This window comes from Microcaecilia unicolor, chromosome 10, assembly GCF_901765095.1.
Source record: "Microcaecilia unicolor chromosome 10, aMicUni1.1, whole genome shotgun sequence".
Lineage (NCBI taxonomy): Eukaryota > Metazoa > Chordata > Amphibia > Gymnophiona > Siphonopidae > Microcaecilia > Microcaecilia unicolor.
Genome location: NC_044040.1, coordinates 181000498 through 181129091, shown reverse-complemented (window position 1 = coordinate 181129091; position 128594 = coordinate 181000498). Strand labels below are relative to the sequence as shown.

At 45.6% G+C, this 128594-nt stretch overlaps 3 protein-coding genes across 11 annotated transcripts; 2 read left to right on the top strand and 1 right to left on the bottom strand.

Annotated features, from left to right (window-relative positions):
- The first annotated feature begins 15890 nt into the window (after positions 1-15890).
- On the top strand, positions 15891-96450 carry MINDY4B (MINDY family member 4B). 8 transcript variants are annotated; one of them, XM_030215907.1, is made up of 13 exons: positions 15891-16049; positions 54683-54804; positions 61774-61801; positions 62944-63093; positions 68349-68468; positions 71194-71288; positions 73664-73829; positions 77976-78041; positions 80673-80743; positions 85976-86048; positions 89433-89606; positions 91616-91796; positions 96112-96450. In XM_030215907.1, the coding sequence occupies exons 2-13, from the start codon at positions 54734-54736 to the stop codon at positions 96252-96254; spliced, it is 1338 nt and encodes a 445-aa protein (XP_030071767.1). In that variant the 5' UTR covers positions 15891-16049; positions 54683-54733; the 3' UTR covers positions 96255-96450. The 8 variants fall into 8 exon arrangements, with proteins under 8 accessions (XP_030071767.1, XP_030071771.1, XP_030071774.1 ...); XM_030215911.1 differs by lacking the exon at positions 68349-68468; XM_030215914.1 differs by lacking the exon at positions 15891-16049 and having other exon boundaries at positions 54743-54804; positions 62944-63010.
- Positions 37612-61296, bottom strand: LOC115478516. Of its 2 annotated transcripts, XM_030215906.1 has the most exons (3): positions 61125-61296; positions 59543-59997; positions 37612-37628 (listed from the first exon to the last, which is right to left on the bottom strand). In XM_030215906.1, the coding sequence occupies exons 2-3, from the start codon at positions 59979-59981 to the stop codon at positions 37618-37620; spliced, it is 450 nt and encodes a 149-aa protein (XP_030071766.1). In that variant the 5' UTR covers positions 59982-59997; positions 61125-61296; the 3' UTR covers positions 37612-37617. The 2 variants fall into 2 exon arrangements, with proteins under 2 accessions (XP_030071766.1, XP_030071765.1); XM_030215905.1 differs by lacking the exon at positions 37612-37628 and having other exon boundaries at positions 54911-59997.
- A 14336-nt stretch (positions 96451-110786) lies between the features above and the next one.
- SIAH2 (siah E3 ubiquitin protein ligase 2) lies at positions 110787-125439 on the top strand. Its single transcript, XM_030216912.1, has 2 exons — positions 110787-111427; positions 124736-125439. Exons 1-2 carry the CDS (start codon positions 111035-111037, stop codon positions 125291-125293), a joined length of 951 nt encoding a protein of 316 aa, XP_030072772.1. The 5' UTR covers positions 110787-111034; the 3' UTR covers positions 125294-125439.
- Positions 125440-128594: the final 3155 nt, after the last annotated feature.

The following is a 128594-nucleotide window of genomic DNA, read 5'->3' as shown; positions in this document are numbered from 1 at the left end:
AAATGGGTGTTTTGTGGGCATTCCAAAATTTATACGCACTGTTATAGAATATACCCCTGTGCGCCTAAATCTAGGCGGCGGCATTTATGCCACGTTTCCCTTAGTGTATAGTGTAAACAGATGCATGTAGTTTTAAGCGTTGTGATATCAACTAAGCATCCTATATAATAAAACGCACCTCCAACATTCTGAAGCTGACTGCATGGCTGAGACATTCCTGCTCTCTGTATCCATCTCCTGAATTGACATCACGTACTTCCGGGTTCGTCACAAGCAGAAGTGACCAACCACGCGAGGTTTCTCAGCTTCAGAATGTTGGAGGTGCATTCTATTAAATAGGATTGGTCAGTTCCTTGAAGCACAGCCAGGGCTCAGTGTCCTGCACAGTAACACTCAGACACCAGAGAGAGGAGAGGGCTGACACCAGAGAGGGGGGAGGTATCTCTGTCACACACACACACTCTCTCTCTCTCACAGTCAATGTCTTTCTCTCACTCTCACACACTGTCTCTCACACACTCTATGTCTCACACTGTATCACATTCACTCTCTGTGTCACACAGTCACTCACACACTCTCTTGGTCTCATACACTGAGTCTCACAGAGAGTCTGTGTCTCACACACACTCTCTCGCACACACTGTATCTGTGTGAAACACACTCTCTCTCACACTGTCTCACATATGCACTTGCACACACTCTCATTCTCACACACACACTCTCTCTCTCACAGACACACTCGCACCCAGACTCACTCGCTCTCTCTCACACACACACACACTCGCACATTCACTCTCTCACACACAGTCACTCTCACATACACTCTAACAAACATACACACTCTGAGGAAAACCTTGCTAGCGCCCGTTTCATTTGTGTCAGAAACGGGCCTTTTTTACTAGTATTCTATGTACCGTGCCTAAATATAGGTGCAGCTTACAAAATATACCTAGGCAGAAATTTATACCGCATGGAGTTTTTAAGCACCGTAGATAGAATCTGGCCCATAGTGCCTAAAAATTCAGTGCTGAAAAACCCCCCACAGCATTATAGTGCTATAAACCATACTTATATCCAGGAATTGTGACATTCAGGTGTGGCCATTTACACCAATGAAAATGTGCAACTCCTCATGCTTAAATTAGGTGCTATCCCACCTTATTCTATAATTACGCACGTTAACTGAAAGGAATGTCCCAATCTGTCCATGACCCTCCTATTTCTGCACCCCCTTTTTTGACTTGCATGTAAAATTTAGGTGCATACATTTTAATTAAGTCTAATTAGTGCCAAGATTTGCTTGTTAAAAAGCCAATTAGTGCTAATTAGCATGTCATTCAATTACACTGAACAAAAGGTAAAAAAGAAAGGAAAAAAGGCCTAAGAAGTCTGTGGTAATACAGCACCCTACGGACCGGACCGTGGAATGCTCAAATAGTGCTCAAATTGAGCTTGACATGAGCTATATCCACTAGACCCCAATCGATCATCGGCCAAAAAACCCTTTCAAAACCTTTTATTGTCACTTTAACATATACCATAAATGTTTAGAATCTTTAAGACAAACTTTCTATCTAGCATGCAGTACACTTATCTGTTCCCAACAGGGCCCATTTCAGCCTCGGGCTTCTTCAGGGATACAGTGCTTTAACTGTCCATCTCCATTTTTAGTTCACTATTTGAGCATTCCATGGTCCGGTCCGTAGGGCGCTGTATTACCTCGGACTTCTGAGGCCTTTTCCCTTTCTTTTTTACCCTTTGTTTAAGGTTGTTCAAGAGGAGGTTTGATGTCAGTGTTGATATCCACTTGGGTTTGAGGTTTGTTCTTCTTGTATGTGGGTTGAGAATCATTTTGTTGAAAGTATTCAATTACATTGCACATGTGCCCAAATTTGTGTGCTCAAATATTTAGTGCTTTTTATAGAATTTGGGGGAATGTGAAGAGTCAACCACATTTTTGCAAAATATATTTGTGGGGAAAAAAATTCTACTTAGTAGAAGTAGCTATAATATGAGATGAGTGCTGCAACTCCAGCCTACCCCAGGGCAGGGAAGGATCAGAGACCCAGTTAAAAAGTAATCATTGGTAAATCTGTAGCCCTGGACCAGTGGCCAATCAGGAACAAGAGAGTGACACCATCAATATGAGATCTGAGAGTTTGTCCAGATAATCACATTTTTTAAATAACTGTGAAGTCTGTAAGACAAGCTAGCTTTGGTGAAATAGGAAGGAGCAGAGTGCTGTGTTCCCCAAGCTGATACTGGCTGAACTGCACAGTGTCTATAGACATGTGGTTTGTGTTGTAACTGCTGCTAAATTTGGTTATGAAAGAGATAGCAATGAATTAGAAATGAATGCTTTATTGTGTACCAAGACTACGTTTAGAAATTCTTTGATGAAGAGAAAAGAACATGCAAAAATCACAATCACCAGTCAAAAGAAAATACACTGCATTCCTTATTATAATATTGTATTTCCTTTCCAATCATTTTTAGCATTCTTCCATCGACATAAAAATGACAATTCTATAAATTAGACGCTAACATTAACATGCATATTACATACCTAAATGTTTAGAATATGTATGTACGTGCATCTGAATGTAACTCACCTTGAGGTACTACAGAAAAAGTGTGAGCAAAAATCTAAATATAAATAAATAAAAAAATAAGAACATATGTGCCATATTCCACTGAGGTACATTTTTACAGAATAGCCCTTTTCTTGCAAGGGAGTATACACACAGATGGAGCACGGGCAAGACATAGGTACAGCTCCAATTTATGATTGAAACTTGCAGAATACTCTAGGTTACGCATGCCACCTTCACATTTAGGCACACACATACCAGCTTTATGGCTGGCACAGGGGTGGGCCCTTAGATGTCAGGCAAACCAACACTGCATTACACTAGTATTCTATAATGGAACCCTTGGTTCTCTCATAGAATGGGCTCTTACCATGCAGCCTCAAGACACCTACATGAGGCCACCAGTTATACAGTTGCCCCCAAAGGATTTATTGCACTAAAGGGTTCTTCCCTGGTTATGCCCATGGGAAAAAAAACACTTAGTAGATCTGGTCAAAAACAGGAACAACTCTTGAGAGTTCCTTCTCTCTCACTTCACAAGCTGCTTTCCTCTAGCAATCCAGTCTCTCATCCCCCAGAATCCCAAACCAATCCCCTCTAGTGTGCTTCCACAAGCACATCTGATCCTCTTTTTCAGCCCCTCTGATTCCTCCTCTTGCTATCTGGCAACTTTAATCTGTGTAGTTCCCAGAATACCTACCACCACCCCTCCAACATGGACACAAACAGCCCCCAAAAGTATCATGTGCTAGTCATCAGCCTTCACCACCCACATCTCCTCCACTGCCACTGAGGCACCAAGTCCACCTCTACTTTCATCCACTGCCACTGCCAACATACCAGATGCAGCCTGCCTCTGTTAGCAGCAATGCTGTTGCACCAGGCCCAGGCTGCCTCTCTGGTGATGGGGCACACCTCAGCATCACTCACTCACCTTGCCATACATTACTAGCTCTCCTACCTTCAGTATGACCTATTCCAATGCCATGATGAGGCACAAAGTCTTGGTTTAACTCTACCTATGTGCCCAATGGCCTGATAGTAGTAGCACATGTATATTCAAGACAGATAACCACTTAAGCATTGTCTATTAGAAACTGCAGTACCTGAACAGGTCACAAGGTGTCAGTGTTTCCTGAACTGACAGAGTGAATATTACTATAAACGATAGTCATTGAGGGAAGGGCTGCAAGATGATGTTAATGCAAGACTTAGATGCCCTAATCATATTGTATGACTTAAAACATTGTATGAGAATGGAAAGATGATCCTGTCCAAGTTTAGATACATTTTTCCATTTACACTCCTGCTAAACAACCACTAGAAAGTGCTCAGAATATGGGTAGGTTTGTGCTGTTAATGACTAATCCCTTACCTATGTTTCACCATAGTAATATCATAGATGGTGGCAGTTAAGGACTGATTTGCTCACCCAGGAGCAAAAGTCCTTGGGGGGGGGAGGGGGAGAGAAGCCCTTGCAGTAAAACCCTCAATAAAAGTCACCAAGTTGGAATTAGCAAGCAGTGCTCAGTGCAAACTACTACTACTACTATTTAGCATTTATATAGCGCTACAAAGCGTACGCAGCACTGCACAAACATAGAAGAAAGACAGTCCCAAACCACATGCAAATGAGGTGCTTGCAATTACAGAAAGCAGCTTGGTAGGGAAAGCACCAGTGCATGTTCAGAGCTGGCACCCACTAAGCAGCGCATGCATGGGACAGCCACTCACTAAGCGTGCCTGCTATGTGCATGCCCTAACAGCCTCCTCAGTGTACTGTTACACACAGCTTTCACCTCCACAGCATTTCAACCTCAGCAGGGTGAGCACTGGGGGGAAAAGGATAACAACTCAGGTCCCGGCAACCAGACCAAAGAAAACCCGAACCCCTCACCTCACTCATGGTGCCAGGCTAATTGCTGTGCAGGTCACAGATGCTCCAAATCCCCTCTCAGGTGTCTGATTCTCTTTTCCTGGCTTTCCTGTGTGCAGACTCTCTCTCTTTCATACAATCCAGCTCTTGCTCTCACTTTCCTCCTTTCTTCTCCCTTTATAGCATCTCCCTGGAGCTCAGATAGGCTACTGTGCATGTATGAAAGCCATGTGTAGCGCACCTTCACCCGTTTTACTGCTACACATGACTTCCATACACGCGGATGGTGGAGATGTGGCCAAAAGCAAAGAAAGGACCGCAAAATCCACCAGTGCCGGGATCTTCAGCTAACACTTGTTCTATCTAAATTAAAATGTTCTGCACGTAAAGAATACAGTGCAAATATAACAGACTGCTCTGCCAAGAAGCCACTGTCTGCAACGACAACTCCTGACCTCCTGTAAACATTTCCTGGTAAAAGGTAGGGGCTGCATTCTGTGCATCACTCGGAAATGGGTGTGCATTGCTCAGGATGCACACTTAAATAGTAATCAGCTCATTTTAATTTATTTACATATGATTCTCGCTGTCTGCTACCATGAATGGTAAAAAGCATGCAGAGTCCTTTTCTGCATTTCTCATTGAATATCGTGATCACTAAACTGGCTGGAGTCAGTCAAAATTGCACATTGCTGGCATAGAAGTTTTTGTGCATTGGGGCCCCAGTCTGTTCAGTATTCTCATCTACACCCCACTCCACACTTTAAATGGGATGAGGGAACACATCAGGTGAATGGGGGGGGGGGCATCACTGCATTCCATAGGACTCCCTAGGGTTTCCTTCAGCCCTTAGGGCTTAGAGCACTCTTGAGGTATTCAACAAAAAAAGCATCTTTCACTGCAGTAGATGTTGCTCCAAAAATAAGACTGTTTACTGATGCATTTCTTCCAGTCAAGTCAATCAAGAGAAAGTACGTGTGATTTCAGCAGCTTTTGTAAGGCTATTTTATAAAGACACATGAACTGGTGCCTAAAGATAGGTGCTAACCCCTTGATTCCGTAAAAATTCCTAAAAAATTAACAAGGCAATTATTGCCCATAATTAGCTTTTTAACAAGCAATTAATGGCACTAGATTTAATTGGAACTTACACAGATATATTTAGATGTAGGATCTGCGCCTAAAATGTATGCATGGCCTGAAAAAGGGGTGCAGAAATGAGAGGGCCACAGGCTTTTCAGGGTGGATCAGGGGCATGGTTTTGAGTTACACATGTAATTATAAAATACTAGTAAAAAAAGGCCCGTTTCTGACACAAATGAAACGGGCGCTAGCAAGGTTTTCCTCGGCTTCCCTGCAGCCACCCATGTCCAGCGACCCTCTCTCCCCCTGCGCCCACTGCAGCCATCCATGTCCAGCGAACCTCCTCTCTCCCCTGCCCCCCTCCAGCCACCCATGTCCAGTGACCCCCTGCCCCCCTCCAGCCACCCATGTCCAGCGACCTTCCTCTCTCCCCTGCCCCCCCTCCAGCCACCCATGTCCAGCGACCCTCCTCTGGATATGGATCAGCTGTGAGGCATGTTCCCCCCCCCCCCCCGGGTTCTGAAGTTGACATCATAATGGCTATGGTGATGTCAGCCTGATCTACGGAGCCTAGCAGACCAACTCGGAATGAGCCACGGTCACAGGCAGTAAGTCAGAACGTTGGAGGTGAGAATTATTATATAGGATAGGTGCTCTGCGCATAAATGTATGCGCAGGCAATGGTGGCACCTAAATTTATGCTTGACCTCTCTGATCAAGCATTATTCTATAAAGTGCACTGAGCTTTAGGCGCAGCTTATAGAATACCGCTTAAGTGGGTATTTTTAGGTGCCATTTATAGAATTCACCCCTAATTTTGTACATACGTTGTAGAATAATAGCTCTTATGCACATGATTGGTGCCACTAATTGCCATTACATGGGTAAGTGCTAGATGCTATTCTGTAAAGAGGGCTGCATACACATGGGCAGAGTATGGGTGGGTCTCTGGAATAAGAGCATAGGGCACAATTCAGTGCCAACAGCCATTGACTCGACATAAACATGGGCACCTAATTTTAGGCATTCTAATGCCGACTTACACTAGTATTTTACAATGGAATCTTGGCACCAAGAAGCTGTTATAAAATTGGCACTAAGCACACTTAAATGTCTTTATAAAAGAGCCTCAAGGTGCCTACATAGCCTCCCACCCTAGGCGACCAGTTACTTGGGCTCTTCCCCCTAAGGTCCTACAGATCAAAATTACAAACTTTAATCTCACTCTAAAACTGACTGTGAGCCAGCGCAGAGATTTCAGTACCAGAGTGATACTATCCTTGTATTTTTCATTCATTTATTTATTATAAAATGCATATCCCACTGATCTACAATTCAAGATGGGTTACAAAGATACAATAATAATACGATAAAAGTATACAAAGCGGCTCATTTTCAAAGCACATAGACTTACAAAGTTCCAGAGGTTACTATGGGCTTATTTTAAAAAGCACATGCTGAAAATTGTTATGAATACAGTTTTATAAATAAATTATAAAATGAAAGAATGCATGGTTTCATTTTATTCTCTATAGAAGCTGAGGGAGGTAACAAGAGTTTGCTAAAGTTTCAGGATTGTGAAACAGCAATGGAAGCATTAACTTTTGCGAGGTAAGGTTATGGCATGCCCTGGCTAATCATGTCTTGCTACAGCAATTGTACATGCAAAGATCAAACAAGATATTGTCGACAATCTCTTGCTCTTTCTCAGTTTATATATATGGAAAATAATGCAATAGTTCCACAAGTGTTGCCAGTAGAAGTTTTTCATTTAGACTGTTGACATATATGTGATCACAAAACAAATCATTCACTGTGTCAGCCAACTGATAAGAAATACTTGGACTTCATGTGAGAGATTGGAGATGGGAGTGGATAAGAGAGCTCACAGGCTTTATTTTAGCAGTTCCTAAACAGGGCCAGCCCTGCCACTAGCTAGACTAGACATCTGCCTAGGATAGAAGAATGGGGGGGGGGGGGGGGGGTGGCAGCATGGCTCTGGTACATAAGGGAAACTTCTCCCGCTTCCCTTTCCCTGCTAGGCCTGTCTCCACCCCCCAACCTCCTCCCAGGCCAGCTTAAATCAGAGTTACAGATATAGGTCATGTTCCATCCCCTGTCCAAGGCAAATTTTCTGTCAGAGGGGGCAGGGCATGCCATTGCTTGAGCATAGGCCTTTACTTACAGGGCCGGCACAGCGCTTATTTAAGCTTCAAGCCAGACAGGGAGGATGTAAGGCAATGTCAGCAGTGACCCGGAAGCAATGAGAGAAGGAGGTGGATGGGAGATGCTAGACCCAGGATGGGGGTAGAGAAGAGGATATGAGATGCTAGACACCTGGGTAGGATGGAGGGGGAAAGAAAGACCTGGAAGAGCCATGGGGCATCAAGTCAAGAGGGGAAAGGGAGATGCTGGCCACCTGGGAGGATAGAGAGGGGAAAGGGAGATGTTTGCCACCTGTGGGAGGGGGAGGGGAAATGTTCAAGTACAGGGGAGGAAGGGAAGAAGAGATGCTGAACTATTGGGGGAGGGGAGTAGTGCCTGGGGCATGGCTGAAAGTTTATCTAGCTCATCAGCTACTCTTGGGTCAGCCCTGTTCCTAAGACAAAGGAAAATGGAGCTCAACAGAAAGTAATATAGCATCAGCTGTACTTCAGCTTCAGCCTAGGTAATGTAGTTCAAGAAGCACTCAGGAAAAAGGCTAGGGCTGAGTTTGGATAAGTGGGTCCAGCAGAAATTAGTGGCAACCATGGACAGTTTATGAGGCTGTTTAAGGGAAAATATAACCCTTAAGCCCAATTCTCTATCTACAGATCAGGAGAAAGCAAACGTTTTTATTCAAAGGCCACATTAGTAGTTTTTGCCTGAGCTGGGGGAGAGGGGGGAAGTCAAATAATTCAGGGACGCAAATCCCCCAGCTCCTCCCCCTGGTATTTGAAGAACTGGAGGTGAGGAGATAAGTCATCGATGCATCATCACTATTAGAAACCATAGGGGAGGATAGCAGCCAGAGAAGACTGGACAGAAGGTATCTGGCTAGAATATGGAGTGGCTGGGGACTGACTGAGTGGTGGTTAAAAGATAGAAAACAGAGAGTAGGGTTCAATGGTCAGTATTCTCAATGGAGAAGGGTAGTTAGTGGGGTTCCTCAGGGGTCTGTGCTGGGACCGCTGCTTTTTAACATATTTATAAATGACCTAGAGATGGGAGGTACTAGTGAGGTAATTAAATTTGCTGATGATACAAAGTTATTCAAAGTTGTTAAATCGCGACAGGATTGTGAAAAATTACAAGAGGACCTTACGAGACTGGGAGACTGGGCGTCTAAATGGCAGATGACGTTTAACGTGAGCAAGTGCAAAGTGATGCATGTGGGAAAGAGGAACCCGAATTATAGCTACGTCATGCAAGGTTCCACATTAGGAGTCATGGACCAAGAAAGGGATCTAGGTGTCGTCATTGATGATACGTTGAAATCTTCTGCTCAGTGTGCTGCTGCAGCTAAGAAAGCAAATAGAATGTTAGGTATTATTAGGAAAGGAAAACAAAAATGAGGATGTTATAATGCCTTTGTATCGCTCTATGGTGCGACCGCACCTCGAATATTGTGTTCAATTCTGGTCGCCGCATCTCAAAAAAGATATAGTGGAATTAGAAAAGGTGCAGAGAAGGGCGACGAAAATGATAAAGGGGATGGGACGACTTCCCTATGAGGAAAGGCTAAAGCAGCTAGGGCTCTTCAGCTTGGAGAAAAGGCGGCTGAGGGGAGATATGATAGAGGTCTATAAAATAATGAGTGGAGTTGAACAGGTAGATGTGAAGCGTCTGTTTACGCTTTCCAAAAATACTAGGACTAGGAGGCATGCGATGAAGCTACAATGTAGTAAATTTAAAACGAATCAGAGAAAATGTTTCTTCACTCAACATGTAATTAAACTCTGGAATTTGTTGCCAGAGAATGTGGTAAAGGCAGTTAGCTTAGCGGAGTTTTTAAAAGGTTTGGACGGCTTCCTAAAGGAAAAGTCCACAGACCATTATTAAATGGACTTGGGGAAAATCCACTATTTCTGGGATAAGCAGTATAAAATGTTTTGTACTTTTTTGGGATCTTGCCAGGTATTTGTGACCTGGATTGGCCACTGTTGGAAACAGGATGCTGGGCTTGATGGACCTTTGGTTTGTCCCAGTATGGCAACACTTATGTACTTCTGCTACTATTTGAGATTCTGAATGGAATCTTGCTACTCTTTGGGGTTCTACATGGAATGTTGCTATTGTTTAGGTTTCTGCCAGGTATTTGTGACCTGGATTGGCCACTGTTGGAAACAGGATGCTGGGCTTGATGGACCTTTGGTCTTTCCCAGTATGGCAATACTTATGTACTTATGGATAGGAAAGGGGCTATTTGTCTTCTTGCTACCACCTTCATAAAGAAATCAAGCCATATTCACCCCACCCTGACAGCCTCTAGCCATTCCCACCCCTAGTGATCAGGAAATGTTAAAATATTTCGATTGCATTAGTCCTAAGAAAGAGGCTGGCAATGGTGAAGGTCCTAGATGGCTAGTGAACCAAGAAATAGTGTGGGAGTGTGGCTGATAGTTCCCATTGTGATATTCTGTAAAGAGGGGGGGGGAGGGAGTAGAGAGAGGCATAAGAGCCAACTTTTCAAAATGATTGGGGGTGCTAACACAATGGAAATTCCCCCTCCCTGAACACACAATCGAAGAGTCTGTTCAATATTGAGAGTGTTTAAGCAACAACAGCACCCGCAGAGCTGGCTCCTATGGAGGAAGGCAACAGTGCCTGACATGAGTGGCTCAGCAGACTCAGAAACAGTGGCCCCCTCTGCAGAATGGACAAATGAGGTCAGAGAGCAGAGGCCAGAGGCACTGGATTCACAGGACCACTATAGAATTTTAAAAAGTAATGATGTCAGGAGCACTGGGGAGCAGGACTGATGTTAGACATGCAGGGGTCCAGAAACTAGCAGGGACCCTAAGGCCTCCATGCGGGCTATGACTTTTTTAGTTTAAGGCCCTCTGTGGCATGGAGACCCAGGACAATTGTTCTGTTTGCCACCCTCTAACATCAGTCTTGCCGGGAAGGTAAGTCAGGTGAAAGGTATGTGAGTCACAAGTAACCCATAAACAGTCCCAAGGTCCTAGCTAGGGAGATTAGCAGGGCTGCATTCTGAGATGTGCAGCTCCATCTTCCTTTTATATAAGCCCCCCCCCCCCCCCCCCAGGAACAGACTCTGTCCTATATGTAGCTGAATAGGATTTGAACATGTCACCGGTGGCCTAATAACATTACCTCAGACAGAGTGTTCATTGAAAGACAGGGGAAAAGCTTCATTAACACACTAACCTTGTCTCAAGTTCCTAAAAAAAAGCTTGAGAGGAAAAATAAGTAAATTACTCTCTCGAAGAGAAAAGATGTTACAATCAATATAAATATTTGAACAGATTTCGGGTATAGCATAATGAAATGATGACCAGATGGCAAACAGGCTAGGAACGCCACTGTTTCTGTCTTCTTCTTGCGTGGAAATAGTGTTGCTCTGCTTCTTTCTTTTTCCTCCTTCTGCATAGGATGAGGAAGGACAGCTGCAGTGGAACCTACTGCCTACTATTAAAACCAAAATGGAGAGAAAACTACCTCCTCATCAAGAGTGAGAGTGAGAGTGAGTGAGAGTGAGTGAGTGAGTGAGAGAGAGTGTGTGTGTGTGTGCACGTGCAACCTGTCACACTACCTGTTGTCTTCTTGGTTGACGCTCTTCACTAATACTGTTCACTTCACACACACACACAATTTCAATCATTTAGAAAAGATTAATGTCTTTCAAAAAAAAATAGCTATTGTATCCACTACAATTTATGTTCCCAGTAGCAATGAAGTCACTGAAGAAAAAAAACCCCTCTCCTCCAATTCAGAATCCTTCTCAAAAAATTCAAACACTTTCTGAATTTAAAAATGTAACTGAGCCATATCTGAAAACTTCCACAGTTCAGAGTTATTTGTGTACAAAATTGAGATCTAAATATAGGCGGTCGGTGGCCCAACTGTTTGGGGAGGCTAAAGGGGGCGGGGTTAGGGGAGGGGCCAGGGGTGGAGCTTAAATCCATAATTGTCTGATAACACGCAAAAAAAATAAATAAATAAAAATAAAAGTCACAATTAATACCTTTTATTAAATTTAGATATTAGATATGTATCATATGTCAAAGAATAAAGTGGTTGCTCAAAGCATATTCTAACCACAATCGCTCAACTGCAAAACACTATGCACAACTTTGTCCAAAAACACACTCAGAACCTTACTATACCATAAATATTACACTGGGCAGACCTAATACACCAATATACCACCCATACGGAAAATGCAGACTGTCAACAATATGAAACAAGGGATCATATCATCACAATTCTCATGTAGAGCCACAAAACACCTTAATTCATGTTTAATGTGGGATAAAATGCCATAAATAAGTAAATAAATATAAACTTTTAATGTTTAGCACCTGATTCTCAAAGTGGACATATTCCAAACACTATAATGAAAATAAAATGATCTTCTCTACCTTTGTTGTCTGGTGACTTTTTCTGATCATGCTGGCCCAGTATCCGTTCTGCTGCTATCTGTCCTCAGTGCAGGTCAGGAAGTCATCCTCGTTAAATATCTCCCTGGCAACCCAGGACACCTCCAACCACCCCCCCCCCCCCCCTCTCCCAGCAGTAAGGTAAACAAACCATAAACCAATTTCTACAACTGCTAGAGGGCTTTCACTGCAGCTCCTGCTGTGAGGATGGAGGCAAATCAACAATTTAATCCCCTCAGAGCAGCTGGACTCCACAGCTGATCCATTCTGCTGCAGCAGGGGGTAGGCTTAGCCTCTCCAAGCCTCTTATACCGGGCGCCTCTGGATCTAACTCCAATTAATCTTCCCTATTGAATACAATAAAGTGCTCCTCAAACTATACACACTTTTCAGTTTTCTCACAGAGCTGTTAAATTATTTTAGTTCTTCCACCTTCCCTTTAAGATCTCAAAACTTTTCAGCTGTATGTAAATCACTGCTCGTTAACTCTAATAAGCATCCAAACAACTTTTCACTTTACTGTAGTACCTTACTTCCTCTCACTAAAGAGTCACAAAATTGTTAAAGCCGATCCAAAATACATTCGCACTTGAGCTCTGGCTTCTTTACTTGTTAGTCAAATAAATCATTTATCTCTTAAGCTCACACTTTAACCTCCCTGACTGTCAGACATACACCCTCTGCCTGTTCAGAGTCAGACCTTCTTATCCCCAGAAACAGGTTTCTTCTGTCAGCTGTGCAGCCAGTCAAGTTCATGCTATGTAAATCTCTTTTGGAAACAGCTTGCCAAACTGAGCCCTGCACTGCCCAAACGTTTTTTAAACATTAAAATTATACCATAAAACCCTTTGGTTTTGGTTTTTATTCATCTGCATGCTTAAAGTAGATTTATGTGAAAACCCTGCACTTTTAAACCTCTTTTAAATCCCTGGGAAACTCACATTCCTGAGTGTTTCACAATGAAAACTTCAGCAAAGAAGGTCATAGCACCTCTATGGGACCTCTGGGCACCTGAATTCTTCAACTTATAGCAGTGCATGAGCATTTTAAACACTTTAAACATTCTATTTTAAATAAATGAACTAATGAACTTTCGCAAAATACTAAAGACCCATCTCTTTAACAAGGCATACCGCAAAGATCAACCAATATAAATATACACAACTCCTCTACACAGTGGCGTTCCTGGCCTGGATGGCACCCGGGGCGGAGTGCCGATACGCCCCCCCCCCCCCCCCCGCTAGATGACACCTCCCCCCCTCCGGCGAAATGACACCCCCCCCCCCGGCTGCATGCCGCTGGGAGGGGGTGCCGCGGCGCGCGCCTGCTCCTCCGAGTTCACTAAACTTCGTTCGTTCACTGCAGCTCCCTCTGCCCCGGAACAGGAAGTAACCTGTTCCGGGGCAGGGGGAGCTGCAGTGAATGAACGAAGTTTAGCGAACTCGGAGGAGCAGAAGCACACCGCCACACCCCCCAGCGGCGTGCACCCTGGGCGGACCGCCCCCACCACCCCCCCCCCCTTGGTACGCCACTGCCTCTACATATACTCAAAACTGTCTTATAATATTTGCTTGACATACTACTATCATGTTTTATCACTATCATGTTACCCAAGATCCTTTTGTAACACTAAATGTCTATTTTCTAATATATGTCCACCATCCATGATGTATTGTAAGCCACATTGAGCCTGCAAAGAGGTGGGAAAATGTGGGATACAAATGCAACAAATAAATAAATAAATAAAGGTGTCAGTGCCAGTCTCCTTTAAGAGACTGGGTGTGCGTTAAAATTTTGCATCATAAACGGGCTATGGCTGGGCTTTCCTGAGCCTCCTCCCCCTTCCCTGGGGCTTTTCCATTAAAAAAAAAACGTGTCACTGCACATGCACAATTGCACAATTACCACACATCGCGCCAGAATTGGGGCACATTAAACCCTCTTATGTTTGGGCCATTCCATCTCCTGTGGCCACTCTATTAAATTTAATTTGGGCCCCGGGACACTAAAAACTGTTATATGTATTCCTGCCAGCTCCCGAGCCAAAAGCAGGTTGCCCCCTCCCCCCCCCCCCCAGGTAAAACTAATATTTTAACCAAGGGTTACATTTAGCAGGACTCTTGAAAAGGAGCGCCATCTTCAGGCTGGGTCAGCCCTAGTGCCCTTCTTCACTTACTAGTATCTAAACTTTGTGTGGGATGCTTCTTTCCCCTTTCATTCCCCTGACTTCCAGTGTACACCTTTCTTCTGATGATTTCTAGACTCTGTATACGTACTGCAGTTCTGCTGTGCCCCTTTCCCCAGAGATTCCCCCTTGCCATTTAGAGTCCCTATATCTTTAATGGGGTAGTCGGTCTACGCTGAGAGCACTATCATTCAAAATGTGTTGACTGACCTGAGACTGTATCTATACTACAGTTCTGCTGTGCTAGTCTTGTGATTACAGCACCAGGAAGCCAGCTTCAAATCCCACTGCTGCTCCTTGTGAGCTTGGGCAAGTCATTAAACCCTCCATTGCCTCAGATACAGACTTACCCCTCTGTTTACTAAGCCACGCGGCAATGCCGACATAGCCCATACAACGTGAATGGGCTGTGTTGGTATTAGCGCACGGCAGCTGCCAACGTGGCTTAGTAAACAGAAGGGTTAGATTGTAAGCCTTCCAGGGACAGGAAAATACCTATTGTACCTGAATGTAACTCACCTTGAGCTAATAAGGAAAAAAGGTCAGACAAAATAAAAATCCAAATTCCTATGTCAGCTAGTGTCTGCTCTAAATTTTATCAGGGCCGCCGAGAGACTGGGCCAGGCCCGGGGCAAGGCCGCCCCCCCCCCCCCCAAGGTCATTGTCGTCACCACCCCCCTCTGTCCACCACCGGGCCGGGCCCCCCTGAATTTAAATCATAGCGCCTCACCTTGACCTCGCTCCTTGTGAAAGAAGCGCAGCAGCGGCAGTCTGCAGATCGCCTCCCTTCGGGCCTTCCCTCCCTGTGTCCCGCCCTCGTCTGATGTAACTAGAGCGAGGGCAGGACACAGGGAGGGAAGGCCCGAAGGGAGGCGATCTGCAGACTGCCGCTGCTGTGCTTCTTTCACACGTAGTGAGGTTGAGGTGAGGCGCTATGAATTCAGGGGAGCCCAGCCAGGTGGTGGATGGAGGGGGGCGGGTGGAGGGGACTGCGGTGCCGGGCCCCCCTTGGTGGTCTGGGCCCGGGGAATTTTGTCCCCCCTGCCCCCCCTTGGCGGCCCTGAATTTTATGTGTTCCAGTCATGGGAAGAACATTTTAGTACAGTGTTCCTTAATTTTAATACTATGTAATAAACAGGCCTCATGGGATCGTCTCCAAAAAGGCCTTTTTCTCATTTTCTGCCTATGAAAAACATATTGATTCCTAGTTTGTAAAATACAGGGTCTTCTGGTTTTATAGTTTTGTCGGGTGTTCATTGACTTGAAAAGCATCATAATAGACTTCAGATTAAGTGATGCAAACACTGGATGGACCAGCAGAAGCTATCAAAACAAAAAGGTGAAACATGTCTCTTCTAATTACAGTTGGACAGGGATATTTCAAAGCTAGATCTGAGAGCTACCTCCTACTGCCATAATAACCCACACCCTGGAGGCTTTCCCTTCTCGCCTCAGTGTTTACATTGCCACAGAAACAGTGGGAGGTCCTTCCCAGGGCCAGGTTCTTCCTGAAACCCAGTGGACCTGGCAAACCACAGAAAGGCAGTTGCCCTTTCAGGAGAATATCACTGGCATGGTGTGAGGTCTATCACAGGAGAGGTTTGAAGCTGTAGGTACAGGAGAAGGAAAAAAAAAGACAGAAGACAGCAGGAAGGGGAACCGAAAGCAGAGATGCCAAGCTAAAGCCCAGAGCCAGTCCCAGCAAGTACAAGGTGATGATGGGGGTCATACCCTTGAGAAAGAACAGGGGCCACACTTACCTCCTAGCTTCCTTTTCTTTTCTAACTTTAACTGTCATTTTCAACTGTCTCCTGTACAGTATTAATCCATTTCCTTTAAGTGAGATTCACTAAATTATATAAATGCACACACCTTTTTGCTTTAGGTGTAGACCAGAATAATGGGCTGTTGTAACAATTTTAATTCCTCAGTATGTGGGCTGTTCCATGCAAAATCACATATTTTTCAGTCCCCTAGGTAAAAAAAAACAAACAAACCAAAGAAAGAGCAGTCCTCTGTCTAATATTTCATCTAGGAGGTGTTTATTGTACTGAGCTTTTACCTTTAAAAGTGGACTGTCTAACAGTAACACCAATGGTGTGCTGGAAATTTTTTTAACAACAGGCTCTCTCTCCGGGCATAGCTAGCCGTACAATGTGTGTGGGGGGGGGGGGGGGAGGCCGAGGTGGATTGGAGGGCAACGCACTCCTCACTCTCCCCTCCGCCCCCCATGCGAGCACGCAAGGCATACCTTTGCTGGCAGGGATGCCGACTATCTTTCTCTTTTGATCTAGGCACAGAAAAAAAAAAAGATTTTAAATGCTCCCAGGTTTCAACCTAATTCGTTTAATGTGGGAATATAAATGTCATAAATAACTTAAAATAAGTAAATAAATAGATAGAAACTCTGGATGTTGAGCACCTGATTCTCATAATATGATATCTGTTTTAGTGGCTCTTTCCAGGAGGAAAAAAAAATCTCTGCATGAATACAGTACTTGCTAGAGTGTCCCTATAACCAGCCTCTCCTCCAAATGACACACTAATTACGATTTATAACAATTTACTACTCTACCTATGAAAAGCTGGCATGTTTGAACATATAAATGAGATTAAATAAACATATTACCAACATTAAAGAACGACAGCATGGATGCAGCAGCTCAAAGGACTGTTTGCTTTGTTTGGGATGATGGCTGCGCGGGGTAGGGGAAAGAGACAAACCTCTGAGGAATCTTGACTTAATATGTCTTTGAGCTGCAGCCCTGCATTCACTGTTGCCGGCTTCCTTTCTTCTCTCGGGCCGGTGCTTCGGTGGCCTGAAGCAAGAACCTTGAGCTGCAATCCTCATGCTTGTAGCAAGCAAAACAAAAAAAACAGTATGAAAGCGTGCGCGGGGCCGTAGCCCTGCACGCGCTGCTGCCAGCTTCCTTCCACCTCCCTCCCCTCAGGATGTAACTTCCTGTTTTGGAGAGGGAGGAGGAAGGGAGCCAGCAGCGGCACACACAGGGCTACGACCCCGGGAACGGTTTCATACTGTTTTTTTGTTTTTCTGCGAGGGTTGGACTCGGAGTGAGACGTCCAGCCACAGGGCAGCACAAATTTTGGGAGCCGGTTGTTAAAGTTTAACAACCAGCTCCCAAAATTCTTTAAAAAATAACAAACGGCTCTGGCAAGCCGGTGCAAGCCGGCTCCAGCACACCACTACCACGCCTCTCTAATCCACAGCAGAAATCTAGATGGCTGGCAGGTCTCTGTAAATTCACTGGGGTAAATATTCAGCTTGCAATGTTTGGCAATTTTTTTCACTGCCTCCAGCTTTATGCCCAGATAGTGAATGCTGTTGCTGTACCACATCCGGGCACTGGCATTGAATATCTGGGTATGCACGGAAAGCTAGCACCTCACAGAATAGCCAGTTTTGGCTTAGGTCAGGGGTATCCAACCTCACCCCTTGCCAGGTCAGGTTTTCAGGATTTGCACAATGAATATGCATGAGATCTATTTGCATACCATGGAGGCAGTGCATGTAAATAGATACATGCATTTTCATTGGGGAAATCCTGAAAATCTGACTGGACCGTCACGTGGCCCTTGAAGACTGAGGTTGGACACCTCTGGCTTAGGTGGTTAATGCTGCTATTCAACGGCACTATCCGGTTAAGAACCATCAGCTGCTTTGACTATTGACTTTTCTTGCAGCCAAGAAGAAAGTGGCTTAAGCCAGTGTTTCCCAAGTCCAGTACAGGAGTACCCCTTGTCAACGTCTAAAACTTGCACATGACTATATTATAAGCTTCGATCCGTTGTACAATCAAACCAACATCTATCAAACCTCCTGAAACTTCGCTGATACAGTTCAAATGTTGGCTTTCTTTACCATTGTGGTGCGTACTCAATTATTGAAACGTCAGGAGGTTTGATAGAAGTTGGTTTGATTGTACAACGGACTGAAGCTTATAATATAGTCGTGTACAAGTTTTGAACATTGACAATCAGCATTTTGACAGATAAGTATGAAAGGCGTGCCATTGTTGAGCTACAGCTACAGAAGGACTATTTATTTCCGTGGACTTTTGATTAATGAATATGGTATTGGTTTTAAATGTAAAGCACAATGTAATGTAAAAGTTGCACTTTATATGATTGATAGATACATAATTTTATATTAAAGTTATAATAACATGTATTTTTATAATTAGTAATAAATGTTTTCATAGTTAATGGATTATAATGATTACTTACTAAGGAAGAAAAAGGAACATTTGTAGTACTGTACTTCATTTTCTCACTATGGAAACACAGGAAAAGTAGCTGCAACATACCCTCTTTTCAACTGTGTAACATTTCACAAAAGTTAAAAACCTTCCCCTGGGCTACTGTTGCACTTCAGGTCAGGGATTACGACATCTTTTAAAATCCAATTTGCAGGCTGGCCCCCTGCTTCAATAGCAATGCTGACAGGCAGGATAATTCAGTTCCCAAGCCCAGGTTGTGTGCCGGGTTTGCGCACACGTAACAGTGCACTGAATGCTCAGAGGGCTCGACCGCAGGTGTTACCGTAAGCACAAAATATGGCTGCAAATTGTATTAAAATGAGGTCAGTAAGAATTCCTTCAGAATTCTAAAGAGAGAAACACTGGGCCAAGAAATTAACGCCCAAGTTAGGGGTCGCATAGGGGGTTTTGAGGAGAGGATTTCTTGTCAAGGTTCCAGATTGAACTGTCAGTTTGAGCGGTAAAGGCTCCTGCAGCTTTTAAATACAAACAGGAAGTAATAAACATACATTAACAGGAAGTAATAAACATACGCTTTTTCAGAGCAAAAGTGAAAGCACATCTGTGCCTGTTCTTCTGCGCCTAAATACAAGCCTAGCCACAGTTCATGTCAGTATATTTGTAAGGCTCATATTTGTGCAATGAAAAATAAACACTGATGGTATATGCTGATGTGGCCTGCGCACAAGCATGTTCCTCCTCTCACCTCCACAAAGCGCCAGTGGTCATACGTAAATTCCCTGTAACACTGGAAAAAGATACACTGAGAAGAGAATAATGTGGTGCTCCAGGATTGGTTTGTTGTGTGCGTGGGGTTTTTTGGGGGGGAGTGTTATATATCGAAATGTCTCTAGACGGTGGTTTCCCAGTGGTGTTCCTGCTCACAGGTTTATTAGGCATCCATGCAGTAGCACAGAATAGAAATGGTTACAGCGAGGGAGAACAGGATAACCAGGTATTGAGGACTCATAATAGACCTCCTAGACAGCAAATATATCACAGGAGGATACCACTGGAGCAGAGGCATGATACATAGGTACTTGAGCAGAACGGCGAATTTATCTATGAAGATATTTGCTGTGATCTAGACAAAGCCGGCCCAAGGCAAGATGCTGCCCTCCCAGGCGTTTTACCTCATCACGGTGACATTCCAAACCTAGCAGTGGCAGCGATTCCCATATGCTGCCCTGCTGCTGCTGGCACCTGCCTCTTCCTTTTAATGCGGCTGCCTGAGCGAAACAGGAAGTTACTTCAGGCGACCGCAGTAAAGGGAAGAGGCGGGTGCCGGTGGCAGCAGCACAGCGTATGTGAATCGCAGGGCCAGTCTTAGGCAGGGGCGACAGGAGCAGTCGCACAGGGCCTCGTGCCTCCAGGGGCCCCGCAGCACTTCCTATCACTCCCTGCCATAGTGCCATTGATCCTCAGCTGCTTTCCTTCCAGCCGCCCTGCGTTTAAAAAGTTGCAGCTGCAGGGAAAAAGCAGGCTCACCACTCCTTTAAGCCTTCCCCTTCTCTCTCAGCGTGCACTGATGCAATTTCGTGTTTCCAGTTTCCGCGAAGGTGGCACAGTGCCTGCTGAGAGAGAAGGGGAAGGCTTAAAGGAAAGGCGAGCCTGCTTTTTCGCTGCTGCTGCTGCTGCAGCTGCGACTTTTTAAACGCAGGGTGGCTGGAAGGAAAGGAGGGCTGTGGTCGAAAACTGAGGGCACAGGTGGGGCTGGGAACTGAAACTGGAGGGGTGAAAAGGGGGGTAAGTTGGGGGCTGGGGCGAGTCACTGGACATGGAGGGGAGGGCAGAGGAGAATCGATGGGATGGGATGGGACAGAGGAGAATCACAGGATGTGGATGAGAGGGGAGAACAGGGGGCAAAGGAGAATCGCTAGACATGGATGGGTGGGGAGGGCAGGGAAGAGAGGAGAGTTGCTGGACATGGATGGATGGAGGGGAGGGCAGGAGAAATGCTGGATATGGATGGAGGTGAGGGAAGACAGGAAGGAGATGCACATGGATGGAGGAGAGGGAAGGGAGGAGAAATGCTGGACATGGATGGGAGGGCAGGGCAAGGGACAGAGGAAAATCACTGAATGTGGATGAGAGGGGAGGACAGGGGGCAAAGGAGAATCGCTGGACATAGATGGGAGGGGAGGGCAGAGGAGAATTGCTGGACATGGATGGGTGGGGAGGGCAGGGGAGAGAGGAGAGTTGCTATGGATGTAGGGGAGGGCAGGAGAAATGCGGGGACATGGATGGAAGTGAGGCAAGACAGGAAGGAGATACACATGGATGGAGGGATGGAGGGGATAGGAGAATTTCTGGACACAGATGGAGGAGAAGGGAGAGTTGAAATGCTGGATATGGATGGCGGGTAGGGAAGAGAGGACGTGAGATGAAATGAGATGAACATGGATGGAGGGGAGGAGAGAGAGAGGAGAAATGCTGGATATGGATGGAGAAGAGGGAAGAGTGAGGAAGGAGATGCATATGGATGGAGGGGAGGGAAGAAAGAGGAAGGAGATGCATACTGATGGAGATGAGGGAATGGGAAAAGAGGAGAAAAACTGCACATGGCTGGAGAAAATAGGCAAAAGCTGGATCCACTCTATACCTCCTCCAGTCAAGTCCACGGAGGACCCAGCTTTTACCTATGGATGTAGGGCAAGAAATGAAGAAGAAAGGAGGAAAGTAAAGAAGTAAATGGAAAGGAAGCCCCGGAAGTGGAGTTAAGGGAGCAGATAGAGAGCAGCAGAATCAGAGCCTGGGACCAACATGATCAGAAAAACAAAGTCACAAGACAACAAAGGTAGAAAAAATCATTTTATTTTCATTTTAGTGTTTGGAATATGTCCAATTTGAGAATTTACATCTGCTGTCTTATTTTGCAATATATAGCTATGTTCTGTTTTTCTGGTATTGTGCTGCATGCAGAATCTGTATACTAATTTGGTTTGAGTCATTTTGGATATACTGGAGCTGTAACTGTTTACAGAAATTATTTATAATGAAAAAAAATCATTTTATTTTTTTTCTGTACTGGTGTAATATTTCAACGATTACTGTTTATATGCACCATGGCTGGTAAAAGGGTGTGGCTAAATGTGCCAACATTGTACAGTTCAGCACACTATTAGTAGCCAAGTTCTTACAAAGTTAATTATGTTCAGTGGAAAATAAATCTGTTGGCTCAGGCTGTTTGCTATCTGAATATTCAATTACTGTTTCATTATTGCTACCAAGTATTACATATTAAGGGGATTCATTTTAATTCATTTATCTAGTCCTTACATGCACATAATTTTGCTTTTTAAACCCAAAAGTTTCCTAGTATAACATTTTTCATGTTTGATTTAGTTTTTGTATACAAGTTTTGCTTGATTTGTCTTTATTTGAAATAAAAGAAAATGTTTAAAACATATCTTGTCAACAAGGAGCTGGGTGGGGGTGGGGCGGGGCTGGGTGGGGGCCCCAGCGAACTGGTCTTCACAGGGCCCCGCAATTGCTAAGACCGGCCCTGGTGAATCGCTGCAGCTGCCAGATTTGGAACATCACCATGATGAGGTAAAATCCGCCCCCCCCCCGAGATGCCGCTACTAAACAATGCCACCTGAGGCCCCCGCCTCAGGTGGCCTAATGGTCGGGCCGCCCCTGGATATAGATCCACCAACAGTGCGATCACATGCTGTACCAGGGTTGGTAAAGTTACTGAGCACCTTGCAGTTGCTAGCTACAGGGTCATTCTAGCATGTTCTAGGAGGTTACTGAGGAGTGGATCAATCCACATTTTCTAGACACTTAAAGCAAGTATTGTGAGCCCTGACAAAGCATTCCCGGGAATATATCCATTTCCCAGAGTGCAAGCTAAATGGCAGGAGTTAAAACGGCAATTTTTCAGTGTAGCAGGGATTGTAAATGTGTTGGGTGCTAGGGACTGTCTTCTATGTTTGTGCAGCGCTGCGTACGCTTTGTAGTGCTATATAAATGCTAACTAGTAGTAGTAGTAGTAAAGATTGCATCCATGTACCATTCACCCCCCCCCCCCCCTAGCATATAGAGAAATGTGTGTTGCTGCTGCTGCCTATGAAGAAGGGGCAAATGCTGAGTCTAGAGGTGGGAGAGAGGAAGGCAATGTGGTTGCAGTTGAACTTTTTTAATAGGCCAGACAGGGTGGGCTTGAGCCAAGAATGGCTGGACTCAGGCCCACCTATAGCTGCTACGCCATTGTAGGTATACATGCTGTGCTAGAGGCATATTTGGGCGTGGCTTTGAGCATCAGCCCCTAAGCCAACAGGAGCTAAGGATGCAGTGAATCCAAAGTTCACTATTCTCGGTTGTGAGGGAGTATTATCTATCAGACAGTAATGACACATAGTGGCCATATCAGGACATGCATACATGAGGGCCTATAGGAAATCATCTTCTATAGCCCCTGCTCATGCTGCAATGGCTGAGCTAGGAAGGAGGACGGAAATGGTTAAAGAGGTAATAGCAAATGAAGGGTCATGGCACTACAGGGCATCAGAGGTTACCTCCCATTGGGCTGAACTGTAAAAAAAAAAAAAAAAAGATAAATCGCTACTAAATGGACTTGGGAAAAATCCACAATTCCGGGAATAACATGTATAGAATGTTTGTACGTTTGGGAAGCTTGCCAGGTGCCCTTGGCCTGGATTGGCCGCTGTCGTGGACAGGATGCTGGGCTCGTTGGACCCTTGGTCTTTTTCCAGTGTAGCATTACTTATGTACTTATGATAGTGGAAGCATTATAGTCAAATACTGCCCCACCCCCAGCCATTGCAATTCACCTGTAAAACTTTCTGTTATGAGAAGATTGGCCATATTTTTACAGCAAAATCTGGGGGAAATCTGTCTCATCCCTTCGGGCTGCCATTCTTGTTGTGAGCCAGGACTGTATTTACACACGGCTGCTCCATAATCTTCATTCTGCCACAGAGCTACGTTTCAAGGTTGACAGATCTGTTGCAGCACTTGTGCATTATAGGGGTGGGCACAAAAAAAATTGGTTTATTTTTGGATAATGTTTGGGTGTTGGCCAACCTTGGAACTTTTTTGTTCGATTTAGAAATGTATGTGAAATTTGATTAACACAAGCAAAACATTTTTCACATGCACAAACTGACTTTACATGCATTAATTCCGAGGTTTTATGTGCATAAATTCAATTTAATATATAATTTTTCGTATAGAAACTGCAAACCAAATGCACATCTCTAGCAAGTTACCTTGTTGAAAACTGAGTACGGGATGCTCTAGCTCATGTGTGGAGGTGCTCTGTTGTGTAGATTTTGTATAGACTAATATCTTTTCATGCAGCCTTGGCATACAGTGGTGGAAATAAGTATTTGATCCCTTGCTGATTTTGTAAGTTTGCCCACTGACAAAGACATGAGCAGCCCATAATTGAAGGGTAGGTTATTGGTAACAGTGAGAGATAGCACATCACAAATTAAATCCGGAAAATCACATTGTGGAAAGTATATGAATTTATTTGCATTCTGCAGAGGGAAATAAGTATTTGATCCCTCTGGCAAACAAGACCTAATACTTGGTGGCAAAACCCTTGTTGGCAAGCACAGCGGTCAGACGTCTTCTGTAGTTGATGATGAGGTTTGCACACATGTCAGGAGGAATTTTGGTCCACTCCTCTTTGCAGATCATCTCTAAATCATTAAGAGTTCTGGGCTGTCGCTTGGCAACTCGCAGCTTCAGCTCCCTCCATAAGTTTTCAATGGGATTAAGGTCTGGTGACTGGCTAGGCCACTCCATGACCCTAATGTGCTTCTTCCTGAGCCACTCCTTTGTTGCCTTGGCTGTATGTTTTGGGTCATTGTCGTGCTGGAAGACCCAGCCACGACCCATTTTTAAGGCCCTGGCGGAGGGAAGGAGGTTGTCACTCAGAATTGTACGGTACATGGCCCCATCCATTCTCCCATTGATGCGGTGAAGTAGTCCTGTGCCCTTAGCAGAGAAACACCCCCAAAACATAACATTTCCACCTCCATGCTTGACAGTGGGGACGGTGTTCTTTGGGTCATAGGCAGCATTTCTCTTCCTCCAAACACAGCGAGTTGAGTTCATGCCAAAGAGCTCAATTTTTGTCTCATCTGACCACAGCACCTTCTCCCAATCACTCTCGGCATCATCCAGGTGTTCACTGGCAAACTTCAGACGGGCCGTCACATGTGCCTTCCGGAGCAGGGGGACCTTGCGGGCACTGCAGGATTGCAATCCGTTATGTCGTAATGTGTTACCAATGGTTTTCGTGGTGACAGTGGTCCCAGCTGCCTTGAGATCATTGACAAGTTCCCCCCTTGTAGTTGTAGGCTGATTTCTAACCTTCCTCATGATCAAGGATACCCCACGAGGTGAGATTTTGCGTGGAGCCCCAGATCTTTGTCGATTGACAGTCATTTTGTACTTCTTCCATTTCTTACTATGGCACCAACAGTTGTCTCCTTCTCGCCCAGCGTCTTACTGATGGTTTTGTAGCCCATTCCAGCCTTGTGCAGGTGTATGATCTTGTCCCTGACATCCTTAGACAGCTCCTTGCTCTTGGCCATTTTGTAGAGGTTAGAGTCTGACTGATTCACTGAGTCTGTGGACAGGTGTCTTTCATACAGGTGACCATTGCCGACAGCTGTCTGTCATGCAGGTAACGAGTTGATTTGGAGCATCTACCTGGTCTGTAGGGGCCAGATCTCTTACTGGTTGGTGGGGGATCAAATACTTATTTCCCTCTGCAGAATGCAAATAAATTCATATACTTTCCACAATGTGATTTTCCGGATTTAATTTGTGATGTGCTATCTCTCACTGTTACCAATAACCTACCCTTCAATTATGGGCTGCTCATGTCTTTGTCAGTGGGCAAACTTACAAAATCAGCAAGGGATCAAATACTTATTTCCACCACTGTATAAGGAGAAACAGAGGATCCCAATAAGGACAAGAATGTGTACATGGCCATGTTTTGATAATTCTTCATTAGGGGTTAAACTGCAATGAAACAAAAATCAAAACATATAGGAGTCCTTTTGCTAAGCCAAAAATAAAAATTCTGCCATATAGGAGCTGCGCTAAAAAGTAGCCGGTTGTGGGTTTAGCATGTGGGTTTCCTGCGTGCTCTGACCACTTTTTAACGCAGCTCCTAAATGGCAGAATTTTTATTTTTGCCATTAATGGCCACATGCTAATTTCCAAATTATTATGCGGCCATTACCTCCTGAGTCCTTAGCTCCTCCTATTTAGTAGGCAGTAAGGGCTCGCGTGCTACTCGTGTGGGAATCATGCAGTGTGGCTAGTTCAAATCCCACTGCTGCTCCTCGTGATCTTGGGCAAGTCAGTTAACACTCCATTGCCTCAGGTACAAACTTATGAGCTCTCAAGGGACAGAGAAATACCCAGTGTACCTGAATGTAACTCACCTTGAGCTACTACTGAAAAGGTGTGAGCAAAAATCTTAAAATATATATATATATATATACATATATATAAACTAGTGATGGCGAACCTATGGCACGTGTGCCAGAGACGGCATGCAGAGCCCTCTCTGTTGACACGCCCGCCGTCGCCTCAGCCAGTTCCAGCCCCCCCCAGCCCGCCCTCCGAGCACCAGGGCCCACCTCCGAAATTTAAAAGTCATACCTGGTCGGGGTTAAGGCGGCGTCGGCAGCAGCAGCAGTAGTGAAAAGCGTGCTGACTCGGCACGCCTTCAGCCTTCCCTTCTGTCTCTCAAGCTCTGGTCCCGCCCTCATTTCCTGTTTCCACAAGGGCAGGACCACAGAGCTTGAGAGACAGAAGGGAAGGCTGAAGGCGCGCCGAGTCAGCACGCTTTTCACTGCTGCCGCCGACGCCGCTTTAACCCCAACCAGGTATGACTTTTACATTTCAGAGGGGGGCCCTGGTACTCGGATGGAGGGAGGGTGGGCTGCTCAGGAAAAGCTTTTGTCTGGAACTGGGTGGGAGGGAGGGAGAGGGGAGGGGGGATCCTGGCCCTGGAACTGGGAGAGGGGACCCTGTGGAACTCAGAGGGAGGGGGGATCCTGTTGAACTGGGAGGGAGGGAGGGGGACCCTGGAACTCGGGGGGAGGTGGAGGGAGGAAAAGGGGGAAGGGGGAGAGGGAGGGGGAATGACACTTTGCGATAAATAATTAGATTTTGGGTTGCTGTTTGGGCACTCAGTCTCTGAAAGGTTCGCCATCACTGATATAGACTATTAGTTAATAGCAGGCCAAACACCTCTGAATGCCCTTCAAGCACTGCAAATTACTGTTTGCCTCCTCAACAATTTAGGATTCCTCATCAATGCAGAAAAAAATCACATTTGCATCCAGTACATCACTCCTTTCGCTCCAGCGGAGTTGCTGATTACGAGAGCACAGAACATCATTTCATTGGTGTATCATGTTCAAGCAGTACATCTCCAGCTATTGGGCCATATGGCAGTGACAGTTCATGTTCTACCGTTAGCAAGGTTACACATGCATCCATTGCATTGGCACCTCAGGGATCATTGGTTACAGTTCAGCCAACTGTTGTTGACAAAAATACCAATTTCTCTTTATCTCAAGCAATCATTGCAGTGGTTGACCCTTCTAGACAATCTCTTCGTGGGAGCACCTTTCCAGCCTCCAGCTCCCTCGATACTCCTGATGACCAATCCCTCTAAACAGGGTTGAGGGGCACATCTATCACCATATCTGACTCAGGGTGTTTGGTCTCTCCAGGAACAAACCTACAGCATCAACCTCCTAGAATTGCAAGCAATTCTTCTAGCTATTTCTGCTTTCCACAACAAACAAGGAGGAATGGGATCCAAACTTCTCTGCAAGGAAGCAGTTCAGATATGGTCTCTGGTTCTAGATCTCGGTTACACTATCAAAGCATCGTACCTACCAGGAAAAATGAACACCCTCACAGACAACTACAGCCTCACGAGTGGTCTATTAAGACCACAGTTTTGCAATCCCTTTTCAAAAAGAGGGACTTCCCAGCTCTGGTTCTGTTTGCAACCCCTCACATCACCACATGTCACAGATATTGTTCAAGATGGCTGAGCCAGGACAGCGATCACAATCTTCTTTATGTGTACCTTCCAATACTTCTCATTGCGAGAACATTGCAGAAGGCTGAGTTGATTCAGCTCACATGATTTTAATCACTCCTTACTGGACAAGACAGGATTGGTTCTTGATAGTTCTGAACATGGCTCCAATATTCCTTCCACAAGTACTATATTTAATCAAACAAGAGCAAGGTTGACTTCTACATCTGAATCTTCAATCCTTGAATCTCGTAGTTTGGCTTATTCAGCCTTCCCATTGAACGATACTGGGTTTTTTTTCTCTGGGTGTTTTACAAGTCCTTCTTGCATCTATAAAAGATTCCACAAAAAAAGATCTTATTCTTCTAAATGGCATAGATTTACTTTCTGATGTGCATCTCAACATTGTGATCCCTTCACTTGCGGGATATCCCAAGTTCTTAACTACCTATTGAGTCTTTGCAACAGTGGATTATCCTTCTCTACAGTATGAGTACACCTTGCTGCATTATCTGTTTTTCACGATGCTGTAGACAATGCTACTGTAATTCAGCATCCTATTGCAAAACGTTTAAGAGGTCTCATTCATCTACATCCCCCTACATGACCTCCTCCTGTAGCATGGGATTTAAATTTAGTTTTGAATGCTCTTACTCTCCATCCCTTTGAACCTTTGGTATCAGCGGAGTATAAGTTCTTAACATGGAAAACCTTTTTTCTTGTTGCCATCACAACAGCCAGATGCATTGGAGAGCTCCAAGCGTTAGTCCACTATGAACCGTACACTCAAATTTTGCACAAGTTTCTGCTCCGTACACATCCAAAATTTCTCCCTAAGGAGGTGTCTCCTTTCCATCTTGATCAGTCAATTATACTACCAGTTTTTATTCCACCTCCACATACTTCTAATTCTCAGATTAAATTACATACTCTGGATTGTGCTCGAGCGTTACAAATCTACCTTGCATGTACACATGCTACAAATAGGCCACTTCAGCTGTTTCTTTCTTTGGGACTATCTCATCATCCTCAGCCTGTTACTAAAGGAACTATGTCTCGTTGGATAGCTGTGTGTATTCATTTTTGTTACAAGCAAGTGAGAGTATGCAGTCCTTCATCCATTCCTCACATAACAGCTCATCGTTTACAAGCTATGGCCAGTACAACAGCTAATCTTCAAAATTTATAGACACTGCTTCCTCAGCTGATTCCAAATTTGGTCAAGCTGTTTTATCTTCTTCTCTGTGAAGTGTCAACTCTCCTCCTCTTCCAGTACCAGTTACCAGTCACTTTAAAGTATAAGTATTATTGTCTACTTTTTTACATGACTGTTCCCTGTGTTAGCTTGTGAGTCTTCAACTGTGTGGCTATGAGATCTGAAGTCCAGGTTGAAATGAGAGTTACCTGTAATGGTAGTTCTCCACAAATGGAAGATCTCATAGCCACACAGACCCATCCTCCCACCCAGAGTTGCCGCCTGCTTAAGGAATAACTGAGGTGGGAAGGGCTGAATTGTAGTATATATAGTAAGTATAGTAGGATACGAGTCCAGGGGACATGTGCAGAATAGAGCTTTCTGATCTTTGAAAATGCCAGGTCAGCAACATCACCGTGGCACCACTTCAACTGTGTGGTTATGAGATCTTCCATCCACAGAGAACTACTGTTACAGGTAAGTAACTTTCATTTCCTCCCCCACCACCCCAATCCTTTCCTTCCCTCTTCTGGCATCCCCTCTTACCTTGCCCTCAGTCCTGGAGCAGTCAGCAACAAATGCATTTCAAAAGTCAGCGCATGATCTTCAAGCCCTAGAATTCAGGACTGCGTTCCTTGTGCTCTGCCTCTCCTCTAGACTGGGCCAGGGCATGAGGGCTTGCAGACCATGCGCTGAATTAGTTCAATGCAGGACAAGTGCTGTCGGACTGAGGCATAACAACAGCAGTGATGCTCTGGCACCTATCAGAACTGCCCACCCTGTGCCTTAATCCTGACCTGTGTGCACTGCATCCCTGGACCAGCAGAGTTCAGGGGTGAAACAAGTACAGCTAGCTAATAGCCAACGAGCAAACCTGAGAGGGCTCATCTTCGTGGAGATTTCATTGTAGCCCTCTGGTCTTGCTGTTCCTTGGGTGTGCATGAAAGCAGAATATGGGAATCAAATAAATGAAAGAAAAATGGAAGTGTGAGAAAGGAAGAAAAAGCTGCTAAGCATTTCACTCACATAATTAGCACCTTTAACCAACAACATTAAAACTGTAACCGATAGTCTGTTGAGTGTAACAGATGGAGGGGAGCAGTGAACAGATGTCTCATCATGTTTCCTGTTCCAGTCATTGCATAAACCTTCCCACCCTCTTTTCATCTCCCTACGCTACTGGAGAAGGGTGTGTGGCTGCTGGGTTCTGTTTAAGTGCTCTCCTGTCCTGCTGTAAAAGTCTGAAGGATCTTTGCTAAGCAGAGCTCAGTGTGTACCTCCCAGGAGGGCTCCAAGAGCTGCATATCTTTGCACGGTAATTAGTTTTACAAAAATCATCCAACTGGCATAACAAAAAAAAAAATCCCTTCTTGATTTTAATTTTTCTTACTTTAGCACAAGGGTGGGCAACCACAATGTAGGGCCATAATCCAGTCAAGTCTTCAATATTTCCTTAATGAATATGCATGAGATTGGTTTGCATGTACTGCTTCTGTTGTATACAAATAGATCTCATGCATGCTCAGTGTGAAAATCTTGATGTGTCTCCTTTTCACCAGGTTCCTTATGAGGAACACTACTCAGGCATATTTTTCATAGCTGGATCAATTTTGTGGAACAGTCTTCCTTTGGAAATACGCCAGATGATGTCTTTATCAATGTTTAAGAAGCAGTTAAAAATGTATGTTTCATAAGGCATTTTAAAAAAAGTTGTAATTAATTCTATCTGTAGGGCATATTCTTATATTTTGGAGTTATTATATATATATATAGTGCAATCCGCTTAAGTGCAAGGGTCTGGGACCAAAGAAATGCATGCAGTTAACCAGAGCGTGCACTTAACCGTTGTGACCCAAAGAAGCTTGACATCTGATAAACATATGTACAGTACTGTTTATTATTATACGTACAGCATACAGTCTCCGTTAACTGACATTAGGCCTACTTGAAGTTATCAGTTATAGTCCTCTGTACAATCTTGGGTCTGTGAGTTCCATAGACTATGTCTGCCAGACGGTAAAAACTGTCATAGCACTGATATCCAGTGGCCTCCAGATAGGCCTGCACGGTGTTGAGACTCTCCAGCGCTCTTGCAAAAGTGACAGGAGGAGGTTGTTGAATTTCGTCAGCATGTGCCTCACTGCTCCTTTCTTCATCTGTTTCATCATCAGCCGTTGTTGCCTGCGTGTAGGCACATATCTCGACATCAGTGCTGTCTTCAGCTGTTTGTAGATCGTGATCAACAGCTACGTAGTGATGGAACTTCTCTTCAGTAACACCGGCTGGGATGTAAATAACCTCTTCATCTGACGCGTTTGCAACAGCTGCATCTGTTCCGTCCCCCTCCACATCCTTAACAAAGCTTGCCCGCTTGTAGCAGTTCATAATGGTGGCCTGTGTAACATGATTCCAGGCTTCTTTCTGCATATGTAGGGAATCCAACAGTGATAGATTATGAGCCAGTTCAACAGCACGTTTATCCTTTGCAGTCTGGTCATCCATAATGCTCATCAGACAAAGTAGCACAAGAACCCGATAACGTTGTTTGAATTGGCTATTATGCCTTGATCCATAGGTTGGATCAGAGAGGTAGAGTTTGGTGGCAGGAAGACCACCTTGATGTTAGACAGCCTGACATCATCCCTGTGTACAGTACAATTATCACAAAGCAGCAAAATCTGACGCTTTTGTGCCCGCATTCTAGTGTCTAACTTCTTTAGCCACTGCTTCCAAATTTCCCGTCATCCATGAATTTGCATTAGCCTCATATGACACAGGAAGTCGCTTAACTTTCTTGAAGCATCGGGGCTGTTTGCTCTTTCCAATGACGAGGGGTTCCAACTTCTCACTCCCATCCATATTGCAGCAAAGGAGGATTGTCAGTCGGTCCTTCGGTGTTTTACCTCCAGTAGTTTCGGCATGTTTGAATGCAAGTGTTCCATCAGGAATCACTCTCCAGTAGAGACCATTTTCATCAGCATTGAAAATATCATGAGGTGCAAGCTCGTTCAAGATGGTAGGAAGAACTGAAACAACCCAATTTTCAGCACCAAAGTCATCAGCGTCTTGTTTTTCACCATGCTGTTTCTTGAACTTTATGCTGTTCCTCTCCTTCCATCTTTCCAACCATCCAACAGTGGCTTTGAATTCAGTTAGTCCATTACTTTCTGCTAGCTGGTTGGCTTTCTCCATAAGCAGTGGACCACTGACAGGAAACTGTCTGCTTCTGACTCGAGAAAACCACCGAAGAAGAGCACCTTCTAACTCCTCAGCTTTTCCTGCCTGTTTTCGTTTCCGTTGTGGATTTGTATTGTTTTGCCATTCTTCCAGAAGCTGGTCTTTCTGCTTCAAGACACGTGAAATTTGACTGGGATTGACACCATATTCTTTAGCAATACACGCTTGACTTTGTTTGTATTCTAATTTTTTAAAAACTTCTATTTGTTCAGCCAATGAACTTCTATTCGTTCAGCTACCGCAACGACGACCCCGGTGTATGCCCTAACAACATTCTTTCGCTTATTCTGCCTCTGGCAGTTAGAGGCAGTAAATTTGAAATCTCATTGGTTGTCACGCACCAATCGGCCTCCATATTCCATGTGCACGCTTATGCGGAGTCTTTTCTGCAGAGGAGTGGTCTTGAACCATGCATATAAGCGAATCTTGCACTTATCAGTGGTGTGCTAAAACGAAGTTTGTCCCCATAGAAATTGATGGTGCCAAAAACGGGACCGAAGTACAGCATACAGTTAAACAGAGCATGCGCTTATCCGACGTGCACTTAAATGGAGTGCACTGTATATATATTTTTTTTCCAGAGATTTATGACTGTTCTGTTTGTAAACTGCTTAGATGAACTAGATAAGCAGGATATAAATTTGATAAATAAATAAATAATACAGCTCTACTTATTTATTAGAAGTAAGCCATTACACACACAGTTGATATGAGCAAACTATTTCATTTCTCAGGAAGGCTTTTCAATTTAGCTGACTCACTGGAGAAATTTTGACCTCAGGTAAATGTTCAATTGCAGGTTCTTTATAATCAACTTCTGTACATTCAGTACATGTTTTTATTCCCTGGGTGTAAAGAATGTCAGAAGTAAAGTTAAGTTCATCCTCATTCCAGACCCATCCTGTGGCTGAAACACATGGAGAATTTCAGTATGTTTTTGATATTCACCGTTTACTTCTTTTTTTTTATGGATCTTCTGACACAAATCGGGAGATGGCCGGCGATCTCCTAAAGCCTGCCAAATTGGTATAATCAAAAGCCGATTTTGGCCGGCACCAACTGCTTTCCGTTGCGGAGCTGGCCGAACTTCAAGGGGGCCTTTCGGTAGGGTAGCGAAGACAGGACGGGGGCGGGACAGGGGCGTGCTTTGAGATGGCCGGCTTTGCACGTTAATGGAAAAAAGGGCGTCCCTGGCGAGAATTTGGTCCACTTTATTTGGTCCCTTTTTTTTCAGGTCCAAGTCCCAAAAAAGTGCCCGAACTGACTAGACGACCACCGGAAGGAATCGGGGATCACCTCCCCTGACTCCCCCAGTGGTTACTAACCCCCTCCCACCCTCAAAAAAACAACTTTAAAAACTTTTTTTGCCAGCCTCAAATATCATACTTAGGTCCATCGCAGCAGTATACAGGTCCCTGGAGCAGTTTTAGTGGGTGCAGTGGACTTCAGGCAGGCGGACCCAGGCCCATCCCCCCCTACCTGTTACACTTGTGGTGGAAAATGGGATCCCTCCAAAACCCACTGGAAACCCACTGTACCCACATGTAGGTGCCCCCTTTCAACCCTTAAGGCTATGGTAGTGGTGTATAGTTGTGGGGAGTAGGTTTTGGGGGGGATTTGGGGGGCTCAGCACCCAAAGTAAGGGAGCTATGCACCTTGGAGCTATTTTAATTTTTAGAAGTGCCCCCTAGGGTGCCCGGTTGGTGTTCTGGAATGTCAGGGGGACCAGTGTACTACAAATGCTGGCTCCTCCCATGACCAAATGCCTTGGATTTGGTCAGGTTTGAGATGGCCGGCCTTGGTTTCCATTATCGGCAAAAACCGAGGCCAGCCATCTCAAACCCGGCCATTTCTGACATTTGGCCGGCCCCAACCGTATTATCGAAACGAAAGATGGCTGGCCATCTCGTTCAAAAATATGGTCAGCCCTGCCCCTTTGCGGCGCCGTCCTCGGAGATGGGCGCCCTTAGAGATGGGCGTCCCCGGTCGAAAATGCCCCTCCATGTCTCATTAATCCATGCTTTTGAATATGCTCTGTAATTTTGTTCTTAATAATAGTCTCTACCATTTTGCCCAGCACTGACGTAAGACTCACCGGTCTATAATTTCCCGGATCTCCTCTGGAACCTTTTTTTAAAATCGGCGTTACATTGGCCACCCTCCAATCTTCTGGTACCACGCTCGATTTTAAGGATAAATTACATATTTCTAACAATAGCTCTGCAAGCTCATTCTTCAGTTCTATCAGTACTCTGGGATGAATACCATCTGGTCCAGGAGATTTGCTACTCTTCAGTTTGTAGAACTGCCCCATTACATCCTCCAGGTTTACAGAGTATTCATTATGTTCTCCAACTTGTCAGGTTCGAATACCATTTTGGCACCGGTATCCCACCCAAATCTTCCTCGGTGAAGACTGAAGCAAAGAATTCATTTAATCTCTCCGCTACGGCTTTGTCATCCCTGATCGCCCCTTTTACTCCTCTGTCATCTAGCGATCCAACTGATTCTTTTGCCGGCTTCCTGCTCTTAATATACCTAAAAAAAATTTTACTATGTGTTTTTGCCTCCAACGCAATCCTTTTTTCGAAGTCCTGCCTAGCCCTCCTTATCAGCACTTTGCTTTTGACTTGACATTCCTTATGCTGTTTATTATTTTCTGTCAGTTCCTTCTTCCATTTTCTGAAGGATTTTCTTTTAGCTCTAATAGCTTCCTTCACCTCACTTTTTAACCACACTGGCTGTCGTTTGGTCTTCCGTCCTCCTTTTCTAATACATGAAATATATTTGGCCTGGGCTTCCAGGATGGTGTTTTTGAACAGCATCCATGCCTGATGTAAATTTTTGACCCTCGCAGTCACTCCTCTAAGTTTTTTTTTCACCATTCTTCTCATTTTATCATAGTCTCCTTTTTTAAAGTTAAACGCTAACATATTTGATTTCCCACGTATACTTACTTGAAAGCTAATATCAAATCCGATCATATTATGATCACTGTTATCAAGAAGCCCCAGCACCATTACTTCCCGCACCAGATCATGCGCTCCACTAAGGACTAGGTCTAGAATTTTTCTTTCTCTTGTTGGCTCCTGTACCAGCTGCTCCATAAAGCTGTCCTTGATTTCATCAAGGAATTTTACCTCCCTAGCATGCCCCCATGTTACATTTACCCAGTCAATATCGGGGTAATTGAAATCACCCATTGTTATCATATTGCCCAATTTGTTTGTGTCACTAATTTCCTTTAACATTTCTGCATCTGTCTGTTCATCCTGGCCAGGCAGACGGTAGTACACTCCTATCACTATACTCTTCCCCTTTACACATGGAATTTCAATCCACAGTGATTCCAAGAAGTGTTTTGTTTCCTGCAGAATTTTCAATCTATTTGATTCAAGGCTCTCGTTAATATTCAATGCTACCCCTCCACTAATTTGATCCACCCTATCACTATGATATAATTTGTACCCTGGTATGACAGTGTCCCACTGGTTATCCTCCTTCCACCAGGTCTCAGAAATGCCTATTATATCTAATTTTTCATTTAGTGCAATATATTCTAACTCTCCCATCTTATTTCTTAGGCTCCTGGCATTTGCATATAGACATTTCAAACTATGTTTGTTGTTTCTATTTACATCATGCTTAGTACTTGACTGTATTAATTTGCAATCTTTTGTCTGATTTTTATTTAAGGACACCTGATCTACTACGGTCTCATTTGCAACCTCACTCTCAGGTTACCCTATCTTCCCTTATCTTTGCAGTTAAGTATGTTTAAAACCAGTTTAGTGTGTTATATGAACTTCCTAACTTTTATTGTGCATTCATGTTGATTCTATTCACTCTGGTCAGAGTTCAGTATGTTGAAACTGCGAGATTGCATCATTATGGTGGACCCCAGGTAATGGATGAGATGTTAGCCAGTGGAGCTGTAGTATTCCCTTGATGCAGCAGTTCTCATGGCGTCTTCAATCCTATTAAAGCTATCTTCATTATGCTATGCCTGTCTATAAATAGAATAAGCACCTAATTACACCAGGAACACCCAAAGAAATCCTCCATAGTAAGATTTTCCCCTCCCCCGCAGTAGAAACCTAACTAGTGTATTAAGACACTTTTTGATATACCACAAATAAACACGAGTCCTTGATCTCATCTGCTTTCTTTAAGTTATACCTGTTACCCTTCCTTTAAACTGCCTACAGGATTTATTCTTTATTTCAAAAGGGAACATCCTAAAAGTAATTTTTACAACTCCTTTTTTTTTTTTTTTTTAAATCATCCAAGAGGTTTATTATATCTCCATCACCAATGGGCTCATTTTCGAAAGAGAAAGATATCCATCTTTCAACATAAATTGGAAGATGGACGTCCTTCTCCCGGGGACATCCAAATTGGTATAATCAAAACACGATTTAGGACGTCTCCAACTGTACTCCGTCGCAAGATCAGCCAAAGTTCAAGGGGGCATGTCGGAGGCGTAGCAAAGGCGGGACTTGTGCGTGCCTAACACTTGGAGGTCCTTGACCCATAATCCGACGAACACTTGGATGTTTTCACCCTGACGTGTTTTTATTATGAATAAGGCACAAAAAGGTGCCGGAAATGACCAGATGACCACCGGAGAGAATAGGGGATGACCTACCGTTACTCCCCCAGTGGTCAATAACCCCCTCCCACCGTCAAAAAGCATCTTTAAAAATATGTCGTGCCAGCCTCAGATGTCATACTCAGGTCCATGACAGCCCATGAAGATCCCGGGAGCAGTTTTAGTGGGTACTGCAGTGCACTTCAGACAGGCGGACCCAGGCCCATACCCCCCTCCTACCTGTAACATTTGTAGAGGAAACAGCAAGCCCTCCAAAGCCCACCACAAACCCACTGTACCCACATATAGGTGCCCCCCTTCACCCGTAAGGGCTATGGTAGTGGTGTACAGTTGTGGGTAGTGGGGCTCAGCACACAAGGTAAGGGAGCTATGTTCCTGGGAGCAATTTATGAAGTCCACTGCAGTGCCCCCTAGGGTGCCCGGTTTGTGTCCTGGCATGTTGGGAGGACCAGTCCACTACAAATGCTGGCTCCTCCCATGCCCAAATGGCTTGCATTAGGACGTTTTTGACATGAACGTCTTTGGTTTCGAAAATCGCCTAAAGTCAGAAATGTCCATGTCTAGAGACGTTCAAATTTAAGGATTTGGACGTCCCTGACGGTATTTTCGAAACGAAAGATGGATGTCCATCTTGTTTTGAAAATACGGGTTTCCCCACCCCTAGATTTTGCTGTTTTGCAAGGACGTCCAAATCGCAACTTGGACGTCCCTTTCGAAAATGCCCCTCCAAATCACCTTGGGATTTTGCCAGGCATTTGTGGCCTGAGTTGACCACAGTTGGAAACAGGATACTGAGTTTGATTGGCTGTCAGTTTTTCTCCTTGTGGCGATGCTTATGTTCTTACCTTTCCAATTAGATTGTTAATGTGTTTTAAAAGAAAATTCAGCTCCTCTGTATGTATCTTCACAAAGTAGCTAGTGTTAATTAAAAGAAAACAAAGGTCAGTCTTTCACTTTGTTTGAACTGGCTCTAGCAGGCCGATGATCAGAAGCTAGAGGCGATTAGCACCATTCTAGTGCTACCAACCCATGATCAGAGCCCTCGAGCACCATGAAATGCATGCTAAACAGGTATTTTGTTATTCCTCCCCAAAGATCAGCGGGCAGCACACCAAATATCGGTGTGCTGCCTCCTGCAAACCCTACTGGCGTTAGGGTTTGCAGAACACTGAGGAGGAATGGTGAGCCATGTCCAGCATGCATTTGGGATGGGGGTTCAGGGGGCACTAAGGCACCAGACAGTGGCGTTCCTGGGGGGGCTGGCACCGGGGGCTGGCACCCGGGGCAGATTGCCGATGCCCCCCCCGGTGAAAGGACACCCCCGCGAAGGACTCCCCCCCCCCCCCCCCCCGCCGGGTGCATGCTGCTGGGGGGGTGCCGCGCGCCTGTCCTCCGTTGTTCCATGCTTCTTCTCTGCGCCAGAACAGGAAGTAACCTGTTCCGGGGCAGAGAAGCATAGAACAACGGAGGACAGGCGCACGCACGGCGGGCCCCCCCCCCCCCGCGGCATGCACCCGGGGCTGACCGCACCCACTGCCCCCCCCCCCCTAGGAACGCCACTGCCACCAGGGCCTTGTATTGCAGGGAGGTCTGGGGGCTCTATCCCCTGTGTTTGACAGGTCTGGGCTTTTGATAGTCTGGACCTGTCAAACAAGTGTAGGAAGATTCAGGCACAATCCTCCTGCACTTTTACCCTATGATCAGAGATAATAGCGTGCTTAAATTTGCATGCTATTATCTCTGATCATAGGGGTGGTAAAGCCCTGTACTGTTCCAGCACTATTTCTAGAGCACTGTTTGGAATAGCGTGGGGCTTTTGATCATATGTACCTGAGCTTCTCTGCCCCACAGGTCGTGGCTTCCAGCTTTCGTTCTTCCTTCACACATTAATGCTTCTGTTTGAAAGATCACACTCAGGCTACTCCACCTAGATTGGTCTCAGCTTTCATCAGTCTAGCATTTAAAGGTCCTGTTATTTATTATATTAGTCAACAAATTATACTGCTCAGTCTCACTCTCAAAGCACAACTAATTGCACTATTCTTAGAATGGCACTCAGGAGGAGCCCTTTCACTAGAGTGCATTACTACTACTACTACTTAGCATTTCTATAGCGCTACAAGGCATATGCAGCGCTGCACAAACATAGAAGAAAGACAGTCCCTGCTCAAAGAGCTTACAATAACCATGGTGCCAATTCACACACAAACTACAGAGGCTGTTAATGGGATGGGAATGAGAACGTAATGAGTGGGAAATGAGCATCAGCTGTGCATTGCAGTTAGCATACAGTACTTTACTATGTGTTGCACTGTTACAGTTAGTGCCGATTCCTAGACAGGTGTGTGGTAAAGACTTTTTCTGTGCAATAATTCTATAGAATATGCAGAGAGCACATGCACAGTTACTGTGCATTAGCTTTTACATCTAAAACACCCTAAGTGCAAAATGTTTTCACACTTTAGTAAAAGGACCCCAAGATACATGCTAGAAGTGCATTTTCAAAGCCTTTTAAAAGAAAAGATGTCTCACATCTACCTCCGCCAACCTCTGTCACCGTTTAGAGGGATCCTTTTACTAAGGTGTGCTGAAAAATGGCCTGTGGTAGTATGGACACGTGATTTGGGCGAGCACAGAATCATTTTTCAGCGCACCTTTAAAAAAGGCCTTTTTAAAATTTTGGCCAAAAATGGACGTGCAGCAAAATGAAAATTGCCACGCATCCATTTTGGGTCTGTGACCTTACCACCAGCCATTGACCTAGCAGTAAAGTCTCACGCGGTAACCGGGCGGTAATGACCTACATGCATCAAACGTCACTTGGTGCACGTAGCTGACGTGCGCCAGAAAATAAATATTTTTCGGATGCGTGTAGCGGACACGCGCAAAAAAAATTACCTCAAGGGCCACATGGTAGCCGGGTGGTAACTCAGAACTGGCGCGCATAGGCGTTTATGTGGCTTAGTAAAAGGGCACCATAATCCGTAAGTAATAAAATTTAAAAACAAAACACTGACTCTATGAGTCAACTTTTGGCTTCACACAGACAGCTCTCACTAACTTACCCAGCTCACAAGCACTAGTGTGCAGAGAACTGCCTCTGATATGAGTCTCTTTCCAACACCCATCATCACACACCACATCCTTCGAAAGGCACCTTGCAACGCACGCCAAAATGGAGTTACTGCGTGGCCCTCGCAGTAATTTCAATTTTGGTGCACGTCCGCTATCCATGCCCAAAAAATATTTTTTATTTTCTGGCGTGCGGTAGCTATGCGCGTCAAGTGGCATTTGACGCGCATAGACCATTACCGCGTGAAACCTTACCACTAGGTCAATGGCTTGCGGTAAGGTCTCAGACCCAAAATGGATGTGCAGCAATTTTCATTTTGCCGCACGTCCATTTTCAGCAAAAATGTTAAAAAGGCATTTTTTGTAGGTGCGCTGAAAAATAATTCTGCACGCGTCCAAAACACGCGTCTACACTACCGCAGGCCATTTTTCAGCGCACCTTAGTAAAAGGTAAAATTATGTATAATCATACCTGATAATTTTCTTTCCATTAATCATAGCTGATCAATCCATAGACTGGTGGGTTGTGTCCATCTACCAGCAGGTGGAGATAGAGAGCAAACTTTTCCCTCCCTATATGTGGTCATGTGCTGCCGGAAACTCCTCAGTATGTCGATATCAAAGCTCCATCCGCAGGACTCAGCACTTAGAGAATTACACCCACGAAGGGACACTCTGCCCAGCTCACCACCGCCGAAACGGGGGAGGGGAATTAACCCAGCTCATCCCCACACAAGTGGGGGAGGGGAATCCGTCCAGCTCATCCCCGCGGAGCGGGGGAGGGACACCACACCCGCCGATGCGGGGGGGGATCTGGCTTATCCTGCAACCGCAACCGCGGGAGGAGCTGACTGACCCTAACACCGCCGAAGCGGGAAGGGTACAAAGCTGCCCTACAGCCGCACGAAGCGGGAGGGAGTGCCGGCAGAATTTTAAGTCTCAATCCAGCCCCGTAAAACGGAGGGGAGAGGAATGCAGCAGCTCACTGTAACACAAACTCGTCTCAACTCTTGAAGAATCCAAGTGAAAGAAGAACTTGAACACGAAGTCTTTCTGAAGTAACTGAAGACTAAACTTGAACCTGAAATGCAACCAGAATAAAAACAGTACAGATATCTGGGAGGGGCTATGGATTGATCAGCTATGATTAATGGAAAGAAAATTATCAGGTATGATTATACATAATTTTACCTTCCATATCATCAAGCTGATCAATCCATAGACTGGTGGGATGTACCGAAGCAGTACTCACCCAGGGCGGGACATTGAAATCCCTGACCTCAACACTGAAGCTCCAAACCGGGCCTCCGCCCGTGCAGCCACAGTCAAACGGTAATGCTTGGAGAATGTATGAGCCGAAGCCCAAGTTGCCGCCTTGCATATCTCTTCCAAGGAGACGGATCCGGCCTCTGCCATCGAGGTCGCCTGAGCTCTCGTGGAGTGAGCCTTCAGCTGGATAGGCGGCACCTTCCCTGCGGCCACATAAGCCGCTGCAATGGCTTCCTTGACCCATCTTGCCACTGTAGGCTTAGCAGCCTGCAGACCCTTACGAGGACCTGCAAACAGGACAAACAGATGATCCGATTTCCGGAAATCATTGGTCACTTCCAAGTATCTGATGATGACTCGTCTCACATCCAGATATTTAAGAGCAGAGTACTCCTCTGGGTAGTCCTCCCTACGAAAGGAAGGGAGACATAGCTGCTGATTCACATGGAAGCGAGAAACAATCTTGGGCAGGAAGGAAGGCACTGTGCAAATAGTCACTCCTGCCTCAGTGAACTGTAGAAAAGGCTCTCGACATGAGAGCGCCTGGAGCTCGGAAACTCTTCTGGCTGAAGTGATAGCCACCAAAAAGACTGCTTTCAACGTCAGGTCTTTCAGAGATGCCCTTGACAAGGGTTCAAACGGCGGCTTCTGCAATGCTCTTAGCACCAGGTTGAGATTCCACGCAGGCACCACTGAGTGCAGAGGAGGGCGCAGGTGATTAACCCCCTTGAGAAAGCGCACCACATCTGGCTGCGAAGCCAGGGAAGCACCCTTCAGGCGGCCCCTGAAGCAAGCCAGAGCCGCTACCTGGACCTTAAGGGAACTGAGCGACAGGCCTTTGTCCAGACCTTCTTGCAGGAACGTCAACACTGAAGAAATTGGAGCAGTGAAAGGAGAAAGAGAGCCTGCTTCACACCACGCTGCAAAGATACGCCAAACCCTGGCGTAAGCAGTAGAAGTAGAGCGTTTCCTCGCTCTCAGCATAGTGGCGATGACCTTGTCTGAGAAGCCCTTCTTCCTCAGACGCTGCCGCTCAATAGCCAGGCCGTAAGACCAAAGGGGGAGGGATCCTCCATCACCACGGGACCCTGATGTAACAGGCCCTGCTCCACTGGCAACCGCAGAGGATCGTCGACTGAGAGTCTGATCAAGTCCGCATACCAGGGACGCCTGGGCCAATCCGGACCCACCAGGATTATCCTGCCGGGATGCTTTGCCACCCGGTCTAGTACCCTGCCCAACATGGGCCAGGGCGGGAACACATAGAGAAGCTCTTGTGTCGGCCATTGTTGGAGAAGAGCATCTACTCCCAGGGATCGAGGGTCCCGTCCTCTGCTGAAGAAGCGCGGCACTTGGCAATTGGCCGAAGACGCCATCAGATCTAGGCTCGGCTGGCCCCAGCGCTTCGTGATGTCCAAGAACGCCTGAGCAGATAGCTGCCACTCTCCGGGCTCCAAGGTATGGCGACTGAGAAAGTCCGCCTTGACATTCATGACTCCGGCAATGTGGGCCGCTGACAGCTGTTCCAGGTTCGCTTCCGCCCACTGGCATAGACTCATAGCTTCCTTGGCTAGAGGGGCGCTCTTGGTACCTCCCTGGCGGTTGACATAGGCCACAGCCGTGGCATTGTCCGACAGGACCCGTACAGGCTTGAACACCAGTACCGGGATGAACTCCAAAAGCGCCAACCGAATGGCTCTGAGTTCCAGGAGGTTGATAGACCACTTTGCCTCTGCAGGAGACCAGAGCCCCTGCGCTGTCCTTCCCAAGCAGTGGGCTCCCCAGCCCGATAACGAGGCGTCCGTCGTGACGACAATCCACTCTGGGGACACCAGAGGCATTCCCGCAGACAACTTGTCTGTCTGCATCCACCAGCTCAGCGCCTTGCGCACTGCTGGATCCAAGGGAAGACGCACCGCATAATCCTCCGACATCGGAGTCCAGCGCTGCAGCAGAGAATGTTGTAGTGGTCTCATATGAGCCCTGGCCCAGGGCACTACTTCCATCGTGGCCGTCATAGAGCCCAACAGCTGCACATAGTCCCAAGCCCGAAGAGGAGAGGCTACTAGGAACTGGTCCACCTGAGCCTGAAGCTTGACAATCCGATTGACTGGCAGGAACACTCTGCCCACTTGGGTGTCGAATCGAACTCCCAGATACTCCAGGGACTGAGTCGGGCGCAGCTGGCTCTTCTCCCAGTTGATGATCCATCCCAGGGAGCTCAAAAGAGCAACTACCCGGTCCACAGCTTTGCCGCACTCTGCATAAGAGGGGGCTCGGATCAACCAGTCGTCCAGATAAGGATGGACTTGTACTCCTTCCTTTCGCAGGAAGGCCGCTATGACCACCATTACCTTGGAAAAGGTCCGCGGAGCAGTAGCCAACCCGAACGGGAGGGCTCTGAACTGGAAGTGTCGGCCCAGGACTGCAAAACGCAGAAAGCGTTGATGAGGAGGCCAGATGGGAATATGCAGGTACGCTTCCTTGATGTCCAAGGATGCCAGGTACTCCCCTGCCTTCACTGCCGCTATAACAGAGCGGAGAGTCTCCATGCGAAAGTGCCGCACTTTCAAGGCCCGATTGACCCCTTTGAGGTCGAGGATAGGCCGGACAGAACCTCCTTTCTTTGGTACCACAAAGTAAATGGAGTAACGCCCCTTGCCAAGCTGACTTTCTGGCACCGGAACGACCGCACCCAGGCGGATCAGATTGTCCAAAGTCTGCTGCACTGCCACAGCTTTGACCGGAGACTTGCAGGGAGAGAGTACAAACCCGTCTCTTAAGGGTCGGCAGAACTCTAGCTTGTAGCCGTCTCTGATGACTTCCAGCACCCAAGCGTCTGAAGTTATTGTGGTCCACTCGCCCAGAAACGAGGACAGCCGTCCTCCAATCTGCACTGGGGCGTGGACCAATACCCCGTCATTGGGTACGAGACCCTGGGGGAGGACCGGAGGGAGCACCTCCGGGACGGCGGTCTCTGCGAAAGGAATGCTGCTTGGGGGAGAAATTCCTCTTAAAGGAAGAGGGGGCAGAAGCACCCGACCTGCCCGGGCGGTACCGACGGGCTTCCTGAAACCGTCCTCTGGAGGTACCGGGACGAGCACTAGCTCGAGCCCTGACCTCCGGTAACTTCTTGCCCTTAGACGTGCCGAGATCAGACACGATTTTGTCCAGCTCGACCCCAAAGAGCAGCTTGCCTTTAAAAGGCAATCTAGCCAGGCGGGATTTTGAGGCGTGGTCAGCAGACCAATGTTTCAGCCAAAGCCACCGCCGCGCAGAGACAGTCTGAGCCATGCCTTTAGCTGAGGCTCTCAAGACATCATACAGCAAGTCTGCCAAATAGGCTAACCCCGATTCCAGGGCTGGCCAATCATTCCTCAAGAAATGATCCGAGGGGGAAGCCCGCTGCACCATAGTCAGGCACGCCCTGGCCACATAGGAGCCGCAAACTGAGGCCTGCAAACTTAAAGCAGCCGCCTCAAAGGACGACCTTAAGGCCGCCTCCAATCTCCTGTCTTGGGCGTCCTTTAGGGCCGTGCCACCTTCCACCGGCAATGCCGTTTTCTTAGTCACCGCAGTGATTAAAGAATCCACGGTAGGCCACAGATAGGCCTCACGTTCACTCACAGCCAAAGGATAGAGGCGGGACATAGCCCTAGCCACTTTAAGGCTCGCTTCTGGGACATCCCATTGAGCCGAAATTAAGGTGTGCATGGCATCATGCACGTGGAAGGTTCTAGGCGGGCGCTTAGTCCCCAGCATAATGGCAGAGCCAACAGGGGCTGAGGGAGAGACGTCCTCCGGAGAGGATATCTTCAAAGTGTCCATGGCCTGTAACAACAGGTTGGGCAAATCCTCCGGGCGAAAAAAGCCGCGCTGCAGAGGGGTCATCCGCTCCATCCGAGCGGGGATCCGTCTCCTCCAAGGAATCCGCAAAGGACCGTTGGGAGACCTCAGACACGCTGCCCTCATCTACATCGGAGGAGACAAATTCCTCCAAGGCCTGGGAATCAACCCGAGGGCGTTTACCTCTGGGAACCTCAACCTCTTTACCAGAGGAGGGAGCGGGGGCAGCGTTGTGCATGAGGAAGGCCCGATGCAGCAGCAAAACAAACTCGGGGGAGAAACCCCCCAGACTGTGCACCTCCGCAGCCTGGGCAACAGCCCTAGGCGCGCTCTCAACCGGCGCTCGCAATAGCGGGGGAGAGACATGCTGCGCATCCAAAATGGCGTCCGGCGCGAAACTCCGCGAAGGAGCCGCGCGGGAAGAACGGCTCTTAACTTTAGCCGCTTCTGTGCCGTCGCCCAAATTAAGGGCGTTCATGGCATTAATGTCTCCAACCTCAAGGGCGGCCCAAGAAGAAGCCGTCCGAGCCGCGTGGCCGGCCAAGATGGCGGAGGCGAGGAGCGGGGGATGGGCGTTTATGGCGGGAAAAACCGCCACGCCGGAGGAAGGACCGGGACATGCATCGGTCGTGAAACTGTCACCCACCAAGGGCGAATCCGGCTTGAAGACCCCCGCATCCCCTCTAGAAGCGCTCGAGCGACCCGGGGAGCGACCCTTTGCGCCCTCGCCCTCCGACGCCATGAGCCACGAGGAGAAGAATCGGGGAACCCCCGCCCGCTATAAAAAGGTAAAATTACCTGCTGTCCACTCCGAGTTGTAACGACCTGGTGTCTCAATGAGTAGCTGCAATAGACGCTTAAATAAACGTCGAAATAAACGCCTTTAAGGCCGTTCAAAATTTTTTTTTTTTTTTTAACGGAGCCAGCGGGAGGGGGGAGAAAAGGAGGGACCTGGCACCACCAGGTTTGCACTTGCTCAAAAGAGCCCTCAACCCCAGGCACTCAACAAAACCTAAAAATTAGGCTTGGAGGCTTAGCCAGAGCTGCTGCTGTGTGCGACCACCACCTGCTGAGATAGAGAACATACTGAGGAGTTTCCGGCAGCACATGACCACATATAGGGAGGCAAAAGTTTGCTCTCTATCTCCACCTGCTGGTAGATGGACACAACCCACCAGTCTATGGATTGATCAGCTTGATGATATGGAAGGACGCATTAATCTCCTACAAATCCTGACTCACACAGCTCTGACTGTAGAGAAAAATCAGCAAAGATGGAAGCAGCAGGTAAGAGATTCTGTTCAGCAACCTCTCATGCTGACTAGAGAGAAATTCACAGGGGGTAGAGAGAACAGACAAGCCTCAGGGGCAGATGTGTCTCTGGTCTCCTCTGTCCTCCTCACACACACATTCTTCTTTCTGCCAACATTGAACCGCATCAGAGCAGGGGTGTAGCTAGGTGGGGCCATGCCCCCCCCCCCCAGATTTAGCACTGGCCCCCTCTACTTTTGACCCCCCCCCCCCCCGCCACTTTCGATCCTTCCTCCCACCGCCGCCCGGTACCTTTGCTGGCAGGGGTCCCCAACCCACGCCAGCCGGTCTTCTTCAGCGCCGGTCTCCGGCACCTTTGCTGATCTATTTCTGTGAGTCCTGACTCCTGACGTCCTGCGTGCACGTCCTGTATGTATCCCCGTGCAGCACGTCAGGACAGAAACAGACCAGCGAAGGCGCTGGAGACCGGACCTGAAGGAGACAGGGAGGGTTGGTGGCAGGAGGGGGGGGGTGGGGTCGAAAGTGGCGGGGGGGGGGGGGGGTCGGTGGCAGCAGGGGGTGTCAAAAGTGGTGGGAGGGTCGGCGGCTGGGGGAGGCGGGCTAAGCTGTGCCCCCCCCCCCACCTCGGGCTCTGGACCCCCACCCACTGAGGTCTGGCTACACCCCTGCATCAGAGGGGACCCCTCCTTAACATTTAGGTCATAGGTACATGCCTAATCTGCCTATGCCTTAATCCTGCCCTGCAAGTTAGTTGAATTTATACATGCCACATTTTTGTTGCTAGAGATTTAAATCATGAGCAAACACTTGTAGTTATAGAATAACTTACGGGCCCTTTTACTAAGGTGCGCTGAAAAATTGGCTGCGCTAGTGTAGATGTGTGTTTTGGGTGCTCGCAGATCCATTTTTCAGCACAGCCTGCAAATAGGTGGAAAAATGTGAGATAGAAGTGCAATAAATAAGTAAAAGGGCTTTTTAAAATATTTGCCAAAAATGGACGTGCGGCAAAATAAACATTGGTGCGCATTCATTTTGGGGTCTGAGACCTTACCACCAGCCATTGACTTGGCGGTAAGGTCCCATGCGGTAACAGTGCAGTAATTGTCTACGCATGTAGAATGACAATTACCGCCTGGTTTCTGCCGCATGCCAGAAAATAAAAATTATTTTCCACCACATAGTGGACGTGCCTCAGAAATTAAATTACCAGAAAGGCCACGTTGTAGTCGGGCAGTAACTCCAAATTGATGTGCATTGGGCGCGCGTAGGCAGCTTAGTAAAAGGGTCTCTTAGGAATGTAAAGAAGTTCTAACTCAAAAGTGGAGATAGTAACATCTTTTGTCTGCCTCTGAGCTGTCATAAATCCCTTTTTCCCTGTAAATAAAAGGGGGAAATGATCTTGGGAAACCCATTTCAAGCATCACTTATTTGAACCCTCAAGAAATGAGCTTTTTAGTTTTAGCAGCTTGTGGAGTAGCTTAATGTTAGCATGGGCTGAGCCAGGGCCGCCGAGAGACTGGGCCGGGCCCGGGGCAAGGCTCCCCCCCTCCCCTGGGCCGGGCCACCTGCATTGAAATCACAGCACCTCTCACCTCCATGTAAAAGCACTACAAGCAGCAGGGCAGCAGATTGCCTCCCTTCGGCCCTCCTTTTGTCCCGCCCTCGCGGAAGTTGTCAGACAAGGGCAGGACACAGGGAGGGAAGGAGGCCCGAAGGGAGGCAATCTGCTGCCCTGCAGCACTTTCACATGGAGGTGAGAGGCGCTGTGATTTCAATGCAGGGGGCCCGGCCTGGTGGCAGACGGTCGATGACGGAGGGTGGGTGGGACTGCAGCGCCAGGCCCCCCTTGGAGGCCCGGGGAATTTTGTCCCCCCTGCCCCTCTCGGCGGCTATGGGCTGAGCATCAGGGAAGCCAGGGTTAAATCCAACTGCTGTTCTTTTGATCTTCGGCAAGTCACTTAACCCATATTGTCTCATCTACACATTTAGATTATAATCTCACAACGTAATACCTTTCAGCAAGCCTTCTCAGTAGTAGCCAATGCACTCTGGAACTCTCTTCCAGAGGGGCTATGCTGAACTTAAAACTATTTTTATTTCAAGAGAACAGGTGAAAGCCTGGCTCTTCTCACAAGCCTTTAAATACATGTGGCAACTGACTAACTCCACATCTGGACTAGCTTGCTATAACAGTTCTTTATATCTTATTTAGTTGTGCATATAATCCGCCTTCAGATTAGCCACCCATCTATTTATTTCAATGACTTTGTGCTTCTGTATATCTCAACTGCGCTTGCTGCTTGGCTACCTAGAAAAATATTTCATTGTATTGAACAAACAGCATCAGCATATTAACCCTTTAGTGTCCAATGTTCCCGTAATAAGCCATATGGGAACAGATTGATGGGAACATTGTAACATAGTAGATGGCGGCAGAAAAAGACCTGCACGGTCTATCCAGTCTGCCCAAGAAATGTGCCACTTTTTTGTGTATACCTTACCTTGATTTGTACCTGTCTTTTTCAGGGCACAGACCATACAAGTCTGCCCAGCACTATCCCCGCCTCCCACTAAAGGGTTTTAATGTTATTTGTATATTCTAATGGGTGCCTATTAGGTGAAACAAATGTATAATATCTGTGGTATAGGGATGTTCTTTCATACTGCTTATTATGGTTTCATTTGTATTTTGCTGACATTTTATCAAAATGTCAGCAACATATGACTGTTTTTCAGCAATGTTAAATGTTTTTTTTTATTTCTGATACTGTATCATGTTAGTCTTATTACCAGATTTCAGTTTGCCATTTCCAGGTTTTACCTCATTGATGTATTTACGCTAATGTTTGGTCATTTCACTATTGTTATGCTGTTAAACAAGCTTCACACAAAACTTACAAGTTTTTTTAACAGCATAACACCAACTTGAGTGAATCTCTTCATCAAGGTGGTTAATAATGAATAAATAAATGTTATTTAAAGAATTTGTTTTGCATTAATACTAGGATTATCTACTGCAGGGGCGTAGCTAGGTGGGCCACGGGGGCATGGGCCCCCATAGATTTAATCCTGGCCCCCTCCACTTTCACCCCCCCCCCCCCCCCCAAGGTACCTTTGCTGGTGGGGGTGCAGGATGTCAGGACTCACAGCACAGATCAGCGAATGTGCCGGAGACCAGCGCTGAAGAAGACTAAGGTACCTTGTGGCAGCGGTGGTGGTTGTTGGGGGGGGAGGGGTCGGCGGCTGGGGGAGGCGAGATAAAACGTGCCCCCCCCCCACCTTGGCCTCTGGACTCCCCTCCCGCCGAGGTCTGGCTACGCCCCTGATCTACTGTAGTACACAACTGCCACACAATGAAATTGATCCAGCTGACCCCCACACTCCTTTGGCTCGGAGGAGGGGTGCTGTGACCCGGGTGCCAACTAATGTAGGTACTGTTTACACAATCTTTTGATCCTCTATATCCCTGCAAGTATTTTATGTTCCCAAGATCGCTTAACTATTTCATCTTTAAATTGGCTTTCATAACTGATGACACATGTACAACAGACAGCCATGTTGAAAGTAGTATAACAGACCACCTATGTTTGAAGGCCGCACAGAGCCTTGGTAAAATACCTACAGGAGTGCACAGTGGGAGCAACCAATACACATATTGGAAAAATTGAACTGCACCAACCCAACAGTCTCCATGTGGAGGTTATTGGCACTTGCATGGAGAAGTGGCAAGGCCAGCTTTATGGAGCAGCTGGTGCAGGAGCCAACGAGAAAAGGAAAAATTCTAGACTTGGTCCTTGGTGGAGCGCACGATCTGGTGAGGGATGTTATGGTACTGGGCCCGCTTGATAACAGTGATCATAATATGATCAGTTTTGATATCAACCTTGAAGTATCTATACACAGGAAGTCAAATATGTTAGCGTTTAACTTTAAAAAAGGAGACTATGATAAAATGAGAAGAACGGTAAAAAAAAAAAACTTAGGGGGGCAACTGAGAGGGTAAAAAATGTACAACAGGCGTGGACGCTGTTCAAAAATACCATCCTGGAGGCCCAGGCCATACATATTCCGCGAATTAGAAAAGAAAGACGGAAGTCCAAAAGACACCCGGCCTGGTTGAAAAGTGAGGTGAAGGAAGCTATTAGGGCTAAAAGAAACGCCTTCAGAAAATGGAAGAAAGAACCGTCTGAAAATAACAAGAAACAGCATAAGGAGTGTCAAAGCAAATGCAAGGCGCAGATTAAGAAGGCCAAGAGGGATTACGAAAAAAAGATAGCATTAGAGGCAAAAAAACATAGCAAAATTTTTTTTTGGTATATTAAAAGAAGGAAGCCGGCAAAAGAATTGGTTGGGCCGCTGGATGACCGAGGGGTAAAAGGGGTGATCAAGGAAGATAAAGACGTAGCGGAGAGATTGAATGAATTCTTTGCTTCGGTCTTCACCGAGGAAGATTAGGGCGGGATACCGGCGTCAGAAATGGCATTTCAAGCGGATTAGTCGGAGAAATTTACTTACTTCACGGTAAACCTGGAGGACGTAATGGGGCAGTTCAGCAAATGAAGAGAAGCAAATCTCCTGGACTGGATGATATTCATCCTAGAGTACTGATAGAACTTTAAAATGAGCTTGCGGAGCTGTTAGTGATATGCAATTTATCCTTAAAATCGAGCGTGGTACCGGAAGATTGGAGGGTGGCCAATGTAACGCCCATTTTTAAAAAAGGTTCCAGGGGAGATCTGGGAAATTATAGACCTGGGAAAGTCGGTGCCAGGGAAAATGGTAGAGACTATTATCAAAAACAAAATTACAGAGCACATCCGAGGACATGGATTACTGAGACCAAGTCAGCACGGTTTTTGTGTGGGGAAATCTTGCCTGACCAATTTACTTCAATTCTTTGAAGGAGTAAACAAACATGTGGACAAAGGGGAGCCGGTTGATATTGTGTATCTGGATTTTCAAAAGGCGTTTGGTAAGGTACCTCATGAAAGGTTACAGAGGAAATTGGAGGGTCATGGGATAGGAGGAAATGTCCTATTGTGGATTAAAAACTAGTTGAAGGATAGGAAACAGAGAGTAGGTTTAAATGGGCAGTATTCACAATGGAGAAGGGTAGTTAGTGGGGTTCCTCAGGGGTCTGTGCTAGGACCGCTGCTTTTTAACATATTTATAAATGATTTAGAGATGGGAGTAACTAGCGAGGTAATTAAATTTACTGATGACACAAAGTTATTCAAAGTCGTTAACTCGCAACAGAATTGTGAAAACTTACAGAAGGACCTTATGAGACTGGGAGACTTAAATGGCAGATGACGTTTAATGTGAGCAAATGCAAGGTGATGCATGTGGGAAAAAAGAACCGGAATTGTAGCTACGTCATGCAAGGTTCCACGTTAGGAGTTACGGACCAAGAAAGAGATCTGGGTGTCATTGTCGATAATACACTGAAACCTTCTGCTCAGTGTGCTGCTGCGGCTAGGAAAGCGAATAGAATGTTGTGTATTATTAGGAAAGGTATGGAAAACAGGTGTGAGGATGTTATAATGCCGTTGTATCGCTCCATGGTGTGACCGCACCTTGAGTACTGTGTTCAATTCTGGTCACCGCATCTCAAGAAAGATATAGTAGAATTGGAAAAGGTGCAGCGAAGGGCGACTAAAATGATAGCGGGGATGGGACGACTTCCCTATGAAGAAAGACTAAGGAGGCTAGGGCTTTTCAGCTGAGGGAGACATGATAAGAGGTATATGAAATATTGAGTGGAGTGGAACAGGTGGATGTGAAGCGTCTGTTCACGCTTTCCAAAAATACTAGGACTAGGGGGCATGCGATGAAACTAGTGTAGTAAATTTAAAACAAATCGGAGAAACGTTTTCTTCACCCAACGCATAATTAATCTCTGGAATTCATTGCCAGAGAACATGGTGAAGGCGGTTAGCTTAGCAGAGTTTAAAAAGGGGTTAGACGGTTTCCTAAAAGGACAAGTCCATAAACCACTACTAAATGGACTTGGGAAAAATCCACAATTCCAGGAATAACACGTATAGAATGTTTGTACATTTGGGAAGCTTGCCAGGTGCCCTTGGCCTGGATTGGCCGCTGTCATGGACAGGATGCTGGGCTCAATGGACTTTTGGTCTTTTCCCAGTGTGGCATTACTTATGTACTTATGTAATTTCACAAATTCTGTTTGTGTTAACAGTTCCATGTGTAGCTGCCCTATTTTACAAACCTACATATTTAAGTACCACCAATTAAGTCATGAGGCTACAATTTAACATAACTTAATTTTAGAGGCAGAATTAATCTACATAGGATTAAGGATAATGACACCCTTAATCCCCTGCTTAAAGCCCTAGCTAGTGTAAACCCCGAAGTGTAGTCCCTTTATAAAATGGAAATATGTGAGTAGATTTTAGTTGCACCCAAGCCATGTCGCCTTGAAATTGCTCTGTGGTATGAATCTTTGTGTAAGTAAGTAATGGCTTTCTGAAACTGGTATTTAGACCAATATGAGATATATATGTGTAAAGATGGATATTTAAAGTGGCTATGGTACTAAAATTATAGAAAAACAGCAGAAATAACACCTATATTGAAACTATAGACATTTACACCTGTTCAGGAGCAGGCATAAATGTTTACATGTACTTTTATTTCAAAAAATGCTTGTAAATCATTTCTCCATGCTCTGCTCCTGAAGATGCCTACATATTTGTCACATAAAAATGCCTAGATTTATTATTTTAATTTCAGTATATAGTGATGAAAATCAGTGCTAAAAACTCTTAACTTTTTCCCCAGCCTAAATTCCCCTCTCCTCCCCTTTATGATCCTCGATTTAGGGGTTTAGTGAAATTTGGGCCCAAATTTAGACACACAGCCCTAGTAAATTTTCAAAGAGGCCTAATAGTTCAAGTTTAATATTTAAAAGTTGTCCAGTTATGCATTTTTACAAGTTTATTCTGAGAGGAGTGGTGTTGAGTTGATCATAACTTCTCGGCTTCATTACCGAATGTTTGCAGGGTTGGCAGGAGGATCTCGGGGCCTGAAAGTTCATTGAGATGATACAAAGCTGAAGACTTGTCCGAGTTTAGTCCTCAAGGGCAGCAAACAGGCCAGATGTTCAGGATATCCCTAATGAATATGCATGACATAGTTCCATGTGAACATCTGGCCTGTTTGTGGCCTTTCAGAACTGAGACCCCCTATTACTAAGGTGCGCTCATGTTTTAGCACGCGCTAAACATTAGACACACACCAATGCACTCCTATGGGCATCTCTAACGTTTAGCGTGTGCCCAATTTTAGCACGCACTAAAAACGTGAGCGCGCCTTAGTAAAAGACCCCCTAAACTTGCTGAGCCCAAGTGAAGTGCTTAATATTCTTGCAATGGCCCTGTCAGAGAGAGCACTTTCTGCAGTTCACTAGTGGTTTAAGAATACTTCATGTGGAGGTGCATTTTCGAAAGAAACATCTAAGTTTGGATTCAGACATCTTTGTAAAACGTCCAAATCCGGAGGTGGGGAAAACCGTATTTTCGAAAAAAGATGGCCGTCCATCTTTCGTTTCGAAAATACCATCAAAGACATCCAAATTCAAGGACATCCTTAAATTTGGACATCCCTAGATTTGAACATCTTTGACTTTCGGTGATTTTCAAAACCAAAGACGCCCAAGTCAAAAATGTCCAAATCCAAGCCATTTGGACGTGGGAGGACCCAGCATTTCTAGTGCACTGGTCCCCCTGACATGCCAGGACACCAACCCTAGGGGGCACTGCAGTGGACTTCATAAAACGCTCCCAGGAACATAGCTCCCTTATCTTGTGTGCTGAGCCCCCCAACCCCCCCCCCCCCCCAAAAAAAAAGACCACTACCCACAACTGTACACCGCAGCCCTTACGGGTGAAGGGGGTTTTTGGTGAGCTCGCTGTTTCTTCCACAAATGTAACAGGTAAGGGGTGTATGGGCCTGGGTCCGCCTGTCTGAAGTGCACTGCAGTATCCACTAAAACTGCTCCTAGGACCTTCATGCTCTGTCATGGACCTGAGTATGACATATGAGGCTGGCACAAAATATTTTTAAAGATGTTTTTTTGAGGGTGGGAGGGAGTTAGTGACCACTGGGGGAGTAACGGGAGGTCATCCCCAATTCCCTCCAGTGGTCATCTGGTCATTTCCGGCACCTTTTTGTGCCTTAGTCATTAAAAAAACACATCCGGGTCAAAGACGTCCAAATGTTAGGCACACCCGAGTCCCGCCTTCACTACGCCTCCGACACACCCCCTTGAAATTGGGACGTCCTTGCGACAGACTTCAGTTGGAGACGTCCAAAATTGTGTTTCGATTATACCTATTTGGATGTCTCTGGGAGATGCGACGTCCATGTTCTGATTTATGTCAAAAGATGGACATCCTTCTCTTTCGAGAATGAGCCTGGTAGCCACCGATGGCAAGAGGGTCTATTTCTGACTAATGCAGATTTTTAATGCTCTGTTTTTGTTACAGATTTACAGTTTACTAGATAAACACACAACTCTTTGGCAGTGAGCACAAGACATGGAATTAGATGAGATAACACGCAAACTTTCAGATCTGGACAAATGGAGAGAATTCTTTACTTGCCAAGGGTAAGATTTTATTCTTGTGTCACAAGTCAGGCACTCGACACATGCTCGGACCACTCCCTTTCATCCCTTAGACACCACGCTGGAAGCCATCTCGAAGAAAGTTGGAATTTATTTGGCCACAGCCAGGAACATTTGCATTACAATTCAAACAACATTATAACATACTTATGGTTCAAACAACATTTTACAACCTGTTTACAACACGGGTACACAGCTTTCCATCGCACAATTGTCTGATGTGACCCCAGGTTGCCGTCTGAACAGCCTGGGCGTTCCCGGTGCCAATTTCAAGCACCCGTTGACTCCTGGTGCATCCCGTTTAAGGATGCCCTCCCAGATCACAGAACCTGTGTCCTGGTCCCCTGGCCGTGTAAGCCAGGAGACACTCTATGTCCACATTCTTTGTTTTTACCCGGGTGCCAACATGCAGCCACAACTGTTGCTTATGCTTATAACTTTCGCAGAAGTCTTTTCTGACCCCGTTATTACCACCTCAGTTAGTACTGTCACTGCTATGTTGCTGTGTACCCCCTGGCATCATTGTGTAAACAAACAGTGCCTCTTAACGCCACTGACCACGTCAACGACACCTCGTTTGTCGTGGTCCCCCACTCTGCTCTGTTCCTGACTGCGGCCAGCCCTTAACACGATAGCCTCAATATAATCCTGTAAATCGGAGTTGAATATATCTAGCCCTATGTCTGATAGGTGCACTCCGTCGGGGCGGTAAAGGCCGGCACAAGATTCGGTTAACAGTTCATGTGTCATCGTATGCCCTTTTACTGACATCATGAACTTAGCCATCCAGTTACTAATTTTCTTTCGCACCTTGTCTCCTGCCTTGTGTGACCTTTCCCCTCTCCATACCAGCCTAGGGATGATGCCGGACCAGACCAAGCGCGACCGTGGCAACAGGCATGCCAAATTCAATAAGTCATGCTGCATATTTTTCCATAGCAATGCGCTATTAACCATAGCCAAATCGTTGCCTCCCAAATGCACTATGAGCACATCTGGCTGCCGAGTGGACTGCAAGTGCCACAACAATGTCGGCAAGAGCTGTGCCCAGCACATCCCCCTTTTACCCCACCCGGTGATCACTACCTCATCAGTGTTAAAGCCCAAATTCTCCCCCGCCGGTCGCGCCACTGCCCTCTTATGCACCCAGTGTACATAAGAGTGACCGCATATCCACATCCGCCGTGGCTCTCCATGGTGACCTGCAACGTATAGGGAAAATGAGAAGTTAAACCAAAACTATCAACAGACAATAACACATGCAGAAACCAAGTTACTTGGGATGCCTCACGTTACCCATATAGGCGTCCAGCAGCTGCGTCGGCCTTTGCCATCTGCGCGGGCCTGATGTATCATTTGTATACATCTAACTTCCACCGACCCAGCTGCCTGATGCCCTCCGGATGAACCCTGCGTGCTGCCGCCGCAGTTGCAGCACCGATCCGGAATGAGTGTGTGCTGAACACGTCGGCAAGCCTGCCCATTGTACACACTGCCGTGAATTGAAAATGCATCAGCGGCATCCCATCTGCATGCAGCAGCAGCCAACCATCCCCTTGGGGCCTGGCAGCTAAGTATGCTTTTAAATTCACTACGGGGCAAGTTTTGTCCTGTCTCTGGTGGCAGAGCCGAATGTACGTTCCTTTTGCTGTCTGATCGGTCTTGGATTTGTGTATCAGCAACTCCACGGCTGACGCCGTGACCGTGACATCTCGCAAAAGGAGACCCATGTCTAGGCCCGCACCTTTCGATTTAGCCACTAATTCGCTGACGCGCAGGGCACCATGGAAAGCCAATGTAAATGCACATCTGAACAAGCGGGCCTCAAACCCACTGGAGCAGAGCTCATCTAAAGCTGTGATAAAGCTGCCTAAACAATGGTGTAAAATTGGTTTTCTCTTATCAATTGTCCTCCCCACTGCCCTGTGCCAGCCTCTCATCATTTTCGTTACGACAAAAGTTTTTGCCGGATTGACCATACCCATTGATCTGGTGAAAAATGCAATGCTTGCTAATGTGACCCCTACGTGTGTTCTACCGAACCCTTGCTTACGCGAGGCCATGATGAACTGCACTATTGCTGACTCAGTGAAAAAAATCGGTGCGGCCCAGTTCTTTCATATGCTGCACATAAGACCGGAATGCTGCCATGTACCTCTTCCGCGTGGCGTCTGACAATGATTGCAGGATCAACTCCCATACCTTGGCGGGCCAAAGCTCCAAACGATGTCTGGGATTGGGGTCTGTAGCTGATCCACACCAGGAGCCCGGGATTTGAAGTCGGCGAACTTGAAACGAGAGAGAGCGTCAGCTAGTACGTTATCTTCGCCCGCAACGCGTTTTGCTTGAATTGCAATATTATGCACCAAACACTGCAGCACTATCTCCCAAATCAAGTTAATGGTAGGGATTGTATCGGGCGGACAAGCAATTTAGGGTTTCCACTACCGCCATGTTATCCGAGTCAAAAATGATTACCCTGTTTGCTAATCTGCGGCCCCAAATATGGAAAGCAGACATTACGGGGAAAAGTTCTAAGAATGTTATATCATCACGTGTGGTCCCTGCAGCTACCCAGGCCGCCGGCCATCGGGCCGCGCACCAAGCTCCCTGGAAATAAATGCCGAAACCCTCGCCACCTGCCGCATCAGTGAATAACTGCAACGCGTCTGCCAGCATAAGGGCATCGTGCCACAATGAAATCCCATTGAACTTAGCCAAAAAGTGGCTCCAAACTTCTAGATCTCGCTTAATGGCCTTGGTTACTCTTATGTGATGATACGGCCGTGATACCCCGGCGGTCGCTAACGCTAGCCTCCTAGCAAGTATGCGTCCCATCGGCATCACCCTCTTGGCGAAACGTAATAGCCCTAGTAGTTCCTGAAACTGCTTCAATGTTGCCTTTTTGGCCTGAAGCATAGCGTTGACCGCCCCTGCTAGCCTTTTGATTTTCTCGACTGGTAGTCGTGAACACTGCTTGCTGACGTCTAGCTCTATCCCCCAAGAATGTAAGTACTTCACTGGGGCCCACCGTTTTGTCTGCTGCTAAAGGGAAACCGAAATTCTCTGCTACTTACATAAAAACCTGCGCCACGGCGGCGGCGCATTCCCTGCTGCAGAACAGGAAATCATCCAAGTAATGTATCACGGCTCCTGCTGGGGCTATCTGCTCCACTACCTAATGTACAAAAGGAGCTGAACTGTTCGAAGTATGCGCACGATATTGCGCAACCCATCGGAATGCATTTATCGAAATAGAACTGATCGTTAAAAGTAAATCCTAGCAAATGAAATGACTCAGGGGTGTACTGGCAAGAGGCGGAAAGCGGACTCGATGTCTGCTTTTGCCAAATGTGCTCGCCTACTGTGCTGCCGTACTATTTGAATAGCCTTATCGACCGACGCGAACTGTACAACTATTTGGGTCGATGAAGTCATTTACCCGCCTACTGGATAAGAGAGGTTATGGATAAGTCGGAACTTGCCCGGTTCTTTTTTTGGGTATTATACCTATCGGAGATACCATCATAGGCGAAAATGGTGGGTCTGTAAAAGGGCCCGCAATTCTACCTAGCGTGAGTTCCTTGCGTATCTTAACCTCTGCTATCCGTACATGTGTACTAACCGAGGGTGCGTTCCTCGGCAACTTGTCTGACATGTTTATCGTACCTCTGATTGGAATGATATACCCTGAACGGAAACCTGAGGCAATGGCTTCCGCGCTGTCCTTATCCGGGTAACGGTATAACCAGCCCTTCATGGCGTCAAGCCTGATGGGCGAGGGGGCTAATTGCTTCAGACCCGTGCCCTGTGTGGAAGTTCTGTTGCCTCCTATTTCTAGTGCTCCTGCAGTGTGCTGCCGCGTGTCCTCCCCCACAATTTGCACAGGCATGCTTGAACCTACAGGGATGCCACGTACAGGTCCCATTGTTAAACTGCCAACATTTTCTCTTCCCTGCTTGGCTTCCCTGCTGGCGCTGCCCTGAGGTGAATGCCTGAAAGGACTGCCTCTGCCGATTTCCCGCGGCATCTTGCTGACTAAAGCCCTCGTCCTGCATAAATGGTCTATTGACTGACATTGCGTCTAACCACAAGTTTACTACCCTATGCTTCCATGACATCGCAGGGTTGTCCGCCATATTTTTGCGGAATCTAATGTCGTGGTTGAGCCAGGCCCATCCCCCATAGCACTTATGGGCTCTCACAATGGTATCCATGTACCGAACTAAACACGGACCCAATTCCGGCTCTCTCTCAATTATGACTGTCATATATATATGAAAAGCCAATAACCAATTGGTAATGGATTTGTAAATTTTTGGCTTTTTACCCCGCTCTATCGGCGGGAGAAGGCTGTCTTTCCCCTGGCTACTCTCCTCCTCTAAGTCTCTTAGCAGCAGAGAAAAGATGTCAATGAACTCATTATTCCAAATTTTCTCTTTCACTGCTTTAGGCACGCATGTGGAAAGGGTAAAACCACCACACAGAGCGTCACTCCTAGGATTGAATACGGGCTTTCGCTCTTCCCGAGTGGACGCTGTCAGCACCTCAGACTCTGGAGCGCTCTGCGTGCTACTCCCCACTGCCGGCCCACTCTGGCATGTGACGGTGGGGACAACTAGTGTTGCCTCATAATCATGTATAGCATTTCTCATGACCTGTAAGAAAGCTGAGTGCTGGCTCTGTGTCGAGGGTAATGTGGTGCTATCTTGAGACTTACCAACTGAGGACGTCAGCGGCGCATGCTCGAACAGGGGGGCCTGCGGCATTGACTGTACCGGCCGCTGCTGGGACCGCCTTGTTCCTTGAAGCTGCGACAGCCCTGACGCCTCAGTTTCTGGATCTGCCGCTGGCTGCGCCCCCACGGCTTGCAACTGTTGTGTGACCGTGGACACACCATGCTGTTCAATTTGCTTCCTAAGCTCGGCCATCAATGCGTCCAAATCTGTTGATGATCGTCCATGCGATGCCTCTGGTTGCTGTGCCGCTCTTGTGCGACTGCGACGCGGTGGCGCTGTTCTGGCCGCAGCTCCTTTTCGACCCGTCGCAGCTCCCTTTCGACCCGATTGTTCTGGGGCCACATTCTTCTTCTTCAGTGCCGCTGCGCTTTTGGACACTTTCAGCGCCGCCCCCTGCTTCTTTGCACGCTGTGAAGGCATCTCTGCTCTGAAAAAACTATATGACAGTTAACGACATTTTCATTTTTTGGACTTGCTCCCCCCTCTTTTTTTTTTTTTAAATCATGCTCGATCTGGTACCATGCATTAACTACTTTCAATTGTAATACAATGCTACCCTCTAGTGTCCATAATGGCACAGTGCATCCTGTACTTACTAAATCCCTAACCATTTCTATTTTTAACACTTTGCTACCCTCTAGTGTCCATATTAGCACAGTACATCATGATTACTCTAAAAGCACAAGATCCTTCACACGTGGTGTTTCGTGCTCACCCGAAAATGGCCGCTCCGTTTGTTTTTTTTGTTCTCCTTAGCCTCGCAGGTACATATGCCGCAACGCTACCGCTATGTGCTGACGGCTGCACAGCGCCACCTACGTGTGCTGGAACTGCGCTCTATTGGGGGGGGGGGGGGGGGCTCTGTCTCCTCCTTGCTATCGAGGATAACTACCGCCACTATCGTACGGCGCATGCGTTAGACCCGCGCTCCGGGCCTCTGTTTACAGCTATTGGTACTACCCTTGCCGTACGGTAGTCCGTAGCATCCTTCGTTTATCGGCCTAGTGAGGAGCAGACTTTGTTGCCCACTTGCACTGTCGGAACGTGCTTACCCACGCCTGATTACCGTATGGGCATTTCACATTCATTTATATACATCAATTCGGAAAATTAAGAAAAGCAATTTGTAGTAATACATTGCAAGAAAAATAATACCATTTTTAAGACCACAATAATGTTGTCCAAGATCTAAGCAATCAAACGTCTTTTCGTCCCCCGTTAAGTAGTAGCCCCCCCCCCCCCTTTGAAACAAGGCGGATTTCGCCTGTGCCGTGCTACAGCGAGCTGATGGCCCCAACGCATAACCTTACCCCATTAGTAGCGCTATTGTGCACGCCAGCTTGGGGGGGGGGGGGCTGTTAACACCGCCCACTCATTCTCCCAGGCCGCATCATTGCCTAAATTGTATTTATTATTATTATTATTATATATATATATATATATAGAGAGAGAGAGAGAGAGAGAGAGAGAGGATAGGCGCTACTGCCCCCTTACCCTGCCCAGCACCACTGCTCTGCCCTCGATTCCCAGGAGTCCCTTAATTAAACACCACCGCAAACTCACAGCGACGACGCTAGAACCGTGGACTGAGAAACCACTGTGTCTCTGCTGTTCGACTGCCCGTGCGAATCTGCTGAATCTTTGCGTTGCCGAAAAACAACTGATCCACAATTTTTTTTTTAATACTGCACGTGCGACTCTGCTGGATCCGAGGTAAAGCAGCGCTGCTCTCCTCCCGCTGGCGCTGTGTCAGTTTGAAAAGGAACTTCCCCCGCCTCCTTCCTTCCTCCTCTTTTCTTTCTTCTCTCCCCTCCCCCTCTTCCTCTTAACCCTTTAGCTGCCTAGCCTACCATCCCTGCTCTATCCCTCTATCCCTCTCTGCCTTTCCCTTCCCCTCTACCCCCCCTCCCCCCACAGCTCGGTCCTCAGGCCGACGGCAGGTGAGGACCGAGCTGGGTGGGGGGAGGTAGGGGGCCAGCTCTTCTTTAAGAGGTGTAGCATGCTGTAAATGAACTCTTTAGACAATTTCACATATGCGAATATAAAGAAAGCAGCTCAAAGTTCTGCCTTAAGGTACGGATGGTATGAGGCTAGTGTAGTTTGTATTTAAACTGAAGGAAGTTTTAGTCAGGCAGAAGTAGATTTTGCTACATCCACTTAACAAAGTGTGCAGTCCTTCACATTGATCTCATTCTCTCTCTACCATTTGCAGATTGGAGTCCAGCAAAGCAGCTAAACAGGTAAGACAACTGAATTTGATCAAAAGCATGTGGCAGCGCTTGTGTGCAAGTTCATTCCTCTTCTCTCTAGTAAATTTAAAACAAATTGGAGAAAATCTTTCTTCACCCAATGCGTAATTAAACTCTCGAATTCGTTGCCGGAGAACGTGGTGAAGGCGGTTAGCTTGGCAGAGTTTAAAAAGGGGTTAGACGGTTTCCTAAAGGACAAGTCCATAAATCGCTACTAAATGGACTTGGGAAAAATCCACAATTCCAGGAATAACATGTATAGAATGTTTGTACGTTTGGGAAGCTTGCCAGGTGCCCTTGGCCTGGATTGACCGCTGTCGTGGACAGGATGCTGGGCTTGATGGACCTTTGGTCTTTTCCCAATGTGGCATTACGTATGTACTTATGTAAGAGATGGACCAACATCAAGCTACACTGAGATTCTCCAGGAGGAAGTCGAGAAGAATAACACAATAAGTAGAAGCACATTTGTGCCTACCAGAAAAAAAGAGCACTGATCCATCTCTTGGGCATTTTGGAAATAAGAGGCCCTTTTACTAAGCTACGTAGGTGCCTACACGCGCCCAACATGCATCAATTTGGAATAACTGCCTGGCTACCGTGTGGCCCGGGCGGTAATTACCGGGCATTAAAAGGCATTCTATGTGCATAGTTACCACCCCATAAACACATGAGACCTTACCGCTAAGTCAGTGGGTGGCGGTAAGGTCTCAGACCCAAAATGGATGTACTTCAGTTTTCATTTTGCCGCACGTCCATTTTTGATCAAAATTTTAAAAAACGCATTTTTACAGTGCACTGAAAAGTAGATCTGCGCGTTTCCAAAACACGTGCTTACACTAGCGCAGGCCATTTTTCGGCGCACCATAGTAAAAGGACCCCTAAATGACTCCGGATAGAGGGATATCCTTTTCTTTAACCACATTGCCAGGACATTATGAACAACTGTAAACTGCAAGCAAGAAGCAACTTTGAGAGCTGAAACACAATTTCTTGCACTACTTAAAAGTTACTGTAGATCAGTGAGCTCATAGTGCTAAACCCAGAAATATTTGCATTTGTATATTTTTAAGTAACTAGCTTTATTTTGAGAGATGCTGCTCAAGACATCCATTTCTTCTCTTTCCTTAAAGAAGGACCAAGCGAATCAGAAATCCGATGATGTCTGCGAAGGTGAGAGAAGAGCCCCTCAGTCTACAGGTAGTAAGAAACATGCAATCCCTGGCACATTGACAGTCCCTGCCAGCCTGGGGGGCCAGCCTATCTCAATAGAAATGGCATTGGTAAGGATATTCAATTACATGCATACCAACTGAAATCTAGTCTTACCTATAAGGAAAGCTCATAGAAGCTTATCTGTTGCCAACATTAAGGGTCTGATTTCATTTCTAACTGACAGGGAAAACACAACAACATTTCTTGATTTGTTTTGTGTCATTTCATTCCAGCCCTGTCTCCACCAGCTGATAGCACTTCCTCCATCTCATAATACTAACTCCCTTGCCCAGCGTATGAGCCCCAAATCCACTGCATCCATCCAGATCCAACTTAATCTCATATATACCTGGGATAGACTAAACGAGGCGGGATCCATGACTAGTCACTCCAGCCCTGCTTGTGCCATAAGAGGGTATGTTGGGATCAAGCAGAGGCAAAGGCTGGGGGTTTGCATGGAGGGGGGCAGAGGAAATGTTATCAGCGGGTGATGAGGCTTCCTCAGGGGGAAGGGACAATGTCTTATAGCTTAGCCCTTATCCCTGGTAGTCTGGTGACTTTCTTCCCTCTCCCGACCCTGACCCAACTAGATCCTAACCCCTCTCCCACCATCTCCAACAATAAAGCATAAAAATAGCTGAAGATGACAAAGCTGGAGGTAGAAGTAAGTGGTATTTGTTCCTGTTTTCAGGTATGGGGGGTTTAAAAAGGAGTCATGGGTCAGGGGATGCAGCTAAGACACCAGGTAGGTTTCTTTTAGGGGGTGCCACCAGACCACCAGGTATTTTACTATTGGGGGATAGGGGGTCACGGAGAGGGAGGCCAGCCAGTGCAGAAAGCAAAAAGACAGGGTGTTGGCGCTGGTGTGAGAGAGGGGGTGCTGCAGTCCTCTCAACCAACCCTTCTATACTGCCCCGGACCTGGCACAAAGTTTCCCATGCACAACACGTGGCTGTGGGATAGTTAATGATCACATTAACATGCATTTTAATGCTGTCTGCGGTAAGGTTTCTGTGCGAGTTAACATATGCACTGAAACCCTTTTCTGCATTGCTATCCCATGGCATCCCTGTGTTAAGCTCGCAGTAACTACACGAGAGGTTTTCTGCATCAGTCCTTCAGTAAGAAACGTGAAAATTGTTGAGAATGGACTGAAAGGGAAGGATTCACACACCAGGAACAGTCTGTACCTCTCCCCCACCCCCCTCACCCTCCACATCTCTCAGATTTGGATGCTTAGTACTTAGCATTTCCTCTGGCTGCAAACATAGTGAAGTTACTTACCGTGTTTCCCCGAAAATAGGACATCCTCCGAAAATAAGACCTAGTAGAGGTCTTGCTGCAATTTGAAAATATAAAGCCTCCCCCGAAAATAAGACCTAGCAGGGGAGGCCTTATTTTTCGGGTAAACATCGGGGTCACCCCCCCCCCCCCTTCGATCGCCGGCTCCCCCTGCCCTCAGTCGCTCCCGGAACTAACCTCTTAAACGTTTCCTTTCACCATTCATCTTCGCAGCAGGGCAGGCCACTCCTTCCTTCCGTGTCCCGCCCTCGCCTGACGTTACGTTACGTCAGGCGAGGGCGGGACACGGAAGGAAGGAGTGGCCTGCCCTGCTGCGAGTGCGAAGATGAATGGTGAAAGGAAGCGTTTAAGAGGTTAGTTCCGGGAGCGATTGAGGGCGGGGGTAGCCGGCGATCGAGGGGGGGGGGGGGCTGGCAATCTTGGGTGGGGGGGCGACCTCAGGTGGGGGGGGGGACCCGATGTTTCCCCGAAAAATAAGGCCTCCCCTGAAAATAAGACCTAGCGGGTCTTGGGGAGCAAAAATTAATATAAGACAGTGTCTTATTTTCGGGGAAACACGGTACCTCTAACAGAAGTTCTCCATGGACAGCAGGATAAATCAGCCACAGTTTTTTTTTTTCTACCCCAACCTGAGCCTTCTGTATGCACAGCAGATGCTTTTCCACTGAGCTCTAGTCCTTCCCCTAATCCACTATCCTGCAGCTGCATTCCAACCCCACTAGTGGATATTTAAAAATAAATATTTTTAGTGAAGGGAGAAGGCATTCGGTCAAAAGAATCAACCCCGTTCAAAGAGCAGCAGTTCAAGTGCCACTTTAAACTGGCTAATCATACCAATTACTATTAGTGTCTGTGTACATTTTATAAAGTTTGTTGAAAAGCTGACATTACCACATCTATTTAACATTTTGGGGTATGGCATCAGTACGCTGCCACTGGTCCGCCCGCACTTTTTTTTTTTTGTTCAAATTTTCAGCTTTAGTTGTAACATGGTAACATGGAGGGGCATTTTCGATATGATATCTAAGTCTGAATTAAGACATTTTGCTGAAAACATCGCAATCCAACATCTAGCCCACAGCCATAACTGAACCACAAAAACTTATATATTTCTGGTTCGATTATGGCTTTGAGCTAGACTTTTTCATGCTCAATACATCCGTCTGTAAGTACCATTTTTGAAAAAGAATCCTCAGGGGAAAACATTGACATTACAACGTGCTGCGACGTCAGACTCCGTCCAACTGGAACTAAGGATGCATGCAGCTTTCACAGCACGACGAGGATGAAGAAGTTAAAGAAGACCGCGGCTGGGCTGGCGGGGGGTTGGGGTCCCCCGCCAGCTGAAGCAATATTTTAAAAAGCCGGCAGGAGGAAGCAGACCTCGGGGGTAGGTGACGGCGGTAGGCGGGGGAGGGAGTGTTAACGGCGGTAGGGGGGAGGGTTGACAGCGGTAGGGGGGCGGCGGCGGCAGCCGGGGGGGCTATAATATGCCCCCTCACTCTAGCCCCTGCCCCCCCTACCGCCGAACCTCAGATACGCCCCTGCTGACCACTAGGCTACTCCATCCACTTGCTTGCTGCTTTCTTAGGAATAGCCATAATATCTGGAGCTGTCATAAAGACTAGTATCTGTCACATCTTTGGGATTAAGAGGGGATCATGCCTTAATCCCTACAGTGGTCAGATGGTCAGTGAGGGGCACTTTTTTCTGACTTAGTCAAAACTGAAACAAGTCTAGAAATAAAAGTACTTCTTTTTTGCCATGGACCTTTTTTCTGTTCCATTATCGCTGAAAAACATCTAGATTGTAAACCCACCCAAAAACATGCCTCCAGTATGCCCCCTTGCAATGTGGATGAACTCGGTGAAAAATGTCCCAATTCTGCCTTTTCAAAAATCACAATTCAGACATTTTGGTGAGAAAAATGTCCATTTGCTGCTTTGTGCCACTTTTGAGATGTTTGTTTGCTTTTGAAAATGAGCACTATAGTAACATAGTAGATGACGGCAGATAAAGACCTGCATGGTCTATCCAGTCTGCCCAATAAGATAAAGCCATAGCATGTGTTGCAATGTAAAACATATTCTTGATCTTTATCTGTCCTTGCCATTTTCAGGGCACAGACCATAGGAGTCTGCCCAGCAATGATATTCCCTAATTACTGGAGTTGCCATCGAAGCCCACTCAATCCATCCAGATCTGTCTAGCCATAATCGGGGCACAGATCGTAAGTCTGCCCAGCACTCTCCTTACTTCCCAACTACTGAAGTTACCATCTAAGCACCTCTAAGTCTTGTTTTGACTCCATTCCTTTTCCATGCCGCATGTAGCTGGTACATACATGTGCCTTCCTGCATGTATTTTAGAAAAGGCTTTACATCAGCAGATCATCTTCTAACATACTATCAGAACTGCACACATCCTGGCCCGGACGTCTCAGTTCTGCTTTTTACATTCTATCTTTAATAAATAGAAATAAAAGAAAATAAGATGATATCTTTTTATGGAACTAACTTAATACATTTTTTGATTAGCGTCTTCAGATCACTCTACATTCTATCTAAAATGGAGCTAATATTGCATAAGAATCAGTGCCATGAGCCTATACACTTACTTTGTACAACGTGTACATCTCCGGGCACTTGAGCAGTAAAAAGTTGGTTCTATATGCTCCAGTGACAGATACCAGATCGCATTATTAGCTTACATAGGTACTTTTTAAGTATGGACTTTGCACTCATTTTCAAAGTGAAAGTACGCACATACTTTGAAAATCACCTACAGAAAAGCACTTGCACACTTTTGCAACAGATTATTTGTGAGCAGGTTTCTAAACCAAAATGTACACTTTTGAAGATTGAAAAGTGGCCCCATAGTTCTGTAACAGTTCACCTGCCAATTGTGCACAGAAGTTCTAGAATGCCAGCACCTAAGTGCAGGGGCAGACTGACCATTCGGTCAACCGGGCTGTGCTCAAGGACCCAGAGGCTCTGCCCGAATGCTTGGCATGCCGCTGGTGATCTAGTGGCCTCAGCGGGGGGGGGGGGGACACGACATGTTCTTTCCTGCCCGGCCCGCTGGGCTGCTGCTATTCCCCCCCCCGCCCGACACCACTGTGTTTTCAAAATGGCGGCCGAGACTCCCTGCGGAACTCGCGAGACTACCGTGGGAAGTCTCGGCTGCCATTTTGAAAGCATGGTGGCACCAGCAGGCGGGGGAATAGTGGCAGTGCAACGGGCAGAAAAGAACATTCCCACCTCCGTGCAGCGTGACCCCCCCACCCCCGGGTGCATGCCGCTTGGGGGGTGCTGCGCGCAGGTCAGCGTCATTCGTTTCCATGCTCCCTCTGCCCCGGAACAGGTTCCTGTTCTGGGGCAGAGGGAGCATGGAAACAAATGACGCTGACCGGCGCGCGGCCCCCCCCCCCAGCGGCATGCACCCGGGGCGGACCGCCCCGCCCCCTTGGTACGCCACTGGTATGGTATAAGTGCATGTGTCTAAATGTAGGCACGTTGCTGCCGACTTATGCTAACCTTCTGTAAGAGCATTTATGCATGTAAGCACTGTTATAGACCAGGCTCACAGCCCACAATTTGGGCACCCGGGCTGAAGCACCATTATAGAATTGCACCCAGGAACGCCTCCTTCAATTATGAATCCAGGTTGGGCAATTTTCAAAATACCCATTTTCTTGGGCAAAGCACTGTTTTGCCTGCAGAAATACCTTTGAATATTACCTCAAATAATCATCTTTATTTCCCAACAAATTTATCTGCAGGTAGTGAAAATAAGAAAGTCCTTGTATCACATGCCCTTTAAAGATAAAATCTCACTCTTTTATTAGGAGTCAAATAGTCACATATAGCAGTTTAATATACAACAGTTTAGACTGTAATTCTGTGCACCAAATACTTGTTTTGTTTTTAAAGTCATGATAACTATTTTCCTGCTGGAAATCACAAGAGATTGTCTTTCAGTTCAAAGAATTCCTCATCCTTCTCATCCTTTTAATCTTAAGCACCTACGAATGATACTATGTGGCAGCACATTCCAAGTCTTCAACTACGAATGGAGAAAAGCATATTTTAAATTTCACGACCCTTACTCAGACCTCTCATATGCCCTGGAAGCTGAAAAGGTAAATATTACATTAATGCAGATCACATAGAGGGGCATTTTTGAACGTGGACGACCATTTCTAAGGGCACCCATCTGTAAGGACGGTGCCACGAAAGTGCAGGGAAACCCGTATTATCGAAACAAGATGGGCGTCCATCTTTCATTTCGATAATACGGTTGGGGCCACCCAAATCTCAACATTTAGGTCAACCTTAGAGATTGTCGACCTAAATGTTGAGATTGTCAACCTTAGAGATGGTTGTCCCCAGTTTTCGGCGATAAAGGAAACCGAGAACACCCATCTCAAAAACGACCAAATCCAAGCCCTTTGGTCGTGGGAGGAGCTAGCATTTCTAGTGCACTGGTCCCCCTGACATGCCAGGACACCAACCGGCACCCTAGGGGGCACTGCAGTGGACTTCAGAAATTGCTCCGAGGTGCATAGCTCCCTTACCTTGTGTGCTGAGCCCCCCCAGAAAACCCACTACCCACAACTGCACACCACTACCATAGCCCTTAGGGATGAAGGGGAGCACCTACATGTGGGTACAGTGGGTTTGGGGTGTGTTTTGGAGGGTTCACATTTATCAGCACGTGTAACAGGTAGGGGGGGATGGGCCTGGGTCTGCCTGCCTGAAGTGCACTGCACCCACTAAAAACTGTTCCAGGGACCTCCATACTGCTGTGATGGAGCTGGGTATGACATTTGAGGCTGGAAAACAATGTTTTTTCATAACTTTTTTTTGGGTGGGAGGGTGTTGGTGACCACCGGGGGAGTAAGGGGAGGTCCGATACAGCTTGGATAGTGAAGGTTCAGATAGGTACGTGATGAACTGATTCTGTTTCTAGCTGGAAGATCTATTAAATCAATCATAATAAATAATGTGGCCAGCAAGACCGGTCAGTATGCAAGAAAAGGAGGAGAAGAGGGGTTAACCTCCGGAGAGCCCGTAGAGATCCTCATGATTACAAGGGAGATACGTGGAAACAGATAAAGTATTCTTACCTGGAATCCTCACGCTTGTACTCCTGGGAGACACAAAGTTCCATAGGTTACTACAGGTAACTTTGTAAGTCTAAGTACTTTGAAGATATGCCTCAGAATAACCTAAAAGCAAGCAAATTCTGTGGGGGAGGGGCAGGAGGAAGCAGAACACACAATCCTGGTCAAGCAGGCAGCCCAGGAAAGGAGACATGAAGCATGGGAAGGGTAAAGCAAAGCCCTTGTTACTTCCATAGGGCTGATCTATTGCATATTAGGAAGTAGCCTGAGTTGGGGGTGGGGAGAGAAAGAAAGCAGATGCCCATTGTGCCTTAAACCTGCCCTGACTGAGAGCTAGAGTGCCTGCCTGGAAGTTTCCCCAAGAAGAGAGGGAATGGGAAGAGTTTTAGCAGTAGTAAAGGAATTGCAGGGAAGTAGGTTTTTTGGTTTTGTGCCTGTTGAAACAGCAAAGAAAAGGAAGTTCATGTAGAATGGAACTAACCTTAAAGAAAGGCTGTTAGGGTTACCATACGTCCAGATTTCCACAGACATGTCTTCCCTTTCAGAGGACTATCGGGGGTCCGGGCAGTTTTTTCCAGCCAGCCTGTTTGTCCATGTTTGCAGGCTCGCTGGCTGGTGGGCTCACCTTCCCCCCCCCCCCCCCCCCCCCCAAGCCTCAGGGTGCCCTACCCAAACCTATAATGCACCCTGATGGTCTAGAGGCCTCTTCAGGGCAGGAAAGAACCCCACTCTCTCCTGCCCACTGCCGCTGACCTCCTCGCTGCCACTGTTTCTTCAAAATGGCTGCCAAGACTTCAAGCGGCAGCCTCATGTAACCATCTAAGTGATTGCATAAAGACAGGACTGAGTTTTATGTGGTGGCTGCATAACTTAGGTGGTTAAGGGCTGAAGTTTGGCACTAAGTACCAGCTCCGCCCTGGACCGCTCACAAAATAGATGGCTTTCAATTTAGCGGTCTGTGATGATATTCAGTGGCACCAACTGGTTTAGAGTTGATAGCCCTACACAAGCAATTTATCCAGCCAGGAGCCATTTCTGGTCAGTTAAATAGCATTGAATATTGACCCCTGTATTCAGTGGCGGCCCTACCATTAGGCCAACTGAGGCGGGGGCCTCAGGCAGCACTCGTAATGGAGCGGCATCTTTCCCCCTTCCCTCCTCAACTCCCCTCCACAGCTTACCTTATTTTTTGTTTATCAAAAGATGGCGGCAGCAGCAATTCTGTACCTTGGCCCACCTCTCTGACATAACTTCCTGTTTCCTTGGAGGCGGGCCGCAGTACAGAGGAGACACCGGTGGTGGCGGCAGGGCAGCGTATGGGGATCGCTGCTGCCTCTGACTTTTCAAAACAACAAGAAAAAAAAAGGAAGGTAGGCTCATTGACTTTGTTTCACAGCAACAGTCTAAAAATTGCCCCTCAAATGGTAACAAGTGTGCAGTAACTCAAGTCATTCAGGTCCCTTGCCAAACACTTCTTAGTAAATTACTTTGCCAGAGATTCCTGCTTCCCAGACCAGTGAAACCTTTCACATTCACTTTTCCTGTTATCTTAGCCGATAGGGAGAGCAAAATTGACATTCTGAATTCTCTGGCCATATGGATACATTTGCAGCCGTGGTGACTGACAGTCCTCTTCCCAAGGGACGCTCACTATTATTGAATTTAAATAGCACTGAATGTGATTCTACTTCATGGGCATAATAGAAAAGTCACATTTTATTTCTCCCTGACATCTTTCTAGGGTGGAGCAAGAGGTGTTCAGATGTCTGTACAAGCCTACATCATCAAATACTTGTTACTCATAAGAAACAGTGATGAAAATTGGTCTATGGCGAGGTGAGAAACTCTCTTTATACATCTAAGCTGATGAAATATGTTATTAGTGAACAAAAGGGCAAAGTAGATTTATGAAACAACTGGAACAGGGAAAAAGCAGAGGGCCCGATATTCAGCTGGCAGCGATCAGCGTTTTGCTGACTTCCACCAGCATTAAACCCAGAAATTCATGGGCTTCGCTATTGAAATTCTGGGTTTGTGGAGCTGGCTAATGCATAGCTAGTTAAGTGAGATATTCAGTACTTAGGGGCCCTTTTACTAAGGCGCGTAGGCGTCTACGCACCTTCAAAGCATGTCAATTTGGAACTACCTTCTGGCTACCGCGTGACCCGAGCAGTAATTCAATTTTTTTTACATGTCTGACACGCACGGCAAAAAATATGTTTTATTTTCTACTGCGTGGTGCTAACCAGGTGGTAATCGGCAGTGTATGCGCACTGACGCTTACCGCCCAGTTAACCCATGAGACTCTACCGCTAAGTCAATGAACGTGTGCCAATTTTAATTTTGCTGCATGTCCATTTTTGGCCCCAAAAAAGGCCTTTTTTGCAGATGCTCTGAAATATGGACCTATGTGCATCCAATATACACGCCTATAACAGCGCAGGCCATTTTCGACACACCTTAGTAAAAGGACCCCTTAACCAGTTATGCGTTACCGCTATAGGACCAACTTTTATGACGTCCTGTATATGTGGTTAACCTGGACGGTTAAGTGCTGAATATCAGCATTTAATCAGCTAGTGCCAACTCCGCCTCCGGGATGCCCCCAAAATAGCGGGTTTCAGTTTGGCACTAACCGGTTATTTTCAGCGGTACCAACTGGTTAAATGCTGCTGAAAATGAGCAGTTAGCCCTTAGTGCAATTTAACTGGCCAGGAGCCATTTCTGGCCAGTTAAATCATGTTAACATAAGAACATACAGATTGAAGTAAATACTCATAAAGGTACTCTCATTTAATATGGCAGTTGTAATAGCGATGAAACTACCAACGAATTGTGATGAGGAAAAGGCCTCGAGAAACCCCGTGACACTATCTATATAAATAAAATCCCCCCTCAAACGTTCTGAAGCTCACTCCGTGGCAGTGAAGTACTGAACTCCTGTACTCTGTGTAGGCTAGGCTTTGTGGACCACTCACCCTCACTCATAGACCCGCCCTCAGCCAAGCCCCATCTGCACATAAAAAGCAACCTCAACGTTCTAAACTTTGTGGCTTCAGGGTTCGTAAGTTCGAAGCTCTGTAACCACTTTTACAAACCATCTCTGCCCCGCCCTCACGTCAAAACATTATGACGTCGGCGGGTCATAATGACCACAACTACACTAAGCTAGGAAGCCCATTGCTTCATCTGTCTTTTCACTCCCCAACGCAGCCGTCATTCCCATACACTGTAAACGAAGCACGCGTCGCCCCCCACCAAATCCAACCCCCCCCTCTCACAGATGCCCGTGCACATCACCTCCCGCTCCAAAAACGCCAAACCACTCCCATGCCTCCACCCGCCCAACGCCCCTCCGCTCCCCGACATACGCTCCGCCCATCCCCAGTATGTGGACGTCGGCCCCCCCTCCATAATCGGCAACCCCCCTCTACTACCCTCCCCTCCTCTTACCGGAGTCCCAGCCGCAGAACTGAAGGCCAACGTACTTCGGAGATTCTGCTGCCTTCCGTTCTGTTCGCTATGAGCTCTGTGCCCTGATTGGCTGGTCCTGCCCTCATTTCCTGTTTCTGCAAGGGCGGGACCAGCCAATCAGGGCACACAGCTCATAGCGAACAGAACGGATTAAGGCACCAGAATCTCCGAACTACCTTGCCCTTCACTTCTGCGGCTGGGACTCCGGTAAGAGGAGGGGAGGGTAGTAGAGGGGGGTTGCTGATTTTGGAGGGGGGGGGGCAACGTGCACGTACCGGGGTTGGCCGGGGCCTATGTCGGGGAGGGGAACGGAGGACCTTGCTAGCGCCTGTTTCATTTGTGCCAGAAACGGGCCTTCATTACTAGTAAAACATAAAGGTCACTCGGGGTTGGACTCTCTCATCAAGGGCCAGAAAAACCTCATCAGACCAATTTCAACAAGCTTTAAACTTTAAACACACTTAGCTTGGTTGGAAGTGAATCTCTGTGTTCTCATCTGCCTCATAAGAACATAACCATTGCCATACTGGGACAGACTGAAAGTCCATCAAGGAGTTTTTTTTTTTTTTTTTGCCACATTGTGTCAAGGGGCAGGAGAAAGAAGATGGAGCCCATGAAGTAGAAAGGAGGACAGATCTTGGAGACGAGAGGACACAAGGGCAGCAGACCTCTCCAATAGGATGTTAGTTTGACAATGCAATGTTTTTTTTACCCTGCTCTTTATGTTTGCCTTGTAGTTTACATGGAATAAACCAAAAAGAGCAAGAAAGAAGCCTTTCAGTAGCTTTGACAGATATTCTGTGGACCGCAGGAGAGGGTCAGAAGGTCACAGTCTGTCTGATCACCCCTGAGTGTTATTTTACTGCAACCTCAGAATACAAAGCAGATAATTTTACAGAACGAGTGAGTAAACCATCATACTTGAATGGAAAATTAGGATTTTTAACAATGAAAAAAAAATCACTTAAAAAATATTCTGAAACCTAGAAATGTCTTATAGATGTCCAAGAAAAGCTGATTCACACCTCGGTATATCTATACACTGATTCTATTTCTTCTAATCTTGACTTTATTTCATCGCTGTCATGCATGCACTTACAGACCTATCTTTCATAGGGAAACTGAAATTACAATTCCCTGCCTACCACAGGGTAAAACCAGAACTGGATCAGTCGGTCCTGAAAAACAGAAGCCAATAGATAACTCTACACATGAGGTGCTAATCAGTGTTTCACTGAATCTCCTCGCATGCTTTCGAAGTTGCAATACTTAAAGGATTAATCAAAAAGACATTGTGGTAGAAGAACCATCGAGATCACACAAGTCTCATCTTCAGATAACTGTGTAATCTAGAAAGTTCCTCTGCCTCAATATCTTCTTCTTAGTCCTTAGTCACAGTGGTCATATCTGTGGGTACTTTTACCTGTGGGATTTGCACCAGTTTTCAAAATAAAAGTATTTCTTATTTTCACTTTGAAAATTGCCACAGGAAAACATAACTGAAAAATTTTCACGTGATTTTTTTTTTGCAATTGGTTTTCCCATGTAAAACTTGTGCATAGTTTTGAGAATGCAAACTGTACATCTTGTTTGTGCTCCCACTGTTAGAAATCAGGGGCGTAGCCAGACAACAGATTTTGGGTGGGCCTAGGCAAGAATTGGGTGGGCACCAAGTGTTCTCCCCCCCCCGCCCCCCCCCCCCCACTACCATCACCACCACCAAAAAAAAATCTCAGCTGGCGGGAAAACACTTCTTTCCACCTTAGCAGTCTGCAGCAGGCACGTCCTGAAAACTGAGCATGCGTAGGTATCCTGGAGAATGGCGTTTTTATTACCATCAGGGGGAAGTCTTCTGCTTGCGGAGTTTGGGATCCTCACCTGCTACCGCTAATACGTGTGCTGCTGTTGGGTGGGCCTCAGCCCTAATTGGGTCGGCCCTGGCCCACCCAGGCCCACCTGTGGCTATGCCACTGTTAGAAATACCTTCATACAATGTTCCTAAAGGTGCACAAGTTGTGAAGCAGTTTACAATATTTATGTTTAGTTATGTGAATGGGACACGGTTTCAAAAACGTATTACACCTGGGTAAATTGGGATTTGCCTTTGTAAAGGCTATTGAAAATTGCCATCATAAAGGTATCACATCCTACTAACACTTCTGTCTTTTGAAGGACTACACATGCTTTATAGAAATCCTGGGGATATTAAGTGTTGTGACCAGGGCCGTAGCCAGACACCCAAGTTTGGGTGGGCCTGGACCCAAAGTGGGTGGGCAGAACTCCGCCTTGTCCTACAAGTGGTTTGGTTTCTCCCTCTCTCGCCTGCATGCCATATGGTCTTTCAAACATCCCCTCTCCCCCATATACCTTTTAAATAGCAGATTTTCACCGGCAGCAAACAGTTGTTGGGAGTTTTTGGCTGGTGGGGCTTGGGGTCCCTGCCAGCCACATTGTAGGTGTGCTGCTACTAGGTGGGCCTGAACCTAAAGTGGGTGGGCCTGGGCCCACCCCGGCCCACCCTTGGCTACGCCACTGGTTGTGACTATGAAACATGATGCTGAATGGCTTATCCATCTGGGAGACTTCTAATGCTCTAAAATGCCCCCAAAATATGCTAGTTGACTTGGTCAAGGTCATAGAAGTCATACAAGAGTAATGTGTTCCCTAGAATTGCAGCTTTGTGTTTTTAACCACTCCACTCCACTTGTATCCTAACACATTATTATTAGTGATAAAGCAGAGCTTCCCAGACTGTGAGTTGAGACTGCAAATAGTCACAAAACCTCTGTTTGGGGTCGTGACCTGGGTGGGATCTCCATAGGTGCTTCATTATTCTGCACCTCCAGGGAGCGGGGGAAGTCACGAAATTTCATTTGGTGGGGGATCGTGGTGTCTCAGCTACAAAAAGATTGGTAAGCACTGTGACCAGGGTTTGAGATGCTGTGGATTTGCACTTATTGTTTGGCTGCTAATGCATTGTCATTAAGACTATAGCAGCTAATAGTAATTCATTAGCACCTCAACAGCAACCCTGAAGCAACTCATTAGCAGCTCCCTAGCACTGATAGCAAGGAATAGTAGCTTAAGCATCCATCAGTAGCCACAATATTGATTAGCAACTCATTGAGAGCCAAATAGCATCTCATTTGACAAACAGCAAATCACTAACAACTTGTTAGAAGCTCTAAAGCAAGTTGGTAGGATCTTTCTTTGGTAGCAAAATAACAACTCACTATCAGTTAAGCATCTACTCACTAGCTACTGATTAGCAGATCAAGAGCAACTCTGTAACACCTCATTGGCAACCAAATAACAACTTATTACCAGCTAAGTAACAACTCATTAGCATCTCATTGGCTGCAAGATAGCAACTCATTGGCAACTAAATATCAACTCATTAGCTGCTGAGTAGTAGCTTAATAGCAACTGATCTAGCAACTCATTAGACGTTCATTAGCAACTCATCAATGGGTTTTTAGCAACTTATTGGCAGCCAAATAGCAAGTTATTAGTACTTTATTAGCAGCTCTTTGGCTGCTAATTATCAACTCATCTGATTAGAGGCTCAATAGTGTCTCATTAGCACCTCATTGTTGTCCAAATAGAAGACTGATAACTCATCAGCAGCTCACTAATAACTCTACCACTACTGCTACTACTTGTCTATTTCCATAGTGATACTGGACATACACAAGCCAAATAATTGAGCAGCTCATGGCGAAGAAGTATCTGCAGACTTTATAACTATGGGGGTAGCTAGAAAATTACCTTCAAATGACCAGGGATAAAAAGAACACAGGGAGAAAGTAAAACTTAATTCTTTAGTTTGATCTTCACAGCGTTGCGTACGTCTAATAGCGCTGTAGAAATGACAAGTAGTAGTAGTAAAGTACATTGTGGGGATGCCCATGCTGGAATCATTTCTGTAAATGATGATTCAAGGGAACTGAACCCGGAGAGGTGCTAGAGTCAATTGTAGCAAATGGGATTAAGCACAGAGTTCTAAAAACTGAAATATGAAATTGTAGAACTGTTACTAGTAATTTGCACCATATCATTAAAATCTGCCACTGTACCTCAGGATTAGAGGGTAACCAATGTACTGATCATCCTTAAAATAGTGGCAACTATTTTTAAGAGAAGAATTACTATATGTGTAGATAAGCATGACATAAAGAGGACAGGCCATCATGGGTGTTTGCCAATGATGAAGCAGCCCAGCCCCCGTGAGCTCAGAATACATAGAGCCGGGGGCTTCTAGAGGCAACACCTCTTTAATTCAATGATTTATTCTGTGGTCAAAGTGTATGCCAGTTGTGCTTATTTATATCTCCTTCATATCTGGGTTTGTTATATGGATAACGTAGTAAGAGGGAGATAGCCTTCAGTATTCATTTTAATTGATAAAGAGGACAGGCCAACATGGATTTACCAAAGAGAAGCCATGCTTTATTAATGAATTAGAAGTCCTGAAAAGGGTGAATCAGTTGATATGGTGTGTCTGGATATTCAGAAGGCATTTGATAAAGTTCCTTGAGAAATTTTTTTAAAAACTACACTTCAAAACAGGATTTTACAGGAGAAATAGATTTTGCTTATATAACAATGCAAAATATTCCCTAGCAAGTGTGAGTATATTAAAATAATTATGCATACAGTCATTCAAAAAATGCATAAATGGGAGGAAAAAGCCTCAGTAGACTCCAACAAACAGTGCTCTTCTTATAGCAATGAAGTCCTAGTGGTCATCGTCGGCTGAAGACACCTCCCACAGTACATAATCTTTTAATCAAAATTCTAAAAAATCATAAACACACTTATGACACCTTCTGTAAATGTCCCACTACAAACAGTGGTAAGCATTTCGATTTGCTGCATCAGGGTACGTGGAACAGATCTGAGCCACACTTGCCACTGTTGAAGACAGGATGCTGGGCTCGATAGATTTTTGGTATGACTTATCTTATTCAGATTAGGGACTAGGGATTTTACTGTGATCTGCTGTTCAGTTGTTTGGTTTTACACAGTATGCTATTTCCTGATTTGCAGCTCCTGCTCTTTGAAATCTATGGAAAAGAAGCAGTTCAAACATTTATCCATGATCACATCCATTGTGTAAGTAAAGAAGTAACTGATTTTCATTGAGCCCAATGAGTCACTAAAAACGTTCAGGAGGCAGAATATTTAAATCCTTGTCCTCTCTTCTCTGTCGTCTTATCCAGGGCTGTAGCAAGCTACGTGCAGGTAGTGTGGCCACACAGGGCACAAGGAAGGTGGGGTGCCAAAGGGAAAGGGGGAGGGTGTAAGGGCTTAGGCAGGGACTTGATAATTGATAATGACTACTCAATGCTCGACTACTACCTTTGTATACTTGAGGCATATTTTCAAAGCACTTAGCCTTCCAAAGTTCCATAGAAACCTATGGAACTTTTGAAACTGAGCCAGGCCCGGGACGGGGCCGCTGGCCCCACCCACCCACCAGAACTGCAAATACCTTGGCTGGCGGAGATCCCGAGGCCCCACCAGCAAAAGGGGACTTCCTTCAGAGCTGCTCTTTCCTCTGCCGCATTGCCTGCCCCTGCAGCTGCTTTTTCTCTCACGTCACGCATGCTTGGTTTCAAAACCAAGCATGAGTAGCCTGAAGGGAAAAGCAGCCGCTTGGCAGGCAATGCGGCAGAGGAAAGAGCAGCGCTGAAGGAAGACCTCTTCTGCGAGGGGGGCATGGGGGGGGGGGAACCCCGCCAGCCATACCAGAGGTCCTGCTGTGTCTTCTCCAGGTCCTCCCCAGCCTCCAAGGGGAGCCTGGCGCCAAAGTTTTCTCTCTTCTGCTTCTGTCGTGACGTGATGACCCAGGTCCCGTCAGGAGCAGGAAAGAGAGAGAAACCCCGGCACCGGGCCCCCCTTGGAGGCCCCCAGGGAATTTTGCTCCCTCTGCCTCCCCCCTCAGCAGCCCTGGGTGGGACATGGACACTGCTCCCCTTGGACAAATCTGCGGCAACTTATTACTCATAGCGACAAATCTTTATCTCTAAATATCATGCTTTAGAATTAATGAGACAAACAATTAAAAGGTCAATATTCAAAGCAGTTTAACCAGATGAGTGGCTCCTGGCTGCTTAAATTGCCTGTTCAGGGCTATCTGCCGATGTCCAGAAGCATTAAACCGGTTAGTGCCATTGAATATCAGCACTAACCGCTAAAGTCATAGCCAGCTAGTTTATGGGCGGTCCAAGAGTGGAGTCAGTAATTATGCAGTTAAGTGCCAATGTTCAGCACTTAACTGCCTAAAATAACCATGGCAAATTGGACCATATAAAACTCAGTCCTTGGTCTCACTTAGGCAAATTAGGGGTCCTTTTACTAAGCTGCGGTAAAAGGGGTTTGCGCTAGCATCAGTGCATGTTTTTGACATGCGCCGAGGCCCCCTTTTACCGCAGCAGGTGAAAAAGAAATGGCCATGTGGTAAGTGACCCACTTACCGCAGGGCCATTTCGGTGGGGAGCCCTTACCACCACCCACTGAGATGGAAGTAAGGGCTCCCGCGCTAACGGCACTGCCTGATTTTTGCTGGTTAAGTTCTGGCACTACAAAAATAGGACATATTTTTGTAGCGCCAGAAATGGTGCATGCTGGGGGTGAGAACTACCGCCGGGCACCTGCAGTAGCCTGGTGGTGTTTCAGATTGGTGTGCATTAAGCCGGCGGTAGGCTTACCACTTAGTAAAAGGGACCTAAGTACTGATGTAATTGATTTGCCTCCCAGAAATTCATCGGTGTCATCTCGTGCTTATCTTAATCTGCACTATCCTTCCTGCAGGAATCTAAAGTACAAGTCAATCTATGCTTCTTTCTTTTCGTTCATCAGCCCGCAATCCTGGCATGCTTTGCCGAGACTACTGAAACAGACCTCGGACCACCAATCATTTAAAAAATTACTAAAAACTTATTTGTTTAGTAAAGCCTATCCCAAAATCCACAATACTCTTTAAACCCCTATTTCCGTTTTGTTTGATTACCCGCTTTTTACCTTATGTCTGCTTCCCTTTTGTTGCTCGTGTTTCCCCATCCATATTCTCTTATTTAGCTGCTTACGTTATTGTATTTGTAAATTTTTTATATAACTATTATATCCTACTGTATTATGTAATTTTCTTGTAAAGTTGTTAGCCACATTGAGCCTGCACAAGCTGGGAAAATGTGGGATACAAGTGAACCAAATAAATAAATAAATAAATAAATATTGCACTTAACTGGATGAGGGATAACCAGCTGCACAAACCCAGATAATTAATGCCAACAGTGGCCAAAAAATTGCTGACCGTCACCAGCTGAATATTTACCTTTAAAAATTTTCCCTCATACAGAATTGAGGAATTTTGTCTTAATGAATTACTTGCAAAATGTACTTTGAGTTTATGCAAGTTGAATGTACAATATGTATTCTTGCTGTAAACCAATTTAGGTTGAACTTTATTTAAGAATAAATGTAACTTACTACTACTACTTGTCATTTCTATAGCACTACTAGACGTATGCAGCGCTGTACACTTGACCATGAAAAGACAGACCCTGCTCGACAGAGCTTACAATCTAATTAGGACAGAACATCATCTAAGTCACAGGTCTCAAGGGAACCATGATGTCATTTGCCATAATATCCATTGACAAATGATGGTATAACAAATGGGATATAGAAGAAAAATAAATAAACACCATAACAGTTATTCCCTTTTCTCATTTTTATTAGTTCAAAAGTGAAGGAAGTCATGGGGTCATCTTATTTCTCTACAGTTTGATTTTTACTCGAACGTTTGAAAAGTAAGTGCCATAATTTATGACTCTCTTCTCAGCTTTTACATTAATTCATTTATGTTTTTGCAGTTGGTCATAGCCCCTCAGCTCCCTTATGATAATCAATAACTCACGTATTATTAGGGCTACCACCTCTTTCAAATCAGTCAAAAGAGGTTGATCCACAGCCCTCAGTTTCCTGTGGCAGATCAATTCTGCAGCAACTTTACATTTTAACCTGCTCAGTATTGAATTGCACTATGAAGAAAGGCTGAAGCGGCTAGGGCTCTTCAGCTGGGAGAAAAGACGGCTGAGGGGAGATATGATAGAGGCCTATAAAATAATGAGTGGAGTGGAACGGATAGACGTGAATCATTTGTTTACTCTTTCCAAAAATACTAGGTCCAGGGGGCATGAGATGAAGCTACAAAGTAGTAAATTTAAAATGAATCAGAGAAAAGTTTTCTTCACTCAACGTGTAATTAAACTATGGCATTCGTTGCCAGAGAATGTGGTAAAGGCGATTAGCTTAGCAGGGTTTAAAAAAAGGTTTGGACAGCTTCCTAAAGAAAAGTCCATAGACCTTTATTAGAATGACTTGAAGGGTTTGATTTAAAAAGCCGGAGGGAAACACGGTTATTGTTCATATAATGTAACCTTGCATTTTGTTAAGCGATGAGTTGTTATTATTGAAGAATGTTAATTTTCCTTTTTCAACACTTTGTAATCCGTTTGGTACTGTAAACTGTTGCTTCTGCCTAGGCACCAATAAAGATATTTAAAAAAAAAAAAAATGACTTGGGGAAAATCCACTGCTTATTTCTGGGATAAGCAGCATAAAATGTATTGAACTTTTCTGGGATCTTGCCAGGTATTTGTGACCTGGATTGGCCACTGTTGGAAACAGGACACTGTGCTTGATGGACCATCGGTCTGTCCCAGTGTGGCAATGCTTATGTACTTATGTATTTACTAGTAAAAAAGCCCCGTTTCTGATGCAAATGAAACGGGGGCTAGCAAGGTTTTCTTCAGAGTGTGCATGTGGGAGTGTGTGTCCCTGCCCTCTGCCCTCTCTCCCTCCCCCCTTGGAGTCCAGTCCTTCAGTGTTTAGTTTCCTGCTGTTCTGTGTTACAGAGAGAGTGAGGGCATCTCTCTCCCCTCCCCCTCTGAGTCCTTCACTGTTACAGAGAGAGGGATTTGGTGCTGTGCTGTTTTCCTTCACTCATGGGGAAACCGGATATCTCTGGCGCTTCACACTTCCGGCTGGAGGCTTCAGAACGTTGGTCTTGCCTTTTATATATATAGAAGATAAGGGCTGTGTCTGATAGGGGCTACATAAGTGTTTTGCCTTAAAAATCTGCCCCTAGTGAATGGATAAATTTTGCCTATAAATCAACGTAAGGCCATAATTTATCCATTTAAGTTGAACAAATGCCAAGGGCATGTGGGGGGAGGGTAAAAGGTTACACAGATAGCAATATTTAGATGCTATCTAGGTGTCTTTATATGGATAGGTTATCCTTTTATTCAATATTCCAACGTACACAGGTTTACTGGCAAAACATTTGCATCTAGATATCCTCATAATTTGTCTGGATATCTTTATCCATGTATGTAGATTGCTTAAATAATATTCCTCAAGTTATGAGGATAACATATATTCAACAGTCCAACTTACACAGATAAACTGGCAGATAATTTGCATATAAATGTCCCCATAATTTATGTAGATACCTTTATATGTGGCTGTCTCTCTTGGCACTGAAGTTAATCACCAGTACTGGACTATGACAGGTACTTTTCTTCACTCCTGTGGGTCCAGAAGGGAGAGGGCAGATCAACTTACGGGTTGCATAGAATTCACTGACGGACCACATGTGGAATGCGGCCCGCAGGCAATAGGTTGTCCACCCCTGCCTTATGCCTTCCCTCCAATCTGCTTACTTACTCTGATACCCCATATCCAGTGGTGTGCTGGTAAATATTTAACAGGCTCTCTCCCCGGTCCACCTCTGTGCCCCTCGTCCACCTCTGCACCCCTCGTCCACCTCTGCGCCCCTCGTCCACCTCTGCGCCCCCCCCTCCCCCCTCAAAATTGCAGAGCTGGCTATAGCCAGGGAGAGAGCCTTGCATTACTCTCTCCAGGAAAAAAAAAATTAAATGATCCCAGGTTCCAATCTAATTCATGTTTAATGTGGGTTAAAATGCCATAAATAAGTAAATAAATATAAACCTTTAACGTTGAGCACCTGATTCTCAAAGTGGACATATTCCAAACACTATAATGAAAATGATTTTTTTTTCTACCTTTGTTGTCTGGTGACTTTGTTTTTCTGATCATGCTGGCCCAGTATCTGATTCTGCTGCTATCTGTCCTCTTAACTCCGTTTCCAGGGCGTCCTTTCCATTTATTTCTTTACTTTCCTCCTTTCTTCTTCTTTCCTTGCCCTACATCTGTAAGTAAAAGCTGAGTCCTTCGCAGACTTGACTGTCCAGTGGATCCAGCTTCTGCCTATTTTCTCCATCTATGTGCAGTTTTTCTCCTCTCTTCCTTTTCCCTCATCTCATCTCCTTCCTCTCTCTTCCCTCCCCTCCATCCATGTCCAGCATTTCTTCTCTCCATTCCCTCTCCTCCATCCATGTCCAGCATTTTTCCTCTCCTCCCTCCATCCATGTCGAGCATTTCTCCTCTCTCCCCTCCATTCATGTTTATCTCACTTCCTCTCTCTTCCCTCTCCTCCATCCATGTCGAGCATTTCTCCTCTCTCCCCTCCATTCATGTTCATCTCACTTCCTCTCTCTTCCCTCTCCTCCATCCATGTCCAGCATTTCTTCTCTCTCCCCTCCATCCATGTTCATCTCCTTCCTCTGTCTTCCTTCCCCTCCATCCATGTCCAGAATTTCTTCTCATTCCCCTCCATCCATGTTCATCTCCTTTCTGTCTTCCCTTCCATCCCCTCCATCCATGTTCATCTCCTTTATGTCTTCCCTTCCATCCCCTCCATCCATGTCCAGAATTTTTTCTCTCTCCCCTCCATCCATGTTCATCTCCTTCCTGTCTTCCCCTCCATCCATGTCCAACAATTCTCCTCTCTCCCTGCCTTCCCCTTCATCCATCCATGTCCAGCAACCCTCCTCCCTCCCCTGCCCTCCCCTGCCCTCCCCTCCATCCACCCATGTCCAGCAACTCTCCTCTCCGCTCCCCTCCATCCACCTATGTCCAGCAACTCTCCTCTCCCGTGCCCTCCATCCACCCATTTCAAGCAACTCTCCTCTCCGCTCCCCTCCATCCACCTATGTCCAGCAACTCTCCTCTCCCGTGCCCTCCATCCACCCATTTCAAGCAACTCTCCTCTCCCCTGCCCTCCATCCACCCATTTCAAGCAACTCTCCTCTCCCCTGCCCTCCATCCATCCATCCATCCATATCAAGCAATTCTTTTCTCTCCCCTACCCCCTCTATCCATCCATACCCAGCAATTCTCCTCCCTCCCTGCCCTCCCCTCCATCCACCCATGTCCAGCAACTCTCCTCTCTCCCCTGCCCTCCCCTCCATCCACCCATGTCCAGCAACTCCTCTCCCCTGCCCCCCTCTATCCATCCATACCCAGCAATTCTCTTCTCTCCCCTGACCCCTCCATCCATCCTTACCCAGCAATTCTCTTCTGTCCCCTGCCCCCTCCGTCCATCCATACCCAGCGATTCTCCTCTCTCCCCTGCCTTCCCTTCCCATCCATGTCCAGCGATTCTCCTTCACCCCTATCCTCCCCTCCCATTCATATCCACCTGCCCACTCTTTTCACCCCCAACATCCCCCCTTTTCTTCCTGCCACAGTGCCACCCTGCGTGGTTTAAACGGGCAGGGCTTTCAGTGACGCGGCCGCTTCGACAGAGGTAATAAAAAAGATTTAACCCCCCCGGGGGGTGCGGGGTGGGCGCAGGCAAACGTGGGCTGGTGGAGGTGAGGTAAGTGGGGTAAGCATGGCTTGTGGCGCCCTCCTGCCATTCTTACCTCGTTTACTGGAACTGGCTTGCTGTGCTGAACAACCGGCTCGCAAGATCTTAAAAAATTTAACAATCGGCTCTTGCGAGCCGGCTCCAGCACACCACTGCCCCCCTGGTTTGGCAGGCGGGGGTCCCCAACCCCCTCTAGCTGAAACCTTCGTCCAGCACTGATCTCTGGTGCCACCGCATTGCCTGCCCTGCTCTCTCTTCCCGTCACGTCCGGCATGCTCCTTTTAGTGAAATTGAGCATGCTCAGTTTCACTAAAAGGAGCGTGCCAGATGTGAGGGGAAGAGAGACCACGGCAGACAATGCGGTGGTGGCGCGGCATCAGAGACCTGCACTGGATTAAGGCAACAGCTAGTGTGGGTTGGGGACCCCCACCAGCCAAGGTATTTGCGACAGCAGTGCTTCATTAGTGGAGGATGGGGACCTCCGCCAGCCAAGATGTACAGCAACGGCAGTGGGTGGAGAGCAGCAGGGCAGAGAGGCAACGGTGAGTGGAGCGGCGAGGTGGCGGAGGGGGGGCAGCAGACCAAAATGTGCCCCCTCACCTTCGGCTGTGGCCCCCTCTCACCTTGATATCTGGCTACGCCCCTGGCTCATACACACATTCTCTCTCTGATCCTATCATTCGCACACAGACCTGAAATCCTTTCCTCTACAATCCCCTCCTTTTCTTCATCCTCACAGAGCACAGTGAGGAAGAGAAGAGGTGTTCAGGTTGTCATTGTGGCTTCTGCCCTGACCCAGGCCCAGGTCTCCTATGGCAGTTCTTCAGAAAATAGTGAGTTCCAAGGGCTGGAGTTTGTAGAATCATGGAAGACTGGGGCACTGGTTTTAACCCACTGCATGCGGAGAGATATAGTTCTGGTTTCTTTATGGGAAGTAAGACTGCATCTCCGTGCACAGTGAGGTGAATGCAGAACTGGATCAGCCTCTTTGGGCTACTGAATAAACTCTTGTGTTAGTGGTTTGTTTTGTATCAACAAAAGAAAAGGTATACAACATTAATAATATTTTAGTATGGCCTGGTTTTCACTCTAAGCTGATGAACTCTTTTAACAGAATGTTCTGGAATAGCTAAAAGAAGGCTAAGTAGGATAATAATAGGTTTCCACAATTTTTTCTTCTTCTAGTTATATCATAAGAAAATTACTGTCATTGAGGCATATTTCTGTATCATTATCATCCTAGGTATACTTTCATTGTACTTGTCCTACAATTTATTACTTAATAATAATCTGGTTTATGTAGGCTCCGAAAAGATTTAGACTTCACAACATCACATCTGCTACAATGCAGTCTTGGAAACTTCATTTGTAAACAGGTGGGTTGCTTTGATTTTCTTTTTTTTTAATGTTTCAATTTTTTATTGAAGTATTTAGAACATACATCAACTGTTTGCTTTGATTTTCTAACTAACCTTTACAATCTCAGCTATGAACTTCTAGCAGCTTACAGAGTATGAATGCATCTCCAAAATTCTGTAATGGGATCCTCCAGACTGAGAGGCATGTTTTGGAGTAGACTAATGACTTGTCATCTATGTTGGAAGCATGCATTTTCTAGTGCTCTATGTGAATCTTTTGGGGGGGGCAGAGCCAGTCACTTCTCAAATACAAATATGTCACAGCAGTCTTCAAAGCTCCTATGAATCGCTTGTTTACTCTTTCCAAAAATACTAGGACCAGGGGGCAAGCAATGAAGCTACAAAGTAGTAAATTTAAAACGAATCCGAGAAAATATTTTTTCACTTGGTGTGTAATTAAACTCTGGAATTTATTGCCAGAGAATGTAGTAAAAGCAGTTAGCTTTGCAGGGTTTTAAAAAGGTTTGGATATCTTCCTAAAAGAAAAGTGCATAAGCCATTATTAAAATGGACTTCGGGAAAATCCACTGCTTATTTCTAGGATAAGCAGCATAAAATGTATTGTACTGTTTTGGGATCTTGCCAGGTACTTGTAACCTGGATTGGCCATTGTTGGAAACAGGATGGTGGGCTTGATGGACCTTCGGTCTGTCCCAGTATAGCAATACTTATGTACTTATGTCATCTGAACATCAAGTATTTCTCAAATGTTTTCAACAGAAACAAGAAAAAATTCTGGTGATCACACTAGAGAGGTTACATAACAAATTTGATAAGACTGCTAAGCATGAGGAAGGTAGCATTAGGAATAATATGCCTGAAGATACAGCCATGAGATTCCTTCAGTATATTTGTCTTCCCCTCCACCACCCCTACTCTCATCCTGGCTCCTCCCAACTTTCATTCTTTCCACTCTGATCCCCAGCCCTCGTTTAGTATTTCCATTTCTCATTCAATCTAGATAGTAGGAGGATAGCTGAACTCTTCCTGGTTTCTCATCCACTGCTGCCCTACAGTTGTTTCTCAATCATTCTTTTGCCACCATGAAGATTTAGAAACACAAAAAACAAAAATGATGGCAGATAAAGACCAAGTGAGGGAAAAGGGAGTAGGACAGGTAGGCTCTATCCAAACAACGAGGGAGACATATGAGATTCCAGATCTTTATTGAAGAACAATAAGGAACTCGACATCGCTGCCATGTTTCGACGCTTATGCACCTGCATCAGGAGTCCAGACACATTCACAATATGGTCCGTGATACCATAGGCAATTACGCACCAAAATAGTGGTTAGGGTGGTGGACTTTGGTCCTGGGGAACTGAGTTCGATTCCCACTTCTGGCACAGGCAGCTCCTTGTGACTCTGGGCAAGTCACTTAACCCTCCATTGCCCCATGTAAGCCGCATTGAGCCTGCCATGAGTGGGAAAGCGCGGGGTACAAATGTAACAAAAAAAAAAAACGGTGGAGAAGTGGCAGGTACATGCGATAGGGACCAAGTTACAGAATAGTGCCTATGTGCACTGAGGGGTTCTTTTACAAAGGTGTGTTAGCGTTTTTAGCGTGCACTAAGTTTTAGCGTGCGCTAGAGACACCCATATATTCCTATAGGTGTCTCTGGCGTTTAGCGCATGATAAAAATGCTTGTGCGCCTTAGAAAAAGGACCTCTAAGTGCTCTAGCATGTAGCTGCCAGAGGGGGTGATCACGCGAGAGAGGCATGGATGGGTCATTGTTGTTTCGACCATTCCAGCAAACTCTTTATGGAATACTGTCAGTTCCATGCACGTGGTGCCACATTTAGTTGCAAACATTTGTGCCTGCCATTTTCTATTATAGAATACTAACTTAGCACTCAGATTTTGTCACCTAGGGGTCGATATTCAAAGTGATATATCCTGCCAGAAACAGCTCCTGGCTGGTTAACCTGTTTGGTGCTAACCTCTAATTTTCAGCAGCACTTCACCAATTAATGCTGCTGAAAATAACTGGTTAGCACTAAACTGAAAACCAGTTATCTTGGGGGGCATTCCGTGGGTGGAATCAGCTCTTGGCCAGTTAAGTGCTGATATTCAGCACTTAACCGGCCAGGTTAACCGCATAAATAGAACTGCATAAAAGTCAGTCCTGTCTTTATTCAGTAATCCATAGCCGCTTAAGTGCTGAATATTGCACTTCACCAGCTATGGGTTAGCCAGCTCTGGAAACCTGGAAATTCGATGTCAGTGCCTGCATATGGGTTTAATGCTAGTGGTAATCAGCAGAACACTGACCGCTGCCGACTGAATATTGGGTCTCTAATTTTAGTGCCCTTTGTAGAATTGACCCGTGAAGCAGCATTTTAGAAAAGACCTCCAAATAAGACATCCAGGTCAGGCAATCCAAAGTTCACTAGTAAAGCCTGTGCAGCATGAACATCCATTTTAGAAAAATAGATGTGTACATTATCAATGAGCAACACAGAAACATAAACATCTCCGTGGCAGCAAATGAACAGCTATGTTATGAAATGGCAACTTAGACATTTATGTACTGGAACATAAATAGTTAAGTCAACCATTTTAGAAACACAGATATCTGCTTCTTAAGCTGTTGCAAAACCCAGAATCCCCTACCAGTTTTAGTTTTGCAGGAAGGACACCAACCACTGAAGGATGAAGGAAATGCTCTCCTAATCCCTCCAGTGCAGCACTGCTAAATAGGAGTATTTCTGAAGCCTGGAGATCTCAAGTAGCAAGTCTAACTCCAGATTGTCCAACGTTTTGGACATAGTCATTCATTCCCCTTCTGAAATGGAAAATAAACATTTTTTTTCCAATTCACATTCCATGGGGCTGGTAATCTTCATAAATGGGTCCTCCTCTGGGTGAAAGGCATTGGATGGCAGGAAAAGATCTGGACTGGACATCTGCTCCATTGTTAATAGGGAAGTGCATCAGGCCAACCACCTCACTGGAATCTGATGAAGCATAAATATATCCAAGATCCCTGCTACTGGAGTCCTTGGATCTCCAGAAGGGTAGACCCTAATCTCACCCTTCAGCTTTATCATCCAAGACACTGTACTACCTACCAAAAGAAAAAGCTTAAACTGTGACAATTTCCAAGTATCCTAAGTGGGACCAAAACAAATCAGTTATCAGTGTCTACATGCCATCTTGCCTCCAAAAAGAATGCTTGCAACCTTTTGATAGGAAAAACAGAAGTCAAATAAAAAATGTTTCAATTTTAATCCTATTCTTTCCAAATGAAAGAGATTTTTCTTTTCCCTGAACGAACCATAACAATTTTTGCAGAGAGGGCAGTGTCCACTTAATAAATGTTGTGTTCTGTCACCTCCAGGCTCTGATAAATATGATGCTGACAGGTAGATCCAGTCCAAATGTCTTTAATGGTGATCAGAAATTTGATAGTGAAACTGAGGCACTGAAATCCCGGCATGGAGTCCTTACTCGCAGTGATGTGGGGTATTTACACTGGAACAGAGAGAAAATGGAGCATGGCAGTCTGCCACAGGTGAGAATTCATTTACTTAAGCACCATTGTCAAGTAAAAAAAAAAAAAAAAAAACCCAAAAAATCACCTTTAAGTGTAAATAACATTTTAGCAGGTTGATACCTTTTAAAGTCCCCCACCCCTAAAGAAAGAAAGATGTTGTGAGATTATGGGGCTTATTTTAGAAGCCTTTACATTTGTAGATCACATACACATGCAAGTGGTGATTTCAGAAAGCTACTGTTTACACATGGAGATCCTCACCATGCAAAGATTTCAAGGGGGCATGATGGGGGTGGGCCACAAATCTACATTTGTATTCCCCATTTTACAATGGAAACATACATATATGGGGAAAAGACATCTGTTGGCTGCAGCTAGTGCAAAATACATAACTCAGAGTTATCAATAAGGGAAATTCGACCATATTACACCCTTACTGAAATCTGCCCACTGGCTCTCTATCTCCTATAGTATCGCTTACATACTGCTTCTCTTGGTATTTAAAAAACTGTCCTCAGAAGAGCCTATTTACCTCTTCTGGCATTTAGGGGCCCTTTTACAAAGGCACGCTGAAAAATGGCCTGCGAGAGTGTAGACACGTGGTTTGGGTAAGCGCAGAATCATTTTTCAGCGAACCTGTATAAAATGCCTTTTTTTAAATTTTTGCCGAAAATGGACGTGCAGCAAAATGAAAATTGCATCCATTTTGGGACTGAGACCTTAGCACCAGCCATTGCCCTAGCAGTAAGGTCTCAAGCGGTAACTGGGTGGTAATGGTCTACGCGCATAAAATGCCGATTACTGCTCGATTACCGCACGCATGCCATAAAATAAAAATATTTTCCAGCACGCCTAGCAGACATGCATCAACGAATCAGTATAACAGCTGAAGGGCAATGGCAGTTTCATAGAGACTTCTGAGCGGAAGTCAGATTTTACACTTTGGTGTTGGACCTAGCATCATTCATCACCTTCGTTGTATCTGGTATTCTTTATTCACACGGAGGAATTTTCTTCTTGTGTCTTCTTGTCTGTTTCTTTGTGCAGACAGAACATGATTGGAAAACAATGCACACTGAGTCGAAAATCAAATCTACACGTTATTTCCTGAGCCCACCCTTTGGAACACTTCCCTTCACTCATGCTGAGGGTATAACAGTATGTACATTGTATAAGCCAATACAATTGTCACTGAAATGAGACAACTTTCAAACAGGCCAAGCAGCCCAAGCAAATTGCTATTTATGAGACTAAATGGCTTTGAAATTCGTCCGTATATAGTTTTACAATTTAAAAATAAAGAAAACTATCTGTTTTCATGGGGACAAAATCTGTAAAATTCTAATTACAATAAAAAAAAAATTCCTACCTCCCCACTCCCATATTCCATCCCCATTTCAACCAAGTGACTTTATATTGACCTTCAATATTCTCAGATTTGCCCTTTCCAGGCATTACTCGTCCTTTGGCACCAGAAAAGAGTTACACAGCTTGTATCACTTTTATGAGACAGTAATTTTAGAATATTATTCTATGATAGAAGATCTCAAGGCTTTAATCTTTTCATCTAGATTCTTGTGATACACTTCACAGTGCATAACATTGAGAGCAATGACAAAGGACCCAATATTTAGCAGTACCTATCCAGATAGGAGTGGCTCTGACCCAGAAGAGTGCCACTCACTGGATGCCATTGAAAATACTTCAGAACCACTCCAGCACTATCCCAGTAGTGCCTGTGTGGTCCATGGGGAGAGTCCAATTAGCAGCAATATTCAGTCCACTAACCAGGTAACTTTCTGGATAAAGTTAGGACAGCAGTTAATTATCTGGGTTCCAGTCTGAATATTGTCAATATCTGGATAACTGCTGGTAGCCAGGTTACATACAGATATTCAGGACCAACTGAAATCCAGATACCACCACTGAATATCTGGATAAAAACCTGCAGTTTTTAAATCAACTTTACACTTATCACCTTAGGATGATAAATATACTTTAGCCTATTCTTTCTTTTCATACCTCAGGTTGGAAGCATGCTGAAAACCCCTAAATTACCCATATGGCTGTGTAACATCAATGGAACATACAGTGTCCTATTCAGCACAAATAGGTTACTCTTATCCGACTGGAAAGTGGAACATCTCTTTGATCTTTATTACTATAATGGACAAAAATCTCAGAACAAAACCATTCATCTTACAATCGGTAGGTACTTCAATTTCTAGGTCTAATTTCAGCCTATGCTTTAATTTATATAGAAATTAACATTAGTGTGTTTCTGTTTTGCATGTGCAAAACAACCCACCATGAACAGGGATCAGAGGGTGCAGAGAGCCCAGATGAGGCTATTAGATAAACCGGCATAAATTAAGGGACAGGGCTCTACAAATAGAGTGATCTTCACCAGATTTTCTGAAGGCCCAAGATTTAACAAAGTAGTCCAAAAGTTTCAGTAATGACTAACAGGCATGTTAGAGTCATAGGGCCGTGTCATTCACAGCTATTTAAGCATTTTCCTTACACCAGGGTGACTGTGAGGGTTATGAGAGAACACTTGCGTGCCCTTTTACTAAAGGGTTGCCGCATGGCAACCCAGAACTACCGCCAGCCCAACATTGGTGCCGGCGGTAGTTCCACCCCCAGTGTGCACCATATCCAGTGCTAGCGGAAATATTTAAAAATATTTCCGCAGGGGGTTACCCGGCGGTAATCGTTGCCCAGTTACCGCCAGGTTAGTGCGGAAGCCTTTACCGCCACCTCAATGGGTGGCGATAAGTGCTCTCCTCCCCCCCCCCCCCCCCAAAATGGCCAAGAGACATGTGCAAACTTACTGCACGAACATTTCTTTGGTCAGCCTTTTTACCTGCTGCGGTAAAAGGGGCACTGGTGCAAGGCAAAGCCTTTCCCTCTTTCTTCTCTCCACTTTCGGGATCTCGGGGAGGTCAGGGCCTTTCCCTTTCATAAGTCCCCTTTATTCTGGGCAAATCCACCCCCCCCCCCCCCTTTATTTTGCCTGGTCAAAAGGCTTTTACTCCCAATTTCCTTGATCCCTACTTCCAGGTTCCTCTTGACTAGTCCGATTAACTTCAAAATCTGCCTCAAATAGTGCAAGTAATATCACAGTCCAAAAAAGGAAAAGTACAGTCTTGGCGCTTTCCTACCTCCACCAGGGCTTGGCAGCCACCTCCCTATCAGTGTTTACTTTCTCACACTGACCCACCTGCTGCTTCCATAAACAAACTTAAAAGGCTTATACAAAAAAATGTATGTCAAAGTAGAGAAAAGGTAAAGGATCAAAAATATGCTTTCCTCTGCTGTGTGTGTACCAATGGGCTGGCTCCTTCCACCTCCATTTCTGCTGGGCCCTCCTCAGCCTGAAGGTTTGTAAGCTCCAACTCCATAGTATCTGTCTCTTCCTCCTCCTGATATTTATCCCGCCCCTCGACTTCCTCCTCTCTAGTTAGCCTAGGGACTGTTCAAGGAGGTTAAATTGAAAACAGGAGATGGCGTGAGCCCATTATGGGGGCTGAAGACAGTAGACAGTAGGCAGAGCTTGCCGCCATTTTAGTTCACCCAAAACAATGGCCAACGCCATTGAAAATAGCAAAAGCTTATTAAAAAAATAATGGACTGCCTATGCATGGTAAATTTGTTAAAAAGTCTAAAGCTGTTCCAGTTGGATAGGCAGTGCCTTAAAAAGTGGAGGATAAGGGATTTTATTTTATTTATTTGACAGCTTTTTTTTTTATTTGAAAACTTCTAGATATAAATATCATGAAATAAAATTGAATATCACTAAAACAGCTTAAAAATTATTGTAGCTGGTAGAAACAGCAGTAATAAACTCTGTATTTTGTACTCATTTTTCTACACTGTTCTATAGAATACAGTAATACATGGCCAAATCTCAGTGAGGATATCCTGTTTCCTGATGAGATTACTGTTGTTGTAATCTGCCTTGGGAAGCCTGGTATTATAAAGATGGAATATACTGAAATTAAATGGAAGTAAAAATAAACTCGCCTTTCATTGTGGCTCATGGAATCACATCTTCTTGCAGATCTCTTTTGTTTAAACATAACTAATTGGGCTATAAGCCCCTAATGCAATCCATTGGTTTTCTTATATTTTGTTCTTGTGATGACTTATACTGTGCCAAAACCGAAAACTCTTCTCTCTCCTATCTGATCGATAATAAAAGGAGCTTGTTGTGAACACTATCTACTCTAAAAGGTTGTTTTGTGGCTGTACATGAGGAATTGTGATATTGCATATATAAATATGTGTTTATGTTCCTAGTCATGCATAGGTTATATAATCCTTTCAAGAAAGACAGTTAATCGTTTAACTTATAAGTGGAACATAACCACAAAGGCATAGTATGGTCACATTTTCAATATAATAATACTAGAGCCGAGCTAGAGAACAGGTTCTTTTGAGTTAGTCTTCACTGGACCAAACTTGCTTTCCTTGTGCCATCATGATCCAGTTGGATAGGCAGTACCTGAAAAGGTGGAGGATAAAGCATTTATATCCCACATTATTCAAAGCAAATTTGGGTTCAATGTGGCTTACATTTGAAAATACAGTGAGACAGAATAGTAGAATTCAGTAACATCATAGGAGCAAGTCAATGGCTATGTCTGAAACATTTAACAAAGATAACATTGCCATACATACCCAGCTGAGAATTCAAATGTCTGTCCTTTTAATGATGTCACATGTTCAGAAATCATAGCCATATGTATAGACAGTTATTCAAACATTATCACATGCACACACCGGAACAGGCATCCATACACACATTGCAAAAGTAAACAACTTCTACAGCACAACACAGTTTATTCCAAATTGTTTAACCACCCTTAGGTTTCACTTTTGGGTTTAACAAGCAGTATCATGTGCATGTAAGGTCTGGATTAATTAATTAAAACAATCAAAGTTTAAAGCAAGTGCCCATAATATGTAAGACTTGGTAGCAATAATGAAACATTGATGGAATATTCACATAGCTGGCAGCCAACATATTTATTTTCCACTGAACATAATTATCTTTGTATGAACCCGACGGCTAATAGTGTGCTGCTGGATACTGTATTTTGGTGGTGTATTGTTTGCCTTCCTAATAAAATCACACTCATGTATATACAAACACACAGCCGAAAGACAAAGATTTTTTAGAAAATGCTTTTTACAACCACACTGACTTGAAGAAGAAATAAATATATACAACAGAATGGACAATGTTGGCACATTTAAACTTACTCTGGACAGAACTTCTGCATGAAGGAAGCTTTTCCCACATTATTCAATATCTGTGTTTGCAATAGTAGTAATAAGAAAATTAAGTGCATTTTTATAATACATCACTGCATTCCACAAAAGGTGCAAGTTCCCACATACCATCTTTTTTTTTATATACACACAGGAAAAAAAGATATTAAATGCTCCCAGGTTTCAACCTAATTAAGGTTTAAAAAAAACCTTTGTACTTATAAATAGAAATTCTAAATGTTGAGCACCTGATTCTCATAATATGATGTCTGTTTTGGTAGCCCTTTACTAGGTGAAAACATCTATGAATGAATACAATGCCTGCTAGGGAGTCCCTATAACCAACCCCTCCAAATGACACACTGATTACGATTTAGAACAAATTAGCATTCTAACCGATGAAACCGATACTTCCTCTGTGTACATTCATATGTTGCACAAGCCGGCATCTTTCAAAATGTAAGTGAGATCAAATAAAAATGATACCAACAATTAAAAAAACAACAACTTGGATGCAGCAGCTGGTAGGTTTGTTTGCTTTGGGTGTACGAGGATGACGGCTGCGTGAGGGAAGCAGGGCTGCGCCGGCTTCAACCTTTTGATGTCATGTTGTCTCCTGTTCTCAATCTAACCTCCTTGGGACTGTTCCTAGCTTCATAGGCCCCTCTTTCCTATGACGGACAACTCTGTGCTTAGGGAACTGTGATCCCTCCCCTTTAGAACTTTTCCTGGGGGAAACGGGGCTCTTATCTAGGGCCTCCTTACAATATCAACAACCAGTTTTAAAGCAGTTTAGTAAACTTGATGGTCCTTGTCAATAAGGTTTCAGTATGCAAAAGGTTTTCCAGTAAGTGATCATGCACATATCTCTGTTGTAAATGTAGGATGTGTTATGTAAATTGATTGTAAACTGCAGGTACAGGTGCATGAAATGAAATGGTCATAGTTAAGAGATATGTGATACATTTGTCAAAGAGTTTAACATTGCACTTTAGATATATTCTGAATACACTATACATAAATTAAAAGGAACTATAATCATGTTAAATATAGTAGGGAACATGTATCAAATATCTGTGCTGATTTTACCCCAGTATAAAAAGTGTCACAGATGTAGAAAAGCATACATGGAGTAATTTTAGCAATAACTATATTTTCCCCATTATGGAAGCCTAGCTGCGCTATCTAATTTACTCTCCCAGTGTCATCTATTACCACATACTCTGATGGCGTATTCTTCTTTCAGATACTCATTCTCATTACTGGGAAGGGAGGCATCATGGGGATGAAACTGATATAGAGAAACGATTTCCCTCATTGGAGATGACCATCCGAACCAAGTGGAGAGGAGCAGCTATCAACTGGAATGGGACTGTTCCATTCTTTTAAACATAAAAATGGGCAAGAATTGAGATTCAGTTCATCCTGGTAGAGTGGCTGGAAAAAAAAAACATTTTACTGATTTTGAAAAATAATGATTTAACTGGTTTATGTATGATTAATGTTAATGTTTGGCAAGTGTTTTCCAGTACGTTTTGCTATCAAACAGACTAACAGAAAATCAATGAAACTCATCTAAATAATAAATGCATATTTTTTTTTCTTTAAATTCATGACTTGGCTTCATCTCTCAAAACTTCAAGTGGAACTCACATTTGCTTACATAAGAATTGCCATACTGGGTCAGACCACAGATCCATCTAACCCAGAATTCTTGTTTCCAACAGAAGCCAATCCAGGTTACCAGTACCTGCAGGATCCCAAAAAGTATTAAAGTTCCATGCTACTAACCCCCAGGGATAAACAGTAACTTTCCTACCCAAATGACAGTTTATAAACCAGTGTGTCAAAACTGTAGATTTCAACCTTGAATGGGGCAACGCACACTGTGTTTGGGGTTGCAATATGGGTGGGCACTAAATAGGCACATCATTATGACATGCTTTGGTGGGGTCACAACTGCTACAATCATGGGATCATGGCCAGAAAAAAGTTCAAGCAGCACTGCTAGACTTTTCTTCCAGGAATTTGTCCAAACTGTTCTTAAAACCTGTTTTTATCACATGCTCCAACAACGAGATCTGGAACTTAAATATGCTTAAATAAAAACTAACATTCTGTTTGTCAACTGTTACCTCATTCTAGAATCTTGTGCACACATTATCGAGCTTAGCATGCAAAATTGCCTTCACAGGTTATTGAATAGTGCCAGTTAGGTGCATAAGTTCATTGGCAAATTAGGTGCTTAACCAATACTGATAATTGGAGTTAACCGGCGCTGATAGGCACTATTTGCAGTTACTCACGTAAAACTTAGGGGCCGTTTTACAAAGGCATGTAGGCGCCAATGCATGCCCAATGCGCATCAAATTGGCACTACCACCCAGCTACCGCATGCCCCGGGCAGTAATTCCATTTTTGGTGCACGCCCAAAATACGTGGTAGAAAATATTTTCTATCGCATGGCACTTACCCGGCGGTAATCAGCAGTTGACGCAAGTTGAATGCTTACCGCCCAGTTAGCGTGTGAGACCTTACCGCTAAGTCAGTGGGAGGCGGTAAGGTCTCAGGCCAGAAATGGGTGTGCACTGGTTTTAATTTTGCCATACGTTCATTTTCCAGCACAAAAAAGGCGCCTTTTTACCAGGCGCACTGAGGAAATGGACCAGCGTGCATCCAAAACATGCACCTACACCAGAGCAGGCCACTTTTAGGCGCTCCTTAGCAAAAGGTTCCCTAAGCAAGAAAAACTATACTATAATTGCAAGGGAGCAAGCATGTGGGAGGAGCACATGCGGGTAAGAGGCGTGCCCAGCACTTACACGCCAAGATTCTAGAATACTGTCAGTTATTGCAACATTTAGTTGTGGTCAATTACACCAGCCATTGGCATGGCATAAGTGGCCACAACTCCAAGTAAAAGCTGACTTTTGCTAGCATTCTGTTATAGAAATTACGTAATTACCAATATAGAATTTATGTTTAGAACACAGTATTCTAACGTCTACATTTCTGTGACCTATTCATAATTATCCCCTTTATGTTTCCAGGAGCACATCCATCTTTAATATATACGTATGTTGTCTGGGAACTCCTCCTTAACAGTTTTAGTATCCAAGAGACCTTTCCATTCTTTGACCTTCTCCTAGCCCCTGCTGTCTGCTAACATACATACTTATTCACATATTTCTTCCAATCAGGATAGATCAGTTTCTGAGTCAGGCAGTGTGAAGTGTTTCCAAAGAGAAGGACCAGAAAGAAAAATGGAAAAACCCTTGGATCAAAATTCTTTAACAGACCAGATGGGAATTGGTCCATATCGACTGCAATGAATGTAATGGCATAGACTCTACAGGCAACTGTAGCCAAAGCTAGTATTATAGAATGCTGCAAATGCTTTTGTAAGGATATCGTGTAGCACAAATTGTTATACTGAAGTGGGATTTTTCAGGCATTTTAAAAATAATGTAACTATAAAGCATGAAACAAAATACTTGGCTGTTGTATTTCAGAAGTAAAATAGACTGAAAAGACGAGAACCTGGAAAAATGAACAGAGAATACTTTTCTTCAAACTATGGACATACTCATTCTATAAATGTTGTTCTCCGAGGACAAGCAGGCTGCTTGTTCTCACTGATGGGTGACGTCCACGGCAGCCCCTCCAATCGGAAACTTCACTAGCAAAGTCCTTTGCTAGCCCTCGCGCGCCCGCGCGCACCGCGCATGCGCGGCCGTCTTCCCGCCCGAAACCGGCTCGAGCCGGCCAGTCTTCTTTTGTCCGCACTCGGTACGGTCGTGTTTTCGCCGTGTCGAGCCCCGGAAAGTCGACCTCGCGCGTCCAATTTGTTTGAACGTGTTTTTTTTCCTTCGGGAAAGCTTTGTCCTAGTCGGGAAGTGCTCCGGAAACCCCCCGCCGGGTTTCGTGTAAATCCTCCCCGTACTTCCAGCTTTTTTGCCCCGGTAAGTTTTCTTTCGTCGTCGGGGTAGGCCTCTTTTCGGCCTCGGTCGAGATTTTTTCTCCCTCTAAATTTGGTGCTTCAAATTTCGCCATTTCGGCTTTTGATTTCGCCGGCGTGATTTTTCCGCCCATGACATCGAAGCCTTCCAGCGGCTTCAAGAAGTGCACCCAGTGCGCCCGGGTTATCTCGCTCACTGATCGACACTCGTCGTGTCTTCAGTGTCTGGGGGCCGAGCACCGCCCTCAGAACTGCAGTCTGTGTTCCCTGCTTCAAAGGCGGACTCAGGTAGCGAGACTAGCCCAGTGGAACGTGTTGTTCTCGGGCTCTTCGTCGGCATCGGCACCGGGATCTTCGAGTGCATCGACGTCGTCAGCGTCCAGACCATCTTCCTCGGCCGCCCCTGCATCGAGTGCATCGAGGCATCGGGCCTCTGCATCGGCGCCGAGACATCGGATAGCTGCATCGACGTCGGTGGTACCAGGACCTCGTCTGCTGATGTCGTCGGACGGTGGTGCATCGGGTGGAGTGCAGGTGAGGGCTGTCCATTCCCCTGCTGGTGGCGGTGAGCCCTCGGGTGGGTCTCCGCCTACCCTGAGGGCTCCTGCGGTACAGCCCCCCCGAGATCGACCTTCTTCAGTCTCGGCCCCGAGGAAGCGACGGGTGGATTCGACGTCCTCCTCGTCGGTGCCGGGGAGCTCCGGTGACATGCTTCGGAAGAAATCGAAGAAGCATCGACACCGGTCTCCTCCCCGTGTCGGCACCGAGAGCTCTGGGTCGCCGAGGGATTCGGCACCCAGCAGGCATCGGCACCGAGGGGACCGCTCACCCTCTGTTCAGGAGGTGTCGATGCGCTCCGCTCTGGACAGCCCGGAACAGCCTCCACGCCCGGAACAGGTACTGATGTCGACGCCTGCATCGACCTCTCAGCCTTTCTCTGCAGCCGCTCTAAACGAGAGCCTCCGGGCCGTTCTCCCAGAGATTCTGGGAGAGCTGTTGCGCCCTACCCCTCCGGTACCGGCGGTGCTTGCGCCACCGGTACCGTCGAGCGTGGCGCCGGCTGGCCCATCGCCCAGGTTGAGGTCCCCGACGTCGGTACCGCGTGCGGTACCGACCGCGGCCACCTCCCAGGAAGGCTCCCCGACTACGTCGGCGGAGGGAGCTTCGCCGATGCGGGCGAGGGAGTCTACCTCTCGACGCCCCCATCGTGGACGGGGTTCCACGGAGTCGAGCAGGGCGAGGTTGCAGACACAGGTCCGTGAACTTGTGTCTGACACCGAGGGTGAGGCCTCGTGGGAGGAAGAGGAAGATCCCAGATATTTCTCTGACGAGGAGTCTGGGGGTCTTCCGTCTGATCCCACTCCCTCTCCTGAGAGACAGCTTTCTCCTCCCGAGAGTCTGTCTTTTGCCTCCTTTGTCCGGGAGATGTCTACGGCCATCCCCTTCCCGGTGGTTGTGGAGGACGAGCCCAGGGCTGAAATGTTTGAGCTCCTGGACTATCCTTCTCCACCTAAGGAAGCGTCCACTGTTCCCTTGCACCATGTCCTGAAGAAGACATTGCTTGCGAACTGGACCAAACCATTAACTAATCCCCACATTCCCAAGAAGATCGAGTCCCAGTACCGGATCCATGGGGACCCAGAGCTGATGCGCACTCAGTTGCCTCATGACTCTGGAGTTGTGGATTTGGCCCTAAAGAAGGCTAAGAGTTCTAGGGAACATGCTTCGGCGCCCCCGGGCAAGGACGCTAGAACCTTAGACTCCTTTGGGAGGAAGGCCTACCATTCCTCTATGCTCGTGTCCAAGATCCAGTCTTACCAGCTCTACACGAGCATACACATGCGGAATAATGTGCGGCAGTTGGCGGGCTTGGTTGATGCTCTTCCCCCTGAGCAAGCCAAGCCTTTTCAGGAGGTGGTCAGGCAGCTGAAGGCGTGCAGAAAATTCCTGGCCAGAGGAGTTTATGACACTTTTGATGTTGCGTCCAGGGCCGCTGCTCAAGGTGTGGTGATGCGCAGGCTCTCATGGCTGCGTGCCGCCGACCTGGAGAATAGAATCCAGCAGCGGATTACGGACTTGCCTTGCCGTGCGGATAACATTTTTGGCGAAAAAGTCGAGCAGGTGGTAGAGTCTCTCCACCAGCGGGACACCGCATTCGACAAGTTCGCCCGCCGGCAGCCTTCAGCTTCTACCTCTACAGGTAGACGATTTTTCGGGGGAAGGAAGACTGTTCCCTATACTTCTGGCAAGCGTAGGTACAATCCTCCTTCCCGACAGCCTGCGGCCCAGGCTAAGCCCCAGCGCGCTCGCTCTCGTCAGCAGCGTGCGAATCAGCAAGGCCCCGCGGCTCCCCAGCAAAAGCAAGGGGCGAGCTTTTGACTGGCTCCAGCAGAGCATAGCCGACATCCAAGTGTCAGTGCCGGGCGACCTGCCTGTCGGAGGGAGGTTGAAAGCTTTTCACCAAAGGTGGCCTCTTATAACCTCCGATCAGTGGGTTCTCCAAATAGTCCGGCAAGGATACACCCTCAATTTGGCCTCTCAACCTCCAAATTGTCCACCGGGAGCTCAGTCCTACAGCTTCCAGCACAAGCAGGTACTTGCAGAGGAACTCTCCGCCCTTCTCAGCGCCAATGCGGTCGAGCCCGTGCCATCCGGGCAAGAAGGGCTGGGGTTCTATTTCAGGTACTTCCTTGTGGAAAAGAAAACAGGGGGGATGCGTCCCATCCTAGACCTAAGGGCCCTGAACAAATATCTCGTAAAAGAAAAGTTCAGGATGCTTTCCCTGGGCACCCTTCTCCCCATGATTCAGCAAAACGATTGGCTATGCTCTCTGGACTTGAAGGATGCCTACACACACATCCCGATACTGCCAGCTCACAGACAGTATCTGCGATTTCAGCTGGGCGCACGCCACTTCCAGTACTGTGTGCTACCCTTTGGGCTCGCCTCTGCGCCCAGGGTGTTCACAAAGTGCCTAGCTGTGGTAGCAGCGGCGCTTCGCAGGCTGGGGGTGCACGTGTTCCCATATCTCGACGATTGGCTGGTGAAGAACACATCCGAGGCAGGAGCCCTGCAGTCCATGCAGATGACTATTCGCCTCCTGGAGCTACTGGGGTTTGTGATAAATTACCCAAAGTCCCATCTTCTCCCAGTGCAGAAACTCGAATTCATCGGAGCCCTGCTGGATTCTCGGACGGCTCGCGCCTATCTCCCAGAGGCGAGGGCCAACAACTTGTTGTCCCTCGTCTCGCGGGTGCGAGCGTCCCAGCAGATCACAGCTCGGCAGATGTTGAGATTGCTGGGCCACATGGCTTCCACAGTTCATGTGACTCCCATGGCCCGCCTTCACATGAGATCTGCTCAATGGACCCTAGCCTCCCAGTGGTATCAGGCCGCCGGGGGTCTAGAGGACGTGATCCACCTGTCCACGAGTTTTCTCGAATCCCTGTATTGGTGGACGATTTGCTCCAATTTGACTCTGGGACGTCCCTTCCAAATTCCTCAGCCTCAAAAAGTGCTGACCACGGATGCGTCTCTCCTGGGATGGGGAGCTCATGTCGATGGGCTTCACACCCAAGGAAGGTGGTCCCTCCAAGAAAGCGATCTACAGATCAATCTTCTGGAGTTGCGAGCGATCTGGAACGCTCTGAAGGCTTTCAGAGATCGGCTGTCCCACCAAATTATCCAAATTCAGACAGACAATCAGGTTGCCATGTACTATGTCAACAAGCAGGGGGGCACCGGATCTCGCCCCCTGTGTCAGGAAGCCGTCAGCATGTGGCTCTGGGCTCGCCGTCAAGGCATGGTGCTCCAAGCCACATATCTGGCAGGCGTAAACAACAGTCTGGCCGACAGGTTGAGCAGGATTATGCAACCTCACGAGTGGTCGCTCAATTCCCGTGTGGTGCGACAGATCTTCCGGGCGTGGGGCACCCCCCTGGTGGATCTCTTCGCATCTCAAGTGAACCACAAGGTCCCTCAGTTCTGTTCCAGGCTTCAGGCCCACGGCAGACTGGCGTCGGATGCCTTCCTCCTGGATTGGGGGGAAGGTCTGCTGTATGCTTATCCTCCCATTCCTCTGGTGGGGAAGACTTTGTTGAAACTCAAGCAAGACCGAGGCACCATGATTCTGATTGCTCCCTTTTGGCCGCGTCAGATCTGGTTCCCCCTTCTTCTGGAGTTATCCTCCGAAGAACCGTGGAGATTGGAGTGTTTTCCGACCCTCATCACGCAGGACGAAGGGGCTCTGCTGCATCCCAACCTCCAGTCCCTGGCTCTCACGGCCTGGATGTTGAGGGCGTAGACTTTGCCTCTTTGGGTCTGCCAGAGGGTGTCTCCCGCATCTTGCTTGCTTCCAGGAAAGACTCCACTAAGAGAAGTTACTTCTTTCATTGGAGGAGGTTTGCCGTCTGGTGTGACAGCAAGGCCCTAGATCCTCGCTCTTGTCCTACACAGACCCTGCTTGAATACCTTCTCCACTTGTCTGAGTCTGGTCTGAAGACCAACTCCGTAAGGGTTCACCTTAGTGCAATCAGTGCATACCATTACCAAGTGGAAGGTAAGCCGATCTCAGGACAGCCTTTAGTTGTTCGCTTCATGAGAGGTTTGCTTTTGTCAAAGCCCCCTGTCAAGCCTCCTACAGTGTCATGGGATCTCAATGTCGTTCTCACCCAGCTGATGAAACCTCCTTTCGAGCCACTGAATTCCTGCCATCCGAAGTACTTGACCTGGAAGGTCATTTTCTTGGTGGCAGTTACCTCGGCTCGTAGAGTCAGTGAGCTTCAGGCCCTGGTAGCCCAGGCCCCTTACACCAAATTTCATCACAACAGAGTAGTCCTCCGCACTCACCCTAAGTTTCTGCCAAAGGTTGTGTCGGAGTTCCATCTGAACCAGTCAATTGTCTTGCCAACATTCTTTCCCCGTCCTCATTCCTGCCCTGCTGAACGTCAGCTGCACACATTGGACTGCAAGAGAGCATTGGCCTTCTATCTGGAGCGGACACAGCCCCACAGACAGTCCGCCCAATTGTTTGTTTCTTTTGATCCCAACAAGAGGGGAGTGGCTGTAGGGAAACGCACCATATCCAATTGGCTAGCAGATTGCATTTCCTTCACTTACGCCCAGGCTGGGCTGGCTCTTGAGGGTCATGTCACGGCTCATAATGTTAGAGCCATGGCAGCGTCGGTAGCCCACTTGAAGTCAGCCACCATGGAGGAAATTTGCAAAGCTGCGACGTGGTCATCTGTCCACACATTCACATCTCATTACTGCCTGCAGCAGGATACCCGACGTGACAGTCGGTTCGGGCAGTCAGTTCTTCAGAACCTGTTTGGGCTTTAGGATCCAACTCCACCCCCCGAGGGCCCTGTTTGTTCTGTTCCAGGCTACACTCTCAGTTAGTTGGTAAATTTTTTTAGGTCAATCTCAGTTATGTCCTCGCCGTTGCGAGGCCCAATTGACCAATGTTGTTGTTTTGAGTGAGCCTGGGGGCTAGGGATACCCCATCAGTGAGAACAAGCAGCCTGCTTGTCCTCGGAGAAAGCGAATGCTACATACCTGTAGAAGGTATTCTCCGAGGACAGCAGGCTGATTGTTCTCACAAACCCGCCCGCCTCCCCTTTGGAGTTGTGTCTTCCCTTGAAGTGTATTGTCTTGCTACATACTGGACTGGCCGGCTCGAGCCGGTTTCGGGCGGGAAGACGGCCGCGCATGCGCGGTGCGCGCGGGCGCGCGAGGGCTAGCAAAGGACTTTGCTAGTGAAGTTTCCGATTGGAGGGGCTGCCGTGGACGTCACCCATCAGTGAGAACAATCAGCCTGCTGTCCTCGGAGAATACCTTCTACAGGTATGTAGCATTCGCTTTTTATCAAACTCATATTGTATATGGGCCACACTCAGTGTCTGTAAGTAGATTACATGAGACCAATATATCTGCATTTTTGTAAGCCTTCAGAATGAGCTCATAAAGCATATCACATATTAGGTAAACTTTATAAAAGACAGAATGCACTATGATACATCAAACCCACAGAGAAATTACAAAGGGTTAGTATCCAGATGGCTGAAAAATGAGATAATGAAATGTGTGTGGTCTTCTATGAAGCATCTTCAAAAGGAGTACATCAGTGACTGGGCAGACTGCTTTCATCTGCATTCTCAGTTTCTTGTGATACTACATTAATAGGATGCTATTAAAGTTTTGTGACAATAGAACATTCTCATTCACATGATTTCTCTTTCAATGTTCCACAGCAAATGGAAGAGCAAATATCTCTTACTATTTCTGGGATTTTTGTATATTACAAGGCTCAAAGCCCAATGGCATCATCTGACAACCAATAAAACTGCCACCTGTAAAAGACCAACCACCTGCAGCTAAGAACCCACACCTGGATTAGCCTTGCAAGATTTAAAAAAAATCCTCTAAGGTCTGATTATTAGTAACTGTATGTCACTTTTCTGACAAAATATTTTTCTTTAAATAAGATACAAAACTAATGAAGTGTACTTTCCAGAGCACATGCTGTATATAAATGATTTAAAAAATAAAATTCTTAGCAGGATCCTCATGGACCCACTGATAATGTGCTGAAAACTGACTGTGAACAGGACACAAAAAGGATCACTGTGTTAACAAGGCTGCCTAACTTGTTCAACAAGCATGTGAATATTACACCATGGACAGTACAGCACACAATTATTTATTTCAGGTCATTTATACCCCGCCTTTTGCCACAGTTTTGCAGCCCCAAAGCAGCTTACAATGAACTAATTAAAATAAATACATTACAGTAGTTACATAGCATGCACAACATTTTCAAGAGACTTGGAGGCATATTTTCAAAGCACTTAGCCTCCCAAAGTTCCATAGAAACCTATGGAACTTAGCCTCCCAAAGTGCTTTGAAAATAAGCCTGTGCATGTGCAAACTTTTGAAAACACTAAAGTATGCATATAAGTTAACCTCTGCAATTAGAGTTTAAACTTTATAACACAATGCCTGAGTCCAAAACAGAAACTGTTTGAAGTATCCTATGTAATAATTCTCACCTCCAACGTTCTGACTTGCCTGGGACCGTGGCTCATTCCGAGTTGGTCTGCTAGGCTCCGTAGATCAGGCTGACATCACCGTAGCCATTATGATGTCAACTTCAGAACCCGGGGGGGGGGGAAAAAAACATGCCTCACAGCTGATCCATGTCCACAGGAGGGTCGCTGGACATGGGTGGCTGGAAGGGGGGGGCAGGGGAGAGAGGAGGGTCGCTGGACATGGGTGGCTGGAGGGGGGATGGGAGAGAGGAGGGTCACGACATGGGTGGCAGGAGGGGGGCAGGGGAGAGAGGAGGGTCGCTGAACATGGGTGGCTGGATGGGGGCAGGGGAGAGAGGAGGGTCGCTGGACAAGGCTGGCTGCAGTGGGCGCAGGGGGAGAGGAGGGTCACTGGACATGGGTGGCTGCAGGGGAGCCGAGGAAAACCTTGCTAGCGCCCGTTTTATTTGTGTCAGAAATGGGCCTTTTTTACTAGTATTTTATAAAAGAAACATAATTGTTCTCATACTTCACACTAACATTATCGGCTTTTGTCTCACCTAGAATGTAAACCGCACTGAACCCTGGAAAGGGGATATTAGCGGTATACAAGAATTGATTTGATAGATGTCTGTATGCCTTTATAAAATAACTCCCAGAGGCAGTCTGTCCAAAGAAGGTGTTAAAGTGTGTGCATGCTCTATGATATATATTTTATAATATACATGCACACATCGCAACTCAGCCTCTGCTCCACCCAAACTATACCCCCTGGGAATGCCTACACACAGAAGGCTACATTCTCTATATGGCACCAAAAAAACTGGTGCCGAAAAAAAAAGCACTATTTTATAAGCTGCGCTTAAAGTTAGGCACAGGTCATGGAACAGCGCTTATGCCCGGGAATCATGCCTAACTTTAGGTATGACCATGTCCACCAACTGAAACATGGTGCAAATATACACACCTAAATTAGGCATGAACTCCCGTTATTCTATAACAACGTGCGTTAATTTTAGAAATGCCCCGTTCTGCCCAAGCCCCTCCCATTTCCTCACCCCCTTTTTCAGATCACATGTAAATGCCAATTAAATTGAATTAGTGCCAATAATTGCTTGTAAAAAAGCCAATTGCTGCTAATTAGCTCATTGCACAATTTTTGGTGACTTTTACAAAATTAAAGTAGGCACACACTTTTCACGTTTGTATATGTGGAAATACAATTTTATAAAAGCCTTTTCAGCAATTAAACCAAAATGCTTTACAAAATTACTCTCTTAATGTGAATTAATCACAAAACCTTAACACAATTTAGTAAACAGAGGCCTAAAATCCCTGTATGTTCATATACATCATCCTCTTCTGAGAATTCTTAAGAAGTTCTAATAAAATGACTATAACGTTACAATCTATAATGATTCTTTACAGAAATAGAGTCCATTCAAGCAAATACGGTCCTTGGAAATAAAACTGTTGTACTAATAATATGAGGTATCAACAACATACAGTAGAGTAGTGTCTCGCTTATCCAAGCCCCCTCCCTGCCCATCTTCAAGTCTCTGCTTAAAACCCACCTCTTCATTGCTGTGTTCGGCACCTAACTCTTACCGTTCAGTAAATCCAGACTGCCCCAATTTGACCGTTCACTTGTCTTCTAGATTGTAAGCTCTTTGAGCAGGGACTGTCCCTCTATGTAAATTGTACAGCGCTGCGTAACCCTAGTAGCGCTTTAGAAATGTTAAGTAGTAGTAGTAGTACTTATCCGAATATCTCAGTGACATCACAGCACTGTCACTAAGATGTGTGTATGTTTCTCTTTCTCTTTTCCGGCATCACTTTTAGCTAAAAGGTAGCGGTGCTAGGTAAGAGATTCTTGTGCACGTTAAGTTTTAAACTCTTTTTTACTGCTTCTTCTTTTGAAACATGCATTCAATATACTTCTATTTTACCCCAACTTTTCAATTATCCAACAATTTGTCAGTCCAGGTTACATATAATTGAGACTCTACTGTAATTGTTTCCCGTTTTAATTTGAACTAAGAGCTCACTCAATGATAATCAAAAGCGTATAGAATCTAAAAATGGTGAGTCTGGATCATTGATGTTAACATTTGCCCTATATATTCAGAGTAAGTAAACATAATTAAAGCATAATATTTGCTTTAATGTCAAGTAAGCTAAGGCTAACAAAAAAAGAGCCCACCCCCATGCTGATACCACCTCCCAATCTTAGAATACATACATACAATACGCAAAGCAGAGTCTTAGTAACCATGGAAACTTGTTTCACAAGCAAAACATAAATCACTTATTCAAACAAAATATGATTTGTGGAATACACATCAGATTAAATAACTGACAGAGAACTAGACAGGACTGCAGTGCAGCAAGTAAGGAAGCCACCTTTACGTTGCCATGTTTTAACCTCAAACAGAAGACCAATCTACTCAATCAAGATAACACGGGTCATTATCACCCATTCATTATCTCACATTAACTGCCCATGGTAACGGGATGCAAATTAGTTCTATGGCAAATACCTTGCATTAAAAAGTTAGTACATTAGCGCAAACAATTATTATGGCTCCTTGGATTGTACTGAGGCTCATTGGCATATTTTAAGGTGCAATATTTATCCATATGTTCACGATTAATGAGATGATCTACATACTAATGAAGAATATTACCTATTTTGCAGAGACTCCACACTGAAGTTTTGTGATAGCTATATACATATCCCCTCATTATCAGGGCGCTTATATATACACACTGACCCCCTGATTCTATAAAAGTCACAAAATATTGCACTCGTATATTTAGGTGCGGTTTTGATTTGTATGTGCAATTTGATTGAATAGTGAGCCAATTGCATTGTTCCAGAGAGAACTTTCTTCTGGAGTTCATTAAGGGTTTTTTTTATGAAACAGCGGTAATCCCAAAGTGGGCCACCGCTCACTAATCCGGAACTACCGCTGGGCTACCACAGCAGCCCAGCGGTAGTTCCCACCCCCAGCACACACCACTTCCGGGTCTACAAAAATATTTTTACTTTCGGAGCGTGGGTGTTTACCCGGTGGTAATCGAGCAGTGCCGCGTGCTGCCCGATTACTGCCAGGTTAGAGCGGGAGCCCTTACCGCCATCTCAATGGGTAGTGGTAAGTGCTCCCCTGTGACATGGCTGTGCGGCAAGTGGTTCACTTGCCGCACACCCATTTCTTAAAAGACAGCCTTTTACCTGCTGCAGTAAAAGAGGGCCTCAATGCGCATCAAAAACATACGGGTCCCCTTTTACCACAGCTTGGTAAAAGGACCCCTAAGTGCAATCTCCCTCATTCTATAAAGTCAGCACCTAAATGTATGCGCTATTTACACGCTCACATTATAGAATGCTACCACGTAACGCATATGAAGGTTACATATTCGCATATAAGTGGTAATTGGCAATGCGGTATTCTATAATCTTAGCACGCGCACAGTACACAATTGCAAGGGGGGATGTTCACAAGGGCAGGGCAGGGCATGGGCATCTCCCACAAATATGCACATATCATAGAATAGTGTCATTCATGCAACATTTAGGCCTGCGCATTTGCCTCTGCTGTAGATATGGTGTAAATGGGCATGCCTAAATTTTGGTGCTCCAGAATTGGCAGGGAGAAATAGAGATTAAGTACTTCAGTGTTTAAGCATGAAGAAATGGAACCCATGCAGAGTGCCAGATACAACTCTGATCACCTTGTTAGACAGACTGGATTGACCGTGCAGGCCTTCATCTGCCAACATTTACTATGGTACTATGTTATAGTAGTAACAAAATCTGGGTGCCCAGATGCTTTGTTAGAATTCATACTTAGCGCCCAGCATTTTGGCACCCTTTATAGAACTGCCTCAAATCCCTCTAATTCTATAAAAGCCGCCCAATTTGGGGGTGCAATTTAATTGAATAACAAGCCAATTAGTGCCTGTAATTGGCTTTTTAACAAGCAATTATTGGCATTAATTGAAATCAATTCACATGTACACACATACATTTAGGTGTGTAATTCGCACCTAAATTTTACACGTTCCAGACAAATGAATTGTGAGCATCCACCAGCAGGTGGAGATAGAGAACTCATGAGTTATGCCTCATAAGCTCCTGCGTTTAGCAACCAAGCCAGTATTCAATAACAAAACAGTGAAACAGAGTGATTTCAAGCGAACAATAAGGACACACAGGAGGGATCCTCTGTAAGTACTGGACCTTGGTGGAGGAACAGTCAACAGGAGCAATTTGAAGATGGATTAGGTCTGCATACCAAGGATGTCTGGGCCAGTCCAGAGCTACAAGAATGACCTTCCCGGGATGTTGAGAAATATGTCCATCTGCCTTTTGTGCCTTTTTTTTTTGGATCTTTTTCTCTTTCGAAAATGAGCCTCATAGTAACCTATGGGACCCTGTAAAGAATAAGTGCTTTGAAAATGAACCCCGTGGTGTTATGGGGGGGGGGGGGGGGGTCCATCTTAATTTTTCCACCCGGGACTCATTGATTCCTAGTAATTGACTGAACTTCTGCCTCTGCACCAGGTTAGGTTAGCTAGAATTTCAAGACAAGACCTAATCAAAACAAAAGCCCCGCCCCTTCCTGAAAGTAGGGAAACTTCAATAAGCAGTTCTGCCCCCGCCCACCCCCATTCTCATGCAGTTCGGTCGGTCGTTTATCACGAAGAATTAACTACGCTATATGAAAACGCTGTCTGTCCTCGTGTGTACTGACACCTGCTCTGGAACCAATGAGACCGCATGTTGTGTTCCACCCGGGCCCTCCTCTTTCACCCACCTCATCGCCCCGCGCCTTGTTGCTTCCCAGCTCACCAGAACACGCATACGTCACTTATGACATCATCTCGTCCCACACACACTGCTGCGTACGTCGCGCAATCTTCCAGAAGGTGGCGGGGAAGTGGGGGGAAGAGGGAGGCGGGTGCGTTGGAACCGGACAGGTAGGCGGGGAGCGGAAGTTCCGGCCACCAGTAGCGGCGGCGGAGGGTTTATACGATGTATAGCCGTCTTCAGGCTTCCTTTTTCTAATGGGGAATTGTTTTCTCTTTCCCGCGGTTGCTCGGAGCTGATCGCTAGAAGCTGGTTCACTTCGTTACCGTCCCGATCGATCCGCGCGGTTCGATGGTTTGTTCGGACCGCGATGAGCCGCCCGTCCTCCGCCGGACCCAGCGCTAACAAAGCCTGCGGCAAGCAGCAGCAACAACAGCAGCAGCAACAACACACCACCTCTCCCGCCGTGCCAGCCGCGCTCTCGGCAGCATCGGCGGCCGCGGCTCCCCCCGCGGCGGCCGCCGTGATCTCGGGTGCTGGGCCGCTCTCCCCGCAACACCACGAGCTCACGTCGCTCTTCGAGTGTCCCGTGTGCTTCGACTATGTCTTGCCTCCTATTCTCCAGTGTCAGGCGGGACACTTGGTCTGTAACCAATGCCGCCAGAAGCTGAGCTGCTGCCCGACGTGCCGGGGATCCCTCACCCCCAGCATCCGCAACCTGGCGATGGAGAAAGTGGCCTCCGCTGTCCTCTTCCCCTGCAAGGTAAGGGACGTAGTGGCCGGGATGGAACAGGGTTTGGTGTCAACGCTTGGCTTCTCAATAATGGAAGGGAGTGCATTCTTCTGTGTTTATCTCTCGCTCTATCGTGCAGTGATTTTAAGAAGAATGCGTCAAAGAATAAAAAAGTAGCTCGCGAGTTCATGCACAAATGCCTAGATCTTGTTCAGATAGGATTGAAGATATTTCAGAAATGTTCGGAACATACAACTCTAAGCGTAGCTAATGGGAGTTCGGATATAGTCTATTCTACTGTTTTTCTGGACTTTCTACAAGCCTGATCTAAATCTGTTCAAAACGTGTACGTTTTCCAAGAAACATGAGGCATAACCCATGGGACCTATGGCCCCAATCAGAATTGTGGGCTGCTCAATCAACCTTTTTATTTTGCTTTTTTTGGAGGGGGGGAGGATTTCCAGTTATTTCATGAACATTTCTCTTATTGCCCCTTATTACTTTTGTAAAAAGATTCAGCGCTTTAAAAGGGGGCTGGTACAGTCAGCTTTGTATTACACAAGACCAGGCAAAACTACTGCAGGACTTTACAGAAGGCAAGCCACTCACAGAAAAGTCATTAGCATTTCCTTTGTTCAGTTTGTTGAGTAGGAAAGCTAGATGTGTTTTCATCCGGTTTCCCAGGCACTGGAGGTTAAGGTGACTTATGAGAGTTGCACAAAGAGCAGGTGATAGAAATTTTGAATTCATGTAGCAGGGCATATTTATGCAACTTGTTGTCTATGCCCCAGTTTGAAGTGCTTACTATCCTGTGCTTATCTTCAAGGCTTACATGTGGGGCTCACCTTGTATTCCCCCTGAGGTATAGATCATTGTGACAATATTCAGTGTATATATTAATAAAATAAAATGGCTTGATTGCATTCTAACCCTTAAAGGGAGAGAGACTAGCAAAAGTATGTGGTAATCTTTGTTTCAAAGTATTTCATCCTGTGTAACTCTGACTGGAGTGAGCTGTGATATTAAGGAGTCAATCGGCATAATGAAAATAAACTGAGGAAATAAATAGGACCTGCTTGTAAGAGCAAGAGTTAATATTCTCTGAGCCACCAGCATGTTCTAATGCAAGTGTCTTAACATTTTAGAACTATTAACTTGCATAAACTAGCCGATGGTGGTAAAGAAAGCAGCACAAAGCAGTAGATAGGCTTTTGTGCCAAAACATTCAGATCGCTATTTTCGAAACCCATTTTAAGATGGTTTTGTATGCAGTGTGTCCAAATCGTAAGGGAGTGGGATTTGGGCATTCTCAAAACATAGGCGTTTTTCTTCCATAATGGAACAAAGCAAAAACATCCAGGGCTAAAAGACAGTTTGATTTAGACCTGTTTCAGTCACGACTGAGTCGCAAAAAGGTGTCCTAAATGACCAAATAACCACTGGAAGAACCGAGGCATGACCCCCTCTTACTCCCCTAGTGGTCTCTGATGCCCTCCCACCCCCAAAGATGTGAAAAAAACAGTACATACCAGCCTCTATGACCGCTTCAGATGTTATGGCCAGTCCTAATACTGCACTGTAGAGAAGGGAACCCGGGTCCATAGCGCACTCTTGTTATACTTGTTGAAAGTTTGAGCCCACCTAAATTCTACTTTGCCTACATATAGGTGACGCCTGTAGCCATAAGGTGTACAGTTGGATACAGCAGGTTTTTGGTGGGTTTTGGAGGGCTCACAATACAATATAAATAGATAATGTTGAGGTGTGTACCTGGGACCTTTTATGTGAAGTGCACTGCTGTGGCCCCCTAGGGTGCTGTCTGTGTGACCAGTCTACTAAGGATGCTTGTTTTTGGCTTGTAAGTGGCTTGTTTTTGTTAATTTTTCCATTGGATTTTTTTGTTTTCTGAAAATGGTCCTAAAAGATACTGAGCACAAAAACATCTAGCAAATGGCTATTTTCGAAATTAAAAAAAAAAAAATGGCCATTTTCAAACCAGAAAACCATCTGTTTGATACTGGATTTTTTGAATATTTTCCTCAGTGTCCAAAATCAGATTTAGACATCATATCAAAAATGCCCCTCTTCGTATACTATTACATTAAATACACCTCATTTGTATATCAGGGCAGTAGCTGTTAATGAATGATGTTAATGCAGTTTAGTACTTTTGCTCCTAAGTTGGAGGGGGTAAGAAAATAAGGGGGAAAACGCAGGTAGTTGTGAATGAAATTGTATGGGACTAGATCCTGACCCTGGTTCTAACAGAACTGGAAACTTAACAGAACAGTACAAAACTGCTTGTTAAACAAAGATATTAATAGAGAGACTGCTCAGTATACCTGAACAGTCAGTTTGCTGTTTTAAAAGCTCGTTGTCATTGTTTTATTTAGCTCATGCTTTTATGGTAATAGTTCAAGATGAATTATTAATTTTTGTATCTGATGTAATGGAGGGTTAACTGGCTTGCCCAAATTCACAAGGAACATCAGTGAGAGTCGAACCCTGACTTCCTGATTCTCAGCTCGCTACTCTAATAACTAGACTGCTATGCTGCTCCTTTGGACCTTGCTTTTTAAACTTCTTCTAGGATGTGAATTGTGTTCAAATATTGGTACATTGTAACGTTAAACATTGATCTGGTTTGTGTCAACCAAGTTGAATTTTGTTAAAGAAGGAAGATTCCAGGGTACCATACTGAGTTTTTATTCATTCCAACCCAATGGAAGTTGGAAAGAATTATATGTAAGGAGTGAAGAATATCTGAAGCAAAATAACTTGAAAATGTAACAGAACAGGATGAAATTTGGTATAAGTCAAAACCAGTGAAAAGGCACGTTAAGTCAGGTCTATTTTTGAACTTGGACAAGGGGTTCCAGAGAAATAAGCTTCCCCAAAAAATGTTGGTGCATTTTTATGGGAGAAACTGTTGCACCTTGTGTAGCGTAAAAACCTGATCAGGGAATTGCTTCTTTCAGATTTCTTGTCCTCTGCATTCTGCTGTCCAAGTAACAGCCCCAACCCAACCTGTACACCATTGCAATATACAGAAGGCCACCCCATTCAAGGCATGTGCTTGCTTAGTCACCATGCTCACTCACAAGCTGTTGCTACTGCCATATCCAAAACTAGTTACTTCGGGAAAGGTGAATGGGTGGTGGTGGGGTCATCAAAACATTTCATTGCAGATAAGAACTGACCAGGATTTGAAAAGCTATTCTGGTAATTCCAAATGTATACAGTTGTTTGATACGAAAAGTCTACGCTTACTTGAAAAACTGAATATGCTTTCCAGATATAGGGAGTCTTTTTACTAAGGTACGTTAGCGTTTCTAGTTCACGCTAAAAATCAGCTCTCAATAAACGCCAAGACTCTCATAAGTATATAATGGGTGCTTTAGCGTTTAGGGCCAGCTAAAAATATTAGCACACCTCAGTAAAAGACCCCAATAGAATGTCCTTTATTGCAGTCTGTGAGAACACACACAAACAGTGGGTTAAAGGGTAGATGAACTTCCTGGCCTCATGGTTACCCACAGAATTAGAAAATATGAACGCAGACTGCAGAGAAGTCTCCACCAGGGATTGTAAGGTAGTCCTGGAGGGGGGGCACTACTCATTTATTTATTTAGCAGTACTTCAGTGACAACTAATGCAGTTTATGATCTTGCATAATAGTTTATATACTAAATAGTGCTCCAAATAAATGCCTTCTGATTTTTAGTAGGAATTTATTGGTAAATTTGGGATAAGCTCCTTAGGAATTAGTTATGTCAGCTGTCACATCCAGTTTGACACAAAGTCAGCCACTAAAAGCTCCGTGGCTTTTAGTTTCAATTTCATTAGTTGTGGTTCATATGTGTGTGGAGGCTATTTTGCTTGGAGGTAAACTACAGACTTTTATTATTTAGATTATTATATTCTAGCTTAGATGCTGTAGGTTTAGCGGAGGGAGGACGATTCCCTGTAGCCCTCAACTGGTTCACATTCACACAACCAAACTTGAGTTTTTAGCTTCGGCCAAAACCAGGTGGTGTTTTTCAACTGTAGTTTTGATTTTGGCCGAAAGCTTTCAGACCGTTTCAGTGGAAGTTTCGGTCAGCCTGTAATTCATAGTGAGTGCTTTGATGAACGTATATAGAGACGACAGATAACCAGGTACCAGGTCACCATGGTGACTAGAAAATTGCCATCTGGCGTTCAGGATTTTGTGCCTCTTATCACAAGTGCCACTTCTTGAGCAGGAACTTCTCTTCCGTGTGAGTCTGAGCCATGCACTGCAGGGACACTTGCATGGGCTCTGGTTCTCGAATCTCATGAAACCAGTGTGAACGGTCCTGCACCACAAGGCTCAGACTCGCAAGGCTGTGTGGTGCAGGGAGGGGGTAGTTCTTGCTCTACAGATAATTGGATGAGGATTAGGAGGGGAGCAAGAATTAAGACATGCTGGTTGGCTTGTTTGGATGAAGAGTGAGGCACGGTTATTTGGGGAGGGGAACACTGATTGGGTTTTTCTGCAACTGACTTGTAGGGGAGCATCGAGACTGGTTTTACAAAGCTTTCTTTTTCCGTGGACACAGAACGGGATAAACTGCCTTAGTAAATCAGGGACAAAGGAACTGTGGTAGACCTTGAAAGAGGTCCACCACCCCACCTGTTCCTCAACTTCAGTGGAGAGAGAAGAGGGAGCCACTGGCTTTTCAAGGCCCTGATGTATGTGGTTAAATTCAGCTGCGTAAGAGTGAATGAATGCCTTTATACCAGTGATTTATCTTGTGGCACACTTACAAGGTGCAAAATTGTCAAGACACACAGTTTTTTAAGAATGAAAGATGAGAGCTGTTTCCTTTACCTCTGGGAGCTCCGTACTCTAGAGTAGCTGTTACCTGGGGGAGGGGGCGTCAGGAAATTCTTGCCAAAATTCGAACGATTTTCCAATCTGGGGTCTATATTTTGATTTCAATCCTCATTGCTTGTTCTGCTTTCTCTTCTATCCCTGACTCCTCATTCATTCTGGTCTCATTCTCCTTTTTCTGTATTGGTGTGCTCTTATTTGTCTCGTGCCCTCAGAGTAGATATTTTTATATTTTCTCTGCTTCCCTCTTTTTGCATGCTTTCCTCTCTGTTCTCTTCCTTTATTTCCCTGAATTCCTCTCTCCCCATCCACCAAATCCAAGATCCTTTTTCTTACCCCCCCCCCCCCCCTCTCTCTGTCCTTTTCACTCTTTGTTTCCCAGCACATTCTTTTTCTTTCCCTCTCCTCCACTACATTGAAATAATTAGAGGTATTAATGCACAAGAAGGAAAATTTTGCAAAGGAAATGAATCCCCTAGTGGCCTACTTTTTGGCCCTTCCAGTTGCCTCACTTTTTTTTTTTTTCTGCTTTGGCAGCAGGCAGTGATTCACACAGCCTGACTCCTCTCTCTGATGCTTCCCACCTACGGGGAAGCAGGAAGTTACATTACAGAGAAGGCACGGGGGTTGGCACGGGAAGGCTATCTGAATCGCTGCCGCTGCAGACAAAAACTTCCAATACCGGGTCACTGACCGCGGTCGGGACCACAGTACACCGGTTGAGAAACACGATCTAGACTGTGTGACTTGAGGGTCCTGTACCCTCTTGTGGGTTTTGAACAGTTTTGCCTGAATGTTTGCTAGGTGCATGGGACATATGGACCAGTCTAGGTTTCAAACCTGGGATGTTTTTAGGGGTGGAAGGGATGGCAAAGTTGACAATTTTAATATAGGGAATGGCTTATCAATTAAAGTTAGAATATTGCTTTTTGTGGTCTTTTTGTTTTTCTCCCCCCCCCCCCCCCCCAAATACTACTACTTGTAATTTCTAAAGTGCTACTAGACGTACGCAGCGCTGTACACTTGAACATGAAGAGACAGTCCCTGCTCGACAGAGCTTACAATCTAATTAAGACAGACAGAACAAACAAGAGATAAGGGAATATTAAAGTGAGGATGATAAAATAAGGATTCTGAACAAGTGAATAAGGGTTAGGAGTTAAAAGCAGCATGAAAAAGGTGGGCTTTTAGCTTAGATTTGAAGACGGCCAGAGATGGAGCTTGACGTACTGGCTCAGAAAGTCTATTCCAGGCATATGGTGCAGCAAGATAAAAGGAACGGAGTCTGGAGTTAGCAGTGGAGGAGAAGGGTGGAGTTGGAAGATTCTGCTTTAGCCAGAAGAGCCCTAGCCCAAAAGGTGGTAGCTAGGTTCTTAGGCCCTCATGATCAAAAGCAAACTCCGGCGCTAGAGGCTAACGCCATACTAGCACCGGAGTTTGCTGCCGACCCATGATCAGAGCCCTAGAGCGCCTGAAACAACACACTCGAGGGCTCTTAGTGCAAGTAGCATGCAAATGCATGCTAAACAGGGCTTCTAGCGCAATTAGCCTGCAAATGCATGCTAATCAGTGCTTAACGCATTCATCCCCAATGATCAGCAGCCAGCGCGCCAAAGATTGGGTCGCTGGCCGCGGCAAAATCAACGCCAGCTCTGAGCTGGCGTTAGACTTTGCGGATCATTGGGGAGGAATGGTGAGCCCTGTCCAGCATGCAGTTGCATGCTGGCAGGCCCCTGTTCCCCCACCCCCCCCAAAGCAAACGCAAACAGGGGACTGGAGGTCCGGTGGACCTCCGGTCCTCGTCCCCCCCCCCCCCCCCCCGGCGATCCGACCCCCTCCATGCCCAGGGAGGGCTGGAGATCTGGTGGGTCTCCAGCCCCCCCCCCCCCCCGAACCCCCAGAAATCGTGGTGGCCGCCTCCAGCCAAACGCTGTCCCACCCTCCCACCCAGCGATTGGGGGGGGGGGGGGGCTGGAGGTTCGGTGGGTCTCCAAACCCCCAGAAATCGTTGTGGCCGCCTCCGGCCAAAGGCTATCACACACTGTTATCCATCGACGGGGGGGCTGGAGGTCCGGTGGCGCAATTCTCCCGCACTTAAACATGAGCCTGCAAAGAGGTGGGAAAATGTGGGATACAAATGTAATAAATAAAATGATAATCAAAGATAATAGCGCTGCTTAGATTTGCATGCATTATCTTTGATCATCGATGCAGAAAAGCCCTGCGCTGTCCCGGCGCTATTTTTAGGGTGTTGTTTGGAACAGCGTGGGGCTTTTGATCATCTGGGCCTTAGTGTCTGGGAATTTTCCACCCTACCTGACAGCATAAGTTGTTTTTTTGTTTTGTTTTGTTCAGAGAGGTACCCTCCTGGTTTCAGGGGTTCTAAGCAGCACTGTTCACCAGTGGCATCTGATCTCAGAATTTGCAGTAGGCGGAATATTCACCAGGAAACTGTTTCTTCATTTTACTGCCTGCTTTCAAAGTGAAACAAGCCAGTCATGGGCGGAGGTGGGATTGTTTTGAAACTTGTGCGTGTTACAGCATGATTCATTGGATGCTATAATACCATCACTACCTTTCCTTACTCTGAAAAGAACGTGGGAACAGTCTATGCTGGTGAATGTTCCATCTGTGTGGATCCCTCGTTTCTTTAAATATTTGTCTTTTTCAATTCCTCCTGTCTTTCCCCATTCCCATGTCGTTTATTTTTTTTTTAGGGGTGGTTCAGCCTGATGACTTCTTCCTCTGAGACATATACTGATTAGCCATTAGGAACCACCATAGTAATGGCATTTCCCGAACCTGAGCACTACCAGTAGCCTGTCTTCTTGAGATGCTGAATTGAAACAATCCTACAAAGTGCATGGTACCGGAAGTATACGTCAGGTTGCAGTTTTTCCAAACCAGATATTACACGAATGATTGAGTTCTTTTCTAGAGTTATTCATTGCAGTTTTAGAGCAGGTATAGGGGTGTGATTATTTACTTTATGTGAAATGAATGACACTTTAAAAGGAAATTAAGTCATTTTGCATTTTTCCTCTAGTACACTCCCCCACTTTTTTGTACTGTCTGAAGGATCTGTAATCATAGTCCCCACCCCCCTCCTTTCCCTTCCCTCTGCTCCCCCCCCTTTCTCTATTATTCTATCACATATTGTATTTCATTTTTAACTGTATTGTATTTGAATGTTGTAAACCACTCTGAAGGTTTTTCATTTGTGCGGTATAACAAGTATTCCAAGCAGGGCATTAATTCTCACAAGTGGGTGACGCCAACTCGTGTCACCCAGTCCGGGACTTATGATTAGCATAAGTAGAACATTGTAGAGCGCAAGATGTGCTCCACCGCATATGCGTGAGTGCTTTCTCGCCCACTGCAAGAGCACAGTCTCCTCAGTTCTTTTTCTACCGTGGTGAGGAGAGGGTGTTTTGTTTTAACCGTCTCCTCACTTCGCTCTATCCAAAGAGCTTTTATTAGTGCCTTTCAGTGATTTTCTTTCATCCTTTTTTTGTGTTCCCATTGTGGAAACACACACACACACACACACACCCTTTTTTTCCCCCATTTTCCTTAGATTTCTAGTTTACTTTTGCTTGGTTTTAAGTTTCCTTTCTTTTTTTCATTCGGCCGTTTTAGGCCTTTACTTCAGCCAGGATTTTTTCCTTCCTTTTTGTCATGCCTTGCCCCTTTTTCAGGCACCATCGCTTCGTTTAGCCGAGGAAATTTTTCCTTCCATGTCCACGAAGGTTCCCAATGTCTTTAAGCGCTGTACCCAATGCAATCAGACAATCTCTGGGAAAGACACCAATTCTTGGTGCCTTCAGTGTCTCGGGCCCAACCATAGCCCGACTAACTGTATTCTCTGCCTTCGTATGAAAAAGAGGACCCAGGTTTTCAGAGAGGCTCAAGTTCAGTTCCTCAGCATCTAAGGCATCAATGTCGAGCATCACACTGGCATCAGGAGCGTCGGTATTCATGGCTGCTGTTAGACCCTTGGACACTGGGAGCAGTGAAGCATCGAGTGGGTCTCTATCTGCCTCGAGGCCTCCTGCTGTGTAGAGTCCCCGGGACCTTCCATTGTTGGACCCAACCTCAAGGCAACGTGTTGATAACAAGCTTCGGGCTAAGGCCAAGAAGCATCAAGATTTCCCTTGATACGTGGTGCCGGAAGCTCCGGGGCATCGAAGGATTTGGCACCTGAGAAACATCGGCGCCGGGAGGACCGCTCTCCCGCCATATAGGAGGTGCCAATGAGTCATTCTCCCAGCAACCAAGAGCCAGCTCCCACATTGACCTCAGCAATTCTGCAACCTGTGCCTCAACCGACAACCCAGTCTTTCCTGGTGTCTGCCCTCGATCAGCGCATCCGGGCTTTGCTTCCTGAGCTGCTGGATGGCCTTTTGCAACAGTGTGCATTGGCATCGGGTGATTGCACTTACTCTGCTTCCCGTTGCAGCCCTGCTTGGCCCTTAGTCTGCGGTACAGCCTCCGACGCCGCATGCGGCTTCGGTGTCGACTGCCACCTAAGCTGGCACTCCCTTGTCATTGGTGGATGAAGCTTCTCCAGTTGAGGCAGGAACTGACTTCTCAACGCCATTCTCGAGAACATGGCTTCTCCACGTCGAGGCAGGTTCAGTCTTGACACTCCCACCAGAAGGTATGAACTAGAGCTGCCAGTAGAGAAGAGCTTACAGGGGTCAAAACTGCTGTTCCGTTGCTGCTGACAACAGTTAAGGTTTTTGTTTTGTTTTTTTTTTAACTTGTATCCCCCCTCCCTCCCCCCAGGGGTCTGCAGGAACTCCTCCAGTTGGCAGGGGAAGGTTGTTTGGAAAGGTGAAATGTAGTCATACCTGTTACTTTCCTTTCCTTGAGTCCAACTGCACCCATCCTGAGCAACCCCTGGTGAACACCCTGCTGACCGAATATGGTCAAATTTCGATCTCCTCAGCACCGACACAGTTACTCAGGCGATAAAGAAATACTCCCAACAGCCACTGTCAACTGGACATGTGCCCCAGCTACCTAATACAATCTTCCCCCCACCGCTTCATAACAGACCTCACATCCCACTTAAACTTCATGCTTCAGCAGGGTATCTACCCTAAAGAAAAAGGCAACATCTTGCTCATCCCAATACCAAGAAAAAAAATAAACGACATTACCAACTACCACCCAGTAGCATCTATCCCATTAGTAGTCAAACTAATGGAAGGACTGGTGACCAAACAACTCAACGACTACATAAACAAATTTACTATATTACATGAGTCACAATCAGGATTTCGATCCCTACACAGCATGGAAACAGTACTACTAACTCTCCTAACCAAATTCAAGCAGGAAATAGCACTAGGCAAGAACATTCTCCTCCTCCAATTTGACATGTCAAGTGCGTTTGACATGGTTAACCATAAAATACTGCTAAGACTCTTAGACTACTTCGGAATCAGTGGTGGCACTCTCAATTGGATCGAGGGCTTTCTAACCACAAGAACATATCAAATAAAATAAAAAACAAACATATCGTCACAGTGGAAACCAGGCTGCAGAGTACCACAAGGATCACCACTATCACTGATCCTTTTCAACCTCATGATGACTCCACTAGCCAAGACCTTATCCACCCAAGGCCTTAACCCATTTATCTACGCTGATGACGTAACATTATACATCTCCTACAAACATGAACTGGCAGAAATTACCAACAAAATCAAGCTCAGCTTAAACATCATGAACCTGTGGGCAAATGCATTCCAATTAAAACTCAATACAGAAAAAACACACCTCATCATCTCATTGTAATATAACACATACAAACCCACAAACATCAACACCCCAGGATACACCCTCCCAATCTCAGACAGCCTGAAAATTCTCGGAGTAACAATTGACTGTAACCTATCACTAGAGACCCAAGTGAAATCCACCATAAAGAAAATGTTTTTCTCAATGTGGAAACTCAAACGCGTGAAACCATTCTTCCGGAGGGAAATATTTCGTAACCTGATACAGTCAATGGTACTAAGCCACACAGATTACGCTAATTGAATCTATGCGGGATGCAAGGATCAAATCATAAAGAAACTTCAGACTGCCCAAAACACAGCAGCCAGGCTTATATTCGGAAAATGCATTTTGACAGTGCCAAACCACTCCGAGAAAAACTGCACTGGCTACCAATCAAAGAACGCATCACTTTCAAAATCTGCATGACTGTTCATAAAATTATTTACGGCGAGGCACCGGGATACATGACAGACCTCATAGACTTGCCAACCAGAAACACCACAAAATCTACACGATCATACCTAAACTTTCACTACCCAATCAACAAAGGACTCAAATACAAATCCACCTAAGCATCCAGTTTTTCATACTTAAGTGCACAACTGTGGAATGCACTGCCAAAAGCAGTAAAAACTACGTTTGACCACCTAAATTTCCAGACAGCACTAAAGACAGAACTGTTCAAAAGAGCATACCCCACGACCCAACATAAGATACACGGACACTTGCGACAATGTAACCAAAGACCGTAATGGATATTACCTGACTCTTCCTCCCCTCTCCCTAAGCCCCCCCAGCTGTACCTATCATACATGTACCTCACTTTACCACAATAGCGCTTTGAATCAATCCAAACCATGTATTTGTTCATACCGGAATCGGCTAACGGTGATATGTAAGCCACATTGAGCCTGCAAAGAGGTGGGAAAATGTGGGATACAAATGCAACAAATAATAAAATAAAGTGGGGATTGTGTTTCTTTCCTACCAGCAAATGCAGGTAGAGTACTGTTTTTCATTGGCACCACTGGGATATAGATTGGTGTCTCCCGGAACTTTCCATTATGGTACTGCCAAAGTAGTGTAAGATCCTGAGGGCCACACCCAAGCTCCATCTACCTCTGCAGCAAAATTAAGTAAATCAATTAACCTATTCACTGAACTATGAAGAGGCACTGAGCAAAAAGCAGAGAATCCAGTGAGAGTGCCCAAGCTGCAGACTTCCAGGACAGGTCCACAGATGGAAATGGCCTATCACACACAGGACGGAAGAAATCAGCTGTAAATTTCTGCAGGCAAGCACATCTTCTGCCAGCCGGCTTACCCAACCACATGGTCGTCAGACTGCCTGGGCCAGCTCTCCTGGAAGGCTGTGGTCCTCCTGGGCTCCCTAAGGTGTTTCTGCTTAAATTATTTATTTATACATATAGAACTTATAGTCCGTTAATACCTATACAGTTCACTGTGGGTTACACAGTAAGAAATTGAACACAATGTTAAGAATATAATAGTATCATAAAATATACAAAATAAAGTGCCCAAACGCTGTCATAAATAAAAAATAAAGGATCAAAGTTCACCTAGTGCTGTAGGGAGGGGGATGAAGACAGACTTCTCCACAGGCAAGGTTACATTGGGGACTGAGCCTAGTGACAGTCCAGCGGGCACTCTTGGACACTAGCTGGAGGCTCCAGTTCCACACTCTTTCCTTGGTTAGTGGAACCAAGGGCAGGAATGAAACCATTAGGCTGAGCCTAGGATAGCACCAGCCTAAACAATCTTTCTATCTGCTGGAGGTAGAGAAATACAGGAAAGTTCCAGGGGGCACCAACTAATATTCCAGTGATGTCATTGGGGGAAACTCATCTCTACATCTATTGGTAGGAAAGGGATACAATCCTCACTTGTTTAGATTGGTGTGGCTCGGATGATAAGGAAATTAAAATTTTAATATAAACATTTGCCAATTGCAGGATATTACAAAAGGAGGAGAGGAAGAAAATTAATATCTTGGCTAAAGTGTTGGGAGATGAACAGATGATTGCCCTGAAGAGGAGAGTGCATTTGAGAATTAATGCAAGTGAGTTAGTGGGGCTGGAGAAAGGAAGGAAAGGAGGGGATTGATTATGTAAAAGGCATGGGGAGGGTGGAGAGAAGACTTAGGGGGTTTGGGGGTAAGGAAGAAATGGGATTATGCTGGAGATGAGAAAGAGAAGGTGCTACTGTATGAAAAAGGTTGGGAACTTGCTACTTCTGAATGTGTCTTGTCTTTTTTTTTTTTTTTTAACGTTCAATTCTTGGACCTACATTTTTTGGTTATAAATAAGACATTTGTTCAGCTTTTTTCCAAAAGGTCTGGTGTGGTGGTAAGTTTCTACCCTGCAATGCTCAAGCTCCTTCAGAGCCTTTCAGAATAGATTTTCCCTACTCCCTACCCCTCAAAGATACTTTGGAGGGAGGTCAAAAAGGAGCCATGTGCAAGACCCCAGTTGCAAGTCCTGAGAAATCGCTGAAGTGTTTGATACAGTTCTAGCACCCTGAGCCATTGGGTAGCATTTCAGTATGACCATCTGACTCAACCACTTGGAAATGCCATTCATGGAGTCTGAACTATTTGGTTGTTAGTCTGTTACAAATGAAAAGTTAAGTTGCAATCAGTAATGCAGGTGCCTTTTTTTTCCTTCTCTTTTTAGTACGCCTCAACAGGATGCTCCCTGACACTCCACCACACAGAAAAGCCAGACCACGAAGACGTTTGTGAATATCGTCCCTACTCTTGCCCTTGTCCCGGTGCTTCCTGTAAATGGCAGGGCTCCTTAGAAACGGTCATGTCCCATTTAATGCATGCCCACAAGAGCATCACCACCCTCCAAGGGGAGGATATCGTCTTTCTTGCCACAGACATTAACCTGCCAGGAGCTGTCGACTGGGTCATGATGCAGTCTTGTTTTGGTCACCACTTCATGCTAGTGTTGGAGAAACAGGAGAAGTACGAGGGTCACCAGCAGTTCTTTGCTATTGTACTACTTATAGGCACACGCAAGCAAGCTGAGAATTTTGCATACAGACTTGAACTCAATGGGAATCGGCGAAGGCTTACTTGGGAAGCAACACCTCGCTCCATTCACGATGGGGTGGCCGTAGCAATTATGAACAGTGATTGTCTAGTTTTCGATACAGCTATAGCACATCTTTTTGCAGATAATGGAAACCTCGGAATTAATGTAACTATTTCTACATGTTGTCCTTGATGGTGTTTTTGTAGCATTATGGTTGTCTGATACAATGCGTTACATTACATTAAATTTATTTTATGCTATTCATGTACGCCTTCACATGATGTATATAAGTCAACATCTGGTGTTGATATTCTGTTTGATTTGTCATAAGAAGCTAGACAGTGAAATATATATATATATATATATATATATATATATATATATATATAAAGTAGTGTGAGTTCAGACTGTGGAAATTCTTGGGGGCATCTCTGAATATTGTGTTAACCATCAAGGGAATTCTGTGCTTAACATTTCTGTCAGTTTATTGTCCAGCCCCTCTCCCCGGTCTGTTGAATGATTTGTTATACTTTATTTTTGTGCCAGGAGCAATATAGTCAATGTTTTTCACAAATGCCCAATGGGACAGGCTTTGTTTTCACTACCAAGAAGCCCCCTGCCACCCTCGCTAATAAAACAGTGTTCTAGCAACAATGCTGGGCCTGTTTTAAGGTAAGCAAATTTTGATCCACTTGGTTTTAAACTGTTATCGTTCAAGCAAAAAAAAAAAGAGGGGGGGGGGGGGGGGAATTCCTTTGAACTGACTGAACAGTAAGCTACCTGAAATCTTGAGCCTTGAGTCCTAGTTTTAAGCAGCGTGTTTCCATTTGGCATGCAAGTTTTTATGTGGAACCTTGGAGTAACTGTATAAAATTTTGACAGGACTGAAAATGAGGCAAAATTTACAAGAAACAAAATACTAGTTTGGTTCTATGGCAGCTGTCTTAAAATGGCATTCTAAATTGGATCTGGAACTTGGGAAAGCAAAAAAGGAAGGTAGGATTTGATTAGACATCAGTTACTTACGCATGGCTTCCTTCAAAAACACACTTGATTATTGTTGTTGTAAAAAAACTTGATTAGATTTGTATAGTGAAAAAGCTTTATGGTAATTGTAATGTCATCCATATTTAAGAATTATTGCCATATTTAGTTTTTTAATAAACATTTTACAAAAATGACATTTACTGGTGTCCTTTTATTGATCAGTCTTTATCTCAGTTTAATTTGTGGATATTTAAATATGGTATTCAGACTATTTTGATTCCTGTGTACAGAGATGTACATTTTGAATTGAAGAGAAATTAAAAAATTGAGCAGAAATTAACCAGCCAAGTGGCCCATCAGCAGATATGATTTTCACAGTGGCTTCCCTGCCAGGGCTGTTCTGCTTGAGCTGTTGGACTAACAGTTGCCAGAGAATGTGGTAAAAGCAGTTAGCTTAGGGTTTAAAAAAGGGTTTGGATAGCTTCCTAAAAGAAAAGTCCATACACTATTATTAAAATGGACTTGGGAAAATCCACTGCTTATTTCTGGGATAAGCAGCATAAAATTTATTGTACTGTTTTGGGATCTTGCCAAGTACTTGTGACCTGGCTTGACCACTGTTGGAAACAGGAAACTGGGCTTAATGGACCTTCAGTCTGTCCCAGTATGGCAATACTTATGTACTTATGAGGCAGGCCAACCTGTCCATGCTGCTGTTCAAGAAGTCCTGAACTAGTAGCGATCACTCGCATCACCTCTGACTTGCTCACCATTTGATAGTGGAAGGCACTGGAATATCTCACACTACCTACTACTATTCTTTAAATCACAAACGGGTACAGTCTAATCAACTCTGATAACTATAATTCTTTGTGTCATTATAGTATTTCAGTCAGTGTGCACCTTTCTGCCAAAAGACCAGGTTCAGCCTTTCAGAATTGCCTGTAATTGTGGAGTCTGATCACTGTATCTTGAGAAATTTACAGATCCTAATTATTGCAAGAATAAACTTGATGGAAGCCCTTGGAAAGACACAACCAACAACCGCCTTGTACTGACAGTGGCCTTTGTGAAATTCAGGAAGTATGGGATAATATGCTGAAGACTACACTCGGTATATTATCCCAAACGTTTATGTGCTTAGAATTTTGTGAAGCAAGGCCAGCAGTGAGAGATGGGAATGAAATCTAGCTCAAAACGCTGGATATTTGGCGACAACCTGAGCCTAAAGTATTGTGTTCATGCTAATACAGCACTTGTAAACTACCGTCCTTTACCAGACCTGATGGTGCATAATCACCAAAGACCTAAATGAGAACAGCAAATAGTTCTGGTTACATGAATTGCTGCAGACATGCTATGGTGGAAATCTAGCTTTTTCACCTAAAAGTAATTTGACATATAAAGAAGTCTCCTGATGCAAGCTTTAGCATTTGCTTTGATTTCTCAACCACAAAGGTTGTGGACCATGAGTGTGTGCAAGCAAGTGAAGCAACGTGTCCAGTAGCAACATCATCGGAGCACATTTTAGTATATGGTAAAGTGTGTAGACTGTTTCTGGGAAAACATGACTAAAGTTACAGAACCAAAATGTTGAGAGTGGTGAATTTTCATGTCATGGGTCCAAAAGCAGTCCCATTTTGAACTTCTGTAACTTTATTTTTTCACATAAAAAGGATGGGGTAATACAAATTGCTTGGTCTAATAAAATTCATTAAAACCTCATTTTGTGTTCCTGGTGTTTTTGGTCATGTTTTCCCAGAGATGGCCACACATTGTGAGTTCAAATGATTTCTGTTTTTTAGCTGTAGCAGAGAAAAAGAAAACAACCCATATCTGCAAATCCTGCTGAAACATTGTATTTGACATGTCTTGTTGCCCACCCTTGGGGTAATTGACAAATATATTTGGATGCTCTTAGGCAGCCAAACCCTATTTTCAGAGTTTCTTCTAAACCCTGGAGGGAAACCTATTTGAAAGTTGAATCCTCAGTGTGTCAGACTGTGAGGTGCATAGCCAGAAGGGAGAGGATCCATCCTTGCATGTTCAGTGCCTCAATAAAATAACTGCACAGAGCATGGGCAAGGCTTTTAACATTCTTTCAGGGAGGAATGACTGAATTGAAAGTAGGTGAAGAAAGGTATGTTATCCATATGAAAAGTAAGATGCCTCCTCTCCCTTGCAACCAAAAAAGGGTCCATTGGTTTATATGGTCTTTGGTTTAAGAGAAAAATCATGGACTCTTGAAAAGGATTGTAATGAGGGTTTTGATCAAGGGTCAGTAGCTGCTGGAATTTGTCATGTGAAATTATTTGTGCTGGAATACCCACTGCTCTGTTTAATTGCTCTGCAATGACATTCAAAATTTAATTTTTGCCAACCTGTGATCTCATACATCATAAGATCAGCACAGCCAGAAAATGGTTGTGGGCCATGAGTTTCAAAAATGTTCTTGGAGGCAACAATTAAGTTAAAAGCTGGGGGGAACAATGCATTTAAAGGGTGG

What these genes read in the sequence shown, in the direction of transcription:
- MINDY4B (XM_030215907.1), top strand. Translation starts at nt 54,734, where the DNA reads ATGGAATTAGATGAGATAACACGCAAACTTTCAGATCTGGACAAATGG. An exon ending in TCTCAATAGAAATGGCATTG is followed by an intron (nt 63,094 to 68,348) that starts GTAAGGATATTC and finishes TTTAATCTTAAG; the next exon opens with CACCTACGAATGATACTATG. An exon ending in AGCATGGCAGTCTGCCACAG is followed by an intron (nt 89,607 to 91,615) that starts GTGAGAATTCAT and finishes TTCATACCTCAG; the next exon opens with GTTGGAAGCATGCTGAAAAC.
- LOC115478516 (XM_030215905.1), bottom strand. Translation starts at nt 59,981, where the DNA reads ATGCCTTCACAGCGTGCAAAGAAGCAGGGGGCGGCGCTGAAAGTGTCC.
- SIAH2 (XM_030216912.1), top strand. Translation starts at nt 111,035, where the DNA reads ATGAGCCGCCCGTCCTCCGCCGGACCCAGCGCTAACAAAGCCTGCGGC. An exon ending in CTGTCCTCTTCCCCTGCAAG is followed by an intron (nt 111,428 to 124,735) that starts GTAAGGGACGTA and finishes TTCTCTTTTTAG; the next exon opens with TACGCCTCAACAGGATGCTC.